This window comes from Uranotaenia lowii, chromosome 2 (genome assembly GCF_029784155.1).
Source record: "Uranotaenia lowii strain MFRU-FL chromosome 2, ASM2978415v1, whole genome shotgun sequence".
Classification (NCBI taxonomy): Eukaryota; Metazoa; Arthropoda; class Insecta; order Diptera; family Culicidae; genus Uranotaenia; species Uranotaenia lowii.
In genome coordinates this window covers 53516158-53650663 of record NC_073692.1, presented here as the reverse complement: position 1 = coordinate 53650663, position 134506 = coordinate 53516158, and the positions used below count along the sequence as shown (strand labels likewise).

General features: G+C 36.6%; 1 protein-coding gene and 1 long non-coding RNA gene across 2 annotated transcripts; both read right to left on the bottom strand.

Annotated features, from left to right (window-relative positions):
- Positions 1 to 14210: 14210 nt before the first annotated feature.
- LOC129748635 (protein Wnt-6) lies at positions 14211 to 99025 on the bottom strand. Its single transcript, XM_055743298.1, has 4 exons — positions 97745 to 99025; positions 56349 to 56584; positions 38822 to 39369; positions 14211 to 14927 (listed from the first exon to the last, which is right to left on the bottom strand). The coding sequence occupies exons 1-4, from the start codon at positions 97804 to 97806 to the stop codon at positions 14466 to 14468; spliced, it is 1308 nt and encodes a 435-aa protein (XP_055599273.1). The 5' UTR covers positions 97807 to 99025; the 3' UTR covers positions 14211 to 14465.
- On the bottom strand, positions 22026 to 32180 carry LOC129748636 (uncharacterized). The gene is made up of 4 exons (XR_008737778.1): positions 31970 to 32180; positions 31562 to 31746; positions 23873 to 24082; positions 22026 to 22765 (listed from the first exon to the last, which is right to left on the bottom strand). It is a non-coding gene; the product is annotated as an uncharacterized LOC129748636 (long non-coding RNA).
- Positions 99026 to 134506: the final 35481 nt, after the last annotated feature.

Genomic DNA, 134506 nt, shown 5'->3' with positions numbered 1-134506 from the left:
GAAATCAGTAGTTTCCTGGTTAGGAAATCGGAGTGTTTAAGGCCCGTTCCGACTGTCCAGCTACGAGAGCCGCTGTCGCCTAATCGACATCGACACGCTGCAAGCCCGCAGGACCGCCGCACGAGCCTCTGTCGAACAGATTTGTTTCATCCAGAACTGATTGTCCCGCACTGTTGGAAGGTCTTCAACTCAACGTACGAACACGTGGTTTGAGAAATCGTGATTCCAGCTCTACGTTCCTCTTCGGTTGAATAATTATGGGGCTTACACAGGTCTTATTGGTGTAATCAAGACATCCAACCGCTACTCCGAACATTTTGATTTTGACGTTTCGAGGGATGCATTCCGAAGAAAAATACTTAAAGATTTAAGTTTTGTATAGACCATTGTATTTGTAGTGTCTTTAATTTTATTTTTTTTTTTTCATTAGGATCAATATGTGATCTGATGATGTACAATAAATAATTACTAGAAAGTAGTTATTTAAGGAATTGACGAACAAATCTGAATAAATATAAATGTATTCCACCGTTGAAATCTGGGTTTTAACAGGTTATGAGCTCAGAAACGTTTGAATTGTAAAATTATGAGTAAGTCAGAGGTATACTCTCAACTATATTAGAGTTGTGGCTAGCAAGTTTTGCAGCAGCCAGCGCAGAGGGACAAACCAGGCCAGAGACGAGCCACAGGACCACCGGAGAGAGCCATCCAGCAGCTAAAGGATCGCCATCGCAGAGACCAGCCAGCAAGATGTCCTAGGCCAGCCAGGAGGTTCCGTCAAAGGTCGAGTCCGGGGAGGTTCGTGGACCGAGAGGGTTACTTTCGATGCCGTCACGAGCCACACTGCTATTAAAGCAAGCGTAAGCTTAAGTCCGACAGGCGGAAGGAGTCTTAGGATCCGCAACCGGGCTGCGCAATGGTGGACAGGTCCAGCTGGAGTCACACCCCGAATTAATTGCACAGCGGACCACCAGTGCGGAGGATTGTCAGCGCAGAGTCCATGAGATGCTCCAGTTCAGTCAGAAGGTGCCACTATTGGAGTTCAAATCCGGAAAGTCGGGTTTCGAGGGGGTTACTCTCGATGCCGTCACGAGTTACGCTCCAGTTAGCAACGTGAGTTCATTTCCGACGGCCGAGATGAGGATTCTAGGGATCTGTAATCAAGCTTGGTCAGGTCCTAAATCTCCAGATGAGGTATGAGCCAGGATTGGACGTTGGAAGAAGATGCTTGTCGAGAGGGTTACTCTCGTGATGTAAAGCTACGCTACGATCAGTACGCGTGAGCTCATCCTAGCCTACAGTACGATTTTTCTGTGGCTTTGGAGGATATGGAACGAAAAGCCATGAAGCTGCAAGTCGAGAGGATTTTTATCGTGCTTAGTAGCTGCACTGCGGTAAGCATGCGTAAGCTTGTATTGAATGGTTGGGAGACGGTTAGTCGCCAGCGATTTCAACCACTCCTTGATTTCTAAGGCATTATGGACAGGTATTGCCGGACGAAGTCTTGCTTATTCTCGGAGGTATCGAGAATAAGCACTATTAGATACAAGAGGTCAGGCCCGTGCGAAGGACCCGTCCATGGGGGGGGTTTTCAAAATTCAAAATTTAGCCAATTATAATAACAATACCAAAAATACACAATAAATAAGGTAATTAAGTTCTTAACAATTTTCTTACTTAGGATTAATACACAAACTTAAAAACTGATAAAATTAATCAAAATTTTCAAAACAAATTAGAAAGAATGTTTCAAATCAATGCTTTTTCCAGTAAGTCATCCATTTTTCAAAATGATGTTCCTTATTCTGAACTAGAAATTTGCTGTCTGAGCAGTCAAGTTTTCAAATTTAAAATCAGTATTTCCAAAACACCAGAAAAAAAATATATAGAATAAAGCTTCAGGCACAATGCACTGAAAAAGAATACCTAAAATATAACACCAGATTTTAAAAAAATCTAAACTTTTAAATAGAAGTTAGATCAGGTTAAAAATTAACCATGATAAAATTGATAGCAAAATGATAATGATTCTTATTTACTATTCATTTTATTTAATTTTCTTTTCTTCATTTTCAGTGGAAGGATTGATTAAAAAAATCCGCTGAACTACCTTGAATTTCTAGAGAAAATTATTCACGATTCGAAATGTGGATTTTCGATTAGGAAGAAAACCAGTTTAAACATATTAGAATTTATTCAATAGTTGATAATTCAATTTTATTTGGAAAAAGAAAAAAAAATTAACTTTATTTCAAGACTGCCGATGATCAAAGTCAAAGATAAAACCCTTTTCTATATTTAAATTCTTCCAGTTATTTAAATAAAAGTAAAAAAAATTCTGAAGTTAAAAATAATAACTTTATATAGTTATAATTCAACATATTCAATCAATCTGCATTGGGCATTAAAATTCAACTTTTAAGTTGCTTCTTCAATTGTTTTTTCAAACTTTCTAAAGATAAATCAATAATCATAATTGATTGAAAAAGTGATTTAATGTAATGAAAATTAAAGAAATAAAATTTATAAAGTTATAAGTTTATAAATCTTCAATCGAAGGTTTTAAAGTTTAAAATTTCAAGCTCTGAATATGTTGTCGATTTAATTGGAATATTGGGTCCTGGAAAGGACAGAAAATGGAAACTATGTTTTTCTTATTACAAATTTAGTTTCAAAGGCTTCCAAGAAAATTATGTTTTAAGAAAACAAAAATTTAGTATTAAAAAAATAAAAACGAAATTCCGTAAATGTATTTGAAAATTAAAACAAAATCTGAAGAAGAAAATGATAAGTTTTTTGACAGTTTAAAAGTTTTTTTTTTTAATAAACTCGTCTAACCATTTTAAAAACTTATTAAAAGAATTTACTTGATTACTCAAAGGAAAAGCATCTAGGTACCTATGATTGCATCATTGATTTGGTAGATTAAGCGCGCTGAACTCGTTTTGTTTGTCAAATTTTATTCTATCACCTTACCTTTAGGGATAGTAATCTTTTAGGTGAAAGTTATCTTCGATAAGTTGATGAAATAACAAATCAACAATAAAGAAATATCTGATTCTGAATTTGTTCAGTATTCATTTAATTCAGTTAAGAAATAATATTTTAAAGATGATGATGCATGATCTAAGATAGTGTAATTCTTCAGTTTTGAAAATTATGGAAAGATATCATTACAAGTATTTATGACATCACTAAATAAAGTATTGAAGAAAAATTGAATTCATTTAACATAATTTGTTTCAATCTGCAAAACACTTAGTTTTTTTGCTTTAAAAATATCTAAAACTCAATTTGATTCGAAGCTTCATTCATCGCTTTCGAATGTGATGTTGAGCATTAAGAAGAACAAGAAACACAAAATAAAATTGTGACTGAAATTGCTTTCTTGAAGAACATTTCATATCAGTTTTGTAAATCAAAAGTTTTAGTAATAAAGCAGAGGATACAAGGTTTTAGATTTCATTTGTCTAATTCTGATGACCATCATGGCTTTCAACTTGTTAATGTATAAAATTAGTATTCGATGAATCAATTTTGGTGTTAAAATAAAATGATTGGTTCAAAACTCTAAATTTGTTTCGTTACACTGCTTAATAAAAACCCATTCTAAGGACGAGATAGTGTTTTTGAATGTCTAGTTTAGAGTTTCAATACAAAATGTTGATTGAATTGCAAATCCAAATTAACAATTAGTTTAAATTCGTGAACAGCATATGTGTAATTTCGTTATATGGAATGTCTCAAGTCTAGGATGAGCTAAGGTTAATTTCCGCCGGAGGCGAGAAAAATTCAGTAATTTCCCTTTACTACGTTGAAAATTTTACTTGAAAAAAAATCGTCATGGGGGGGGTTAAACCCCTAAAACCCCCCCCGTTCGCACGGCCTTGCAAGAGGTTGTTTTTCTGGGGTTACCAGAATTAAACATGCTAGAAACTCTGATCGTTCGCATGCTGAGGTTATCAGCCACCAGAATCAACGAATCGTCGATTTCAATGTCAGTCAGTGTATGGTGCGAGACGAGAGCGACTATGAGAGTAGCGATGACGAAGATGACAATGATGATCAAGATTCCTTCAATCCAGTACCGACTCTGAGACGCAGTCAGCGAATCAGAGAAGCTAGTAAGTGCTACGTGGCTAACGTAGCTGCTGATATTAATGAGGAGCTACCTCAAACCATCAGCGAGCTAAAGCGCCGTACAACTGGGTTTTTTGGAAGACAGCTATCGACAAATGAATGACAGCCTGGAGAAGTTTGCGGCATGATAAGCGATTAGCCTACCCTAGGTCACTGGTTTCGTGTTGCAAACGTTCGATGGACGAAGATGAACGGTGGCCGTGCAGCCGTTCAACGATTTGATTGGTTGTTTTCAATAAATAGCGGCTTCATCGAGACCGAATATTTCGTGGTCAACGAAACGTCAACAGATGGTCTGCCATCGACCGCACCTGAGACTGGAACCCTGTGCCATGCGGTCAAGAGAGGTTTGTAGTCTACAAACTTCGTCAGTGAATTGGGTGTGGTTAGCATTCCTTTCACGTTAATGGAGGACAACATTTCTTGCATCCAGTACCTTGAAGAGGCGCGAACCATTCAGTGGATGAAGCATCTGGACATGAAGTATTAGTTCGTCAAAGAGATCGTCAAGTTTTTTTGGTTTCGATTATAGTCGTTTTACCATTTTTATGGTACTCGCGACTTTATCAACGCTGCAGTTGATGGATCGTTATTGAAAAACTTATCCGGTACAACTGTGTTCGATGTTTACGCTAGGGCTCGAACTCGCGGACATCGGCTCAGAAGACAAAAGACTTGCCAACTGAGCTATATCACAAGCCATCGTCAGAAGTGGTCAGCTGTCTTTGCGACACATCTCCACCGAAGATCAGCTAGCTTATCCGTTCACGAATTATTTATCTACAATGTTGTTCGTCATTCTCATTTTGTCAATTGAGAGGAGGTGTTTAAACTTACGTTATCGGATAGATTACGGAATTCAGATCTGCTGCTCCTGCGAAAGAACCTTAATAGTTTGTGTAGTTTCTCTACATTGTTTTTCCAAATTTCCAAATTCCGAATAGATCGATGATGGTTGATGATAGCAATGATGAAGTCTACATTACAAATGTTGACATCATGCTGCATGCACGTGGAGCAAAGTCGACTCAAACCGTGGTTTACAGTTACACTGGAGTGTTGGCAGATAATAAAGAGTAATAATATTGTTTTACTCATGGGCAAATAAGTAGTTACCGTAATCCGGGGTAATATTGATCACTTTTGTCAATATTTTTCAATTATTTTTTTCTGCCAAGAGGAATGTGGCATGTTTCATATTTTTAAAATCAGTACTGGACTCTAATGAACATAAACCATGGATTCAGAAATCTATTAGACTACTTTATATTTGATTAAAAAATCATTTTCGTCTCTGTTCAGAATTTGATGCTTTGGGGTGACATGGATCAGTCTCTATTCTGACGGTTTTAACGAGTTTTATTGATCATAAAGGATACAAAACACCTTCATAATATTTAAATATGCTAATTTATCAATTTAAACTTGATTTTCAACGTTTTATTTTAAAAATATTGAAAATTGAAGAACTATGATGCTGGCTATATTTAGGGGCAAAAAATATAAGAAATTGCTAAATATTTTCAGCTTCAAAATACAAATGAAATTTTACCTTCACACAATCCTCTAGGCCCTCCCTCTATTTCCATTTAATTTTTTTCTTCAAAGTTAACGATTTAATAGGGTACCTATCCATTTATCCAATACGAGCATACTCTTGGAAAATGTCCTTTTTTTTAAATATCAAAAATTTATCATTAAATGACTTTAAAAATAGCACTATAACTGTTCATATACAAGAAAAAAAAGTTATTCTTTCACATTAAACAACCCGTTTGCTTCTAAATGCTTTTTATTATCATCAGGAGAGCTGTTTGTATGCGAGCCTTGGAAAAAATAGATATTTTAAGATTTTGAAATTAGACTTTTACTGACAGAAAAAAATTTCAAATACAAACCAAATTTTGCCTTTTTGATACTCAATTAATGGGCTTTCAAACGTAGAAAACAGTTTTCAAAAATTCAAACTATAGACTGAGTTATTGATAATAATCTGGAAAAGTTTATTGTTGGTCAAATTTACCCCGGTGATCAAAGCTACCCCGTTTTACGGTATTCATCGCTGTCATTGGAGCGTCAATAAGTTCAACCGCTCGACTCATTAGCAGTGATGAATAGCACCCTTAAAAAAGTAAGAGCAAATTTTTAAGCCTTTAACTATTTTACCGTTGAAAATATGTATGTACAGTACCGTTCATAATTGTATAGAAATTGGAAGCACGCGCACTGTCACTTCGACTTTTAACTTCCATAACTTTTGACTCTGATGATATTTTTTGATCAAATTTTCTGCGTTAGATAGACCAATTATCACACTATTATATCACAAAATTTGAGTTTTCTAGAGTTTGTGTGACCTGAGATACAGTCATTCTACGAAAATCGGACTTTTTGGACTTTTCACATTCAAACTGTAATATCTCAGAAACTACGCTACATTTTTTGTTGAAATTTAGCAGAGTGATTGCTGAAATGTAAAGCTATCATGTCTGAAGTTTTTGAAAAGTTTTATCGATGGGATCAAAAGTTACGCGAGGTACAATTTTTCAGGCATGAACCTAAAAATGCGATTTCTATAGAATTATGGACGATTGTTTTCATAGGAAAGTCCTATTTTATGTTTAACAACCAGTAAATCTATTTCAACCAAAAAATCAAAACAATATTGTGAGATTCTGATTTCAAAACACAAATAGATCTTTAATTTCATTTTTTCATTTCATCATTGCGTTTGCCAGACATTTTTTGACTGATTTGTGGATGGAAACGATTATGTTCTCATAAATCGTCTAAAATTCTATAGAAATCGCATTTTTAGGTTCATGCCTTTAAAATTGTACCTCCCGTAACTTTTTATCCAATCGATAAAACTTTTCAAAAACTTCAGACATGCTTATTTTATATTTCAACAAGCACTCTGCAAAATTTCAACAAAAACTGTAGTGTAGTTCCTGAGATATTGCAGTATGAATGAGAAAAGTCCAAAAAGTCCGATTTTTGTAGAACTACTGTATCTCAGGCCACACAAACTCCAGAAAGCTCAAATTTTGTGATATAATAGTGTGATAATTTGTCTATCTAACGCAGAAAATTTGATCAAAAAATATCATCAGAGTCAAAAGTTATGGAAGTTCAAATTCGAAGTGACAGTGCGCGTGCTTCCAATTTCTATACAATTATGAACGGTACTGTATATTGCCTCCATTTTGTAGATAAAATTTCATACGATCATTCTATAATGTACATGAATCGTATAACAGAGCTGTTTATAAATATTCCAAAAAAAAATGTTAGCTGTGTATTTTTCTGAAATGCTTTTTATGAAAGCTTATCGAGTGGGACATATATTGGTTAGAAATTGGTGCCTTCAATTAGACCAAGGAGCTTGTTAATGCAAAACACATCGGTTTTTGGACCACCTTAATGCTCAGTCAAAGGCTGAATGCAATAATTATAATACTCTCTGTCATTAAAAATATTTTTGTTAATTTTATGTTTTGATTAATCGAAAAAAGAGCTGAGGTAGCTAAATTTCTTTACACTAACTAAGACTGTGCTTAAAACATCATCCTCGAGTCACCTCCCAGTAAGTGATTCGTAAACCAAACCTTTGATAGGTCAATCGATCGTTGAAGCCCCCGGAAAACAGCTCATTACTCGCGAAGCTTAATGCAAATTCCTGAACCATTCTGCACCCTACTAGAGTCTCCCTCGAAATGACTTCATTTCCAGACCCTCTAATGTAGCGATTAGTTTCGGTGGGAAAAACGCAATTTACAGGATCGTATAATAACACGGGTCCGGGCATGTGTTGCCTAACCAGCATCAGCTTTTCCGTGATCTTTTACACATTTTTGGGGCAAATGAGTACCAGAGTGGTGGCACTTCTGATTATAGGCCTCGGAGCATATGAAATTACATCTTTGTTTGATTTTTTTTTGGGTTCTGTTTTGGCTCTCGGAATTTACCCAGGTCCAGCTTCTCTCATCCGAGCGGCAGATCTTATGATTCCCTGGTGGAGCCATGAACGGTTCTCGCAGCATGACCGCCCAGTATCTACTCCATCATCTGATGGAGAAGTCCTGGTCGATCGGGAAATAAACTCCGGCCGGTCGCAAATTTTACGAAGCACGGGTTTGGCAAACATTGGCACTCGGGCTCCAACCTCCGGGCTATTTCAGCGACTCCAGAAACCCCAACCTGTGTGTGGTATGGACTGAAAATTCAAACTTTCAATCGACGACTCGGCTTCAGGTACCTTCCTTCATACGTGGTCCAGCGCTTTCCGGGAAGATTGCCAGCATCAGAACCCGGGTCCAGAGTCCAGAAAGCGCAACAAAGCACGACTACACATGCGATGCGATCCCTGGCTGGTTGCTTCCTTCTTTCGACCCTTTGGGGGTTTTGTCTGCCGGAGGTCCCCGACTAAATAAAGACGTTTCGTGACCATTAAACGTATCTAAATAAGGGTTATTAGTCTTGCTTTCGCACCGATGCTGGCGTATTATGTTATTATTGTTTTATATTTTGCCCTTTATATTTCATTTTTGACTCGTACACTGAAGTTTTATGGGTTTCTCCCTCACTCGCTGGCATCCGGACCTTCTTCGTTTCGTGCCGATCGATGGACCTTCCTCAATGCTCGTGTGGATCAATTTTTCACAGTTCAATTTTTCCCGACACCCAAACTGGTTTAGCAGCCAGCGATCAAACATGAATGCAATTTATGGATACGCGGTATCGAAAACGTTCTTAATTATTCAAAATACACAACCTGAGTGGTTGGAATCATTTTTTCTTTGTTATTGCTAGCAGGGGAATAATTCGCGGGTCATCCCGGGGAGTTCTCCCCATAGACCCGAGGAGACCTTTCGGGGAGTCAGCGCAATTTGAAAGAAGAAGCGTCTGACCCTCTGCTGCCTGATGCTGATGCTTCTTCAGGCAAACCGAGGAGGATGGACGGGTTCGTCACTTCTTGCTCGCGCCTCTGGGCAGTCGATCATAATTTTCAGGCGTGAGGAACACCAACGACGATAATTACGAAAATGATGCCACGATGAGATTGATGCCGGACCCTGAGAAGAGTGATTGAGCTGCAAATTGGACAGCACAGCAGTTGAGCAGGAGGAGAATGTGTTTTGGGCTAGCTGTCAGAGAGATTTGTTACCATTTGCTTTGTTTGTGGAACATCTCACTTAGGATTGCTTGAGTTAAAATCAATGAAAAAATAGTACTTAAAAAAAGTACTAAATACATTTTTTTTTAAATTACCTCTTGCTTGATTAGTATCCGATCAGGAAAAAATAACAAAATTATTTTAAAAGACCGATAGGAGATGAGATTCGAACTCGTCATTCATCTAATCCCATCTCGTCCTACCACGTGCGTGCCTTTGCCAACTGCTCTAACTGAACTTGTTAGGAAGTGGATGTTTATTGTCGTTCCAATTCTATATAGTACAGCGCAAGCTATTTTCAAGGGAGTTGTTATTGTATTATATCATTGATAAACTGGAATTGAATTATTAAACTGGACTGGAATCTTCTGATCGGGTTAGGTTTTTACCACTTCGTTAGTCATCATTTAGATTTAAAAAACCCGATTTGATACTCTTGACAGTGGATTGTAGCATATGCCACAAAATAACAAACGATTTATAGATTTCAAAAATAAAAATTGAAAAAAGATGCACAACCATGTGTTTCAAATAATTCAACGTTTGCTCTGAGATCTTCCGAAGTGAAGGAAGCGAGGATATAGAAACAATAAGTAAGTGAAATTATGTGTGCATCTCACTAACTCCAATGTAAAATCAGCTACAATTTTGAAACCTTGCAATTGTTGAACTCGAAAAATTGGGAAAGTTGACAAAAATGACAAATTCTACCAAATTGCCATTGATGCGAAGTTTATCAAATTGGCAAAAATAGCCAAAATATCAATTAATGACCTCAATCATAACACTGACTGCATTGACAAAAATGGAAATTTGAAAAATTGTTAAAAAAAAACGAAATATACAAATTGGTCAAAAATTTACAAAATTGGCGAAATTGATAAAACTAGAAAAATTAAGCAAAATGGCTAAATTTGCCAAATTTGCAAAACTGACATAAAAGAATGCCACATTTTGTTTTGAGGAAAACTTTTGAATGCATGGAGGAAAATTAATGAAATTTTCAGCGAAGCTGCTTAGTAATTCAATGTTTATATGTGCAAATCTTTTTGACGTTCTATCAAGTGGTTTCCGAAATGTCGTCTAATGAAGAATGTTTTTGACTTTTATTTTTGGACATCACATGCGGCATCTATAATGTATACTATGAACCACTCTATTTCCAAATCAACTCTTTTTTTGATGCACGGAAAATAAAAAAAAAGGTAAAATTTACCTTTTTGCGAGGTGATTTTTTTCCACCCAGCTTTCTCGGTAAATTTTACCTTTTTTTTATTCACCTAGCTAAATGGTAAATTTTACTTTTTTTAATTTACCTAGCAAAAAAGTAGAATCTACCTTTTTCGCATTCACCTAGCAAAATAGTAAATAATACCATTTTCCTATTCTCTGATTTAAAAGGGGTATGTTAGCTGGTTTGGTTGGATATCTTCAATAACAATATAACAAACAAATAATTTGTTCAAAAATTGATATTTTTTAATGTTATAAAAAATATTGTTGAGCCATGTCCATGCTAACTTTCTTTGCCAGGCTCGTGGCAATTCAGCTCATTTATGCCCTTCGATAAATCCGGTCAGATCCAGCTTTTCCGGAATGATCTGGGGGATGTTCCGGAATGACGTGGAAAACACTTTGGAGCTCTGTCGGCCAATCTGAAACAAAAGCAAAGCATTATGACGAGAACCAGCACAACTATAGTAATCTACCGATCTGTTCGGATTTCAACATATTGGGCACGACTCAAAACTAATTCCTGAATGACAAACAGCTTAACCTCAATAAACGGGTTCGGTAAATTGTTAGCTTTTTTCGAGTTGAGTTTTACCGTTTTGTAAAGCTCAATCCAGGTCAACTTCACCTCGCTACGAGGTAAATTTTACCTTTTTTAGATTCACCTTTTTTCTCGGTGAATTATCCCTTTTTTTTCAGCTCGATTCAGGTAAACTTTATCTCGCTGTGAGGTGAGATTCACCTCGTAGAGGTAGAAGTTACTTTTTTGGCTTTCACGAGCGTTCACCTTGATATCTCGGTAAATTTTACCTTTTTATTATTTTCCGTGTGGTTCTTTATGTTTCTTGAAGCTTGACCTTCAAAATTGTTCAAAATTTTAAATTTAGTACCAGTGATTACAAATTAAGCCGTTTGTCCTCGTTCGGCTCAAAAATAACAAATTTAACTTTTTATCACTCCACCACAGTTTTGGGTAATGGCACGATTCCAGATTCAGCCGAAACAGAGTTTAAAGTTTTTGGAACCTATTTTCGTGCAATGCAGGAAAATCGGCTGCATTTAGAGGCAGTCTTCTTTGTTTATTTAGCCTTTCATCGTGTCAATCGTTATGAAACACCAACTGGATTGCAGCTTAGACAGATTATCAGGCTGTATCAAGTACTAGACTCTAAATTTTTCAATTTTTTCTCTTTGTTTATCTCCGAAACATCCAGACAAGACTTGCCAACATAAAGTTTTGGCTGAAAACTTGCCAGGTGCCGCTAAAGAGTTTGTTTTGCTGTCCATTGCGAAATTTTTTAGAGTTTTTCCCCGGAAGCAGTCCAAATATTTTGCGTACAATTTGATCGCCGTTTTTTTGTTTATTTTACCGGTGTGCAGCTTTCTCGCCTTGTAGAAGTTGGGTTAGACCTGTTTATTAGTTAGCAAGACGAACCAGCTAGAATTTTTTTTTATATCACTTTCTTCAATAATTGATTTTCAGCAGTTTTTAAGGTTTCGCACTGGGACTTTCTTAGATTCAAGATACCTACAAAAACCACTTGACAAATTATCACCAAATTTTAACACGTATCACTACATTGCTAGGTAGTTTCACTGAAAATTTTATCAATTTCCATCCATGCATTCAAAACTTATTCACAAAACAAACAGTTGCATTTTTTCAAATACACTCCTTAGAACTGATAGAATTGAAAAAAAAAAATGATTGAATATGCCGAATTGACAAAATCGAAGATTGATAAAATTACCAAAATTGACTACTAAAATTTTGTCAATTTTGTTCATCGCATTTATTTTGAAAATTTTATGTTAATTTGACAATTATTACAATTTTGCAAATGTTTTCAATTTTATCAGCTTTTTTAATAATACCAATTTTGGCAAAATTGGCATTTTTCAAAATTTTGTTTAAATTTTTCAAAATGTGTCAAATTTATCAATAGGCAAAATTCATAGTTTTTTTTTCATTTTTGATAGTTTCTTATTTTTGTCATTTATGTTTTTTGTCATTTGTATTATTTTGACGATTCTTTTCATTTTCATCACTTGTTTCAAATCGATCATTTTGGTTGTTTACGTCCTTTTTGTCAATTTTGTCAATATTGTCTAAATTTTTAGTTGATTTTGTCAATTTCGTGAATATTACCATTTCAATTTTTGAAAATTTTGAAATTTTTGTAAATTTGTCAAAGTTTCCAACTTTAAAATTTCTTCAATGTTGTCAATTTTGTCAATTTTTCAATTTTGTCAATTTTGTCAATTTTGTCAATTTTGTCAATTTTGTCAATTTTGTCAATTTTGTCAATTTTGTCAATTTTGTCAATTTTGTCAATTTTGTCAATTTTGTCAATTTTGTCAATTTTGTCAATTTTGTCAATTTTGTCAATTTTGTCAATTTTGTCAATTTTGTCAATTTTGTCAATTTTGTCAATTTTGTCAATTTTGTCAATTTTGTCAATTTTGTCAATTTTGTCAATTTTGTCAATTTTGTCAATTTTGTCAATTTTGTCAATTTTGTCAATTTTGTCAATTTTGTCAATTTTGTCAATTTTGTCAATTTTGTCAATTTTGTCAATTTTGTCAATTTTGTCAATTTTGTCAATTTTGTCAATTTTGTCAATTTTGTCAATTTTGTCAATTTTGTCAATTTTGTCAATTTTGTCAATTTTGTCAATTTTGTCAATTTTGTCAATTTTGTCAATTTTGTCAATTTTGTCAATTTTGTCAATTTTGTCAATTTTGTCAATTTTGTCAATTTTGTCAATTTTGTCAATTTTGTCAATTTTGTCAATTTTGTCAATTTTGTCAATTTTGTCAATTTTGTCAATTTTGTCAATTTTGTCAATTTTGTCAATTTTGTCAATTTTGTCAATTTTGTCAATTTTGTCAATTTTGTCAATTTTGTCAATTTTGTCAATTTTGTCAATTTTGTCAATTTTGTCAATTTTGTCAATTTTGTCAATTTTGTCAATTTTGTCAATTTTGTCAATTTTGTCAATTTTGTCAATTTTGTCAATTTTGTCAATTTTGTCAATTTTGTCAATTTTGTCAATTTTGTCAATTTTGTCAATTTTGTCAATTTTGTCAATTTTGTCAATTTTGTCAATTTTGTCAATTTTGTCAATTTTGTCAATTTTGTCAATTTTGTCAATTTTGTCAATTTTGTCAATTTTGTCTATGACGTCATCTTTATTAGTGATTGCTGGATGGTGCTAGCAAGCCAAATGGATTCGTTTTTTAGAGTGATCATTTTATGACATTTACAATGAAAAAGATAATTTTGAATTATTTAGTTATTTTTCATTCTATTATAGATTGTAGAGAAAAAACCCTTTATTTTATGATCAAAATCATTCAGATTGTGCAGCCCACTTTTGCAAAAACGCCGAGATCAAAGGGTACAAAAATTCACACTAATACACACATTCGATAGGTACCTTTAAAGGCCTAATTGACCGATAGCTATACCTTTCTGTAAGAAAGGCAAAAAACTGTTCCGGACGACTACTTTTCTTTCAATTCAGTTGTGAATTATTTCTCAGTCAAAATATGTAAACAATTACGAAAAACATTTTATATGATTAATACTGCCAACATTATTCATTTATTAGTATTGCTTCTATAACTGATTATTGTCTAAGAGTTGTTTAAAGCTTGTTTTAAGATCTGGTAAGTTCCAATGCCATAACACAATTTGATTTGTTTCATCTATTTAACTTGTATCTAATTTTTGAATCCGTTTACAGCCAAAATTTTTTGCTAAACCAACCACCAACTGTCGTTGCGTTCCGTTCCGTTGTCACCTTCAATCAGTCTTGCCTGTGTGGTCCCCTCCAGAGGGTAATCACTGTTTTGTGTATCGTTCCGCTAAATAACTGTTTCTAAAAAAAAGTAAAATCTAATGCACCTAAACCTATTTACACGTATAGACATCCTTCAGATCGATACAGGTGCTACAGGTGACTTCACAGCACCACTTAAAGCTGCAGTTGCAGTTCCGTTTGACCTCGACCTGTTTCCGGATCTGGCCCCGCTCGCAGCACATCAAATTGCAACCGTCCACCCCGTTTGAGGTTATGTTACATTCACGCCCATGCGTTCCCAGGGATCCGGATTTGGCATTCGGTTCGCAGAAATCGTCCGATTCCTCGGTGTAAACCAAATCTCGCTTGGTGGGTAGCTTGATCGATGGATCGTCCGGCATGAAACCTTGCCCATCATTGGTCGCTATGACCTTAGTTGCTCCATCGAAATGCTCTTTCAGCCGGGTTCCGACCTCCGAGAAGGGTGGCATCTTCATCCAGCAGGTTTTCATGGTGCAGGAGCCGGACAAACCGTGGCACTTGCACTCCATCCGCATGAACTGCTTGACGGCCTATTTAAAAAGAAAAAATGAAAAAGAAACATATGTTTTTATCATTGATTGGATTTTCCTGAAGAAAGCAATGCGGAGCAAAATTATGTCCGAAAGATATACACTCCCGGCCAATAGTTAAGGACCCCCCCAGCAAAAACATGAAATTCCTTTCAATCATATCATAGCCATCTTCGGTTGAAAATATTTATTACTAAAATACATTTTTTTTGTTTAGGGGGAAGTGTCCTTATATGCGCATATTGGGTAATATGCGCATACAGCCGATTGACGATATGGCTGGAGATTCATCATATCTAATTAGTGCAGTTTGAGGGTAATACGCTTTTAACACATGGCATAAAAAAATTAAATTATTATATAAAGTCGAAAAAATTTAAAAATTCAAACAAGATTTTTGTCAGTTTTGTTATAATATATTGAACTTTAATTATTGTGCATACAGATTCTGTGAACAAAAATTTTAGTGGTTTTTCTTTCTCATTCATCTGGAAATCGGAAATTCAACAAATCGAAGCTTTTGGCAAAGTTGTAAATGATAAGATATTGGAATAAGAGACAGGTTCTGAATGCCCATATCAAGGCAGGTTAAATGCCTATATCAAGAAAAATAGATTAGTCTTATAAATTTTTTACTTTCTATCATTTAAACATGAAATCTACGCTCAAATCACGATCTTACAGCGAAAAAAGAAGAACTTCCTACTGATCCGATAAAAATACAATATGAACAAAATATTACCCTGAAATATGGCCATATGGCATACTTAACTATGTTTCATGCAAAAGAACTAGTGATGTAAAAAATTTCACCAAAATTTCGGCCTTGACGTATGCTTAACATCCGTTTCTACCATTTTCAATTAAATAATATCAAAATATTGCAAGTGGTAATGAAATATAGCTAAAAACATAAATATGCGCATTTAGCCCGCCAGTTTCGGAAATCGGCTATTTTGACTTCTTTTATTATAAAATTATTTTCACAAAAACTGTATGAGATTTTAACAGAAAAATTTCACTAACGTATATAAAACAGATGTCCGCTCATGTGCATATAGTTTTCAGACTCCTATCTTTTGGAGTATAGGAGAAAATGAGTGCTTTCCTTAATATGCGCATATAGCCTTCCTCTCCCCTACTTTTCAGCATGCTGGCCACCGGGTAAAATCATCAAATGCTCCAAAATAACTTTGTTGGAACCGGTTGTTGATTGCTGATGATGCTGATTACGATGTAATTTTAAGTAAGCCACACAAATAACAAAATAAAAGCAAATTGAAGCTAATTTCTTGAATTATTTTCTTCAAATACGACATTTTTTGTTTCCATAAGACTCTATTATAAAAAGCAAAAACCTCTTATTGAAGTACATAGGTGTTGATCTGATGGATTTCAATGTGTTTCTTATGGCACCTGTGCATAAGAGAATCTGATGGCATACTTAAGAGTATTTTTCTGAGTGTAAGTATATCAAAGTGAACATCGCTGAAACAGTTTTGTATGGCTTTAAAATTCTAAAATCATTTTTCATCATTTTTTTGATCCTTATGAGCATCCATGCCAAACTTAAACTCTCTAGGTCTTAAGACAGCTAGCCTATTCAAGACAAACAAACAAACGGAAAATGCATTTTAAGCAGATTGATTCTGCCAAGCCATTCAATTTTACTACTATCCATTTGATTCATCGAGCGAAATCCGAAAGTGTAACACTATTCAGATAACCTGTTCCAGAAATTCACTTTCTACTTAACTTAATACAATTCTAACTATTTTAGTGATCTTAAGGTTTCCGAGCCAGCTCAATTTGAAGCTGCAGTCCGTGGCGTAGAGGATAACCTTCAAGTCTTCTGAACCCACAGTCATGAGATCGAATCCCGGTCACGGTACTCTTTCTGTAAGTTCATGGTTTCAGCATTTGCAAGATGCTAGCCATCATATTCCCGAAACATGTATACGCCTAGGGAGCATACATAAATGAGGTAGCATAGGGGAGGGGGTGTTTGACTTTGTGTGACGATGTGTGACGAGAGGGGGGGGGGGTTAGGGGTTCAAGTAAAGCTACGTAGCTTTAAATCAAAAAATGAAAATGGTTTTGAGTAATTTTCACTTTCACGCGCCCCTTGGTTGTGCGTTTTCCATACATACGCATACAGTCGCAGATTTTTATTCTGAACGAAAACGTCAAGTCTTTCGCCGCCGTCGCCACGATCGACGCCCAACACGAGAGAGGCAAAAGAGAAGAAGTGAATGACCAGGGGACTGAGATAAACGGAGAATCATCGTCAATGATCACACAAATTGTGAAGCCAATGATTGAATTTGTGGTAATTTGTGGCAATTTGTGAGAGAGAATTAGAAGGTTTAAGTTAAAATGAGAGGAAACGGTGCTCAGAGAGAGTGAAAATGTGCTAATTGTTGCAAATTGTTGCAATTTGTGAAGCTTTGTGGAATTTTGATCATTACCATCCCAAATGCAAAGAATTCTCTCTCCACTGCAATCCCTTGTGAATGACGGTTTCGGTCTGAATTGCTGGTCATCTCTCCGGAGAACAATAGAGAGTGGGTGGAGGCAGCTGACATCGCAGATGCAATTATTCCACCCGAACAGACGCTGGAGGAAAGCTGCCCAACGATTTCATTGGAATCCAGAATGGAGATTATTTCGAACCGACGCAACTGATTGAATACTTACTAGCTATCCTGTATAAAAACTCAAAAAAAAGCTACGTCATTTATGGACGTTCCCTTAGAGGTAATTAAGTAAAAGAAACTTGATTGAAGAAATATCCACTGGTCGCTATTCTGTAAAATATCCGAAGAAGAAAGGATTTAAATTAATGATATGCGAGGCTTTCTCCATAGTTAAATCCCGTCTCGTCAGCTTGGAAAGAAGATTTGTCTAAAATGTCATCCTTAAAGAAAGGTATCATGCATTTATGACCGAATTTATCCAACTAGGACACATGCGTGAGGTACCTGTCGACGACCCAGAACCTACATGCCGCGTTGAAAGAATCCTGCACAACAACGAAGGTACTCAGTGTTTACAACGCCACGGCTAAAAAATGCACTGGATTATCTCTCAACGATTCGCTCCGAGTAGGCTCTTTCATCCATGAACTCTTAAACATCTTACTCCGCTTTCGCAAAAATTTTGTGGTATCGTCGGCTGACTTAGAGAAGATGTACTATAGGCAAATCGTTCTTCACCCCAACTACCGACCCCTTCTGCATATGTTGTGGTGTGTCAACTCGTACGACCCGATAACGACATATGAGATGACAACAGTGACTTACGGTTTGGGACCATCTTCGTTCTTGGCTACCCGCACGATTCATCAACTTGCCGACGATGAACGTGCTTCCTATCCTCTCGCCGTAGCCTCTATGAAGCGAGAATTTTACATGAATGACTTTGTACGGAGTGAAGAAACCATCGCTACAGCAATTCAACTGCGTAAGGAGATGGATGTCTTTGTCTGCTTTAGCACAAAAGCAGTCGACATTGAGCTTGTGGAGGACCTATCCACAGCCTCATTTCTCTCTGCTCTACAACGTTTCGTGGCCAAACGAGGCAAACCCCTATACATCTACTCCGACAATACCACAAACTTTGTTGAAGCTCGAAACGAGCTACACGCTCTTTACGAATTGTTTTCAAGCCCCAAGGAAACCGATCGTATCCCTACCGCTTTCGCAACCGAGGGAATACAATGGAAAATGATCCTTCCTCGTGCACCCAACTTTGACGGTCTGTGGGAAGCCGCCCGTGAAGATTACAAAAAAAAAATGGGTTCGCCAGTCAGGCAGCACTTCTTCGAGGACATAATGATGATTTTGTCGCAAATCGAGGGAGCAATGAACTCGAGACCGTCGGCCCTTTTGTCTGAAAACCCCAACGATTTCGAAGCCATCACCCCAAGCCACTTTTTGATTGGCTCTCAACTGCAAGCCCTTCCAAATCCCGATCTGAAGGACGTACCAGCTAAGAAATCGCTATCAGGTCATCCAACAGAAGCAGCAGCTGTTTTGGTACCACTGACAGAAGAGTACCTAAAAGAGCTGCTACGACAATCTACAACCAACCCGCAGCAAGTAAATGTCAAAATCGGCCAGGTGATGATTCTTCAAGATGACCTGTTACCTCTGTGCGCTGGCCTCTCGTGCGCATCATGGAACTACATCCTGGAGCTGACGGTGTGACATGAGTGGTGACAATACGCACACCCACTGGTGCTACCTTCATGCTCGCTGTGGTCAAGCCGAGTCCGTTACTCACGATGGACGAGGAGGAGTCATCTACAGCCGCCCCCGCACAAGGTGACATCAATGTTACTTTAAAGAGAAGCCGTGAGCTTAGTTTTAGTTTGGAAATGATATGATTTGTATTTTTGCTAGGTATTAGTAGTGAAATATGCATTTCAGGTGGCCGGAATGATAGGTTCCAGCTTTAATTTATATAAATTTGTATTTAAATCTGACTGCGTTAAGCAGAATCCATGTCCTACTTAGAAAACTGCAGTCCGGCCCTGCTAAGAAAAACGCATCTCGATGCACACTTGTTCGCGTGGTATTAGGCGCTTTTTGCAATTTCAGGTTTATCACTTTAAGAATTATCTTTCGAACGAATAGCATCTAACCGGTCATCTGCAGCAGACGGACAAAGTTTTTATACAAGAACACGTGTGAAACAAAGTTCAGTTTTTTTTCCTAAATCTGGAGATTGAATAAACCGATTTTATCAGTAAAGTTAACGCGTGGTGTGTTGGTTGTTTTAGCTGAAAGATTTGGCCGTGATACGATCCCCTAACATTACACCCGTGAGGCTCTTCCAGGGTGAATAACAACAATCGAAACCAAATTTTTAAGGTTTTAAGGTTTTTATCTATACGAAAGTGTTAATAGAGTTTTGTTTCCTTATTTAAGTAATTTTAAGCCTAATCCTCTTCTCTAAAATACTTGATTATGGGCTTGTAACATTGCTCAGTTATGAAATCACTTGCCTCCTGAGCCGATGTTCGTGAGATCGAGCCCAAGAGTAAAAATCGAACCGAATTGTTTCGGATAAGTTTTTCAATAACTTTCTGCTAATTGCAACGTTGTTGTTATAAAGCTACAAATGCCATAAAGATGGTTAAACGACTATAAGCGAAAGAAGAAAAAAAAACTTGATTAGATATAGGAGTTTTTTGCTGGAATTTAAGGTCATAATCTTCATGTTGATTAGAAAGGATGAAACAGATGATGAAACATGAAACTCTGAATTTTTATTTTCAGACAATTTTCGATTCAACATCAATAGATACTTCTCATCTAATTTTTTATTTTCGGTTAAACTTTTTTTTTGGTAAGAACAGTGCAATGAGAATTCGAAACATTCAATTCAAATTATTTTTAAATTTAAATTTTCATTTTGTGGTTTCTTTCTTGATTAGAGCCTAGTAAGTGATCAAATATATTCAGTTACTTGTTTTGAACTCTTCTGGTTTCAAATTTCGATTATTGAATCTAAAATTTTAGTGAACTATTTTTCAAATGTTAACAAATTGTAACTCTCAAATGACTTAGGATACTTCGATTAATTGAAATTTAAAAGTGTGGTTGAACTTTAGGATAAAACTAAAAAAATCGTAAATACGGCCGGAACATAAAATTTGACTGTGAACCCCAATTCTGAAATTTGTCTTTTAGGTATAAGTTTTCTAAATTTTCAGGGTTCTAATGAATTTCATGTCCTTAGATAGAGAGCATATCACAGTATTTATATGTAAAAAATATGTAAATATCCCACACTATATAGAGTTGCTATTTATTTTAATAAATACGATATGTTAGCTCGTACCTTAAGTACAATATATGTTTTGTATAATTCACCGTAGGTTGCCACAACGTGTTTGATAAACTTCAAAAAGCATTGCAACGCTACTTTAAATCCTTATTAAAATATGATTTTCGAATTTTGCATGCACATTACCTTTGCCGTACCAGAACTTTCTCTATAAATTTGAGAGAATGCTTTGTACAGACTACCAAGAAGAAAGTGACAAAAAGTTACAAACACTCAATATTGAGTTCTAGGTAAATTTTTTGCTACTTTGGAGAGCCACTTCACATTTCTGGAACATATTTATAAAAATGTAATAAAAAAATCAATTTTAATTTTTCCAGTGTAAGCGTCAGATAACACTTCCATCGAGGTGGTAGAGATTTATCGCGGTTTAACGTAGTTTTTTGCAAAAATCAGTAGAATATCGCAGTGAGTGACTAGTGTGTGTGAAGTTTTTCCCCAAAAATCCGCCTTCGAAGCAACGAACGACTGCGCAACAACGTCAACAGCATGCAGCCAGATTGGTTTGTCATCTCACAACCAGAGGGCCAACTTGGATAGTTGATGCTTCCGGGTATTCACACGATCGACAGCGACGCCCCGACGATACCACGAACGACGAGCGATCGCGAAGCGAGAGCATCGACCGAAACTCGCGGTTCAAGGTCGGTCAAATGCGGCTTCCTGGTGCTGGCTCACTTTGCTAAAAACCACCGCAGTGTACACACAAGCAAATAGAAAATTTAAAAGTGCAAATAACAGCCAGACACCAGGTAAGCCAACCGCCGCTCATCCGCCATTTTGCTCTCGCCAAAAAGGACGCGCGCTAACGTCAGTATTTCTTAATACAGGACCCCTTTATTTGGGACACAGTATAGAGTGGACGGAATCCCATTCTTCCACCAATAGCGACGGGAATAACCGCCACGACCACGGTTAACTCACGATCGAAAGTACCGGTCGATTGTACATCCCCGAACCCCACGATTGACCCAAGACAGTGGACCACCCGTGACTTGAAAGGCCACTGTCTAACTAAACCAAGCCGGATCGACGCTGTATTGGAGGAAAAGGGTCCGCCATCGTCATCGGTTAGTCCACTAGCTGACGCGTCTACGTCAGCCTTACCGACACCTCTTACCAGGATCGGCAGCATCCACAAAGGGCTTGGCCCTCCAGGTATCGTGCCCTTTTTTGTAAAAATCCGTGCAGTGCATACAATAAATAAAAACAATATTGTCGAGAAGTGCAATTTTGGGGTTTTTTCTGAGTGCATTCTGGAAGCTCCCTGCGATTTTGATTGTAAGCGTGCCGCCCTGAGGCCTAGAAAAGGGAATCTCTTACACGCCGGTGGGAGTGGTAGGTTTAATACTTACATATTTGGCGCCCAACTTTCCATAGACTTACCACGGATATCGCAGCGAGGCTCAACCAGTTTCTTGCATGCATCTCTGGGAAAACGCCCATGCCTTCTCATTTTAATTTTTGCTAAAATTGGGGTAATTTAACGTTTATTTGCACAACCTTGATCTATTCATTAGTCATATAGGAGTTCTGATGTCAAAGGAAATTGTTCAACACGATTGCTTAAAAAGTATATGTCGGAGTGAAGTTGTTTAAAGTTTTAAATTTTGAATTGGAGCGAATTTCATTTGTGGAGTGTATTCTCGGAAAATCAAAAACACAACAGCAAAACAAATTATCTTTATTGCTCATGCTTAAAATACTGTGATACTTATCGTCTAAATTTTACTATTAATTAATTTATTTATTTCTGAGTCGTTTGTTCATTGTTTTGCTATTAAAGTGTTGTTTCAAATTATATTTCTGTAAATTCTTACCACGTCATACAATGGAGTTGAACCAACTAAAATCTATATACGCTTCGTTGAATACGGCCCACCTTTCCGAAGACGAACTCAGCCATGAGTTGCGCATACGCAATGCTTTTGCGCCGGAAGATTCCCGCTCCAAACGCGAACGTACCTTGCGGGCATTGTTGAAATCTGAAAAGAATAAAACAAACGTCGATTATTACATTGGATGGGATTCAATTTTGGACGAATTAGAATGGTGTGGTGATAAACTTAAAGAAATTCAGAAAGTTTTAGAAAGCCCTAAATCAAAAAAAGTGCCAAATCAAAATTTCAAATCACGTCTGGTACACATTTTCTTTCGTATGGAGAGATTGAAAACGTATGTCAAAGAAGAGGAAAGTCTCAACTGTTTAACGATGATAGCGGTAGAGTGTATGAGACTATTAGTCAAATATTTTTCGATCGTTTCACCAATCGCGGAAGTCAGACAAACTGAACTCAGCATAATCACGGAAAGCTTTCAGAATGAACTTGGAAATGAGATAGATAGGAATATAGGAGAAGAAGGTTTAGTGCAGGAGGCTGCCATTAATCAAATGGAAGCAAATGACCAAAGGCAAATAGTTGAACAATCAGAAGAAGAAGATTTAGAAGAGGAAATTATAACAGATCGTAGGTTGGAAGGAAATATTCAAAATAATAATGCTGAGTCGAGAGATGAAACAATGATTCGACTAGCCACAGAAAACGAACGACTGAAAGTCGTAGTAAGCCAATTACTTCAGCATATAGAAGCTTTAGAAATCTCACGGGAGAACGAACGTCCAGCAATCAATTTGCCGCCTAAAGCTACAAACAGCACTCGAGTTAACGAGAATTTACCGCCGCGCGTAGATATAAAATCTGCACCTGCCGATCAGGATTTCTGCAGTTGGTTAAAAGGTAGATGCAGTTCGTTAGAAAGCCACGGAGAGAAATTCCGTCCGACATCTACCCACGCAAGCGCAAACCAAGTGGGGGAGGAAGTAGACGGTCGATCTAAACGAGATCATCGTCTACCAATCCACAAATGGTCAGTGCGATACGATGGGTTGGATAACGGCCGGAAATTAAATGAATTTTTAAAGGAAGTAGATTTTAACGCTAGATCGGAGGGATATTCGAACATCGAATTGTTCAATTGTGCGCACTACCTCTTCACGCGGAAAGCTCGGTCGTGGTTCATCGAGGTGAACGGGAATAACGAGTTAGAGACGTGGGATAACTTGGTACGGGAACTTAAAAATGAATTTTTACCTGTCGATATCGACTTTCAGTACGAGCGCATGTTGAATTCTCGTAGGCAGGCTCCACGCGAAAAGTTCCAGGACTATTATTTGGACATGGTCCGCATTTTCCGGAACATGTCATACCAGTGGGACGAAAGCCGGAAATTCGATGTCCTCTTCAGGAATACTCGGGAAGACTGCAAAATTGCAATGCTGGCTGCTAACATCCATACGATCGCTAAAATGAGAGAGTTTGGGAAGAAATTTGACGCGATTAATTGGCAGGTTTATGCAAAAAAAGATAACAGTTTTCCTACGCGATCAACAGCTCCGATCGAAGAAATTGATCAACACAATTGGTCAGAAAACGGTAGACAGAATAGATCACAGGTTGACTACAAGAGTCGTAATTTCAACTCGAATTTTAAACGGGGACAAACGCATAAAATGGTTAATCAGATTAGTCACAATCAGCGTCTAGATGGAGAAGAAAATCCTAGAATAAAACCCATGCAACAGCCTCGAATGGCTCCCAACAACAAACAGGGAGAACCAAAGCCAGGAACCAGCGGAACTAATGCTTTGCAAAGAATAGTTCGGGCTTACATTCCGGTGAAAAACGGTATTTGTTTTAACTGCCATGAGTATGGACACAGCTTTCAAGATTGCCAACAGAAAAGAAACCTTTTCTGCTGGTCTTGCGGGTTCCCAGGATTTGCCACATCTGAGTGTCCCTTTTGCGATTTAAAAAACGCGAAAGGGACTACTCAGTGAGGCGGGGTAGTCAACATGAAAATCCCAAAAGCCCTCAGGCTATTTCTTATTCCGATCCAACTGCAATTCTTCAACGGCTGGGTTACTCGCGAGTGGAAGCGCCTCCAAAGACTGACGAGATTGCAACGTTGCTTGTCAAGCTCAGCGGAGACGCCAGACCTTTCGCGAGAATTCAAATGTTGGGAATTGAGTTGATCGGTTTATTAGATAGCGGAGCAGCAAAAACAGTGTTGGGATTTGGGGCAAATAAAATTAGGAAATCATTAAACTTACATTTACGTCCGGCAGCTGTAAATTTACAGACTGCATCCGGAGAGAAATTGATAGTCGAGGGTTGCGCGGATGTTCCGATCACTTTTAATGGTTGCACCAAAATTTTACCAGTTTTATTTGCACCAAATCTCAAACGCAGGTGCGTACTGGGGTACGATTTCTGGATGAAGTTCGGAATCTCCCCCAGTATTCAAGATCAACCGATAGAGGTCCTGGACGATGAAGTTCTTGAGGAGTTAGAACAGGAAGAAGAGTTGACTGATGAACAGAAACAACAACTTGAAGAAGTCAAGAAAATGTTTATAGTTGCCGGTCCAGGGAAATTTACAAAAACCCATGTGATCGAGCACTCCATCCAAATAAAGGAAGAGTTTAAAAAATCCGAACCAGTACGCAAAAACCCTTATCCCTGGAGTCCTCACATTCATGCTAAAGTTCAACAAGCTCTAGACAACCTACTGCGGGATGATATAGTTGAACCATCGGAATCCGATTGGGCTCTTCCTATCATCCCGGTGGCTAAACGGGATAGTGAAGAAGTACGGTTGTGCCTAGATGCCAGAAAGCTGAATGAGAGGACTAAAAGAGATGCGTATCCCTTGCCGCACCAGGATCGCATTCTCAGTCATTTGGGTCCAGTCAAGTACCTCACGACCATCGACTTATCGCAGGCATTTTTGCAGATTCCGTTGGAATCCGCATCCCGAAAATACACGGCCTTCTCGGTTCCAGGACGAGGTTTATTTCAGTATAAATCTTGTCCAATGGGCCTGGTCGGAAGTCCTGCCACACTTAGTAAGTGTATGGATCGCGTGCTGGGTTTCGGTGCTTTGGAACCGGCAATTTTCGTGTACCTGGACGATATTGTCGTGGCTACGCTGACGTTTGAAGACCACTTAGCCAAACTTAGGGACCTAGCGAAACGTTTGGGGGAAGCTAATCTCTGCATAAACATGCAGAAATCTAAATTCTGTTGCCACGAATTGCCGTACCTTGGATACGTCCTATCCCAAGATGGATTGAGGCCTAATCCTGATCGCATCCAGGCGATCATCGGATACCAGGCCCCTAAATCGGTACGACAGCTAAGACGATTCCTCGGTATGGTTAATTACTACCACAGGTTTATCGCAAACTTTAGCAGCATCGTTGCACCTCTCACGGACTTGCTTAAAAACAAGCCCAAGAGGGTGCAATGGAGTTCGACAGCAGAGATAGCTTTCCAGTCCATAAAAGAGCGGCTTATTGCTGCTCCGGTCATGGCAAACCCAAACTTTTCGCTGCCCTTCGTGGTTCAAACGGACGCTAGCGATAACGCGATCGCCGGTGTCCTAACCCAAGAGCATGACGGAGAGGAGAAGGTCATTGCCTACTTCTCAGAGAAGCTCAAAGGAGCTGAATTGAGGTACCACGCGGCTGAAAAAGAAGGTTTGGCTGCTCTTCGCAGTATCGAGAAATTTAGAGGGTACATTGAAGGAACTAAATTTACGTTAGTGACAGATTCGGCCGCTCTAACATTTATCATGCGAGCGAAGTGGCGGTCATCCTCTCGTTTAAGCCGCTGGAGTATCTGTAGGATTTAGCCGTAGATCGGAATGGATAAACCAACTACAAGGTTTGACGGTTAAATAACAACTGTATTTTATTACCAGAAAATTCGTTCTTAAATACTAACTTATTCTAAGTCATGGCATGCTGAGGTTGTCTGTCGTTATTCGGAACTGCATGTTCAACACTCCTCCTCGACAGCGTAACTCCAGCTGCTTCTCGGAATTTTCCCAACTTGAGGTAAGCCAACGGCTTGATTAATATATCCGCCACCATATCTTCGGAAGAACAGTAGCTCACGGTTATTGTCCCATCTTCGTAAAGGGAGCGGACATAATGATATTTGGTGTCCACGTGCTTCGAACGGTTGTTGATCCGGGTAGATTGTAACTGCTTGATGCACGCCTGGTTGTCCCCAAATATTCTGGTTGGTTGGTGGATGTGAATGTTGAAATCTCGAAGAAGTCGTTTGATCCACACCAACTCTTGGCAGCACTCAGCGAGCGCCACGTATTTTGCCTCGGTGCTGCTTAATGCCACGCAGGTTTGCCTTTTTGATGCCCAGCAAATCGGACCACCACTGAGCAGAAACATGTAACCGGTATTGGATTTCCGGCTTGCTGCATCGCTGGCCCAGTCTGCGTTGGAATAAGCTTCCAGCTTATGTTGGCCGGATCCTAGTACCAACTCATGGTCCATCGTCGATTTCAGATAACGAAGCACCCGTTTGGCCTCCGTCCAATCGGCTTGGGTAGGTGAGCTTACTGATCGCCACAGTATGCCCACACTGGTTGCGATGTCCGGTCGGGTGTTGGCTGCCACGTGCAACAGACCACCGATAAGGCTGCTATACAAGTGGTTGTTGGGTAGCAGATTCTCCTCCTCCTTCTGTTGACAGTGGCCGGGGTTTATCGGTATCTTGGAAATTTTTGCGTTTTCCATACCGAACTGTGTCAGCAGCTTTTGAATGTACTCTCGTTGGTTAAGCTTGAAGTTCTCATTCTCGCGCCGTACTTCAATGTCGAGAAAATGATGAATGTCACCCAACGAGGTAACGGAAAATTTTCGGTTCAACGCTGCTATGATGTCGTCGTACACCTGCTCGCCGTGACACGATATGACCATGTTGTCCTCGTCGATCACCAGGTAAGCGGACCGCTTACCGTTTTGTCGGACGTATAAAAAGGGGGAATTTTTCGACTTCTGAAACTTGAGTTCTTTCAGAATACCATCGGACGGCTCGTACCCTCTCGGCCGCACATACGCTTGTTTCACTAGCATGTTGCGCTGACTCGCCACCGTCAGCATGGTTCGGAACGTCACCTGACGCACCAAATCATCGAAATTGGTTGATGTCGCGCTGCTTCGGGATTCAGGCTCCTCCTTAACCAAAGTACCATCGGATTCCAGCACCATTGCCGGATTTGATGTTTCGGATTCCAGCACCTTTGCTGGAGCAGCGTCACCTCGACTTGATTTGGATTCCACAACTGCTGGGGGTTGTCGCTTCTGGATGTTTTTGGCCAGCCCTGCACGTTCAACTCGCATTTTCGGATAGTGTGCCACGTGTTGCCCTCGCTCTCGGTTAGTGACGAGCTGAAACAGCCCACCAGTTTTCCGAGCGACAGCAATGACGGCACCACCAAATTTGATCACGCAACGATGGGGCTTTTGAAAAACGACTTCGGCTCCTTTGGCAACCAGTTTGCCAACGGAAATTAAATTCGACTGCAACTCAGGAACAAAGTAGACATTGGAAAGCGTAATTTCGTTCTCGCTACCGTCGTCACCATGGCAACTGAAACGACCGGTACCAACGCCATGCACCATCATCTCTATTCCATCGGCCAGTGTGATGGAAATGTCTTTGCTCGCTTTCAGTTTGCTGAAGAATGACCGATCTGAGCACATGTGGGATGTTGCTCCAGAATCGATAATCCACGTCTTCGACTTCACATTGCTCTTGGCCGTAAAAGCAAATGATGACTTTTCACCTGCCGACTGTTTAGGCGAAACCTTCTTCTTCCTCGGACCTTCGGGAAGATTGGCACGTTCACCGTTCGCGGGCTCGCGGGGCGTCGTTTTGCGTTGAAAATGTCTAGGCTTGCTTCGATTTTCAAACGGCTTCTTTTCTGCGGCTCGCAGCAGAATGGATTCCCCGGATTTTTCCGCTCGTTTCTGGGCTTCGTCTATCAGCTTGCTCTTGACGAGTTCCATCGTGAGCTCGTCATCGGATCGGCTTTCCAAAGCGGTTGTGAGGGTGTCAAAAGAGTCAGGCATACTTTTTAACACCATGGCCACTTTGAGACTGTTGCCCAGCTCTTGCCCGGCGTTTGTCAAGCTAGAAAATAGCTCGTCCATGCGGAACAAATGGTTTTCCATGTCCTCGTCGTCGGTGTACTCTGCCCTGCAGAGTTTTTTCAGCAACGATACTTTCGTGGACATGGTGGTTTTCTGATGATGGTTCTTCAGTTGATGCCATGTTTCCCTCGCGGTTTGGCATTCCCGAATCAGCGGATGCTGACTGTCGTCTACCAGCAAAACGATTGTGGCTCGTGCTTTGGCGTCTCCCTCTGCCCACGCTTCCGTCGGAGGTTCAGGGGCGTCCTCCCTCACGTATTTCCAGAGATTTTCGCGCACCAACAGCATTTCCACTTTGAATCGCCATGATTCGTATCCGCCGCTGCGTAGCTTCTCGACCAGGAACTTGCTGCCTTCCATCTTCTAGGGACCAAATGACTCACACTGTTCAAGAACTCTTTCAGAAAAGGCCCATAACCTGTAGGATTTAGCCGTAGATCGGAATGGATAAACCAACTACAAGGTTTGACGGTTAAATAACAACTGTATTTTATTACCAGAAAATTCGTTCTTAAATACTAACTTATTCTAAGTCATGGCATGCTGAGGTTGTCTGTCGTTATTCGGAACTGCATGTTCAACAGTATCATACTACAGCAGTATGATATGGACATCCGGCATCGCAAGGGCAAGGACAATATCGTACCTGATGCCTTGTCCCGATCCATCGAGACTCTGGATGCAGAGCCTGAGGATGGATGGTATAAAAAACTGATCCTCGCAGTTGAGTCCAACCCTGAAAACTATGTGGACTTTAAAATTGTCGATGGGAAACTGCTCAAGTTCGTGGCTTCGAAGGCGGACACAATGGACTACCGATTCGAGTGGAAGCATTGTGTTCCGACTTCGATGCGCACTCAAATACTAGAAGAAGAGCACGATCAGAACCTCCACATTGGTTTTGATAAGTGTGTGGAGAAAATAAAACGCCGATATTACTGGCCACGCATGAGCGCAGACATCAAAAAACATATCTCTAAATGCGAGAGTTGTAAGATAAACAAACACTCCACTGTCTCAAGAGTGCCGGAAATGGGAAAACAGAGAATTGCGACCCGACCCTTCCAGATAATTTGCATGGATTATATTCAATCTTTACCACGGAGTAAGCAGGGAAACGCCCACTTATTAGTTGTCATGGACCTCTTTTCTAAGTATTGCCTGCTTACTCCAGTGAAAAAGATCTCGAGTGTTAGTCTGTGCAAAATACTGGAAGAGTCGTGGTTAAGACGATTCGCAACTCCTCAGATAGTCATATCGGATAATGCGAGTACCTTTTTGTCAAAGGAATTCCGTTCGTTATTGAATAATTATGAGATCCAACATTGGGCCAATGCTCGACATCATAGTCAAGCCAACCCCGCTGAAAGACTAAACAGAACGATCAACAGCATGATCCGTTCTTATGTCAAAGTTGATCAGAAGTTGTGGGACACAAAAGTGTCAGAAATGGAATTTGTGTTGAATAACACCATCCATTCCTCAACAAAATTCACTCCTCATCGAGTCATTTTTGGCCACGAGATCGTGACAAAAGGCTCGGACCATAAACTAGAGCCGGAGGTTGAGGAATCGGAGGAAAAAAGAATTGAACGAATGCGAGGCATAAATAGAAAGGTAGGGGAGCATGTGCGCGAACATTTAAAAAAATCCTACGATGATAACAAGAAACGCTACAATCTTCTTCTTCTTCTTCTTCTTCTTCTGACACCAACATGGCCAAAACTTGTATGCATCCTGGAAAATGAAAAACTTGCGTTCCTCATTTTTCTTTTCAACATAGTATCTGATACATAGAACATGCATTGCAAATACTACTACGGCCAGGCCAACCATGTGATGATAAACGCAAAAGATTCAGGAACAATGGAGGAATGAAGCGTGGAGTTCCCTGCCAAACGCTTCATATGATTGTATATGGTTTTGGTTATAACTTTAAAATAGAATATAAATAAATAAACAGGTTAAAAACAATACAGAACGGGCTCACCAAATCAAAAGGAAACTTTAATTACGGATGATTCAGGACGCAAGAATAGCTTTACTGCGGCAAAAATTTCTGGAAACTCGGCTTGACTGGATCAGGGGAAACAGCTTGTTTTGCTTCTTCGTCTTCTTTAGGGTGGGCCTCTATTTCAGAGTCCGGTCGGTTCCATTTCTCGGACTTTAGCCACCAAAAAGCTTCCAATTCCGAATATTTCACATATATGTATCACAAATTGTAGCAAATTGTCCTGTCAAAAAATAATCCCCCAACACGAGTGAACTTGCTCTAAAAACATTTTTACGGATCCTTTTTCCACTTTGATGACAATTATTCTGAATTTTCACCACTGAGTAAATAAAATACCGCTCAAATTTACGAACAACGCGTTGACCACTTTTTCATCAAAACAGAAGAAAACTATTTCTAGATCCATAAATTTTCAAAAATGTTAACACAAATTTACAAAACACATCACGTAAGATTGGTAAAAAAATCAGTCCCCAATCGGAGGATCCGGTTTTCGAATAGCAGTTTTGCACATAGTTGACATGGTTCTAAAACCGCCGTTATTGCAATCCAATAACAGTTAATTTCAATTTTATGGAATAGAAAACTCGAAAATATTTCACCGCAATCCTTAATTCACCATTTAAGAATTATTTTTCGGATAAATTTTCCTTAAACGCGCTATGAAAATTGACACGAGCGGAAAAACACGACCGCACTCCATCGATAACAAGAAACGCTACAATCTTCGTCACAAAAACTACTCACCCTCGTTTTCCATTGGACAGCGAGTTTTTAAAAGAACCTTCCGTCAGTCGTCAGCAGGGAACCACTATAATTCCAAATTCGGTCCTCAATATGTGCCCTGCGTCATTGTGGCCAAAAAGGGCACCAGTTGCTACGAGGTCGCTGATGACCAAGGGAAATCACTCGGGATTTTTTCCGCGGCAGACCTAAAACCGTAAATTAAAAACAACATAAGATTGTATGCAGCAGCCAAACTAAAATTTATGAATAAAAAATCCTAAAATCGTTGCTGCCACGTAATAGCTAAGCTCTTCAAGCTTCATAGATCACGTTAGTCAAACTGATCTAGTAAAACTAAACTGAGTTCAGAGTAAGTGTTTTGCTTTACGGATGTAGATCGTTCCTATTCGTTGTACGTTTATTACTTACCTGATCAAACCAGATTGGTTAGTGGTTCCTAAATTGGCTCCCATGTCAGCCCAAAAGGAGTAATTTCTCCAGATCAGTATCGTTACCTCAAAAAAAACTTATGTTTTCCGGTTCGAAGAGATTCTCAGGAGATCCTACAACAAAAAGGGCATTCATAGCATATCCATAGCTAGGATCGGAATCAACTAGCAGCATCAAGGTGGTCATATTGAGCATGCAGTCGGCTATTGTAATCTGAAAAAAAGTGTAAATACATATCATTAGAAATTATTTTGTTTTTCGTTTCAAATTTTAGAACAAGTATTGTAGGTTATTTTGTTTGAAAATTAGTTAGTTTTTAATAATTTTTAGTTTAGAAAATAGTTTATAAATTTAGAAATAGAAACAAGATTAGTTAACTTTAAAAAAAATCACTCTCGGAGTTAACTGGCAACACGGACACTAATACCACTGAAGTTGAAAATTTAGGTTTCTAGGTCAAGGTCAACGGTCATGAACGGAATACTTGGTTGTAGGTCAGAGAGTACTGGAAGTGAGGATGTAACACAAAATTAGGAAGTTGTTTTAAAATACACACACAAATCGTCATAGAAACACTAAAATCACAGGTCCTTTTAAAAAAGGCACTTTCAGAAGATCCGGAAAAAGTACTCACGATACAAAAAAAATCGTGATGGGGCAAGGGCCAAATTATCAGTGTAAAATAAGAAAAATCACCTCACCTACTAATTCAAAGAATCTATTTGGCCAATAGATTCCCCAAACCAGCATTAAATGATTATTCTTGCCGGTACACTTAATAACTTTAGGCCACTTACCTTCCATCACGAACAGCACGAGCAGCCACATTGTTCCACGTTTCGTTTTTTATCCATTTGTTTACCTTCTTCAACCATTGACAGCTTTTGACACTTCGAAAAATCATTCCGAAATTCGAACACTTCCGCAAATGAAATTGATGATTATTGCAGTACTAGATCGCAACTCCGAAAAGAATACACGGAAAAAAAAAATTCATGCCTCATTAAAAACCAAGCGTGACCGGGAAAAATTGTAAATGTGCTCCTAAATAACTGTGATTTAATCTTAATGAATAATTTAAATAATTCAAAATTGTTTTAATTTGTTAAATGTTAATTTATTATTTTTGTACTTTAATTTAAAAAAAACTTTTTAAGCTTTCTAAATGGATAGGCGGTATCTGTCGGAGGCTTCCCTTGTGGAACTTAATCGCTGGAGGCCGGAGTTCAAGAAACGTTGATGGCCAGTAAAGAATTTTCTTTAAACAGAGCGGAGTCGATTACGATGCTGATGCCTTATGACCCCGATACTCAATGACAATACTTAGCCTTATTCATGCGTTGTTCAGTCAAATTTGGAGTCGTTACCTTTTATATCGCGAGTGAATACTTCAAAAGTTACCGTAAACATCTGTTAAATTGACCGAGCGAATCTTGAAATGTGAAGTGCAGGTTCAGATGGCGTGTGTTATTGGTTTGGTTCGTTGCGATTACGCAGGTAGGCGAAAAATATTTACTCTGTAATTTCTACTCTAGTATTACAAAGCAAATATTTTTTCCCGGCCCGGGGGAGAGTGTAAGCGTCAGATAACACTTCCATCGAGGTGGTAGAGATTTATCGCGGTTTAACGTAGTTTTTTGCAAAAATCAGTAGAATATCGCAGTGAGTGACTAGTGTGTGTGAAGTTTTTCCCCAAAAATCCGCCTTCGAAGCAACGAACGACTGCGCAACAACGTCAACAGCATGCAGCCAGATTGGTTTGTCATCTCACAACCAGAGGGCCAACTTGGATAGTTGATGCTTCCGGGTATTCACACGATCGACAGCGACGCCCCGACGATACCACGAACGACGAGCGATCGCGAAGCGAGAGCATCGACCGAAACTCGCGGTTCAAGGTCGGTCAAATGCGGCTTCCTGGTGCTGGCTCACTTTGCTAAAAACCACCGCAGTGTACACACAAGCAAATAGAAAATTTAAAAGTGCAAATAACAGCCAGACACCAGGTAAGCCAACCGCCGCTCATCCGCCATTTTGCTCTCGCCAAAAAGGACGCGCGCTAACGTCAGTATTTCTTAATACAGGACCCCTTTATTTGGGACACAGTATAGAGTGGACGGAATCCCATTCTTCCACCAATAGCGACGGGAATAACCGCCACGACCACGGTTAACTCACGATCGAAAGTACCGGTCGATTGTACATCCCCGAACCCCACGATTGACCCAAGACAGTGGACCACCCGTGACTTGAAAGGCCACTGTCTAACTAAACCAAGCCGGATCGACGCTGTATTGGAGGAAAAGGGTCCGCCATCGTCATCGGTTAGTCCACTAGCTGACGCGTCTACGTCAGCCTTACCGACACCTCTTACCAGGATCGGCAGCATCCACAAAGGGCTTGGCCCTCCAGGTATCGTGCCCTTTTTTGTAAAAATCCGTGCAGTGCATACAATAAATAAAAACAATATTGTCGAGAAGTGCAATTTTGGGGTTTTTTCTGAGTGCATTCTGGAAGCTCCTTGCGATTTTGATTGTAAGCGTGCCGCCCTGAGGCCTAGAAAAGGGAATCTCTTACACGCCGGTGGGAGTGGTAGGTTTAATACTTACACCAGGAAGCATCAATTTATTGATAAATGATTAAATTGAAATTACTTCACTCAACTCTGACTGCGATAGATATAATAATAGAGAAGACACTTTTATTTCCAGGCTTCTGTTAATTTTTTACAGTGCTGCCAATATTTTTACGACTAGTTCTAAATAATAACACAAATTTACAGAAAATCGTGAACTTCATCGACTGACCCAAATTTTTAATGTAAAACCGAGCGCTGAATCCAAAAATGAAATTTAAAAAATCTCAGTAGAACATTTTTTGAGTTATGTCTCAAACATGAAATTTTAGAAAAAAAGTACTTGTACTTATTTATATTCAAATCCTTCGGACGTCATAACATTAATTTAAATTTTTTTTGCATATATAAGGTGAATAAATTTACTATCATCGATCATCTGAATTTCAGTTTTGCTCATGATCAACAGAATTGTTTTTTTTCTAATTTTGTTTATTTGAAGTGGCTCATACGGAAGGTTTTAGAAATTAAAGAAATTATGGTTATTTTACTAAAACAGTAATATTTGTATTTTTGAATAATTTAACTAACCGTAGAGTACTAATCTCAATATAGGCAGAATGAAACAAGATAAATCTTTCTCGCTCCAAGCTAAAATCATTAACTTACCGAAATATCAAATGGCAATTTCAGTAAGATCTGACCAGGACTCGAGACGTTTCTCGAGTCTCAAGAGTGAATGGGATTTTAAGGTATTTTGAACGAGATTAGCAAAAACACTGGTTTTTATTAACAACTTTTTTCTTCATTGACTGATTGCGTTTTATGAATATTTTTTCTTAAAGCCTTATTTAACCCAAAAACTGCAACACGATTGGACTTAAAACAAAATAGTAATGGCGGCTCAGAGATTGTATTTTGGCCGTAAATTGTCGTCTTACACGTAATGAGTACCTACATTTTACGTTTTAAACTGCAATAACTTTTTTGTTTGAATCCAATCGTTTTGCAGTCTTCGGGTGAATTATTTGTCTCGATTAAGGCTTTAAATAAAATATTCTTTAAAAACAACCAGTCAATGATGAAAAAAGTTTTAAAAGAAAACCAATATTTTTTTTCTCTCGTGCAAAATACCTTTAAATCAGGGGTGAGCAACCTTTTGAATCAACGGGCCAATCTAAATTTGAATTCTAGTCGGCGGGCCGCACTTGAAATAACATTTTTTTTAATAATTAGCGAAGCTTCACATAATATTTATAGCTTAAAATTCTTGGTGAACATTTGTTCTTAAATTACTCTTGTTAAAACCGATGATACTGTTCGTTATCACTTAAAAAATCTCCTGTAGCTTACCACAGTGATAAGTAAAAGCACAGAGAACAGACGATCAAGCTAGCTCACGAAACTTGTGTAAAATTTTCAATGATCGTTTTAAACCAATTTTTCTTTTTTGGCTGGGCCACCAGATGTCTCCAAAATAAATTTCGGTCAGTTTTGAACAGGTCGTATGAACTGTTTTGCATGTTTCAAGAAAATTGTCGTTAAAGTTTTGTAACATTTTCGCCTGGTTGTATAATGGAAAAATATTTTAAAAGTTAATCGCTATTTCCTTCAAGCTAGAAGTGTTAAATTTTTGACAATGGGATGCAACAGTGATACTTGAAAGTAACCCCCTTTGAGATGTCTAAAATCAGTTCTGATAGGTAAAACTGATCTTCAAGAATATTCCTAACTGACTGGATATAGCCTCTGACGTTACAGAAGTGCAAAAACTTATTATAAAACTGTTAGTTACTTCAATTCACCGGTACTTTTTATACGGTTTTTACTTATTGACTTTTTCGGTGAGTGAAACAACTTTTTTTATTTTTTATATTTATGTAACGTATCGGGTTACTCTGGGAGATATCTGATAATGGTTGAAGGAAAATAACCCGAAACGTTACGTAAATTAAGAAAAAAAAATTTTCACTTATCAGAAAATGTTAAATTTTATCCAGGCAAAATCAACCCTGATTGCATCTACCTAGAAATACGTTAAACCCGTCTATTTTAGAGCGGCATGAGTTTATTTAATAATAAATTCAAATACAATCACGCATTTTCGAAAACTGGACACTTGAAAATTTGATTTGTAACTTGGCGCAATTGATTGCACTGTTTCAAGTGAATTTTCAACGTATTTTTTGGATGTCAGGATTTGAAATTTTACACACTTTTTTGAAGATTTTTGATTCGAACTTGGACGTCTGTTCTCTGTGCTAAGAGTGTGAAAAATATATATTTAAAGAAACTACCGTATTTTTAGCGTTGGACTTTGAATTGCAAATTGACTTTCTGTGTTTTTTTTTCTACAATTGAAATTTGTCCTCGTAGCCTAAATTATTTATAAACAAACGTAAAAACCCCTTTTTACAAATTGAAGATCATTGCATTGAGATATTGAGCAAGGTTGAAATCACAGAAATATGTTAAATTTCACATATTTTAGCAACTATCTTCAAAACTACATCTTGATTCTAGTTTTTTTTATCTAGATTTTTTTAATTAATCTTATTTAGATATCATTGAGATTGGATTTCTTAAGCTGTATTATAACTTTGGTAATGCGGAAAGCACTTATAACTCGTGCAATAACTCAATTTAACGATGTTTGTGATATATTTTCTATCAAATTTTGGAAAAAGCATCACAGTTAATCTTTTAGGACCTTTTGGGTCGAATCACAGAATTTCAGATACTTATTTCTTGTTTTTTCAAGAACCAGTTTTTTTTCGCTACTTCGATGCCTGTTGATTCATGTGGATAAAAAATCTTAAATCGTTTACCCAGGCTTTATTATTAAACTTTTGTAATTTTTGTAAATATTCAGAAACAAAAAACATATCAAAAGTTTTTGGTTTTAAGTTTTCTTTTCGCCAGTATTTGAACAAGCCTTTTTTTCGAATTGGATAGACAATACTACTGAGCATATGTTTTATAAAACAATTTTATTTTCTCTTGAAACGAAATTGAAAATAATTACTTCACTACCGGGCTTCAAAGTTTATTTGATCATGTGTTTCTTTCGATTATTGGCTGCTCTTCCGACTCACTTTAATGGATTTTGCTTTTCAAAGTGTTGGGAGCTAAATTATGTATATTAAAAATGTATCATAAATATTAAAAACTCCAATATTAAGCTATGTCAATAAACAATATTCATTTATGCCATATATTTAACAGAATAAAATCAATTCTTAAAAAGCCAGGAAAAAGTTAACAATCAGAATGATTGTGGGGCAGCTTCAGATAAGCGGATATTTGATCAATTTATATAAATTTTCCTAACAATCCATTGTAGAAAAAAGTAAAGGTATAACAATTTGAAAAAAGCTTCGCGGGCCGCACAAAAGGGTCTTGCGGGCCACATGCGGCCCGCGGGCCGCGTGTTGCTCATCCCTGCTTTAAATCCCTTCACGCTTAAAACTCAAGCAACCCTCCCCGTGGTCAGATCTTATTAAAATTTGCCGTATGACCTTCTGGTAAGTAAATGATCAATTTAAGCTCTGAGCAAGTGAAATTTATCATGTTTAATTCTTCCTATATTAAGATTAGTTCACTGCAGTTCAATGAATTATTCCAAAATGCAAATATCTCTGCTTTAGTAAAATAACTATAACTTCTTCAATTTTTAACCGATTTTGATAAATAACCACATGAAATCTTTGTTTTAAACTGACGTTCACAGTTAGTAGAAAACCAGATATTTTTAATGTTATCATCGAGTCTTGAACTGTCGATTAAACAAAATTTTCCCTAAAAAAATTTTGAATTTCATTTTTGCATTCAGCGCCCGATTTCACATTAAAATGATCTTCAGCTAACTTAGTTAAAAAATGCTGTAAGCTAGTGAAATTATTCTAAATTTTCAAATTTTCTTCGAAATTTAGTTTTTTTTGCCAGAATTTTTGCTAAAATCTTTTTTATGAAAAGTTTTGAAGTTATAATTGATTTTTGAAAGAATCTTATCTTAGCTGAAAAATATAAAATTTGAAGTTCTTAGGAAAAATTATTAGCGAAGACCTGAAAATTTTGCTCGTGTATATTGTTCCCAAATTAAAAAAAAAAAATCTGTTGTAGACCTCCTGATCGTTTTTCATTAATAGTGCTTCAGATAGGGGAGAGTTTTCACTATAAATTTGCAAATTTTCAGAGATGCCGATTGTTTTAAAGGTCCAAAGAAGATACTGTATTATAAGTTATTATAAACCTACCAATCGCCCAGCATTGTTGTTATGCAGTTTAACCAGCGTACGGATGTCACTTTTTCTCCGTAACCGAGCATCCAGGAAATCTTTGGACTTCCGAAACCCAAAATTGACATTATCATCACATCCACCCCACTCCCAGGTCCCGTCCTGCCCTTTCGTTCCTCCAGTCATGGATTTCGGATGCTGCAACGACTTAACGATCTCCTTCCTACTGGCCACCGGCAGATTATTGTACTGATTCGGATTGGCATTACTGTAGGATGTGATCAGCATAGTATTCCGTGGACTCATCCTTCGATTGATGGTTTTTGGCTTCTTGGTGCCCCGTCTGTTGCCCAGATTATTGGGATTAGCAGGCGGATTTCGATTGACCGCTGGCCGTCTGCGACTATTCGAATCCATCGTACCCAGGCTCGGATAATTTTGAACCGTTTTCTTCATGTGGTTTTGGCAGGAACATTCCACCAGGTCACCCATGGTGCAGGCCTTGGTCACCGCATAAGTAATCCCAGCGGCCGTAATAGCGTGTACGAAGGCCGTCTCCCGGGTATCTGCAATGAAACAGAAAAAAAAACATAAATCCACTATATCGTGTGAACCGTACTTGCCGTACTCGTTACGATAAGCGACTCTCAATTATACCCTAAATTGAAGAAAAAAATCTCCAATCGCCCATGCTTCGATTTGGCAAGAGGGAATTGATAAAATAAACATTATTTAATTAAATTATGTGGTGGGACCACTTTGCGATCCCAGAAAACCCCTTGAAGGCATGCGAAGAGATCTTAAAATTAGCATAAATAAATATTTTCTTGAACGCAAGGTTTCCAACCATGATGGCTACTCGCGGGTGGCGCTAATTGATTTCAAAATAAGCAATCCAATAATCAACAATCATTTGCATTTGCTAAACGATGTTGCCACCGGCCAAAAATCTCCGAAAATCGTAGACCTGGTCCCGCGAACTCAAAAGTCAATATTTGCGGTGCGTTCAACTATATTTTTTAATATTAGTTGATTTTGAGTGTCAGGTGTTCTGACGATCGTTGAGCAAACGAAGGTGACAAATCATTTGGAAGATAGACCCCTTGAAAACCCCTGAGGTAGAAGACGCCAAGCTGATTGAGTCATTTGCGATTTCAATTTTGTGGACACATTTTAAAACGGTTGTGGGTGTGGAGGCGCCATCCTGGTGCCATTTGAGATAGGTGATGGTTGGTTCGATTTATCTTGCTGCCAGCAATGGTGCGGCAAACAGTTTGTGTCATTTCCAGTTAAACAAAACGACGATAAAAAAAAACCAACGCAAATGCTTTCAAATATTTGACTTCGTTAGGTTTGGCTTTACCTAAACAGAAATCAAAGTTTGGCTAGGTTTTTTGGAGGCATCATTAGTTGAAGGCAAATGAAGCATTTGTTCTTTTGAGAGCAAAAATGTCAGTAGTTCAGCATTAATAATAATATTTTTTCTTCACTCAAAATGACATTTATTTTTTTCAGAAAATAATCTGGACAACTCTCATAGCCGCAGAAAAATAAATAAATACTTTTTATAACATTTATTGGTATAAAATAAAGAGGTAAGTTTGAAAAACATGTTTTGAATGAATCTCATGAAAACGGAGGTAATTTGGTCAATTATGTCGATTATAGGACCAAAATTGCGTTTAAAAGGCATTTTGCCCCTAGATAAAAACCCGAAAATTTCAATTATGAAATTTTTTTTAATCTTCCAAGCCGTTCGCAAAGTTTAAATTATTTTTCGAACGTTTTGACTGATAAATTTAGAAAGCTTTAAAATTTAGAATGCTATAAAAAGTTTTGAACAGAAAACCTACGGAAAAACACCATTGTAAAATCCTCATATCGGCAAAACACTTCGGCATATTGAAGTTATTTTATATTTCTTAAATTGTGAAAAATTTAAAATTTCAAAAATATTTGATATTTGGAGTTTTGGCCAGTATTCTGATATTACTGGAAAAAAATCTTTCTTTATAAAAGAGATTCAATTCTTGGTTTCCAGCGCTGTTTCTCATTTGTAACTGCCGATTCTTAAAATCCAAATTTTAGTTTTATTTCGATAATATTATCCAATTTCGTTGAATCTATCTAGTATCTCAAATTTTACTGTTGTTCGTTATACAAGAATGAAAACAAAAAATCGTAGTTTTCGTGCCTGATTATAAAGTTATTTTCACATAAACCACACATAAACACATAAACCCAATAGCTAGCCTTCAAAAACTCTAACAGACTCCAAAAAGTTAGACAAAGCTTGCCAAATTACCCAGATTTTGCGCAGATGTTTTCAATTAACTTGCAAACAAAAATTTCAATTCAGACCTTAGAATTATGTATCATGCGTTCGAAAAAATTGTTGAACAAATTTTGTCAAAATAAACAAAAACGAATTTTCGGAAGCCTTAATTATGGTTCAAAACCGGCTGATTTGTTTCGATAAAAATAAAATAATTTTTCAAGTGTTTATCCTCTTGATTTTGATGGAAAACTTCCGAAATTTGCCTGAGTATTGGCTGGATTCTGGAGAAAGTTTTGAAACGATATGCCCGGTTTATGAAAGATTTTAATATAAAATAGCCCGAAAATTACTAGTAAGTAGATACCCAGTTTATTCTTCTTGATCTTTATTTTCGATCATCATTGGGATAGAATCCTGTTTCGAATTATGGTTTTGCAAAGCGAACTAAAATAAGATGGATGTTTCATACTCGAAACCCATAATTTCGGAATATGAAAAGAAAATATTTTCAACTCAAACCATTGGAATTGGAAACCATTTTTACGATTCATAAGCGTAATTTAAGCATAAGAAAGTTTAATGAGTCTCTGAAAATCTGAAACGATTTAATCGTTCAAAATTTTCGTTCGAATTAACAAGTTGAATTATGAGTAAATAATTGAATACTTATTGTGAAACTCATATATCCAGAATGAAGTAAAGATTTTTAAGGTTTGAATTCATAGAAACATTCATCTGGAATTAACATTCAGATTTTGAATTAAGGTTCAAAATGCATAATACAGATTCGAAATTAAAATTTAAAATTCGTATTCAGACTCAGCTCAAAGTTAAGTTTTATAATCAAGATTGAAATATCAATATGATAATTTCACTAAGGATTGAAGTTGAAGGAGATCGCTGCTTCATAACTTTGATTCTTGGTTTAAAATTAAGTTTTTAAATGAAATCAGAGTCAGTGAGAAACACAAACCTATCGAAAATAACAAATATTGAATAAGATCTGGTTTCAAGTCAAAGAGTTTGTTTTTTGAAAAAGAAACTGAAACTATATTCACAGGGTTTATTTATGAAATATAAAACAATTATTGAACATTTTTGTTGTTAAAAGAACTTGTATTTAATCCTAGAAGAAATTCAGCTAGAAATTTTATTTGACATTCAACATTATTTATGTTGCAGATTCTCTAACGAAACTATCCTTATATGAACTTTAAACCTAAAGTTTACTCTTATTCTTGAATATTTAATACCTACATTTTCATTAAATTGTTATACTTGTGATAAGTAAATTCAAAAAGTTTTTTTTTCAGTAATTTTTTTTTTCGATTATAGTCGTTTTAACATCTTTGTGTCATTTGCAAATTTTATCAACGATGCATTTGGCGAACATACATTAAAAACCAATCCAGTGCAACAGTGCAACTTGGGCTCGGACTCACGGACGTCAGCTCTGACTTGCTAACTGAGCTATATCACAAGTCCCCAAATTTGTTAAAGTTTCATGAAAAAAATTAGCATCTCCTAGAACTATTTTTTTTTAGTTTTTAAATATTTATTCAAATAACTTTAAATGTAAAATTTCTTTAACTTGAATAGTGAGATAGTACCTAAATACTTTTTCCCACTATTTTGTGTGTATGCTTGTCCAATCAAAAATGTAATAGGAAAAAAATATTCACCAAAACCCTCCTCATGAGCCGGGCCTTCCTACGACCCTGATATGAGATATGAGTGAAAATATGCACAAAAATACCCAAAAAAAAACAAAATTTGAACCCTTAATTAATTTATTAGAAAAAATATATAATTTTTTTAATTTAAAAAAAATCATGTAGAGAATTTATTTTCCAGAAAATTCTCATATGGCATATTATTTTGGCGTAATGTTTTGTTTCAGTTATTTTCTTTGAAATGTATATTTTTATTTACAGTTGAGTGATTTTTTTGATTTTACTCTTATTTTTTCAAAGATTTATGATCTTAACTTGAAGTCAGAATTCAGAACAAAAATTTGAAATGAATAACTCCAAATTAATTATTCATAATTCATTATTCAAACTTCGTAAATTCTTTTAAATGATTACAAACTCTGTATTCAAATTGTGAGTTCGGAGTTTATTTTTCAGTTTTAATTTTTCACATTTCAGAATACACAAATTCGAATTTTGCTATTAAAGTTTACATTTTTCCACTCTTTGCTCCGAGTTCAGATTTTGAATTTAAAATGAATAAATTAATAATTGAAAATTCGTACTTAAGAATTTCATATCCCAAATTTGAAATTTTTCATTTGATATTGTAAATTTTTAATTCTAAATTGTGAATAATGGATTTTGAATTGTGAATTCTGTAATCTGAATTCTGGATGGAAAAGTCACAATTAACTGTTTGTGGATTGTGAATTTTAAACCACAACTTTGAATTCGATTTTCACAATTCCGAGTTCAAAACTCAAAATTCGAATGCATATTTCATATTTTCGAGATAAGTAGCACGAATATGAAATAAACTATTTTTGAGAACGAACTTTCTATTTTTTCTATATCAAGATTTTGAACTCATATAGGAATGGCAAATTAAGGATTTTTTATTCAAAATTCATAATTGCGGCTTTATTTATTTATTTATTCTTCGTCTTCGAAATTAATCGTACAGACTGAATCTTAATCTAAATTCTTAATTCTATTCACAAAGACATTCTTATTTATATTAAAGTCATACAATTCAAAAACAACATTAAAAGCTCGAATACAAGTACTGAGTGGATTGTTGTATCCATAGCTTGTCCTGTTAAATGGTAACACAAGTCCAACATGGTTTCGGAGATTACGGGAAGGGATGTTAATATTGATATTTAAAAGCAAAGCTGAGAAATTGATACGATTCGTAAGAAGGTCAAATATAAATATTCGCTGTAATTTAAGGCGTCTAGCCGAAAGCATTTCTAAGCCAATTAACAAGCAGCGTGAAGGATACGGTGGCAGCTCAGCAGGATTAGTCCAAGGAAGCTGGCGAAGAGCGAATCGTATAAAGTATTTTTGGACTCTTTCTAGTTTGAGGGCATCTGTGACGTGATACGGTGCCTAAACTGGCACTGCGTACTCAAGTACACTACGCACCAATGAGCAGTATAAAGATTTGAGAGCATAAACGTCAGTGATAAATGCTGCGTTGCGACGAATGAAGCCCAGGACAGAAAATGCTTTGGCTGCAGTTAGTGAAACATGTTCGTTGAATCTTAGTTTGCTATCAACTACCACACCTAAGTCACGAATAGAACTAACCCGCTCAAGGACAGTCGAACCAATCGCGTAGCTAAATTTGATAGTAGTCAGACACCGAATAAATGAAACTACTTTACATTTCTTAATGTTAACGGCCATTTCGTTTTCGTTGCACCACATCAGGAGCTGATCGATATCATTTTGCAAGGCAGTACAATCTACGATGGAAGCTATTATTAAGCTAGTATTAAGAACAATGAAATCTTCAAAGTATAAAGAACTTCACAATTTCGATTTTAGAATTTGGAATCCAGAAAAAGCAATTTTGAAAAATGAGTTATGAATCGTGATTATTGAATTATTCGTTCTCAAATTGTGATCATCATACGAATTTTAGGTTGAGATCAGGAGCCTGAAATATAAACCGCAAATCGTATATATTTGGAATATTTCAAAAATCCAAATCGAAAATAATCACACTGGTTCAATCAAAGGTAGTACGTACACTGACCATAATGACTGGACACTCGATTTCGTATTCTGGATAATTTTCCTACCGTACGCAATATCGATTCCAGAGTGCGCATCGATCGATTTGAAGAAATGCTATCCCAGTTAGGAAATGACACCAAACTTAAAAAAAAAACAGGCAATTTGTACGATAAAATCGGTCTAAACAGGTAAATTTTTCCTACAGAGCATTTTTGTCACATTTTTCAGGTTCGCCACCTGTCGTCGGTATTGCGGATTGTAACCATTGTAACAAAACGCATTAGATGTTTTTTCAGTGTTGCTTAGTGTTTGATGTAAACTGTAGTGTATTTTGTTAATTGTTTAGGAAAATAGGGAATTTTTAATTATATTAGCTAGTTTTTCTTTAATTTCAAAAAAAATATACAAAAAAAGAATTTGTTAAATTTAAGCAGGCGGGCTTCAAAATAAGGCGTTCATAGTACCACGAACAGGGAGGGGTGGTCCTCCATCTTGGGTGGCATAATCGGAGGTTGGCATAAGAGTAAAGAAGAGGGAAATGACTCAGCTTCCGTTATGAGTCATTTCCATCTTGGCGTTCGTGTGTTAATGTTGTGAGTGTTCAAAAATAAGTTCGTTTTTTTTTGTATGTGGCCTTTAGTGTCGATCTTTTGGATCATTCAGGTAATGATAACATTAATGATCGATATGGTTGTCCACTAACCGCAGAATGGTTGATTTATTTGATCTTGGATCAAATTTCACCCGAGAATCCTCACACTACGCACGAGTCGGCCTAGTCAGTCCTAGACTGGCTACGCCTTACTCGTAAAGGACTCGCACTCTCTGGTTCCGAGGAACCATCAACGCAAAGGAGAGTTGTCTCAGGCACAAGTGCCTTAATTCCTAAGGAGACCCCCTCTCGGCGCGACCAATGCGGCCTTGCTGTGGTCCGCCAATTGCATCAAAGAGGGAAGACGCCATTGCCAACCATCCTCAGAGCGCAACATCCTCCAAGTTATGCCCAAATCAGCCACGTTCCCACCCATCCAGAACCCGAAAATCATCGAGAGCAGAGCTACAGCCAGAATCCGGTAAGCGCGCCAACGTAGAAAACCGTCGACGTTAGGTACTATTGAACCCCATAAAAGCTCGTGAAATACCCCTGAACCACACCACACACCCACACCCACACTTCTCGAAACGAGAAATAAAACCCCAGAATTTGGTAAGGAATTAAATCTTTCGGTTTCAATTCAAATTAAACTTTTATTGATTTAGCAAGAAACACCACAGTTAGCTCCTTAAATTTTGTTCCGCGTTCCCTCCGGGTACCCAGTAGTAGGCCGACCCTGAGACACAGTTCAAGGGTCTCCTGCTGCTGAGCTAGTTTTCCGGGAGTGTTGAACCAGTAGGTTTTAGGATCTACAAAATCTTGTAAAACACTACTCATTTTTTCAACACCAGACTAGCCGAGCCCCAGCCTATTTCAACCACCGGCAACTCGAAGAAGACTGACTTGCGTCCTCGGAAGTGGTAGTGAACTTAGCGATGACTTGACACTTAGACCACAGAGCTCGGCTAGCCAGTATAGGGATGTTCACTACAGCTTTGAGATTCAATAACACGGTTTACAATCTGACAAAATAAATTAGACAGAAAATGGTTGAATTTTTGTTCTAAGTTTCATGTCAGTGTGATCAGTGGTACGTATGTCTAATTTAAGTAATAGTGATAATAAAAAGATGAAAAAAATATCTTAAACAATTTTTGAACTAAGCCTCGGTGAAATACTTTCAAATTGTTCAAATTTAAATTCAAAGACATAGCTATAAATCACTCAAAACTATTCTAACGTACACCCACAGAGAAGGTTGTAAAAATCCTATGCCTATTTAAAAAATCTCTGTGCCGAAAATGCACTGAAAAGTTTACTGTGCCAAAGGTGCTATGATTTTAGAAGCACTACTGACATAAAGACTCGAGCTCCCCAGTAAAATTATGCATGACCACATTTATTCAAGCAAAACAAGAAAAACATATTATGGGATTTTTATATTGGATCTCATCTCATCTTAGAAACTAGAAAATAAAAAGTGCAAAGTCAATGTAAATAGTTTTTGAGAGAAATGAGGATGTTTCGTCGCCATCAGTGAAACAGTGTTCTCTTTGCAGTGTTCTCACTCTTGCCTCCGATGTCATGATCAATCAGCCTTTTCAGAGCCCTACTAAAAAAAAGTTTATTGTCACAATCTTCGCCTCCTTAAACAGTCCGAGGCTTTGCCACAGAGAACAGACATACAAGCTTGAACAAAAAATCTTCAAAAAAAAGTGTGTAAAATTTCAAATGCTTTGTTCAGAAAAAATAAGTTAAAAGACTTAGTGCTATACTATTTTTAGAAAATTTTGCAGTTCTTTTTCCAAAAAAATTAAGAGATGCATTTGATTCCTTAGACTTTTATCTCTCTTCTAAAAAATTGCGAAGCTTATCGCTCGACGCATTTGATAGCAGTTATGAAAATGCCTAACTGCTATCGAAACGTACTCTTACCCCACCTCTGGGGCAAAAGTTCGAATGATGTGAGGTAAAAGTACGACCTTTTAAAATTCCACATTTCTGCATGAAGTCAAGAGGAAAATTGTTTTATATCAATCGTTGCCTACCGCAGCAGCTTCTGTGTTCATTTCTTATACAAATCCTAAACATAGGCGAATAACCTGAGTGAATTCGAAGTTCTCCACTAATTGTCTAAACAGAAACATATTAACGAAATTCTTTCTTCGGCATTCGAAAGTGGTTGAAAATAACTTAACAGACACGTTAACACTTTCTTCGAAAGCCAGAATTTAGTTTGCTCAAACAAGTTTGCCGTTATTTTAAATATTACATCATATAAAGCATGGATCATCAGAAATCTGGTCGCACTGTTTATTATACCATAGCGCTCCTAGTTGTCGGATCTGGAATTTTTTGACAGTACTTTGTTCGGAAAAGTTTCCTCTATCAGTGCTGAAAATTTCATTACGATTCGTTTTGTTCCAAAAAAGTTACACGTGATAGAAGCCGCGAGACGAAAATTTATTTTGGACACGCACGTTCAAAACCCGACGTGGTGTGGTTTAAAAATCGCGAAATCTGATTTGAGGAGGCTTCCTGACCAAAAATTGTACAAAGCCACTGGTCGGAGTGATGTCCTCATCAACTTCAAATTCGTTCTTGCCAATAACTTGTTAATCAGAAGATGAAGAAGAATGGTAGGACGACTCGGGATGCAACATAGATGAAGAGATTGTGGAACAAAATGGCCGATGAGGTCAGTGAATAGGGTGTCCAAACTTAGATGAGTGGTTCTCGACGAAAAGTACGAAATTTCATCAAAACAACATCGGAATATTTTTTTTATTATTTTTCCTTAAAAGTGCAGGAAAAACCCTACAATTTGAGCACAAAACATTTTTTTTTTCGTTTACATAGCTCCGAGATAGACCTATTTTAATGTGTCCAGATTTGTAGTGATCCATGCTTTATGCAAAAATGCTACTTTACCTCATTTTTCGGAGTATTTTCAACTTCTACGAAAAAAAATTATGTCTGGATGTAAGCAGTCTAAATCATTGGTAATCCACGCCAGAGTTTTGAATTTTGCTGTTCTCAGTTTGTGATCATCTTAAAACGTACTTTTACCCGACTCGTACTTTTACCCCACCTTACTCTATAACAGTGCCATCTGTTGCGGCGTTCAAAAGTTACAAATCAATTTTCAAAGTGACCAGTTTTCGAAAAGGCGAAATCGTATATGAACTCATGAAAAATTGAACCAACGTCTCTCTCAAATTTTAATAGATGGCTCCTATTTTGCTAGATAAATCCAATGAGAGTTTCTTTTGACTGAAAAAAAATCATTTTCTTTATTTTTGTAATACTGAGGCAGTCAAAATTACTAACAGCTTATTTGGAATAAGTTTTTGGTCAGTTATTGGAGTCAGAGAACGCATCGGCTATTTCCAGTCAAATAGGAACATTCTTGACAATCAGTCTTGCCCAGCAGATTCTAGGCATCTTGAAGAGGGCTACTTTCAAGTATCACTCTTGCATCCCATTGTTTAAAGCTCAAAAAAAAATGTTCCAAGAAAAAATCCATTATGCAACATTTATAAGGGGTGTTTAGAACTTTTAAAAGCGATTTTGTTGAAACATTCCAAGTAGCTCATACGACCTGTTGAAAACTGAATTAAACTATGTTAATTTTTCTCTGTTTTTTTACAGTTCTCCTTGGAGTGAATGGAGACATCTGGTGGCCCAGCCAAAAAACAAAAATTGGTTCAAAAAGGTAGTTGGAATTTTAACACAGGTTTCGGGGACTAGCTTATACGTCTGTTCTCTGTGGTCTTGACTCCATTGATGAGACAACCACCAGCAGGGGTTGTCTAGAAAATGGTCGCTCCCGCGGGTGGGGGGGAGGTTAGAGGATTAACACGTTCGTCGCCACGCTCATTTTGGTAGTTTTACTAGCCGGGCCCAAAGAAATTTTCAGAGAGAGAAAGCAAAGAGGGAGAACTCCCATATTTGAATCGTGTGGCGAAGCTGAGCGGTAAACTCAAGTAAGAGAGCGTCACACGCTTTTTGATGTGACGGGGCCCCCCAGGAAATACACCCGTCACCCGAATATGGGTGCCGTGGCGACGAACGTGTTAATTCCCATCAGTGGTTGGCTGCTCCTACAGTCTAAAAGGTTGTATTTCATCCAAAGTTTCGAGGCTAGGTTGGTCTAGTCTTGAACCTAGTCTTGGAACATTGGATCAAATAAAATAATCTTCGATTCTAAAATAGACTGCAGTACAGATTTAAGAAAGGATATCAATATAACATTTTCTAAATGATTTTCCTGAACAGTACTCATCTATCCTATTGACGTATTACGAATGCGTTATATGTGTAATCAAAATTCACATTTGGCTGAGGTAAGGAAACTCGAGAACATTACCTCTAATTGATCTATTTATGATCCCTTAACAAACTTGTGATAGTTAAAAAAACATAATACGGCCTTCTATGTGCCCATGTCGGTGATCGACGTGCTTTCTGTCGATCTGTTTATGCAATTTTCCTTTTCACATGTGCAAAAAATTGCTAAACAGAATACAGTATAGTCTACATCTCGTATTCCTATTTTCCTACCCTTCAGAACGATCTGAATCGTTCAACCTCTACCCAATAAAGAACCATAAAGAGACACCAATTTACGTCCGCGCATCAGTCCGTCAATTTTGCAGACAAGCTTCTCGTTTACACGCGCCAAGCAACAGACAAACGGGACAGAAAGACAGACAAACTTCTATGGGAAGCCGCGCGTAGGGTTGTTAGTCTTTCGCAAAATTCACAAATGTCAACCGTTGTCGGGGACCTAACATGAGACGCAAAACGAAACAAATTTGTTCAGATTTTCCCTCGTTCCCTGAATCAGCGGTTAAGGTCCAGAAACCTGCGTGTCAACCAGTCAATTCATCCGTCAGTAATCCGTCGTTGATCGTCGTCCGGCCTGATATGATGCCCCAATCCATCGATCGTGTGGACTCCCCCCCTGAATGACGACGACGGTGTAGATCCTTTTTTCTTGAAGGGAAGAAGAACTTTTGCGGGACAATTCTTCGAAAGGCGGCAGCAACAGCTCAGAAGCAAATACCCTGTCGATGGGATCGATTTGCAACTACCAACTAGTTATAGCTACTAACCAGCGAGCTTCCCCTCTTCGCGCGGATTGATTGGCATGTCGTGTCCGATTCAAAATAGGATCAAGTCAATCCCTCAGAAGAAGCGAGTAGCCCTAGACTACATTTGTTCCACCGCACGTTTTAGCTGCCATGTTCCAAGTCGGAGTCTGAAAACAGCTCGAATTATCTGTTTTTATTTTTTCGTCGCTCTCAATTCTTTGTGTGTCGTGAGTGAATCGACGCAGAGACAATTTACCCGTCAATTTGTGAGTACCTTAAATTAACTTTATGCGATCGCGAATCACGGTTAATGTTTATTGAACTCAAGTGATGTAATCTTGACAATTTCAATGAGATTGTTTATCTTCAATTATGTAGACAGAACGCAAAGGTTTTGGCGACGACCTGAAAGAGCTTGAAAAAAAAACGAAGGGAAAGATTAATGGCGGATGCTGGATTTACTCTCGATTTGAATCGAAGTTGCTCCCTGGAATGTGATTTACAGCCCCCCTGTATGTGACGGGCAGTTCGGTTACGGTAACAGGATATATCTGATTTTAAGCCAAACATGCTCAGTCGGTTTTTTGCCAAAACATGACAACTATTGAGGGTGATTTCTGTGCCAAAAGAGGTTGTCTCACTCAGTAAAGATTTTAAAGAAAAACGAAATAACTACAAAAAACGAGCAATAAATAAATGCCACTACAGAGCGGAAGTAAAAATAATAATTGAGAAATGAGTAGAGACAGATGAGAAAGGACAGATGAGAAAAAAGAGCAGAGAAAACATAGAGGAAAGAAGAGAGAAGAGAGAAGAGAGAAGAGAGAAGAGAGAAAAGAAAAGAGAGAAGAGAGAAGCGAGAAGCGAGAAGCGAGAAGAGAGAAGAGAGAAGAGAGAAGAGAGAAATGAGAAGAGAGAAGAGAGAAGAGAGAAGAGAGAAGAGAGAAGAGAGAAGAGAGAAGAGAGAAGAGAGAAGAGAGAAGAGAGAAGAGAGAAGAGAGAAGAGAGAAGAGAGAAGAGAGAAGAGAGAAGAGAGAAGAGAGAAGAGAGAAGAGAGAAGAGAGAAGAGATAAAAGAAATATCGAAAGGCACTTAGTTTTTTTTCAATTTCGGCTAAACAAGTGCATCGGCTTCTAAAGGGTTATTTGCATTCCGGCTGAATCACTGCCAAGCAAGTTGAAATCGGCAAGAATGCAGATGGATGAGTGAGAATACACGTTGATAATCCCGAGCTTCGTTCAATATACATTCATTTATTATAATGATCATTCGGTTTCTTTTCGTGGCCAGGCAGCTCCATCCGGGACACCGACAGCCGTCAAGATCCACCCAAAATGGGTTGATAGAAACAGCGTGACATTGTTTTCCCTTCAGTTGGGATTTTCATCCAATATATCAGAGCGAAAAGACGGGTGGCGGGCAAACATTCTCCCGGTGCCAGTTCCCGGGTGATGCAAAACGAGAAAAATGTCCCCTTTTCCCTTCTGATTTCCCACAGATCGATCCGATTCACGGCCACGAAATCGTTGACGACGACGACGACGTAAAAGGGTGGCCACGGGCCTCGGTTGTCGGAGATACAAAAACAATAACAAATCTCGCGGCCTCCGGAGACAAGGTAGGCTGTTTGTTTGTTTTATTGATCCGATCGCCAACAAATCTCTGACAGGGCAAGTCAGGGTTAGTAGTTTCGAGGCTGGGCGTACGTCACGTCGTCGTCGCCGTTGGCCGATGCCCTTAGTCAAAGGGGATGGCGTCGCTCGGTGGCGACCCTTGGTTCAATGGTCCGAGGGAATGCACTCAAATGACGATTGATTCAGGTCTGTTCTTTAGAGGGCAAGTGCACGACTTGTATCAGGCATACCTTTGAACTTTTTTCTGTTAACAATTTTTTGGATAAACATGACATCGAACATTTTTGTTCAAAATTCAATCGACTTAAAATAAAACGGAAATTTCTTCCGAAAAAAGCGAACTTCAACCAATTGTTAAAAATGAGTTTTGGTAGTAAGGTTTATAGAAAAAAAAGTTGGTCTTTATCGATAGCTGTTGAGCGGGCCATAGACTGCATCACATTTGTGCAAATGCGATGAAATTCGATGAGATTCTGTCGCTGTGAATACGATTTGCATCGTGTATGGCACTGTTTGAATGATCTCGCAAACGGTTTGAGTAAAGCGGGCCATAGACTACACAAATGGTGTGTGAAAATTCGATGATTCCACAACGATTGTTTGATATATGGTCACCCATACACGATACAAACAAATTTCGCGCGAACACAAACGATTGCTGCCGAAAACAGTAACAGCAATTACAAAAAACTACCTCCACTTCGGCTGGGGCTGAGAAAATGAGAAGTTTGTACAAACAGCACCATACACCATGCCACAGAGGATGATTTGTACAAAATATTTCGATCCCGATCGATTCACGTTTAACGGTTCAGTCTTACACTCCAATGTAAAACTTACGAAAAAAAAACAATTATAAATCTCTTACAACAATTTCTTATCCGCTGTCAGCGTTGTCACATTCCAAAAACTACCGACAAAAAATAAACGCCAAAATGTGCACTAACAACAAAAAGATCATCAGAGAAAATTGTTAGAAAAATCTGTAGTTATTTTTTAATTTATTTTGCCTCTTGATGATTTGTCAATAACCTAAAAGGTGTTTTAAAATCCGGAAACTTCATTCAACTATATTGTTTTTTTTTTTTATCAAAATTGACGACTGTGCAGACCTGTCCGGAAGTCCGCAACCCGGAAGTAACACAAATAAGCTACCCGATCTCGAACTACCGAGGGAACCATGCGCTACCAGGCTAGCTCGCTTGCTGGCCAACTGACTAACCGACTGACTGACTGCACGCTTGAGTCAAATGACGCGGTATCGGGTTAATCCACACATCTCCCTCCTCTCCCAAACAAAATAATGTAATATAATTAAAAAGAAACTGTTTTGAAATCGTTTATTTTTATTTAGTTTAAAAAAAAATAGCAAATCGACAATGAGTTTGATTTTGTTTCTGGAAACTCGTCTACTTGGCTTCTGCCATGCATCCTGTCAAAGAACTGATGTGAAGTAGGTACAAACAACATGCGCTACAATGCGTGGCCGATGCTTGCATATCTCATTTCCACCTGTCTTTCGATTTCCGTTAAACGAAATCATCCTAAACACTTCAATGAAATTAGATCTCTATTTGACCATCGACTAGCTTTGCGATGAGAATATACGCTAAGTGACAATTATTCAAAAAATTGCGAATGATGTGAAACCCAAATAGATATTTCATAACACCATGCAGGCAAGTTGGGTTGTAGTGGTTTTGAACCTAGTCACACGTTCGTTTCTATATTGTATTTTTTTTGTTTGCATTCCACAAATTTGATACTCGGTTAACATATAATTTATTAATCGGTATTATAATTCAACGATTGCTCATTTTATCTCTGAGTTTGATTAAGAAAACAAATATTCCAAATTTATTTTTCATTTTTTTCGTTTTACATGCATATTACGGAACTTTGAAATTTAATTGCGGGCAGTAAGTATGAAGATAGTATTCGAACGTTGGACCTAATTATAAAGCAAATTTTAGCAATTGTCGCTGAACCCTCAAACCGGAGTTTTCGTTTAAATCAGCACCGGCGACATTCACTGACGATGGGATTTAGTATTAGCAATCTTCAAAATGTCCTCTCGATACACTTTTTTCCTCCTTTCAAGTTGTCCCCTTGACACGCTCATAGTTGCATCATTTCTCAAGCTGTTCTCCTAATCCGCTTGATTTTCAAATTAATTTCAAACAGTCTTCTCGACCCGATTTTTTCAAATTGAAAGTAATCCTCTCGACTCGCTTTAAATTTCAATCTTATTTCAAGCTGTCCTCTTAACTCGCCTTCTAATTTTAAGCTGTCCTCTCAACTTGCTTGAAATTTCTATCAGTAGTTTCAGGCTTTCCTCTCAACTCGCCATTTAATTTCAAGTTGTCCTCTCAACTCGCTCGAAATTTCTATCAATACGCTTAGGCTGTCCTCTCAACTCGCCTGTCAATTTCAAGCTGTCCTCTCAACTCGCTTGACATTCCTATAGATACTTTCAGGCTGTCCTCTCAACTGGCCTGTCAATTTCAAGCTGCCCTCTTGACTCGCTTGACATTTCTATAGATACTTTCAGGCTGTGCTCTCAACTCGCTCGAAATTTCTATCGATACTTTCAGGCTGTCCTCTCAACTCTCCTTCAATTTTAAGCTGTCTTCTCAACTGGCTTGAAATTTATATCGATACGTTCAGGCTCCTTTCAACTCGCCTCTCAAGCTGTCTTCTCAACTCACTTGAAATTATGAACATGATCAAGCTCACGACTTGAAATTTCAATTTTATTCCATGATGTCTTCTCAACGGAACTTGAATGCTGAAATCACTAATTCCAGATTCGGCATTCTTTCACAACCGGCTAGCTAGCCAAAAAAAGAATATTATATAATGGCACGTTGTTCTTTTTTTTTCACTTCAATTTTGATAGCCAAAGGAAATCATTCAACAGCGTTGCTTTTTGTTTCAACACTATTTCACTTAATGAGTATTCGAGTTACTCATTTTATCACGGTAATTAAAAACCTGTTTGCAAGTTTGATGAAAATAAATTCAGCGTGAATCGATGACCACGTTTGTTTACTTTTTCGGTTCGATTTTTTTTTAATAATTTCTCGTTTATAATGTTACCTGCTACGGTCGCCAAATGTGCAGACCTGTCCGGAGGTCTGCAACCCGGAAGCAACACCGGTGAGCTACCCGATCTCGAACTACCGGGGGAACCATGCGCTACCAGGCTAGCTCGCTTGCAGGCCGACTGACTGGCTGCATACTTGTGTCGAATGACGCGGTATCGGGTTAATCCATTCACAATCCATTTCACATAAATCCGAATTATGTCTGTTTCTTGAAGAAATGTTCAATCGATATGGTTTCTATTTCCTATTTTAAAACTATTTCTGTGGTCTATTTTGAAATTTGTACTAAACTCAACCGAATTCTAAAATTTTTTCGAATCTGTACCAAAAATATTGAAAAAATGTGTACCTACTTTTCTTGTGGCTACCATGCTCAGTGCTGTTCTGGATTTTTTTTATTGAAAAAATATTTGTCCAAGGTGGCGCTCGGAGCAGAGCTGACTGGTGTTTTCGTAAAAAAATTTAGACACTGCAAAGAAAAAATATCAGTACCTATTTTTCAAGACACCTGTAGATGGGTAGAAAAAATATGCAGCTCTTATTGGATTGCATAAATTAAGTCGGCATAACGGTGCTGTAGACGCCTTGATTTATGCAAAAAAAATATATCAACTTCTAGGCTGGCTTGCAGCTGCAGCTTATATCGAAAAACACCGTTCCAATATCATCTGAACCGAAAGTTATCATTGTTTTTATAGGTTAAACTGTTTTATTTCAGATTCATTTGATGTTATCATCACTGAACTACAAATTCAATTATAATTTAGATTTATTTTTGAAAATCTGGACCATTCGGAACATTTTGAATACCAATTTTAAAAAATCAGGAAAACTCGAGAGTTTTTGAAAAATCAGAAAGGACGCCTCTCGAAAATCAGGACAAATCTTGAAAAATCAGAACACCTCTGGTTCGGAGAGCAGCTTCTCGTACCAATAAAAAAATTGTGTTAGCTTCCAAATTCCTCATCAACCCAATGCGCAATAGATTTTTCCGGAGAAGGATCAGCGGATGTGAATGCTATCGCTCGCCCTTAAGTGCTGACATTCTCACTCTAATTATGTCTTTCAATTACTGTCTTCGACAAAACAATGATATTTCTCTAAATAAAAACTTACCCCTAGTGAGAATCCGGCGCATGCTCCGTTTGATGGTCCAAGAGCAGTTCCACATGTTGTTCCGGAACTGGTTCTCGCACTCCCGGAAGCCAAGATTGATTCCCCGCTTGATCTCCCGCATCAGTGATGTGTCATTCTTGCAGATCTCGGCCAGTTTCCCGGTAGGTCGTCGCGTTTTTTTGTTTCTGTTCTCACACACCTGGGCCGGATCCAGGAGAATGTTGCTGCCTTCAGCCCTGAAAGTTGGACAGTTGAAAGTTTTTCGATCAATTAGCAATTCATTCATTACTATTTCTCAATTGTGGCAGCTAGAGAGGCCATGCTACCGGCTCTGTTGGCCGACAGTTCAGCTCGATGAATAATCTTTTATTCGGAATAAGTCATAAAGATAAAGTCAGATTTCGAAACGGATAATTTATGGCCGTTTTTACGGTATCATAATTAAGTATGCATAACATGTCGCGACCAAACGTGGCTCTGAATCTTGCACTTGACCCTTGAAAGACTGAGGGAGGGAGTTCCTCGTACATATTCCGATGTGTAGGCGAGATGTGGAAGCTGATGATGATGGTACAATCCTGCCATTCAAACAGTTTCCAACAAAACTTTTGATTCAGGCGTCACGTAGCCGCAGCAAACAGACAGACAAGACAGTCAGTTGAACTTTTCCGCTGAGTTCATCGTTGCTGCCTGCATGCGCCAGCGAGTCAACTTCTGAAGCGGATTTGACATCACCCCAAAACATTCTCATCGGGTTCCCATGGCTTTGGGGCTGGCTTGATGATATTTCTTTTATTTCACAATAAAAATAATAAAGATTAAGATAAAACAATATTGCTCCGGCTGATGCTTTCGTCCGGTTGTGCTTTCGGGGCTGCTGAATGGAGATGAAATCCTTTCGCCGGTATGGCAGCGATGAAGTAATATGAAGCACGAATATTATTTCATTTTTTTTTTTCATTTTAAATGTTTATTTGTTTTACAGATCCGAAGAAATTTATCAATTTAAAAATTAAGTCAATGACGCATTTATGATTCTTTAGAAAATCTACTATCGGCCTTATTTATCTCAAAGGTCTCATATTTTCAATTCTTTTAATCGTTCTGCTAAAATATTTTCAATTAATAAAGACGATATGTTTTTTTTTAAATTCTTATTTTGTCCATGAAAAATCACTATTAAAAACTAACAAAACGAAATATACATTATTTAGGTTTACGTAATACTTTCTAATCAGCAGAACGAACTGTTAGAAAAAGTCAATATGGAATGTAGTAATGCATTTTGTCGAAAAAAGCACCATATACTTCTTATATTAGCTCCCTTTTGGTGGGTACATATATTTTTTATGTGACGGTCGCTAAGGCCCATTTGGGTCCTTCCGCCACACCATACGCTTCTATCTATATTTTACATAATTTTTTGATTTTGTCCGATTTTTCCATTTTACTTCCGCGTATTAACATCACCGTACAATTCTTTGTTAGATTTGCATCATTTTAGTATGATCGTTTGACCTTTTATTAAAAAGTTTGTTTCATGTGTTGTATTGTATTGCCAATTTCTTAAAGACGCTAATATTCACACTGTTTTTGATGCACGGCGGTATTTTTTAAGTTCTTGGCAGTCTAAACTAGACTAGAATTTTGAGAACTCCCGAATCCCGGAAAACCATGGAAAAATTCCAGGAATTCCCGTACATAATAAATGGAGCTAAATTTTCGAAAAAAATACACTACCTTAATTAGGAAAATAAATTATAGTCAGTAAGTGAAATAGTTCTTCTACGTTGATAGGGGAACTAGGGGTAAAACTCCCACGTTGAGAAGAATCTTTTATAACTCGTTATAAATGAAGCATGCAATCCAGTAAATACGACAAAAATTTTGAAAAAAGGACTGTTCTTCTCCATAAATATATAATTTGGAACACTTGAAACAATAATATAAGTCTTCATAGTTAAATTATGAATTGCTTTCTAAAGTATGATTTCCATTTAGTTAGGGGTTAAGTGCGCATATGTGTGTACCCAAACGCTCCATTAAACAATTCCATTCCAATTTAACATAGAAATTTCTTTAAAGTATTGTAATGATAAGTGTACTAAATTTAAAGAAATATGAAACATGCTTAAAGATAAGCGCTCATGGCGCTCTTTGCCCGACCTCGACATTTTTATTTAAAATTGCTCATATAGTATACATAATTATTGAATTAGGATTTTGTTTAATTTTTGATGAATTTAAATACCCATGTTCATCATTAGAACAGATGACAGGTGGATTTATTGCTTTTTGATGCCGTAATTGCTTACGAGAAAAGTTAAAAAATTGCAAGAAAAACTCCTTAAAAATTTTGTTTTCGTTTTTCGTCAAATTTACGTGATATAAAAAACTTAGAAGGTCCCCAAATGTCTATGAACACGTAAAAGTGTAAATAGAACGAACTGGCATTTTCAGACATGTTGAAAAATGTTTGTTTAGTGAAATACTGATGGTGGCGTATCTTGCCTGCTCTGCGCATTTTATACCTTGTTCACCTATATTGTTAGGCTAAATTTTTTGTCTTAAGATTGTAAAAAAATGGACATCAACAAAACAAAATTGAAATTTAAAAGGGTTTTCAAGAAAACCTTCCGTTACAAGTGAAAAATAACATCAATAAATATACACCACAAGAAAAGATGTAATGCTGTATTTAGCAATATTCATCATTAAGCACTTTCGATAAGCACACTGTGGAAAGTAATGGCAGAGAAATGACACGAAACATAAGTGCAGCGGTGCAGTTATCTGAAAATTTACTTTATTTGATGAACAACTTAAAGTCTAGCAAAGAAACTTCTATCGAAAGTAAAAAATCGTTCTCGATTCTATCCAATTTTTGCAGCAAAAAGCAGTCAATTATGTTGGTTCAAGTACTACAGAGTCCGTTCAATTTTGGCAACATTTGATGTTGGCTACATCCTTTTAAACCGTTCACAGTCTGAGTCAACGAAATGGGAGATCTAGCTTTTGTTGGAATTATAAGTCAGGAAGTGCACCACAATCCCGAAAGAGAAGATGTTACAATTCCAAACGACTGTAAATTCATAAAACGATGAGTTGATGAGTAGGTAAAATTTCACAGTCTAAAAGTATGATAAACTTTATGAACACATTAAAAAATGATTTTGTTGATAATATGTATGTATGTTACAATAATGGTTTATGAGAGTCTTCATTTACTAAAATTGGAGGGGTCTTTCAAAACAATATATGATCTTATTTTGTCAAAAGCTATGTTTCAATTCATAAATCATCTCATCAAGTCGAAACACTTGTGTGTATCAACACAAATCCATCGAAAATTGTTCATTTTTGTCATATTTTTGATATATTGTATGGAAGCCGCCCCCTTTCTATATTCGGTGGGCTTAAAAACTGTTAAAGAAACCATTCTCAGCAACACGCCTTATTTAATGTTGTCATATTTTTGTTGATTTTGTATGGGAGGCAAGACCCCCCTTAGTATGTACTTCTACTTACACTACCGGCCAAAAGTTTGGGATCACCCGCTAAAAACATGCAAATTTTGATCGTTCATATCTCAGCCGTCTTAGGACATATTGCAAATCTTCTGATCTCATTTGAAAGATAATGAGCAATAGCTATTTCGGAGGTATTTTTCCCATAAATATTGTTTTAGTTTTGCACCTAAAACTTAACCTAAAGTTAGAACATTTTCAAAAACTCGCACTCAATATTCAAAGCCGACCATCTTGGGATAGGGTGGATCAAATTTCAAAATTTGAGTTGTATTAGAATCCTTTTTGTATACCTCTCAAAACACAATTAAAAATTGTTTGCAAAAATTTGAAAATTTACTATTAATTAATAAAATAGACACTTAAGTTATCGTCCAAAAGTTTGGGATCACCCCTAGTATGGTGTATCGGCCAAACTTTTGACCGACAGTGTAGATATCACTCCCAAAAACTTCCTCTCCAATTAAATAGCGAATCAAAAATCTCTTTAAACCCACCATATATTGATCAAAAGTACACTTTTCATGTTCAGTACGTTACTTAAATCGATATGTAAACAAACACTATATAGTGTTTTTTGGTGAATAATTGAAAAGCAATTTTTGTTTTTCCATGTCAGGTTATTTATTATTTAAAAAATAATATTCAATTTTTTCAACAACAAACAAATCTTCCGTAAAATGCATACTTCCCATTTTTGTTATAGAATAAAAGGTTCAAACTATTAACACCTTCCATTTAAGCTTGTAAAACTAGAAAAGTTCCCTATACTCGGCCTCATAATACATCAGATTAATCTGATCTATTTTAAAAGACAGGTTCTTGCTGTTCATGCGTCAATTAATTTTCATCGAGTTTCCGTTGTTCTAAACATTTAAAAGGCGCTTGATGCATCTTCAGTTATGTACATTTGTACGAATTCAACAAAATGTTTTCAATCTAATTATATTGAAAACATTTTATACTTTATCCTGTTATCAAAATGAAACAAAACTGACCTTCTAGTCGTAATGGATTGGAAAATTTCATGCAAACCTTCCAATTTTCTTTTTTTTAAGCGTTCGCAAATTATTATTGCATGTGCATCAGTATTAAACTCGTATCTTTTAGATAAAAAATGATGCTTTCGTTAACACGAACTAAAAATGGTATTATTTTTTAAAATCGTTCAAATGCTTTTGATTCGATCGGCAAAATAGCAATCTGGTTCACATCCTCTTGCGATTTATGCTCGCGACGAAAAAAAAAACTTCTGAAAGGAGCAAATTTCTTTGAAAAATGGAAGCCATTATTTTTCAATATCAGATGCATGTGAGCCTCCCCTTCCTCAAGTCGGAGGACTCTGAAACAATTCACAGTCTTCAAAACGGCTACATACCAAATTTCACGTTGTACGGTTCAGAAGTTTTCGAGTCTATAGGGAGACAGACAGACAGACAAACAAATTTTTTTTAAATATATGTACCTATACATTAGATTAGGGCTACCATGTTCTGCGACACCAAAAAGAGTACATTGAGATCATTTATCCAAAAAGTCAGTAGAAATGTTTATCGAACGCTGCTTATCCGAACTCCAGTTTTCTAAGCTGTTGAATGTTGAAGATTGATTTCAACAAAAAATGGATTTATTTTGCTGGAGTCGTCATAAATAGAGTTGTTTTTTCGATTTGTGTTTACCTCTGTATTTAAATACATTTCAGTTTTCTTTAAGCATGGTCGTCAGAATAGAAAAATAAAAAAAATGGACCCGGAACATTTAAAAAATAATGAAAATAAAATTAATTTTTAATTTTTTTTTAATTATTTCAAAAGTCTTTTTTCAGACTTTGCACTAAATACACTAATTGAATGTTATTGTTTATTGACAGAGCTGAATTTGACAAATATTTAACAATTTAGAAAAAGTTACTATTCATTTTTTTACAGCAACAATTTTCTAATCAATATAATGTTTGAACATGTCTTCGAAATTTGTGTCATCAATATTTTTTTCAATTTTCAGTTAGGGATTGGCGAATTGCACTAAGAATTAAAGAATTTAGAAAAAAAGAATTTAAACTTTCTTGTTTTTAGATTATTTTTCTCTTAACAGGCAAACCCTGAATGAAAGCAAATCTATTTAGATTATTTGGAATATTGAAATTCAAAATATTCACACATTACTTAAATTTATAGTTTATGATCGTAAGATAAGAAACTGTAATCCAGACAGTTAAATTTAATTATGAATTTTATTGTTAATTTGAATCAATATTCTCAATTTGGCTTTATGAATCTGGATTTTCAGATATCTTTAAACGTTAATTTAAAAGCTGGATTTTTGTTGATCTTGATTTTATTTTTGTTGATCGAATTTAAGTGTTTATATTTTTTAATTTACTTATGCTTGACAGATTGTTTTTTTAGATCTTAAATCTGGTACGAAACTTTTTTTTGTATTTTTGTTCATTGGTTCAGATTTTTCTCTATACTTAAATGTTCGAAATTTTAGGTGCCATGCTTTAACTTAAAATTTATTTTTTATAATTCTCAAATTTTTTTAGTACTTGATGATATTATTGATTACGATCCTTTTTTCTGACTTTTGAAACTGAAAGTAGGATCTAATATCAAGATAAAGTCCTATATACCTAAAATTTTCAAAAGTTCCGTTTAACCACTGAGCATGAGAAGTAGTGTGGATTTTCCAATGTTTCCTGATCCCCCAATCCGTTTTTATGATAATGATTCAATTTACTAGGAATCACAAAATTAATAACCTTCAATTCTCAAATTAACTAGATAAAATCAATAAGGTTAAGGTGATCTTTTACCAGTTATATGACTTTCTATTGGTGTTGCCAAAACTCATAAAAAATGATTTGATAATGAAATGTTTCAATTCAATCTCATTAAGTTGTTTTGAGTCTATTGGAAATTACGCAGCCATATTGCTTGAGTTGCTAAAAGAATATGACATTTCATAAAAAAATAATGGTAAACGAAAAACATCTAATAAAATATTAGAATTGCCTTGATTCTGATGCATCAAATTACAAATTTTGCCAATATTCTTCGTACCGGCTTTACTATGCTTCGTAGTTGCGGAAGCCCATAGGGAAAATCACATCCAAGTATCCATTTTACTGGTGCCACGTGAAAAGTACACTTGCAACGAAAATGGGCGCCAAAACTTCCTATAGAGAGATGGATGAACATCAGTAAGCCTTGATTGCTTTTGGCGCCTTCCTACTCTGGGTAAACTCTGGGTGATTCGAATGAAAAAAAAAAAGGAAATTGAGTGCCATGACTTTTATTTGATACGAATAAAAACTAAAAATTAATTTTCAAATTCCACAAAAACGAACACAACAAAAAAAATCGCATGCAAATCGGATGATCCAGTGAAGAGTTTTACGTGTTCGTACATTTCTGTATGGTCTGTCTCTTTCCCTGTTTTATATATATATAGATTTAATCAAAGTTTAGATTTTAAACTTGCCAAAACGTCAATTCAATAGCTTCTCAATATGGCGCAATGATGAAACAGATTTTTACTTGAATTTTGGATAAAAATGATGGCACGGATAAGCGGGGTTCTACTGTACATATTTCGTGCTATCTGAGGTGGCACCAAGATACTTCAATTTAATCAAATACTATTATTATCTTGGAGGTTATGTGACTTACATGACAATTATTAATATTCTTTTAAAAATTCTTGTACTTAACCTAAATGTTGAGCATATTGATTACTGTTTGCATACTCAAAAGCGCTTATCGCGTTCACTGATTATAACGATTAAAGATGCATGTTTAATATAATAAGATTTGTTGTAAGCTGTATTGTAGAGTTCTTATTGGGCATAGGTGCTTATTTTGGATGGAAGTGTGAAAAAGTATTGTATTTGAAAACCTCCTTTGGACAGGGGATCGTTCATATAAACTATTTGAATACTTTTGTTGCGGTTTTCTCATCATTGAGCATTTTATCGAAAACTAAAATGTTAGAAAATTTTCAAAGAACGGCCAATCTTATCAAACCTATCATTTCGCATTCTGAATCGGAGGTCACGAGATAATGAAGTAGTTCATACACACAACTCAAAGTTTTTCTAGCGAGACTGCGACTTTCACCCCAACTTGGCAAAATTTGTACACAATAATGGTTGAGGGATAAGGTATATGGCATAAAAAATATTGGGGCTTATTCTGCGACTCGAGTGACGTGACTCACGAAATTTCAAGTCGTTTTGCTGGCTTAAATAGCCTCTCTAGCCTCAAAATTTTCGTTTGAATGAGCTGTTATTTGTCTTCAGAGCTCATCGATACACAAATTTCATTTCTGGTGCTTTTTCTGGAGTCAGTACGAAAAAGTGAAATTTCGTTAGTCACGTCACTCGAGTCGCAGAATAAGCCCCATTATTCGAAGTCTCGTTTTTTATTAATGTTCCGCTCTTAGATAAAAATAAGGTATGTGCAATTCTACCGTAATTATGCATCCAATCGAAGCGAAAAAATGCTATCAATTCTTATGTTTGATTTAATATTTAAAGTCTAGAAAAAGCAAACCCTATTAAAAAATGTTTATATTAATTTAACAATTTGTGATTGAAGAAAACAGTTCTTCAAAGTTTGGTCTGAAACCATGTTATGAATAATCTGAACTCTAGCCACACTCATACCAATTAACGCGGGGCTTTTTTGTTGCTCAAAAATTAAATATTCAAATTTCACCCGCGTACCTTCGAAGATCCATTTGCTTAAGTCTCAAATCTAGATCGATACCTCCTATGTTTGGCTGTTTTTCGGTGACCACCACCGATCTTCAGTTTGTAGGTATTTCAGGAGATCAAACCCACAAAAGTCGACTAATAAAGACATAAATTAGTTCTCGCTACTGCTACTCCTCGAGTCCACCTCGTCCACCGGATCTGTTTGCTAATGGGCCGCGCTTGCTCGGCCCGCTCATAAAGATGTTGATTTTATAGTTTATCGATCTTGTCGCGTATCATCGGTTGGGGACTTAAATCTTTTTAATATCGATTAATTTGATCAATTAACACTCCGGACTCAGTTTGAAATCCATCAGCATGGAAAGGGTTGTCGGCATTTTGTAAATATATCGCCGAAGTTGGAACGTGTGCGCGCGCCCATTCCTCAATTAATTAGGACACAAATTAGAGCGGCTCCGAGATCACGACCTACGACGATCACGTCTGATTTCGATCTATCTCGATGACATTGGCTTGTTTACGAATGCCAAGTCTACGAAATCCGGCCATCCATGCCCAATGATCCCCACACGAATTACCGATTTCCTAGCTTTGGTCGGGTTGGTCGTTCGCCATTCATCGGTTAGCAAACGGTGGTTGATTAAATGTCACTCAAACTGTCCGCGCGGTGTCCAAGGTTTGCATTTTGTTTGAGTTTCCCACCCAAGCTGCCAGCTGGATAGAGAAATGGCAACCATTCCAGCGAGATGCACTACTTAGGACTTAGAGCGGCCGACAGAAGAAGAAAATTGAACTCGGTGCGCGAAGAAAGATGCAAATGCAAATTTGCTCCGATGGCAGATGGACTGTGGGAAAATGGAGAAAGACAAGCAGAGTCAGAGCGTTCGACTCCTTACTGCAGTCGACTTGCACTGCAGTTTATTTGCTCAAGTTCCATTAACACATTCGCCGGTGTTTAGCATTTATGGACTGATAATTTCTGCTCTGAGCAAATGTTTGAAAAGAAATCGCTCATAACGGCATCCTTGCGCAATGTGACTGCTTTTGCATGTGGTGACATTTTTGTTTGTTAGTTAGTTTCGGGAAACGGCAATGGTGGAGACAATAAAAAAGAAAAATAAAAATTGTGCGTTGTTGTTTGTTCTTTTGAAAATTTACTTAAATGTATATTCTTGAAGAAAGAATATCAGAATTGAAAATTGATAAAGATGGATAGAAAAGTTAGAAGAAAATTTATTGGTGATCGTTAATAAGTTTCCGCAAAAAGTGGTCTTTCGCTGTTTTCAACATCTGTAAATTTTTTCTTAACTTTTGTATCCAACTTTATCAATTTTCAATTAGTCTAACCGACTCCAAAAAACTATTCTAACCTTGCCAGATTGTCAGGATTTTGCGATTTTTTTTTCACTCTGCTTGGGATATAAAACAAAAATTTGTAATTGAGTCCTTATGTACTTTCGTCCAAAAAAATTGTTCTAGCAAAATTTTGTCATAATAAACATGAACGATTTTTCTAAAGCCTAAAATATAACCAACGTTTGACAAACGAAAACATTTGAAGATATCGTGGAATTACCAGTTTGTCAGCATGATCAAAATTATTTGAAATAATTGTAAGTGATGCCCTTTTACGCGCCTCATCGCAGTATATAGCCATCGAACAGCACGGGTTCATGCCAGGCAGATCAGTTTCTTCGAATCTGTTGGAATACACATCTTTTTGTTTGAACCAGTTGGAAAAGAAAAAACGAGTAGACGCGGTATACACTGACATCAAAGCTGCATTCGACACAATTGATCATGGAATTCTTCTAGCTAAGCTGGCCAAGCTTGGAATCAATAACAACATGATTGTCTGGCTGAACTCATTTCTTACTGAGCGTTGCATAAGAATAAAGCTTGGCAATAGCATATCTTTTCCCTTCACGAATCAATCTGGCGTTCCTCAAGGAAGTAACTTGGGACCTCTATTGTTTGCGCTATTTTTTAATGATCTAATTCTCAGCTTAGACGACGGAACCAAAATTGGATACGCTGATGATTTAAAAATATTTGTTCCCGTTGAAACTACTGCTGATTGCGTTCGCCTTCAAGTGCTTTTGCATCGTTCCGGAGATTGATGTAAACTAAACACACTGTCCGTTAGTGTTTCGAAATGCACTGTCATAACATTCCATCGAGGTAAAACGTCACTTCTTTACGATTATAACATCGGCAACCAGATTTTGAACCGGGTTTCTGAGGTAAATGACCTTGGAGTAATACTTGATTCGCAACTCACGTTTAACAGTCAACGCTCTTCAGTCATCAACAAAGCTAATCGTCAACTCGGATTCATCACCAAAGTGGCACTTGATTTCACAGATCCTCTATGCTTGAAGTCTCTGTACTGTGCCCTCGTACGGTCAGTGATTGAACATGCTTCCATTGTCTGGGCTCCTTACCAGTTAAGTTGGATTCTGCGATTAGAGCGTGTTCAGAAGCGGTTTATCAGATTCGCTTTGAGGCACCTGCCCTGGCGCCATCCCGAAGATCTTCCTGCTTATCCAGACCGATGTCAGCTCTTGGGTCTCGATACTCTCGGATGCCGCCGAAAGACCCAACAGGCCGCATACATTGCAAAAATAATGAACGGAGAAGTGCAATCGCCTAAGCTGCTAAGTTTGATAAACTTCAGTGCCCCATCGAGAAATTTACGATCTAATTCGTTACTCGCAAGTCAAATTCACCGAACTTCGTACGGCTTCAATGAGCCATTAAGTGCAATGATGCGTTTGTTCCGGGATACTGAACATCTATACCAGTTTGGAGAACCTTCTAGTCGTTTTGTTCGTCGTATACGCCAATCCAGATTTTTTAGTTCAATTTGACCGTGTTTTTACTATTCATTTAAACTTTCATGTTCGATGAATTAATAAAAAATAAATAAATAAATATAATTCTAAATCTGCAGATGTGTTTCGATAAAAAAAAAATCAAATTTTCAAATGTTTACGGATTATGGTTTTAAGATCAGGCAGGATTTACTCAGCTTGGATACTTGCGGAAATGTAGCTAGTAAGTACTTAGAGTGAGTAGTTTATTGTTCTTGATTTTCAGTTTAAATCATCATTGGGATAGAATCCTGACTCGTCTAGGTTTTGCGTTTCAAACTAAAATAAGATGGATTTTTCATATTCAAATCTCATCATTTCGGAATATGAAAAGAAAATATTTCAATCGCAAACCGTTTTTAAGAATTGGAATTGAAATTTTTATCCTCAATTTATATGCAGAATTGAAACATAAGAAATATTAATGAGTCCAGATTTAAAAAATCTGAAATAATTTCATCCTTCGAAAATGTTGTCCAAATTAACGAGTTCATCTACAAATAAAAAGATGAAAGAATTTATAGTGAAACCCATACATTCAAAAGCAAGTAAAAGATTTCTGTTTGAAAATTCTAATCAAATTTCGCGTTTTAGTTTTAAATTCATAAGAACATTTATCTGGAATTAAAATTCAGATTTTGAATTAAAGTTCAAAACGCAAAATTTAGTTTCAAAGTTCGTATTCAAATTCAGCTCAAATTAAGTTCGTTATCAAGATTAAAATATCAATATTAGAAAAAGGATTCAAATTGAAGGAGATTGATTTAAAACTTTGATTCTTGATTCTAAATTAATTTTTTAAATACACTCAGAGTCAATTTAGAAACACAAACCTGGTGAGAATCATAAATATAGAATTATATCTGGATTCATTTTAAAGTTTTTTTTTTAAATCTAGGTATTAATTTAAAAACCGGAGATCAAGTTATTTTAATTTACGGAGATTTAATAAAGAAATAGAAAATATTTATTGATATTTTTTATTGATAAAAGAACTTGTATCAGGTAAAATTTAGCAGGAAATTTCATTTAGCATTTAACATTTTTATATGGAAGATTCTTCAAATAAAAGTTTGAAACAAAAATCTTAAAATTTATTAGAGTTTACAAAACTAGAAAATAATCCTTATTTTAACCGTTTAAGTTAAGTTTCTGAAAGGAAAACATAAGCTCAGTTTAAAATATCTTAAAAAGGTGAACATTTTAACATATGTATGGGAATTGAGAGCCCTACTCCTTGATTTAAGAGCGTTCTCAAATTATTTTTAAAATAGATTATGTAAATTTTTGCACAATTTAAATTGTGAACTTTTGTACCATTTAAAAAAAAAAAAATTACTCGAGTTTTTCATGGTGTTGGCGTTTGGTGAGTTTCGGTGTTTTGTAGATAAAATTTACTTTTCAAAGGTAAAACCGATAAACGGTATAGATTGTGAAGTCATTAGACCACAAATCGGGAGAATGCAATAAGACATTCCTCGGTTAACGAAAATGAGCCAGAAATATTATATTAGAACAACTTTTCCAGTTGGTCTCTTCATTTATTGTGACCAATAATGTGAAGAATGCAGAGCGCTTCAAGTCGTTAATACAGTTTTTTAACTATCTGTAATTTACATTTTTGTTTTTTTTTTTTTATCAATTGCACTGTAGGTCATCAGGATAACCCTAAATGAGACTCTCAAAGCCAAAGGGGTATAAGTGACAAAATGGTTGATTTTGAGTCAATGATGCGAATAGATTTTTCACATTACAAACTATATTTTAAGATTTTTTCGGAATTTTTGAATGTTTTTTACATGCTTTTTTTACATTAGAAAGAAAAATACAAATTCTAGAAAAATATAAGGAAAATGGCCAAACACATCAATTTAAAAGCTTGTTTTCTCGAAATAAGCTTTTATGCACTTATACCCCTTTGGCTCCAAGGGCCCCATATATAAACAACGTTAAAAGAATGCACACTAGTAAGCCAACTCGATTCAAACTAGGTTTTTATAGTCCTACAGAAGTCACAACTTTGTGATGATGTGTACTGTGATGCCTATGAGCAATACGTTTTCTAAAATTCCGAATTCCTGGTCTCTTTTGTTATCCAGTTTTCGGTAGATCTTCAAAAAAAATTCTCCAAACATCTTTATTTTTAATCTCTCGACAACCCATTTTTTCACAGAAGCTTAGTTTTATGATACAATCAACTTTTGTTCTGCAAAAAACTTTATACATACTACAGCGATTTTTTATCCTTCCATTAAAAATGAAGAAAAGAAATGTAAAATAAGGTGAATAATGAATCATTATCATTTTTCTAACAATTTTTAATCATGGTTAGGTAGTTTTGAAAGTTATCTGACATTAATTTGAGAATACAGATTTTTTTTAATCTGGTGTTATATTTAATGTATTCTATATTTCGGGAACATTGATTTCATAGTTGAAATCTACATTGATTAGAATTTACTTTCAAGCAAAGTTTAGTTCAGAATAAGGAACATCATCAAGAAAGATTTAACAATGACTTACCGGAAATAGCATTGATTTGAAAAATTCATTTTGATTCGTTTTGAAGACGTTGATTAATTTATTTAGTATCATTAATTATTTCTGAGTTTTTGTGATAATTAAGTAAGAAATTGGTTTAGAAATCAATTACCTTATTTCTTGTGTATTGTTGGTATTGTTATTATTTTAGGCTAAATTTGAATTTCAGAAAACCCGGTGGGTTTTTTCTGCGGATCTGGATTGGCCTATTTTTTAACCTTTTATCATTAAATCATTAAATATACGCTCTTATAACAATCTCACAGTAAAAATGGAAGAGCTCAATACTTTTTTTTTTGTTTTTTAGTTTGATGACTGACACTTTACCATCTTCATGGCATTCGTGTCATAGCTCAATACTAATCTGATAAAAATATTATAAGAACAACATTTTACCATGAAATATGGCCATATGACATTCCCAATCCTAACTATGTTTTATGCAAAAGATCTAGTAATTTCTAAATTTTCATCAAATTTTCAGCTTTGACGTTTGCTCCGCATCAGCTTCTACCATTTTCAATTCAATTTTACGAAAATATTGAAAGTGGTATTGAAATATAGCTAAAAAAAACCTAAATATGCGGATTTAACCCACTCGATTTTGGAAATCAGCTAGTTTGTCTACTCTTATTATAAAATCATTCTTAAAAAAAAAATGGGCTTGTGATATAGCTCAGTTGGCAAGTCTGTTGTCTCCTGAGCCGATGTTCGCGAGTTCGAGCCCAAGAGTAAACATCGAACACAGTTGTACCGGATAACTTTTTCAATAACGATCCGAATAACGAACTTTTTCAACTGTAACGTTGATAAAGTCGCGAATGCCATAATGATGGTAAAACGACTATAATCGAAACAAAAAAATCTCTCAAAAATTGTAAAAGCTTTTTGATGAAAAAATGCTCTTACAAATTTAAAAATAACAGTATGTAACTGAAAAAAAAATTCATTTTAAAAGCTACGCAACTTTATTTAAGTCCAAAGTATTCTGTAGACATTTTTGATATTCGGTTCTTTTGCAAAAAAAAAAACATTTTTTTAGCTAATTAGAAATTCCAAGACTCGACTTTGTACAGCGGAAAAAAGAGCGGACATCTGGCTCTTTTTTCCGCGTAACAAAGCCGAGTCTTGGAATTTCTAATTAGCTAAAAAATGTTTTTTTTTTGCAGAAGAACCGAATTTCAAAAATTTATACAGAATACTTTGGACTTAAATAAAGTTGCGTAGCTTTTAAAATGATTTTTTTTTCTGTTTCACTGATTGAACAATGAAAAGTGGTTTGGATTTATAAATAGGTCATTTGTTTACAAACAAATTTTGAAATTTTTTTAAAATAAATTTTATCAAAAGTTCTATATAAATTTTGTAGTCTGACAGTTAAGTTAAAGTGGTGTCAAATCTAACGAAAATTATTCAAAACTAGCTTTACCCTGTGCGCGTTGCAACACATTCGTTTATGAAAATTTAAATATATTATATTGTAGAAAAAGACTTCTCTTATGAACCCCTTGGCTCTCGTTAAACTGAATAAAACTATGTTTTGTAGAATAAAAATCGTGAGCAATGGCTACATTTATTCATACCATGTCCCAAACAAGAAGGCCTAAACGATCAAACCCATCGGATCAAATTTTAAACCCATCTCAAAATTGACCGGATGTATTTATTTTCATCAATTTCGAAATCTCCTTTGTCTAAAAATCTGGGTTTTTATGTAAAATATTGTTTTCAAAATTTCTTTACCAAATGTATAAATTGCTGATTCTAATTTCATTGCTTCAAGAGCCTTCAAGAACATGTACTTACTAAATAAGTCGAAACTTTCCTACAAAAAACCAAAGTTTTTTTGACTTCTACCCAAAATTTCTATGGTGACCACCTTTTCTAGGAGGGGGAGGGGCTTCAAACTTCTTAAGAACCATTCTCGGACTTTTTCACGCCGATTTTTTAGTCGATCTGTTCAGTAGTTTCCGCGTCCATTGCGGACATACAAGCAAACCAAGCCGTTTATATATAAGATGTTGACAAATTTTGAAAAGAAAAATATGTTAAACACCTGCATCAACGCATATTTAATATAAATACTAACTTAGTTTAGTTTATTTAGGCCTTTGTATCAAAAACCTTAAGAAGATTTCGCAGTTCTGAATCAGAATTTTAAGTCAGGTTTACGTAGTAAACTGACGATTAATCTGAATCATTATTTCAAATCTCGCTTTGCCTCGTCCGTCTCCAACAAGATTAGAGCAGTAACTCTACAGAGCCATAACTTTTTCTAACTAGAAGTGAACTTTACTGTGAAACCTGCTATTAAATGTCATATTCAAAGTTTTTCAAGATTAAAAAATAATGGTTTTACGTTACAAAAATATATGCTTCAAATTATAGATTTTGCAGAAACATCAGTGCAAAGTTTAAAACAACTCTTTCAAAAAACGAAGTTCATGATAATGTCCAGTATCTTCTGTCGTAAACGGATTAATCTGAATTATTATTCAGAATCTGGCTAATGTGTGTCTCTAACATGATTAGACCAATAACTGATTTGTGTTTTTGTTAACACTTTGAAGCTTCTACATATATCAGTGTTGCCATATATTTGTTTTATTCATATTTCATAATTTTTTTTTTTATTCTGTTCATTCTTCATCTCATATCTACAGTTTTGTTTATTATATCTAGTTTTGGTGATGGTTCTCAGGACTATTTTAAATTTGAGTACAACATTTCATTGTTTACTTAAAAAACTCACAAGCCTTTGTAAATAACAAAACCAGATTTTTAATTTATTTACTATTCTCCATTTGATCGAAGATTCAAATTCTATCAAGCAATTCTAGTTTTAAAGAATCAACATTGCTTCAAAAAAGTAACATTTATTTATTTTTTTTTTTTTGGAGTTTCACAAGTAAAAAATGCAACTTCTTTTGACATCACTGAATAAAGTTTCTAAGCTTTTGATATAAAAGATTTTAATTAATTTATCAACTTTGTTTAAGACTGCGAATTGCTTGAAATTATGCCTTTTTAAGTAGCTAGGATTCATTTAAGTAAAAAATTGACAATTTCTCCTATTATCCATAATGATGAAAAAGGTGCAACTTCTGTTACATTTTACTCAGAAGTCAATTCTTCCAGAGAATGGATCATTAAGTATTTAGTAATATTCAACAGTTTTGTCAAACATATGCAAAAAAATTTAAAATTGATTTTTTTCGTTTTTCCGTTCTTCACTTTTAAGTCTCAACATCAAGAACTGGGGCGGGATTATGGAACTCGAAACAATCGAGTTTCGTTCGATTCGACCAACTTTGGCGTTACCGATCTCGATTCGAATGGAACGTTTCGCGATGATCTACTACCCGATTTACTCGAAATCTAGTACTTTAAAATTTAGAACTCGAACGAGATTCGTAATACTGATTCTAGTTCGATTCGAGTTCAACTCGAAACGGGTAACTCGAATCGAATAGGATTCATAATTTCACCCCTGATTCATAGAACAAAAGTAATTGCATATTTGTATTTTCATTACACGGGTTTTCTCTTATCACTACAAAAAATATTTAAATCATAAAATGATATTCGACGTTCACTCTGGCCATCTTTGCATATCACCAAAAACAATAATCATTTGTTGTTGCGAAAGGTCAAAAACAGTTTGATCTACCACAAAAACGAAAAACGAAACAATTGTCAGGATGACTGTTTCATTCATTGATGATCAAACTGCACAAACAAAGCTAATCTTGAACGTTTAGCTCCCAGACAACCAAAATCAGGTGAATTCTTAGAAACGAATGTCCTGATTCACGATTTGCACCCATTCATTGAAAAAATCAACAAAAAAAAACAAACGAATTCGCTAAGGAAATAAACAAACAAAAAAAACGGTTTCATATTACGTCCATTTCCGTTGTTCGCTGTTTGGTGAATTTTTTTTCTTCTCAGGAATGGTACGCACCCATTGTCTCCGAACCTTTGAATTAGATTTTAGTTTTTTTTTCTTTCTTCTTCGATTGCGATTTCATTCAGCTTTGGAAAATGTCTGGATTTGGTGTTTTTGCGTTGAGTTGTCGGATTGAAATTTTAAAATCACTACAAAAGCTATTTAAGGTAATTTATTAAAGTTAATAAAAAAAATCTGATATGAATGTTCCTAATGTGGCATCACAATCATCAATAAAAATTTCTAAATTTTCAAAGATTTCCAATTAAGTTTTTGAAAATGTTTTTGAAAATTTGAACTTTTTGTCAAATTTGTAAAACTTGTCATTTTTGTCATTTTTGTCATTTTTGTCATTTTTGTCATTTTTGTCATTTTTGTCATTTTTGTCATTTTTGTCATTTTTGTCATTTTTGTCATTTTTGTCATTTTTGTCATTTTTGTCATTTTTGTCATTTTTGTCATTTTTGTCATTTTTGTCATTTTTGTCATTTTTGTCATTTTTGTCATTTTTGTCATTTTTGTCATTTTTGTCATTTTTGTCATTTTTGTCATTTTTGTCATTTTTGTCATTTTTGTCATTTTTGTCATTTTTGTCATTTTTGTCATTTTTGTCATTTTTGTCATTTTTGTCATTTTTGTCATTTTTGTCATTTTTGTCATTTTTGTCATTTTTGTCATTTTTGTCATTTTTGTCATTTTTGTCATTTTTGTCATTTTTGTCATTTTTGTCATTTTTGTCATTTTTGTCATTTTTGTCATTTTTGTCATTTTTGTCATTTTTGTCATTTTTGTCATTTTTGTCATTTTTGTCATTTTTGTCATTTTTGTCATTTTTGTCATTTTTGTCATTTTTGTCATTTTTGTCATTTTTGTCATTTTTGTCATTTTTGTCATTTTTGTCATTTTTGTCATTTTTGTCCTTTTGTTATTTTTGTCATTTTTGTCATTTTTGTCATTTTTGTCATTTTTGTCATTTTTGTCATTTTTGTCATTTTTGTCATTTTTGTCATTTTTGTCATTTTTGTCATTTTTGTCATTTTTGTCATTTTTGTCATTTTTGTCATTTTTGTCATTTTTGTCATTTTTGTCATTTTTGTCATTTTTGTCATTTTTGTCATTTTTGTCATTTTTGTCATTTTTGTCATTTTTGTCATTTTTGTCATTTTTGTCCTTTTGTTATTTTTGTCATTTTTGTCATTTTTGTTTTTTTTTTATTTGATGCTTCTTTTCTGGCTTTTCAAATTTTATGATTTTATTGTTCAATGCAAGTTGAACATCCTAGTATAATTTCATGTTTAAATAACAGTATTGGAAAAACTTGTGGCCTTTTCTTCAAAATTTCATTTTAAACCTTTTTCGATTAACCGAACTCGAGAAGTCTTGAAGAATGTTTCTCAATAGCTGTAAGAATACATTCGCGGTTTCGAGTAGACACCATCTTCGGTGACAAAACCGATGCTGACCCTACACGTGATCCAAGAGATGCGAGATGACACAGTTAAGGGGGAACACTTAAAAGATCAATATTTCACCTGACCGATCGATGCAAAAGAAGTTGGGTACACATTTTCCATCGCATCTCCTCAACGAATGCCGGCTAAGGGGCGGTGCCTTAACGAGGCGGAAAACCGCCACACTTTCCTTTGATCGCCGCGCCGCTGCTGGCAGAAGGCATGTATGTATGTCGCTTGGAGATCTACCATTCATACATCTGTGGCTATGGTGCATTTCTCAAAGACCTCCCGATGAGGCCTTTCGGAATGGAGAGTAGGGGCCAAAGTGCATCCGAGATGCTCCGAAGATGCTTGCCTATTTATTCGCCGTCATCATCAAGTGGCTCTCGAGTGAGTTTGTTGTTTTTTCCTCATTGGGCTGTCGTCCTCTCCAAAGTGCACCGAAACATCATCGTCAAATATTTTAATGCTCAAGTGGCCTCATCTTTCTTTCGCCGTTTGTTGTTGGGGCCTTGTTTGGGCTGAAAAAATATTCAAACAGGGATAATACACCCCAGAACCGGGGACAGGTATATCTTTTCAAACAAATTCACCGATGCGAGTAATTTTAAGATGTTTACGTTCGGTAAATAATCCGGCCAGGGTCCTCGAGAAGCAACTGTGATCTCTTGTGTGATCGATAGGGAATCGAAAGGGACAGGAATCGATCATTAATAAAACAAGACTGTGACTGGACTGGAAGTAAAAGTACGGGAGTCTTGCTGCTGCTGTGATCAATTGACACCGTCGTCCATTAGGATGTGTCCCATTGAGACCTCCTCTAGCTGAAGGCATGGTGTGTACGCCTAGAGGTATGCGCGCTAAGGGAAGGTCTCAACAGCAGCAGCAAGAAGTTCGCATTCTTCGGGGTCTGGCTGGGATATGAAATTTGATACATTTGCCGTTCAGTTGCTGGCGCTCTCCGATCGATACCTTTTCGCGTGGTTGGACCGGCAGTGCAAAAGCAGAACGGAACACCGATACTCTTGAGAAACATGACATGCTTCGGAGCCTTTGAAGAGGCGGAGAAAGCACGCCAGCCAGAGTCCTTTCCAGCTTACCGTCCTTCACCGTCGTTTCCAGCTGCCCTGTCCTGTGAAAAGTCAATTAATGAACATGTCAGCAAGTTTATAATAAAAGACTCCCCCGATTTCGCCGGCCAGCCAGCTGGATTAAGTTGATCTGCGCGAGACGCACCGCTTAAACGGCAATCAAACTGAATTTGTTTGTTTTCTGAACCGAAGGCCGATCCTTCACATTGAAAGGGGCCCGCGGTCTGGAATTTCTCAGCGCGCCAGGCTTTAGATCATTGCCGGATGATACTTTGGCCGGTAAGAAGGTGGAGGCGGCGCTGCCTGCTCGATATTTCCCAACTCCCAAAGGACGCTGCTGCTGTTACTAATCGGACAAAGTCGCCAAGAGCCAAAAGATACCCATGGGCAAGGTGGCGAATTCCAATCAGGGTCAATTTCCCACACGGCTGATTTATTTAGCTGATTTTGTGCCAAATGGTTCCCCGGCGCACTTAATGAATTCGAAAAATGATATCGTATCACCTACAAGGATCTCTCATTAGTTCCCTATCGATGGCAGGTAATGCAAACGGTGCATCAACAGCGCCTCCAATGCTGAATCCGTCTTGCCAGGGTGACCCGTTCGCTTTTACTTAATAAGGGAAATATTCTCACGCAGAAGCACTCCAGCGGCTGTAAATCAAATAAGTTGGGACACTTTGTTGCATAGTGCAATCCTCTTTTTTTTAAAGAACTCTTTGGATGGGGGAATAAAAACAAAAACAATGTACACGGCCTGAGCTTATTATCTATTCACGAAATATTTTAGATTGAAAGTCATATTAAATTTAATCAAAAACTATACTTACATTTTCTTAAATAGTAATGGAGACTTAATCCATTCCTTGAAAATTGGCTCGGTAGCTCACTATTAACACATTAAGGATCGCGAATAATTGTGACCCCGAGAACACTGAAATTTGGCATTCTCTATCTCAGAAACGACTGGGACGAATTCTTGCACATGGGAGTTTTACAACACGGGCAATAGATTTCAGGTGTAAAATTTTGGGCAAAGTGTCGTCCGTATTACTCAATGTTTTAACAATGATTACGTTATAACGCATTGGCTTAAGACGAAAATACATTCACGACAGTTTTGCAGGACGATAAATCTATTTCTGATTTCAAATTTTGTCACAGACGACAAAAAAGGGGTTTTCCATACGAACGGTTTCGTTTTCTAGAAATAAATGTCTCTTTTATGCATGGGATGGAGACGAAATTTTTTTGAAGTATGAGTTATTAACACAGGTTTGTGTTTGAATTGAGTAAACCTTCATTTATTTCCTAAGTCAAGTCCTTACACTGAACCTCGAAAATACCCAAACTTGAGAACTTTCCCCGCCAACCCGAATGAAACTCCCTCCCTACAGGTTTGACTATTGGTGGCATAGCACAAAGTTAAGCTCTTAAAGGAGAACTCATCCCCCAAAATCTGATACCACAATAAAATGGAAATCAAAATATAAAAAAAAATTTCGCCAGGTACAGGAATCACACCCATACCTGCAATGGCTTTGCGATTACCATCTCAGGATGCTAACCGCTCGACCACCGGAGAGTTGTTGAGAGAGGCAGCTACATCATCGTATATGTGAGACTTTCTACGAATGAAGCGAGAATAAAAGTTGTCCCCCAAAAAAAACAGTTCTTCGCTTTGAACTTACCCCCCAAACCTAAATCTGCCACGATGGAGGTAACAGAATCAGATGCGCTTACAACAAAAACCCCCCAAAAAAACAGTTCTTCGTTTGAAGGACAAGTTTGACTTATTGGCAAGCTGTGATTTTTTCACAAACTTAAGTTGTCAATCTTGAACTTAGGTTTGGCGGGTGGCAGTTCTCAAGTTTGGGTATTTTCTATTTTCAGTGTATAATTCATTCCATAGCGATGATCATCTTGTCGCTTAAAACTAACTGATTCCCAAACTCAGAATCAGTTCTTATTTCCTATCTGATTCTAAGATATCCTCTCAGAATAAACTGCCAACACTGCTGGGTTACTCTGAACAGTTGATCGTGTATGATGACAACATTTGTATTGTTGTCATCATCATCGATCATCATTGGTTGTCAAAACGCTATTGTTCTCAGTATGCGAATCGACCGAACAAAAGGGAAAACGAAACCAAAACAAATCAATGTGGTTTTGGTTTTTTCCCCATGGAGGAACGGAGGAGCATTCCGAAACGGAATTTGTTTAAGAGGATCCGAAAAACCGTGAGTATAAACATCTCCCCTCAATTCGCGAATTGAGAATGCTGAACCGCTTCGCATGCCTCGCCCTCGGTAACGCCTTCGTAAACGCATCAGCTAGCTGATCCTCGGTCGAGATATGTCGCAAAGAAAGCTGACCGCTTCCTATGGTCTCTCTGATGAACGCGTACTTGACATTCAAGCGTTTTATCGGCTGATGGGATCGCGCCTCCTCCAGGTACTGGGTACATGGAATGATGTCCTCCATCAAGGTAAAAGGAATGCTGACCAATTGACCACACCCAGTTCACCCAAGAAGTTTGCTAACCACAAACCTTCCTCTACCGCATGGCACAACGCTCTATTCTCAGCTTCGGTCGATAAGAGACTGACCGTTTGCTGACGTTTCGTTGACCACGAAATTAGATTCCCGAAGATCATGTATGCATATCCTGATATAGATCTTCGATCATCGGAATGGTTAGCGAAATACGCGTCCGCTTATCCAATTAGTGGATCCGGGTTCGCATTTCTGCGTAATACCAACGCCGAATCGGTCGTATCTCGAAGGTATCGCAGAACACGCTTCAGGCCTTGGCAGTGCCTATCTGCCGGGCTGGCCTGGTATTTGCTGAGTGCGCTAACCGCAGCACAGATATCTGGTCTCGACGATGTCGCCATATACTGCAAACAACCGATCAACTCCCTGAACGGCTGCTCGGGATTTTCTCACCATCGTTCAACTTCGTCCAGCGAACGTTGGTGTCAAGCGGTGTGCCTACGGGCTTACAATCGGTCATACCAAATCGCTGCAGAACCTTCTCGACGTACTCTGATTGCGAAATCTCGATTGTACTCCTCTGGATGTCTCGCTTGATGGTCATTCCTAAGAAAGTCTTGACCTCCAACAGATCCTTTATTTGGAACAGCCTTCCAAGCTCGGTTTTTATCCAGATAACCTCGGATACATCTTTTCCGGAAATCAGGATGTCATCCACGTAAAGAATGAGGATGAGTCCTCGCTTGCGGTATGGGTAAACGCAGCTGTCACTCTTCAACGGAATGAAATCAAGTTTTCGTATCTCGTCATCGGATCGCTAATTCAAGGCACGGCTCGCTTGTTTCGAGCCGTACAGGCTTTTCTGCAGCCAAATGACCTTCGATTTGCCGATTTCGTCATTTGACAAATGCATGAAGATAACCTCTTCTAAATTCCCTTTGAGAATTGCAGTTTTGACGTCCATCTGATGAACGACCATGTACTGTTCGTTTGCCAAGGTAAACACGAACGCTCTCCATTTTGGTCACCGGAGCATGGATTTCCCATTAGTGTAGTACCGGTCTTTAAGAAACACTCTTTTGTGACCAATCGAGCCTTGTAGCGACCATCATCTTCAACTGTAAATACCCATTTGGACAAAATAGGGTTTCTGTGACCTTGGGGCAAGCTAACCACTTCCCAAGTTTAATTTTCCTTCAGAGCTGCCATTTCTTCCTCGATGGCCGTTCTTCCAGGAGTCCCAGTTGTCCCGGCGTTTCAGCTCAGTAAGTTTTTGAGATAGCTCCTCATGAATAACTGCGGCTACGTTAGCAACGTACCGCTGAGTAGCTCCTTGAGTTCGCTGACTTCGTCTCATCGCCGCGCCGGTTCGGGATTGACGGAATCTTGTTCATCATCGTCATCTTCTGGAAACTCCGTACTGCTCTCGTAGTCGCTTTCTTCTTGGTCTCCCACAATCACACTGTTGACCACAGCGTGATCGGGATCAGCAGACTGCTCGTATCCGTTATTTGCATAACCCACGAATACCAGGCGCTTTGATTTGGAATCGAGCTTCTGCCGCTTTCCTTTCGGGATCTGTGCGTTCACGTGGCACCTGAAAATACGCAGATTTTTTGGCTTTGGCCTCCGACCGAACCACATTTCATACGGAGTCTTGTTAACCACAAGTCCTCGAGTTGGTGACCGGTTCGTCGAGTACGCAGCGCACATGGCCTTCGGTTGCTTGCTGCCATGGATCATTGCCCTTGCCTTCTTCATCAGGATTCGTTTGGCTCGTTTGCTAACGCCTTTCTGCTGCGGAGTATGTGGGATGCCCTTTTAAGATTTGACTAAAATGTCCATGGCCTCTTTCGCATATATGTAGTACCCCAATTATGCGATTGAGAACGGCATTATTGACGGTCATAATAATCTCGTCAAGCGCCTCGGAATCATCGTTTTGCCTTTTTCGGAGGGCTAGAACTCGATGTTCCTCCTCAGCCGGCTCCTTTCTCGGAACGGCGCACCAAAGTGGACCGGAAGTTCGTACCAAAGTGTGGATCAAATTTTTGGCGACTAATCTGCGTCCAATCCTCCACTTCCAAGATGCTCCTCCCGGTCGTCGAAAATAAAATCACGCATGCTAGCCGCAGCGTGATTGTTGACGGCACCGAGAGTACCCCAGGCTCGGTCATTGGCTGCGTCGAGTAGAACCTTCTCGGGAACGGACCATTCCCTGGCTACCTTGGCTACAGGCTCCTCGGCTGACCTCTGCGACGACGATGGATCCAAACTTGTTAACAACAAGTTAAATGATTTGTAAACTTAAAAGTATCTCTCTCACACTAACTCTTTGCTCCAAACCAGACAAATCTGGGCCCATAACTTGTTGAAGTATGAGTTGTGGAGAGTGGTCATATCACCTCTTGTCTTACAACTCCGATTTTCTACCTTCCCGTGGTGCTAGCTGGGATGCGAGCAACCTTTGCGGAGATCGGCTACCCAACCTCGGTGGATGCTTTGGTCGCATGCAGACCGAGAGAGTGGGCTCCGTACGCGTCTGTTCTCCATGTCAGGGGCGGCGTGCGGAGTGCAACAATGTCCTGGTTATTCTGTAAAATTATAAGAGACACAGGTTTTTATAAAATAAAAATACACGACAATGTATGAAAATAATCAGATTCTAAAATTTTTAATTAAATGAAACTAAAATATTTCCAGGGAAACTGAAATTTTGCTTAAACATCTGTAAGGAATCGAATTACCGCGCGCCATCGCTGATAAGTGTACTTACTGTCTTCAATTATGTTGACCGTTTTTTCGTCGAAATTCTGTTCCCATTCGTCCTTGTGCTGTTTACACTGAAGATCGCTCACTCGCGAACAAGTGGAAAGCGTAGTTTCCCCTGGAAAACGTTTTTCCGACACTAAAATTTCCGCAACATTTTCCGTTGTTTTTATTGTGTTTTGCTTCGCACGGTGTACGAAAGCGGTACGTTATTCGGCCAGGTTATTCAATGCAAATTGTGTTATCGTCTATCGCTGCTAAAATTTCGTGCTTGCTAAGACTTTTGGAATTTGTTCGAATTTGCTTAGTGTCGACGTTATGGCCAACACAAAGAAGAAAAAGCAGTGTGGAGAGTGCCAATTGATGATTAACGACCTAGAGCCGATTGGGTGTGGTTTTTGCGACAATTTTTCCCACATTAGTCAGCAGTGTTGTGGATTCAATATCTGTTTCAACAGGGAGCTGTTTACGCAGGCTAAGGTAATTTTTATTTGTACTCCTTGCCGTACGGAACTCAACGGCCGAAGCATTCGCCGTTATATCGATGATCTCTGTTTAACGGTTGGTAATCCGACTGCAAAAAGCGACTACCCGCGGGAATCACGGAATATTGCAGGTTTCTTCAACGATTACTGGAACAAATTCCGTTGACCTTAGTGACCTTTCAGTCCCGTTTATCATACATCCACCCCCGACAAACAAGTTCTGGCTGTATTTAGCTGGTCTTCAGCCCCACGAACGCAGACGTTGAAACAATAGTTTCTCGCTGCCTGGACTCAACCATGCCGGAAGAGATGAAACGATTGCTTCCCAAAGGCGTAGACGGCTCCACTAGGAGATATGTTTCATTCAAAATCGGACTGGACCCAGTGCACAAAAATGTCGCCTTGAGTCCTATGACCTGGCCTTCTGGAATACTCTTTCGTGAATTTGTGGACCAGTCAAAAAAACTACAACCGGCGGCCGGCGCTTCACCGGTTCTGAGAGGATCAGACACTACATGTTGGGTTTCTACACTGGGCGTGCCTCAAGTAGGTCATTTAAGACCACTAATTTACGTGATATATATTAATGACGTACTCTCGCTCCTTGACCAGGCTTCCGAAAAGTACAGCTTTGCTATGACAGCTGTTTCCTTGCCAAACAAACTGTCTCGGTTTTCCTTACCACTCGGTTCGCTGCTGTACCGTCGGTAACGAATCGTAATGCTTCGGCTACATAGCACACGTGCAAGAACCCAGGCTGTATCTGAACAATCTGCTCAAAGCATGCGTTGCCTAAAGTGTTGTGCTTTAAGCTGTAGCGAATCCAACCGACAGTTCGGTTTTCATCCCTTCATGCCTCCTGTTTCGAAAATAATTTCATCCTCGACTGCAGGGCGTGACAGTTTGGGCAGGACTGTCACGGGTGACTGTCGTGCCCATACCGTACCCATGCCTGATCGTATGCGCTGCTGCTCGGTTTCGAATAGATCGAACGAGCCATCTATTCGCACCGAGCAGCAGCATACGATCGGCACGTAACTCGATATGTGGTGCCGGTGCAGGTTAGGCGAAAAGGGGTGGGGAGGGAAGGGTGATTGGGGTGATCACCACCCGCAGTAGCTTCAAGCAAAAGGAAAATACGTTCGTTCGAAATCAACTCAGCCCGAGCGAATCTCGGCTACAGTCGGACGGAGTAAGTACACAGCAAAAAATCAATGATGCAATTTTACATCGAATACGCTGCAAATTTTTGGACCATCGCTTTCTACGCAAAAATAAGTTTGGTTTTTAAATTTACATCGCTAGATGTAAAATTAAAATCACTGAAGAAAAGGGAATATTTTATATTCACATTTATTTTTTATTTCTTGTTTTCTAAATTCGTGTCCCTTTGAATGAAAAATACCGACTTGAACATCATTCTCTTTTTTTATTTAGACAAGGGAATGAACAGATACAATGAGCATCATTTTCTATACATTCTGTTTCTTCTTTTTTTATTCTTCTTTAAAAAAACAATATTTTCAGTAAAAACTGTAGCCTGATCATTTTATCCTGCGGAGAAACTAGCGACAGTGGCTGGCTGCCTCACGGTAACGATGCATTTGCGGATGGTTGAGACGACGTTGGCCACTCCGTCGAGATAGCTTTTTCCAAGGCCGCTTCTGCTCTCGCCGGCAGAGGTAAGACCTTGCAACTCACGGACTTTTAAATGGCCCTCTGGGCACCACCGGCGCACTCGAATGCAAAAGATCCAGAAGTCCTGCTTGGCCTTGTAGGAGAGACGAAAGACTTAGTCCGAGGAAATTGGTTTCGTTTCCGGTCGAATTTAGTCATCTTGCTGTGCTGTCTTCGTCTTGTCTGTTTCTTCTTAAATTTATGATGAAATATAAGAGAACTGTAGTAAGAAAATAATAAAAAGCGGAATAACTTTGGAGTACCTTTCTAAGCAAAGCAATTTTCGAAAACTTTTTAGAAACACGGCTGAATTCATTGCGGCAGCTGGATGGAATGCCAGTTTTTTTTATTTTGTTTTTGTTATGTTGGTGTGAAGCTGACAGGTCAGCTGAGCAAATTTTATATCGAAGCGATGTAATTTCAAGCGCGGCGATGTTAAATAAACATCGAATTACACTGAAAATAAAATCTTTCTTATGGCTTTTAATTTTAAATGCTATTTGATGCAAATTTATGTTAGAAAAAACTTATGGTTCCAAATGTTCACATCGTTTATGCAATTACGTTGCATGTAAATTTATTTATTTTTTTCTGTGTAGTACTGTCATGCGAAATTCAACGCATTGAAAACTGTCACGAAGATTTTCCCAAAACTGTCACGAAGCTTAAAAAAATTTCATACCCACGAACAAACTCTCGCATGAGGTAAAACAGTACTTTTCGGAAGCCTGTCCTGGACTGCAAAAAACCTGCCAAAAACGGCCAAGAGGACATCAATTTTCTGCAGCAGCAGTTCAATGTGTTTGCTCAATGGTGTGATCTTAATTGCCTGCCCCTGAATCGCAGTAAATGCTCGGTCGTATCATTTCCTCGTAAGCGGCACCCTCTTTATGCGGAGTACGCTTTCAGAGACGGAATCATTTCTCGGGTGGACTACATCAACGATCTGAGCGTTATTCTCGATCAACGGCTGGAGTTTAAGACTCACACAAACTACATCGTCGACAAAGCATCCAGAGACCTTGGATTCTTATTTCGCATGGCCAAAGACTTCTAAGACGTGTATTGCCTGAAAAGTCTTTACTGCTGTATAGTTCGTTCCATCCTAGAGTATGCTTCATCTGTTTGGTGCCCTTTCTACCAGAATGGGGCTAAACGAATCGAGGCTATCCAGCGTCGCTTCATGCGGTATGCCCTACGTCATCTGAACTGACAAGACCCGTTCCGTTGACCAAGTTATGAGAATCGCTGCCGCCTCATAGACCTAGATATGCTTCAAGCTCGCAGAAACGCTACGCGCGCTCTAGTTGTTGCTGATCTCTTAACGTCCAGAGTTGACTGTCCCGTTTTGCTGGAGGCGTCTCCGAGGATTGAGAAACCAGCTTTTGCAGCTCTATGTTCCTATTCATCTCAACAACTACGGAGCGAGCAGCGCATTTATCGGCATATTGATAACGTTCAATCGCTTTTCTGAGCATTTCGACTTCGATGTTTCGAGGAACGTGTTCCGGAGAAATTTTTTAACTGTTTCAAGAACTGTATAGTTCTGTGTTAATTTTTATCTTGTATTGTAATTACTATTAAGCTATCATTAGGATCTACATATGATCCGTTGATTTATTCTAATAAACAATAGTCGAAGGGTGTACACGGACGATATTTTTTTTCGAACAATTGGCCTCAGCCATAACCTCAAATTTCGATTTGCTGGCCTCATCAGTGATGCTAGGTGGCTTCCTAAAATCAGTATTTGCTTGTTTCATACTTATTATAATATTTCTGAATTGATTATATTTTTTAACTATCAACAGGTCAACAGGTAATCGTTTGAATTCATTACGGGGCGTCCTTGAATGGATGAAGATAAGCTATCTTATGCTAATGAATTTTCAAGATAAATTCAAAGCATCTGAAATATATTTTCATTTGGTAGATTAAATATTTCTAACTTCTAAACGATTGAAAAATCATTCACTGCTACAAACAAGTCAAATAAAGAAAGCTCAGTCTTGGCTTTGGCTTGGCAGTTGGCTTTGATAATTATTTTTCAATCCAAAATCTAAGGTCATTATTGTATCCAAATACCTCGTACCGGTACCACGTGCTTTCAGCAATAGAAGGTACAAAAAACACCCACCAAAATTTCCTTTTTCAAACCTGTAATGCTCAGCAAGCTTTGATTTGCTTTCCAGTACACGTGAGCTCTGGAAAGTCGTTTCTAATGCCGGCCCATACATGGTGATAGTGAAAATAACCCGCCAAGGGGAAAAGGTCGTTTAACAAAATGGGTGCCATGACTTTTGGTTTGTGGGAATAAAAACGAAAGTTGTATGGGAAGGTCCCTTTCCCTAGGTGGGAGGGGCTCAAAACTATTACAAAAACCTTACCCTGGTCCAACTACATCTCTGTACCGAATTTCAAGCCGATCGGTCAAGCGGTATGGATTTGTATAAGGTGCATACAAACAAACAAACAAACATTTACAGTCCAACTCATCTTTATATATTAGAAAGAAAGATGCCTATATTTATCCCTTTGTCGAAATATCAGTATGAAGTGCCTCCCCTCCGTAACACATTCGTATAAGATTTTCTAACCAAAATCCACAAAGCGTAACAAGCTGTTATACCATATCCCTTCTAAACCCAATACGTAACATTTGAATAATTCCTAATCATTCTTCTTAGTAGGCGCATATATCATGCTATCTCTCCAAAGTCTAAAATGTTAAAACATGAAACAGAAGCTTCATTTTAAAATAAAGTTAAAGATTTGCTTAAACTAAAATGATTAATTTCCTGAAGAAACTCGACTCCACAAGCACAAGTACACTCAACAAGTGCTTCGGTCATGGATCAAGATAATTGGCTAAGAATTTAATGATACGATCCGTATCATTGCTCCCACGAAACCAATAAATTCAACACTTTATCTCAATAATTTCATAATTAACCGTTTCATGGAGGGGAAAATTGCATTAAGCCCCATTATACACCAATAGACGCGAAATCAGAAGCAGAACGTTCGTTGAGTGCATTAATTCATTGACCAAGCGCTCGGTTGTTCGTTCTGTCCGTCTCTGCCGCCGGTTTGAGGTGGTTCGCTGCCATTGATCGACCCTTGAGGACTCGGATTTGCCAACCTGCTAAATGCACGGTTGTAAAGAACTTTTTTTTTCTTGCTCTCTCATCAGCCCGTAGGTACTCAGTAGCTAGAAGAGGCCGAAAGACATATGGCCCAGTGGCAGTCATTAAATGCACATCCTTAATTGCAGCTGCGCTTCTATAAGGCATGATTATAAATATTACACCAACCCAACAGCTTCCAGCAACGATTCATGGAGACGAGAGCACTTAGCGTCGTTGTTATATCATGGACGATGACGTTTTTGATAAGAACGCCGAGGTTGGTTGGATTTTGGGAAGCGACGCTGGTTGAGTGGTTTGAGCATTTTTTCGATAGATCAGAGAAATCTTCCGCTAGAGCTTTTAAAAAAAACCTACTAAAAAGATTTTTCATATGAGTAAATTTGGGTTTGAAATGAAATTTTTGAAATGAACTATATTTAAGACTCATGCTATGCTATGCCGCAATTCGCAAGGTTGATCGGAAGTTCCCTTACATATATGTATGTTTGTGTGCACCCGTTGATAAATGTCGTCGACATTCGTCTGAGAACAGCAGCAGCTCTGGTTAAGCTTAATGAATATCTTGTGAAGCTTATTTGCTTAATGGAGGGGTTGTAATGTCTACTCTTGTCTCGATCTTTATCACCTTTGTCGTCATTTGTTATACACCAAGGGCCACCACACTGGCTCGCTGACTGACTGACTGGCAGAATTGTATGGGCCCTGGCCTCCAAGATATGGTATTTAAGCTGCTATCACATCATATCGCAGGTTGTCACTCATATGTCTATGTGATTACTGCTGCTGCTTGCTGAGTGAATTGCCGGGGGCCACGATTCGATAATTAAAAGTTGATGATGAGCTTTTCATTAGGGCAATCTCATTAAGAAACTAGAATACTCCTGCGAAAAATCTTAATCAACCTTGATAAATATGACTTTTACAAGTTCTAATGGGATGACAAACTTCATAAGAAATCATTGAGAATCTCGATTTGAGATATTTAATTCTTTCTGTGAAAATCATTATTTGAATCTACAGAATAATTCTAAGGATTTGATACAAAAGCTTTGCTATAACACTCAACTCTTTAATACATAGTGTTGTTTTAAAACATCATTAGTTAAAATCCAAATAACTTGAAAACACGTGATTATTTATATAAGTTCTATATTTTCAAACAAATCAAGAGATTGAAGAAAATTACCGGTGTCTTTTTTCATTACAATATTCTAATGTTTGTGCAAGATATCGAAGAAAAAAAACAGAAAATTGCATTTTTTTTAATAAGCGATTGCAAAGTTGCTGCTATTTTTTCAGACATGAAATTTCAAAGAAAAATTAATTTCATTTAATCACGAACATCTTCCTTCGCCAAAAGAACAATGAACCGCATTAAAATAAATTAAGAATTTTCTAAAATTATATTTTTTTAAATTGATTTTAACATAACTTTAATAAATATCAAAGTAACGGCTTCAAACCTGTTCAGATGGGGTTTTCGATATAAAATGGTACTATTTCACTGGATCAATAATTGCTATTCTCAATAAAAAAAAAGTAAATCAGTATAAATTAAAAACAACAATTTTTTTTTGCCCGGTTTTATCCGGGTTTGCCTGGGTATTTAATACACAATTTGGGGACAGTCCGACCCGGCTTGGCTGCCCAGATTTCAATGAAAAATGCCCGGATTCCACCCAGATTTATTGATTTTACATGGCAAATCAAACATTAAAACTAATTGTTTTACAAATTTTTTTTTCTTTATACCTCCAAATTGATACTTTATTAGCAAGTTTTTTTTAAATAATCGTAATAGGTTTTTTGGAAGCCTTAAATGCGATTTAAAATCGAAAAACCAATTAAATTTTTTTTTCACATATAATATAATTTTCACATAAAACGCATATCCATCAATTGTAATTGGATTTGTAAAACACAAAATAAATTAATAATTGGATCGAACATCAAGACTGAAATAAAAAAAATCAGGACAAATACTTTAATTTTAAAACAAAAAAAAAAATCTAAAATCATATCACCTTTCACAATTTTGGTAAACAGTATTTTTTACTAATTTAATTTGCCTTTTATTTTTCACAAAATGTTAACTGATGATTTGGTGAAATTGCATGTAAGAAGTATTTCAATAGTTTCATTTCTCGATCAAATAAATTTCAACTTTTATTTATGACAATTTTAGAATTAATTTGAATACCATTTCTTTCACGGGTCTAAAAATTTAACAAAGGTTCCAAAAACGTAATTCCCAAAAATTAGGGAAAATCGAATAAATGTTGATGTTTAATCATAAAAATTGCCGTATTTTATTTATTTTTCGATTGAATCGACGATCAGCAAATCAAAAGCAGCAACTAAAAAAGATCCTTTGAGTTGTTAGCATTCTCCTCTTTTATTTTAAAAATCTTTAACCATATCAGCGACGCCTTTCATAACAGATTCCATTCGAAAGATTTTTTGTCAATTTTTTTTAAGAATACACATTTTAATACTTTCAGGTATTGTATAAACATTAGAATTAATCAAATTGATATGTCCTAGAACACATTGTCATCCAAAGTTTTTGCTTCTTAGTTCAACCCAAAATAAACTTACAAAATCAAATCAATAAATAGATCGTAAATATACGAAAAAAAATACCTGTCTGTGATTGTGACTTACAGACACAAAAACTTGCTTAACAACTCTGTGAATCTACAGATATTTGTCCTCAACCCGTTTATAATTTGGTTTCTTAAGTTCTTCAAAGCCGTTTCGTTGTTGAGCATTTAACGTACTCGTTATCATTTCAATTCTACGCTGTTCCGTAATTTGTGAAAATGTAAATTTAAAAAGGACCCAATCGACCCCTTCAGCCCTTCCAACGCCTCCCAAATTTCAAAGTAGAACTCACCGCCCCCTAGAAGCTTTCAACGCCCCAAGGGGGCGGTTGGGACCACTTTTAAAACCACTGATCTAGAAGATTACCTAAATAAGACCATGATAGCATTTTTTGTCATTGGAACCAAAACTCGCTCCCGCGGCCTAGATGGTATCGTTCAAGTCTTCTAAGTCAGAGGTCATGAGATCGAATTTCTATCACGGCATACATAGTACTCTTTCGATGTGCTGGTGGATTTAGCACACAAAATCAATGTAAAATACGGCTGGATCAAAGCAATCGAAAGATTCCTTTTAATTCAACCACGGTAAATGAAAAGTTCAGATACCGCTATTTCGATAGCAAATTACGATCTTCTTCAGTGAGTTGCTATCGAAATACCGGTATCTGAACTTTTCATTTACCGTGGTTGAATTAAAAGGAATCTTTCGAAGGCTTTGATTCAGTTGAACCATTCAACCAAGTAGGCTCACAATACAACAGAATTGATTGTAAATAAGATCATGATATTTCTGGTTTTTTTTTGTTTTGTCAAGATCATCCGAACCGTAACTGGCCCACCCGTGTAAACCAGAAACCAAGTTTCATACACCCACAAATCAAAATCTACTCGAACAATAAAGTTCCTTGGAGGTGGAATTATCGGCATAAGATTCTAAGCCGGACTGGCACTAACAAGCTCTTTCATCGCTGGCATCGAGCTCCCAGCACAACCGCATAGCATTATATCTGGAAGGAACCAAATAAAATATATCCCATATTCCAAAACAAGACAAAGCAAGATGGAAACAATCAGCCAATTATGTGGAATTATGTTTCGAACGTTGTATGTGTATGTAGCATTATAAAAAAATATTCTTTGTTTCCAACAGACAGCAAAAAACTACCAACCAAGATGAGCTGTAAGCTCGAGTCACTGATATTTTTTTTTGAGATAAATAATGCAATAGGAAGGAAATCCGATTAAATGTTTTTCATGTTCGCTTGAATGTATTTCGTAAACTACATCCTATTGCTTTGGAGGACAGTTTTGGTACAGAGATTTGCTAAATAGGCATTGGATTTTTGCAACCTCTTCTATGGGAGTAGATTTTTGCCCAGTCTCTTTTCATAAAAAAGCAAGTTAAACATAAACAACAGGTTTATAAACCTTTAATTCTTTTTCATTCTTCTTCTGAAATTGTAAACGAAATCAATGAAAATATGGCAAAGCTGGAACAATTTTTCAGCGATTTCCATAATTTGGATCACAAATAAAGGTGTGAATATGGCATAAGTATAACAATTTGCAAGTGATTTCTTAAATTTTGATACACATTTGGATTGTATGATTTATTGTAATGAAGGCTTTTCTATTTTTCATATGACGCAACTCCAAGTATTTTCGGGTGATTTTTCATAAGATTTGACATAGCAAAATTACATAGTAAATCGTTTCCATCATGTTAACGAAACGAGAATGTCCAAAGTAAACCTTCAGACTAAAAAGTGCCCGTACTTTTTGGAAATACTCACAACTTTTTTTTATATAGTAGTAAAACGAATAAACCAAACAACTAATACCTTCTTCAGAATCTTGGCAACCAGATTGGAGTGAAAAAAATACAAGACTTGCTCAAAAAACCTCCTTAGACTTCATACATGTTTGTCAGAAGGTGCAACATTTATTCGACAATGCTTGGTACTTAAACTCTAAACAGGATTTTCTTTGCCAACCCCTAAATTTTTACAACGAAGCCACTTCACTATCACCATCTACTCAAGGAGAGTCAGTAAAAAATACAGCAAAAAAAGTCTTCAAAAAATGTTTCGGCCTTTTTCATGAAAAATACCAAACGTGTGACACTGGATGGAACCCTTTGGGGTTCTTTGAGTGTAACTTCAAGATCAATGCTTCTAGCCAATGAACACTGAATCCTCCGTGACGTACTAAAGCCATGCACAATGAACAAGTAAGGTTCAAATGGATTCATAGTTTCAGGTTTCAGGCTTAGAGCTAGACGAATTCCGAAAAACCGACCATTGTCATCTGTAAAAAGTAGTTTTTTTTCGCTTTTGGGACTTTTAGGGTCAAGAATACTCGTCTTTCAAACTCACAGGTCTATACCTAAAAAATATTTCCAAATTCTCAGCTTCAAAATGAGCTGCCGGAGATGACCCAAAAACGGCACAGCCATAGGTTTGTAACGTCATTTACGAAAGCAGTGCCAACGAACATCGTCGAAGGCATTTGTAACTGACTGAAAGAGTGTATTGAAGTCGTGGGAGGCAAGTTTGAGACATACTTGATTTTTTTTTATGTTGTTGCCAAGGTTTCATAGAATGTCACAAGTTGTTCAGGAGATTCGGTTTGACTAATAAGTTAGCAGGGTAGCGGTTTTGAAGCCTTTTTAAAAAGTAAGGTGGATAAGGACATAATGGCCACCTTAAGGAGGGCACTTATTTAACCATATAAAAAAAATATGTGAGTTACAGCACTATTTCGTGTTCAGATACTAAAGAAGTCTATCTGACTGAAAGTTCAAAAAGAAGGTCAAATCGGTTATAAGCAAATTTTTAAATTATTTGTCGAAAATTGTAAATCGCTCACTGTAGGGGCATAATGAGAATCCCCTCCTGAGGCAGTAAGAGCACATTTATTCGGGGCACGATGAGCATTTCTGCCGTAGAAGCCAATAGCAAATTCAACCCGATGAAGTCAACTCATTTATAGGGCTACAGCTTCATCTGACGATTTAACCTAGGGTTGCCATTCGTCCCGCAAAAGCGGGACATGTCCCGCTTTTTTGTTGAATGTCCCGTTGTCCCGCTTTTCTCCCAAAATGTCCCGCTTTTTTCTTGGAAAACTTTTACAAAGTTTACTGAAATAAACTGGAAAGAATCAAACTTTAGCCTCAATTTCAATTCATTGGTTCAACACAGAAAACCTTTCAAAAACGTCTTTTTTTTTTAAAAAAAAAGCAGCATTTTCCGTAGTAAGACTATTCTGAACAACTCTAAAGTAACAATAAGATTCTGATTCAGTTAAGCGCTTGGAGCATGTCAACCGATGCAATGAAAATAACGTTGATATAAATAAATATTGTTTAAGTTGGTTGCAAATGATTAAAGATTTAAATTTTTCGACAGAATCTAAGTTAAATTACTTTTTAATCTTAGATAACCTTTTTCGACTCAAGTGTCCGAAGTATACAATGATGAATGTTTTCTTGAGTTTTAGAAATTTTTAAAACAAATTTGAAATACATATATTTGTAACTACGCGAAGGTTTTTTTTCGCGATATAAAATTCGCCATTTAAATGCAAGACTCGAAATATTTACCCTTGAAAAACATGTAAAACATGCAAAAAACCGTGTAAACAGAAGTCATTTAATAAAAACTGAGCAAAATCAATACGAGTACAGAAAAACCTTAGTGTACTTTCTATAGATATTCTTATAGATAACTTTGACAGATGGTATACGTTTAAGTTAGGCTTTACAATAAAGCATTTTTTATGAGTTTCCTAAATGTCCCGCTTTTTTCGGCTGTGTCCCGCTTTTTTGTGAAATGTCCCGCTTTTTTCTGAAAGTATCTGGTAAGCCTAAATTTAACCTAGAGGTAAAGTGTCGGAGAGGTAACTCAGAGGACTGGAGTTTGATTCGTGGTCGTGGCGATTTTTTTTAACATATTGAAGTTCCGACCTGGAATATAATTTCAGGAATCGTTTTTTTTTCTTGTTCATTTCTGAAACGGTATTGAAACTCGTAAACAGATCCAAAACTGAATTTTGCAGATACTGAATAACTATTCAGAATCCAGATTCCATTCATAAATAAGCTGCAATGATCAAGATAACTACACCGTTGAGGAATTCAAATGGCACGGGATCGCAGATTAGGAATTTTGATTGTTATTTCTATTTCAAAATTTCGAATTTGAAACCATGGTCAAAACTGACGCTTAAGGAAAAAAACATCTGCAGAACTCTTATTATGGAATTATTTTTAATAAAAAATATTTGCGGATAAAGAAGCATGTATGTAGATAATTTTCTCGAAAAAAGAAATTCAAGGAGTTCATTTTTTCATGAATTATTTAAACTAAATTAATATTGCCGTGTTGCCAAGAGTCAAGTTTCTAACTAAAATGTTGAATTTGGATCGAGATATCAAAATTTCAATACATTAATTTTACTGTTGAAAATTCGATTTATTTTCGATCCTAGTAAAGATCTATGAATTCTTTGAAGAGTTCGATAGATTTTGCTTATTTGATTTGAGCACAGAAAAGGGTTTTTTTTTATAGAAATTAACGGCATTATCATAAAAACTTATTGCAAGTTCAAATCAAATAAGTTAAATTGATCAGCTTTAAGAGCAAGATTTAAACCATCGATGGAAGTAAATTTCCTAATTTTTTACTAAGGGATTCCATATACACATATATGCATTTCAGGATGTATTTTCAAAAGTTTTCATTAATCCAGAAAACTATTAATATAAAATCACTTATTAATTAATAAGAAATAAAAACTATAAGTAACTGGCTGACCCAGTTCTTTTCATTCTCAAGCCAATTCATGACTTTTAATGAACTTTCACGAAAGGAACGAATATGGCATTTCCCTTATAAATGGATTTTCGCATCTTATTTAAATGATCATAGATCATTTATTCACAGATTTTTAACCGATTTGAATTCTTAAAACTTTGGGACTATAAAATTCTTGTTAAAAAATTTCAGTATCGGGATAATTTGATTGATTAATTTGAACTTCAGTGACTTCGCTTGTTTTTGGAAAAGTTTCACCTATTTGCAGTTTTTTCAGAAAATTAAAAACTTTAAATAACCTTCAATATAAAAAAACATTTTAAAGTTGACGCATTCAGTGTAGTTTTGGTTTTTTAAATGAATATTCGTAAAAATACAGGATCATTTTGAGCTGTGACTTTTTTTTTTTAAATGGATAGGTTCCAACTCAAAAATCATCTTTTAATGAGAAATTTCATTTAAAAACATTTTTTTAAATTACAAAATTACTTGGAAGTGATTTAATTGGTGTAATATTTCATGTTCAAAATTCAAAAAAATTATCACATTTAATATATCAAAACTTTCTCCATCCCCCTTTTTGAAAGTAAAGTTATTTTGTTAATGCAGAGAATCTTCTATTAAATCAATTCTGGACAATGAACCAAGTTTTATGAAAAATACATATAAATTATTCTTGATGATTTTTAGCAACATTTATTTACTTTGAAAAAAGATGTGAAAAAAATGTGAGGAATCTTCTAATTGAATGAGTTATCTTATTTCACCAAAACTTGCCAGTTCAATCGATCATCTCATAATTATCAATGATAATTTCTAGTAAATTATTCCAGTTTTGTCGAATGTTTGGTTATTTTATATGAAAGCTCCACTTTACAAAAACGGTAAATGCCTTGTACTATTTATTATCATCATTTGTAATGTTTCAATTAAGATGTGTTTAAAATTTAATCAAAACGGTTTGAAAATTCTTAAGTTCCGTTACATTTTATATGGATTTATTACAGGACCCTCCTCCCATTTTAACAATGGCAGAGGGTTTCAATAAAACATCTTAACATCTGAATAAGTTAAAACTTGCCCAAAAATACAATAAATCATTCATGATGTATAAATTTATAGAAGATTTCATGGAAAGTGCTTATAAATTCTATGGTTTGGACCAAATTTTATGATAATTGAGTTTTGGAGCCTCTCCATGAAGTCGGAGTGGTTTGAAAGTATTATAGAAACCATCTCCGACCCCACAAACGTTCATCTACCAATTTTCACATTGATCGGATCAGTTGATTTCTAATCAGACAAACGGACAAACATTCATTTTTATATAAAGATTTAGATGATAGCTGATTTTGTATGGATTCTCTCAAAAACAGAAAACGCCTCATAATATTTTAATTCATCTTATTACTTTGAAACTTAGATCTGGGTCAAATTTGATCAATGTAGTTTTAAAATTGTTTGAGTTCTATCACTTTTTATATGGATTATACAGGCCCCGTTGTCATATACCAAGTTTCACTCTGGTTGGTTTCGAGTTTTCGAGTCTATAAGGAACAGACAGACAGACATACAAACATTCATTTTTATTTATATAGATAGATTAAGGTTGCCAGATTGCCCGGTTTTATCCGGGTTTGCCCGGATATTTAATACTAAATTTAAGAACAGTCCGGCCCGGCCCGGTTGCCCGGATTTCATTGAAGAATGCCCGGATTTATTCACTTATTTGGCAAATTCAACCGAAAAACGACTCCAAAACGAAATTTTTTGAGCAAGTTTTATAAAAATAACCATGAAAGGTTTTTTGAAAGCTTAAAATATGGTTCAAAATCTATCGATAAGTTTTGATGAAAAAATATTTTTTTAATTTTTTTTTCTTGATTTTTATTGAGGAATTTCCGAATTTTGAAAAAAATTTGCCCGGATATTGCACGGATTTTTGGTCGTCAATTTGCCCTGATCGAATGCCCTGATTTTGCCAGGTTTTAATATAAAAATTGCCCGGTTTGTCCGGCCCGGATACTTGCTGAAAAAATTCTGGCAAACTTAAGATAGATAGATATGTTTTTTTATACCACCCCCCACGCCCTCTCATGAGGCCGTTCTACCTACGGCTACGGTGATGGGTTTGGATTATGTCCACGTGGGAACGCTTACCTCATAAATATTTACGAAATGTGAACAAATATTCAAACGTTTTTATTACTTTTGAAGCTACATTAAATTTTAAATTTCTATTCTAATACACAATAATGTCCACTTGAGCTTTAAATTTTTGTTCATATATCTTAAACAAACTGAAGCAGCATTCCTATTTTATCTACTTTTCAGTTTGAACTATATTAGACTTAAATTCTGAAATTAAGATATGGTTGAAAAATCATGCAACTCAGGGAACATGTGTCATCTCCTTCCTCTGTTGAGAGAGCACTAAAAAGCAATAAGATACCACTTGGTGGCAATATATGAATATGTTTATTTATAAATTAGAAAAAAAATATATCAGTAAATGTTCATCAGTTTTTCAAAGTCAATCACTCCGATAGTAAAAAGTAAAAATGAAATGTTTTCTTACAGGAATTTAGACTGTAGATTAAGAAAAAAAAACTAGGTTTCGAATCTGGACGGGGACGTGAACATCCAAGAAGGGGGAAGGGATTTTCCAAATGTCCACGCTTGTCGACAGAGGAGCTCAAAAATCTAAAAAAAAACCCTCACCTCAAATATCTAATTGAAGTGTTTTTTCACAAGACAATATCGAAAATCTGCCTCCCATAAGATTAATTTGTTTGATTATTAGTCATTTGGATATGATGGAAATTTTTGAGATAAAGTATTCATAGTTCAATAACGAATGAATTCGAAAAATGTGTTTTAAAAAGGTAGATTTGAGAAAGAAGTTGTTCAAATGCCTAGAAAAAGGTTTGAGATGTAGATAATACAGGTTATTATAACAATTCACCTTTGCATTATCGTAAAATATATCCACTCGATTAGGGTAGTGTTGATTCAATGTTTTGGAATATTGTCAATTGCCGTCACTCTATTGAACTACATTCAGATTCAAACTCAAATAATTCGAAAATATCTCTACAAAAAAGAACAGCTCTTTAGTACCATCAAAGATTACTCCAGATCATGTTTTGCTCGTGGATCAAATAAGACAACAAACAGTTAAGTAACATCAATGATCTTACACATAAAAAAAAAAAACAAACTTAAATTGTGTTCATCGTACTCACCACCAAGATCCAGTAATGGGCATAATCAATATCAGATAAATGGAAACCAGCACAATACGCATGTTGCAATTTTGATCGAACTTATCGGGGGGCGGAAGTCGTTGTCGTATTTGTTTTTCGAAAAACGCAAAGCGATAGCCCCCGGCTGTTTGCCACTCCGGCGCTTTATTATGTTGTCAATTAGCGAGCTGGTCGATAAAGGAAAATATCGGCTAAGTCGTGGTGGGCCCTTGAATGAGGGGGGTTGAGGAGGATTGTGTTGAATCTCGGCGTGATGGCCACCCGGAACAGGATGAACGAGTACAAAACCGGAGATGGAGGGAAGGAAAGTTGGGGCAGATCACTTTCACGAGCACTTGCACTGCAGTTGGACTGGGTCACTTGGGAGTTTTCACTTGGTGCACTTTTCTTTTGATTTTTATTGAATTTTAATTAAGTCGTGATACGTTTGGTTCTTTTTTCTTCTGCCGTCTTTCGATATCATTACGGGGTACGTGTAAGTATTATGCTCATGGCTGTGGCTTTGGAAGCGTCACTTGCTTTTAAGTCATCAATTATGAGGCGAAGTCCGAAAAGCCCTGGGGCGGATATCACACGCACAGCTCCTGATGCCTGTTTTGTGTATCGGCTCTGGGGTCTCAGAAATCGGGCCCCAACCGTTCAATGAGAGGGTCCTACCCGGTTCACCCGGCAGCCGTTGACCTTAATTATGATTGTGGCCCACCGCCACAGATCGGCGCAGCACTTGGACGTTGTCCAGGAATAATTATTCACTTTGAAAGTCATTTTCGGTGAAAAGGAAGACATTAATTTTTGGCTGTCTGAATCCAGGATTTCGGACACTTGCGTGCCAGCAGATTTTCTGTCCGCCTCGTTCTTTGCCAGTGTCCCAGGGAAGGGACTTCCGATGAAGACCTCCACTTGCGATCGATGAAGAAAGACCACCGCGACGATTCCGCGCGCAGATTTCACTTGACCTCGTTCAACGCCACCGATTCGCGCGAGGCGGAAAAACTTTCACGCCTAGGCGTAGGTCACTTATTTACTGGGTTGCAAATCCGGCACACCGGGATCCCGGAACACGGCACGATTTCTTTCATTTGGCCAACCCGGCCGAGCACACTTCCCGAACTAAATACTAATTATCTTCTCGGATTTTATCTGCCAGAGACCGCGATGCGGCTTATTTTCATTCGGCGTGCGCGCGCGTCTCTCAGCTCAACAACAGCCAGCAGCAGCAGCAGCGCCAGGAAATTCAGAAACACACACAATCTCGCGCCGGCCGCCGAACGATCGACCAAAACCAAACCATCCGGCCCGTCGTCTTTTTCGAGTTTAACGCGCCGCCGCTTCTCGAGAACGAAAACTTCTCATCCACCTACCATCTCATCCATACGATATGGCCGACCGAATTTGGCTTTCTGTAGCAGCCAGACGCGCGGGCAGATTTTTCAGGCTTCATCTGTGGGGTTGCAAAAGGTTTTTTTTTGCAACCACGGCGTTTCCTACACTACATTATCCGACGGCTTCTGGGCCGTCCCGGGACAAGACAGAAATGGTGGGTTCCGTACCCTCTGATTTGCGTTTGGAGGCGCGGAAACGTCGTCGTTGGCTGTGCGCAGGTGGTGAATTTTCAAACACCTCGACAAAGCGCATCTGCGTCAATATGGAGATCCATACAAGCTTTCCAAATCGAATTGCCAAATCGGTTGCCTCGAATTAGGGTGCTATATTTTACTAGTTGATTTAGTAGTCATTTAATGATTGAAAATAAGCATCTTCGTTTGGCGGTGCGGATTTTGGAATTGAGCTTTTTCATAATATTGTTTATTACAAAAATACTTACAATGAATGTTGGGTCAAGTAATAGTAATCTTAGCAACAACCAAATTTTTGAAACTTTCAAAGATTATTATACAAAAGTTATAAACACATGTGAATTTGCATTATTAAAATCAAAATATTTTTACCTTCACTTAAGCATTTTGCTGTTTATGACTTGATCGTTTTATGAATATTTTAGTCATTTACAGGTAAAAATAAACGTTGGGGAAATAAGGATGGACAACTAAAGAGGAGGCGAATTTTGGCAAACAAAACAGCCATAATATGTGAGATGCAGTATAGTTTTATGTTGAGACATTTAAAACTTTAATTCCTATCTAGGCTGAAATCAAAATAGTAGATGGGCAATAACGTGTGTGTCTAAAGCTGAAAATCAGTCATTGCAGGGGTGAAATGAGAATTCCTCCTCCAATCCCCTGGGGTGGAATACGCCGCAGCCCGTGGCGTAGAGGATAGCCTTCAAGTCTTCTAAGCCAGCGGGCATGAGATCGAATGGCGGTCATGGCATACATAGTACACTTTCTGTGGGTTGTAGGTGGTAGCATTTGTAAGTTGCTAGCCACCATATCCTCGAAAGATGTACACTTAGAGTTAAGAAAAAGGAATCTCTTCGAGGAAACATCAAGTTTCATTGAGATCCTGTATGTGTTTGTGTTCGTTTTTAAACATGTTTTCAAAAATAAACGATCCATGCGTAAATAAGCATTTGGGCGAAATTTGAAGTCAACTCAACAGGAAGGATAAGGTTAATGATTAATACGTCCAAGACGAAGTATATGCTGGCCGGCGGATCCGAAACCGACCAAACCCGCTTGTCCAGTAAAAACAAGGTCACGATCTACGGCAACGAGCTGGAGATAGTCGATGACTTTGTCTATCTCGGCTCACTGGTGACCGCAGACAATGACACCAGCCGTGAGATCCGGAGGCGAATTATCAGCGGAAAACGTGCCTACTATGGACTCCACAAGCAACTGCGTTCGAGAAGACTTAGTCCTCGCACAATGAGTAACCTGTATATGACGCTCATTAGACCGGTTGTCCTCTAGGGACACAAGACGTGGAGTTAAGAGCCATCTATAGCGGCATGCTGGAGAACGGAATGTGGAGGCGAAGGATGAACCACGAACTCACGATTCTTCGGCGAACCTAGTATCCAGAAAGTGGTGAAGGCAGGCCGGATACGCTGGGAAGGACATGATGTGAGAATGCCGAACAATTGTCCTTCAAAAAAGATGTTCGCTGCCAATCTGGTAGGAACAAGATGAGCAAGGGCGCAAAAAGAGAGGTGATTAGAGCAAGTGGAGCGTGATCTGGCGAATGATGGATACCCGAGAAGTTGGAGAACGATTGCTATGAACCGAGTGTAATGGAGAAATATTGTTCATCAGATTATCTCAACTCAATAGCAACTTAGGAGCTATAGTTTGGCGTATTTCAGCTGATAAGTTGGCATAGTGGTAAGATTACGAGGGATAACGCACAGAACTGGAGTTCAAATCTTAGACAATTCAATTTTTGTTTCATTTTTCACTTATGATCGGCGAGTCACATCACCCATCAAATGTACACACACTTAAACAGGACAGGGTAGTCAAACATTATGATTCAGGTGTTTTACTTGGCGGACCATGCAATTCGCCATATAGCACAACAAGCAAAACAATCGATCATGTGAATTAATTTAAAAAAAACATCTCACACCGACCCAGAATCGAAAAAAAATCCTTCAAATTAACTCTCCCTAACTTTACCACTAGGGTAAATCGTCAGTTGAGTAGACTTTTGCTGCTGGATTCAACGGCATAGGATGTCCATCGTGCCCCGCTTAACGGTGCTCTGTTCACCCCTAACCAACAAGTTAATTCTCCAAAACCCAAAGACTCATTAATAACATTTTTCCTTGCTCTTCTCTTGGCTCGTTTGATTGTTGCTTCTTATTTGAAGCTTTCATCTAATTCCGTTTTATTATTCTTGTCATCACGCTCAGACTGTCAAGCAGTCCTCTCAACTCACATGATGTTCTTATCAAAACGCATAAGCTTGCTAATGCGTTTTCAGGCTGTCCTCCCAATCCATTTCAGTTTTTCCAAACTGTCATCTCAAATTTTTCAAATGATTTTTTTAAACCTGAAAATATCATATCATCCTCAACAATCTGTCTTCCTGACCCACCGTATGGTGGTTTATTTTGCATTGTTTTCCAAGCTTTTCTCTCAACCCGCTTGAACACCAAGCTGTCCTCCCATCTCGCATTTTGTACTTTCAAGCAGTCCTCTCAACTTGCTTGAAATGCACAAATTCAATGTTAAGTGCTCAAGCTTTCAAGCTGTTTAAAATGCACACACCCATTGTTAAACGGTCCTCTGAACTCGCTTCTTTCCATTTATAGCTATCTTCTCTACCTGCTTGAAATGCACATAAGCATTCTTTTCTATCGACTGGCTGATTTTTTTTTCTTCATCCGCCTTTTTTTTTAAATCCAGTATCTTCTCTAAACGCACTTTTAAAAACATCCGTTTCTTCTCGCACTCGAAGTTAATATCAACAAAACTAATTAGATTTGGAGGACCAATAAGGAGAGTGTTTAGAAGGTTCACTTTACAAATTTTCGTTGGATTTGGAGGATCAACATGAAAAGTGTTATGTAGGATACTCTACGAATTGACGTTGGATCGGGAGGACCAACATGAAGAGTGCTCTGTAGGTCAACATGAAAAGTGTTCTGATGGTTCATTTTATGAATTTACGTTGAATCGGGAGGACCAACATGAAGATTAATCTGTAGGTTAACTTTACCAGGGAGAATTAACACGAAGAGTGTTCTGAAGGTTACTTTACGAATTTAAGCTGGATCGGGAGGACCAAAATATTCAGAAGGTTCACTTCACGAATTAACGTGAGATTGGGAGGAGCAACATGAAGAGTGTTCTCAAGGTTCACTTTACGAATTATCGTTGGATTGGGAGAACCAACATGGAGAGTGTTCTGATGGCTGACTTTGCGAATTTACGTTGGATTGGAAGGACCTTCAAAAAGAGTGTTCTGATGCTTCCCTTTACGATTTTACGTTGGATCGGGAGGACCAACATGAAAAGTGCTCTGATGGTTGTTTTTACGAATTTACGTTGGTTTGGGAGGACAACATGAAGGTTGGTTTTACGAATTTACGGTGGTTCGGGAAGACCAACATGAAAACTGTTCTGATGGTTCACTTTACGATTTTACGTTGGATCGGGAGGACCAACATGAAGTGTGTTTTGAAAGCTCATTATAAGAATTATCGTTGGATTGAGAGAACCAACATGAAAAGTGTTCTGAAGGTTCACTCTACGAATCTACATTGGATCGGAAGGACCAACATGAAGAGTTTTTGGAATGTTCACTTTAAAAATTTACGTTGGATCGGGAGGACCAGCATGAAGAGTGTTCCGAGGGTTCATTTCACGAATTATCGTTAGATTGGGAGGGCCAACATAGAGAATGTCTGAATATTCACTTTATGAATTTACATTGAATCGGGAGGGCCAACATGAAGAGTGTCCTGATGGTTCACTTTACGAATTATAGTTTGATTGGGAGGACCAACTTGAGCAGTGGTTTTTAAGTTCATTTTAACTTTACAATGGGATCTCGAGGTCTTCGTTTAGAGTTTTCTTAAAATTCATTTAATTGAAATTTGCAAACATTGAAACAGGTTGTTCGATGAAAACGAATGAATGATGAGAACAGCATGATCGCATCAGGAGTTCCAAGTCGTTTCAGTACATCTCGTCCAAGAGTGCAATTTTGAGTACGTACGAGAGTTCATTAAAGCAAAGAGATAATCTTTAATGGAAGCTCAGATAAATCAACTTGAGTGTTCTCAATGATGAAGGTGAGCTCAATAGCCAATAAGCTCTATTCAACATATAAAAACATAAAGAAGGCGATAAAATATAACTATCTCTTAAAAGTAGACTAGTTTTGAGAAGAAATGCTGGCTTGTTAACAATAAAGGCATTTGAGAGCGGACATTTGGAAAGTACCTACAGGCCAGGAAGGTGAGGAGCTCGAATGCTTGTTAATATGTTCATTCATAATATCGTTGGAATTTTCGATTACAATTTGATAATAATTTTTAATTTTTCATCTTACAAATTGTTGCGATTTTAGGTACGCTGACGTAATTACACCGCTAGAATCGGTGGTGTAATTCTAGTAAGTTTATTTAAATTAATTACTGAACTATCGCATCATTTTACTCAAAATCCAGTGTTATGTTGGATTTAAGTCTAAGAAAATCTGAGAGATTGCAAATTTACAAAAAGTTTGTAAAAACAGCAACTTTTGAAAATTCGTCAAAAATTCTGTGTTTCGTATTTAACAAAAATCTAAAAATACTAAATGTAACAAATTTCGTCAACTTTCCAATCCTCTTTTCTATTTTTTTCTGGCGTAACTTGAACAATTTCTACGATGCAATGATTGAAAAGTGCAACTTTAGCTTTCTTGGAAACGAAGTGAAATTTTTAACATTCCATTGCCGATCAACCGTCTTTTTTCCGAAGCATGTTTTTTCGGATTTTTTTCTTAGACTTTGCATAACGGTAAACTGAAGTGTTGTAGCTGAGAAACATATTTTAGTTACATAACTAGGTTTCCGTAGCTATGAATTATGTAAAAATATGTTGGAAAACAAAAAGGTATATTGGTTTTAGTCAGGAGTATCAAACTGACACTACAGGGACTGTAACGGATACAAAATTTTAGGGACGGATGAGGGTTAGGCTCGATATGGTATTGAAAACTCCAAGATAAATACTAGTACTGTTTGACAAATTTTACGCTCCCGGATGTGAAGGTATGTCTAGTAAGATAAGTTAAGAAATGAAATTTTCAGTTGTTAAAAGACATAATAATTTTCTCAAGGAAGTTAATTATTGGAGCAGAGTCGGGTTTGTGGGTGTAACGGTTGCTTATGCCACTATCGATCGTCAATGCTCAAATTTTCTAATAAGTAGTTTCAATTAATAATTTAACATCAAAAATGAATTTTTTTCATGGTGCGAACATTGCAATATGGGAAAAATAAATGTTCTACTGAATGAGGCTTTTGTTGTTTTTATTTTATTTGCTTTTAGGACCACCTTATTGGAAAATAATAAACCACCCTAAATATTAGTTGAGTTGAGCTTAAATTTCACACGTACTTAGTTTTAGAAACCTAAAATTACCGTTTTCAGAACAACCCTACTTTTACTGTTCTTGTATGAATTTTGTTGTTATTCAACGATGAAAACGACGAAAGCTGAATAAATTTTTCACACGTGCAAAGATACTACATTAAGCTGTTTCTTATTCAAACATGGACACCGATTGCTAGACGATATACACATATTGCAGCGTAACAGCTAAGCTAACAAATAAATAAACAAAAAAAAAAACGGCGCCAGAAACTTACACATCTGGCATAGTTTGGCAGATTTATGAAAATAAAAAAACCCTTGAATCTGAAAGGAAAATAATGTTTAAACACCTGTGAGTGAGATGTGTTGAATGTATTTGTATCCAGCTCTGAATCCTATGTGTTAAAAAATGATGTAATATTTCCTAACAGAAAAAAATCGTGGTACCATAAAAGTGAACACTTTATTTGATTATTTTTACATGACGTAGGTCGATTATTCAAAGTAATATTTCGAGTGATTATTAACACCCCATTGAAGAATTTTAAGATAAAGATGATTTGATGTTTGCGGTTAATTAATTTTTAGAAAATGATGGTAGCAATAAAAAATATTTTCTCACAAATTCAACCTGATTCCAGACGAACGAAATTATTTGAATAAACGAAGATTTATAGATGGAATGGAAAATGGGGAAAAATCAATCTACATTCTTGCGAACCAATCCAGTTTATTCAATGTAATCACTTCAAAGAATCTCATTTCCCGGACGGTGGTTACCTGTTTGATCTTGCAATGCAATAAACTTTCACTTTTCTTTGATTCAGCAAATTAATTTCACCTTTATGACCGATCAGCTTCTTTGCACCTACCTACTTACATTCGGTTGGGTGTTTTTTTTTTCTCACAAACGTACTAACCTATCAAAATACTGATTCAATCGCTGCACCCGGATCGACTCGGTTAGTACTCTAAGCAATAAATGTATGAATCAACGCTTCCAGGATAGGAAAACTGGATGCTTTATTTATTCTACTCTCGCCCAGTACGTACCTATTTGGTTTGGATTGCTCCGGAAAACTTATCTTTCCAATCACCCATCTGCTTACATCCGAAACGCCAAAACAAGAACGCCATTAAACGCGCCGTACGCCGGTAATGTAATGTTGTCACTCTAGGAAAGCTAAGCATCTGTGAGGGATTTATGAGTTTTTCTTAGGTGTTGAGAGAAACTGTCAACACGTTCGATTCTATCGTCGATCACCGACCAAATTTTAATGTTTGTTTAGATTTTTTAATAACAATCAAATCCGGTTCAGATTGAAAGTTCATGTTTGTCAAATTGATTGGTCGTCTGCGGGTAACATTTAGATGGTTTAATACGGGTGAAGATTATGAGATTTTATTGCTCAAATATTTACTGTGAAGTGTGAACGTGTGTATGCAGTTGTCAGACTAGGCTATCAAGAATGAGATACAATTTAGGCAAAGTTCAAGTTCATTTAATTGTATTTTTGAACCCGACCTAGTATAATAAACAAAGGACTTCCCATTCTACATAAAAATTGATGTTTCGAAGTTATTACTCATTCAGAAAATATACAAAATATGAATGAATTTTTCTCTTAAACTTCATAAACGAAAGATGGCTTTCAGTTAAAAGTTCTGAAGACACCTTTCCAACAATTGAAAGGGGGAGCTCCCATACAAATATTTTTTGTTGCAATAATATGAAAACAAGTGATGTTAAATTTTTGCATTTGCGAGTTTTTGGGTACAAAAATAGTTCTACGAAAGTTTGAGACCTTTCTTCGTTGCAAACAGTTGTTAAAATACAAATAAAACATTCATTTCATGCAAAAAAAAAATATTTTCACGACATAGTCAAAAGATTGGTGTCGCAATTTTATGATTCTCACGTATTTTAGTTCAGAGATTCATTAAGACACGTCTGTCGCTCTCAAGAATAGATCAACGACTAACTTAGTTTTATTTGTTTTGCTAGTGTTGCCAAAGAAATTTATTTAATATTACTTGTTTTCAGTGTTGCCGAATATAACTATTATTTTATTATTTTTTTTTTACATTAAATTTGATTTATTTTATTCATATCCTTCATCTCATCTCTACATTTTTCTCCCCTCTATTCTAAATTTTATTTCCGATTTTGGTTTTTTTTTTCTAAAACACAAAAGCATTTCAATTCTTCATTTCATTCTTAGTTCAGGTTATGCAAATCTATAAAATTTTATTAATAAACATTCAGCAACAGCAGAAGCTCTGAAAATCTGCTCTGCCTATAACTATCCGTCTTTTTCTATCGGAAGGCCAAAAATCAGCAGCAACGGCAACTTTAAAAATCGGCGCTTCCCAAGCCAATGCGTTTTTTCCACCGGAAGGCCAAATCAAAACATACAATCAGCAGCAGTCTTAAATATCTACGCTTCTTAAGCCAATCCGTCTTTTTCCACCGGAAGGCCAAATCAAAACAAACAATCAGCAGCAGCCTTGAAAATCTGCGCTTCCTAAGCCAATTCGTCTTTTTCACCCGGAAGGTCAAATCAAAACAAACAATCAGCAGCAGCCTTAAACATCTGCTCTTCCTAAGCCAATTCGTCTTTTTCACCCGGAAGGCCAAATCAAAACAAACAATCAGCAGCAGCCTTAAACATCTGCGCTTCCATAGCTAATCTGCCTTTTTCAACCGGAAGACCAAATCAAAACAAACAAACAGCAGCAGCCTAAAAAATTGCGCTTCCTAAGCCAATCTGCCTTTTTCTATCGGAAGGTCAAAACAATACATACAATCAGCAGCAGCTTTAAAAATCTGCGCTTCCTTAGCCAATCCGTTTTTTTTCCACCGGAAGGCCAAATCAAAACAAACAATCAGCAGCAGCCTTGAAAATCTGCGCTTCCTAAGCCAATTCGTCTTTTTCACCCGGAAGGTCAAATCAAAACAAACAATCAGCAGCAGCCTTAAATACCTGTGCTTCCTAAGCCAATCCATCTTTTTCAACTGGAAGACCAAATCAAAACAAACATAAAGCAACAGTTTCAACAATCTGCGCTTCCCAGGCCAATCCATCTTTTTCCACTGGAAGGTCAAATCAAACAAACAAACAGCAGCAGCCTAAAAAATTGCGCTTCCTAAGCCAATCCGTGTTTTTTTTGTCATCGGAAGGCCAAATCAGCACGAGCCTTAAATACCTGTGATTCCTAAGCCAATCCATCTTTAACAAACGAAAGACCAATTCAAAACAATCAGCAGCAACCTTAACAATCTGCGCTTCCCGAGCATATTCGTCTTTTTCTACCGGAAGACCAAATCACACAAACGTTCAGCATAAGGCTTAAATATCTGTGCTTCCTAGGCCAATTAATTCGCCTATTTCCACCGGAAGATCAAATCAAAACATACAAACAGCATTAGCCTTTAATATCTGCGCTTCCTAAGACAATCCGTTTTTTGTCACCAGAAGGCCAAATCAAAACAAACAATAAGCACGAGCTTTAAATACCTGCGCTTCCCAAGCCAATCCATCTATTTCAACCAGATGACCAAATCAAAACAAGCAAAAAGCAGCAGCTTTAACAATCTGCGCTTCCTAAGCCAATCCGTTATTCCACCGGAATGCCAAATCAAAACAAACAAACAGCAGCAGTCTTAAAAATCTGCGCTTCCTAAGCCGATCCATCTTTTCCAACCAGAAGAGCAAATCAAAACAAGCAAACAGCAGTAGCCTAAATAAATTGCGCTTCCTAAGCCAATCCGTCTTTTTCTATCGGAAGGCCAAAACACAACATACAATCAGCAGCAGCAGAAGCATTAATCTGTGCTTTCTAAGCCATTCCTTTGTTTTGCCACCGGAATGCCAAATCGAAACAAACAATCAGCAGCAGTCTTCAATATCTGCGCTTCTTAAGCCAATTCGTCCAATTCAGCCAGAAGACCAAATCAAAAGGAACAATCACCAGTAGCCTAAAAAATAGCGCTTCATAAGGCAATCAGCCTTTTTCAACCGGAAGACCAAATCAAAACTAACAAACAGCAACAGCCTTAAAAATCTGCGCTTCCTAAGCCAATCCGTTTTTTTCCACCGGAAGTTCAAATAAAAACAAACAATCAGCAGTAGCCTTGAAAATCTGCGCTTCCTAAGCCAATCAATCAGCCTTAACAATCTGTGCTTTTCCAGTGTCCCCGTCTTATTCGCCGGAGAAACAAATAATCAAAGCGACAGCCTTAACAATTCTTCGCTTTAATAACCGGAGGATCATACAATTATAGCAGCAGCCTTAATGTCTTATTTCTCGGAGCTGGAACCATTTTCAAACAATCTGAGAATCAGGCTTGCAAATCTGTGCATATAATACCAACGATTCATAAAAAGCTGTGTCGCATAGTGCTTTCAAAATAACAAACGTTGCAATAGATTTTTTTTATAATTTTATTTGTCTTCAGTGTTGACGAATAGAATTATAATTTTTTTTCTAATAATTTTGATTTATTTTATTCATGTCCTCCATCTCATCTCTACAATTGGAGTATCTTTGAAAAATTAATAACATCAAACTACTAGCAGTTAAATTGTTCAAATAAACTTCATTAAAAGAATTATAAAATTGCAAGCGATTTGAAAAGCCATTCAATACGTTTTGCGGCATAAAATTTTTCTCCCGTGAGCATCCATAAATCTTGTCTCCCTGCATTCGTTTTGATTTGGTTCCGAATTTCAGAAAACCCCCAACAACCACCGACTTTGCGGGCTGCTGCCCGTTTTTCTTCTTTTTTTTTCGAGCGCACTTTTTAAGACTTGCGTCAAAGTGTTTTTCTTTTATTCATCCGAAAATCATTCTCAACAAACAAAAACACAAATCCGAGACAGCCCCAGAAAAGTGAAGCGAAAAAAAAATATTTATATATAACGAATACATCTCCGGACAGGCACCGGACATTCAGTTGGTCAATCTTCGGGATGAACCTCGGCAGCAACATAAAACAGTTATCTCTCCAGCCCAAATACTTCCACCGCCACCGGTCTGTTATTTTCTGGTGTGTCGCGAGCTGATGACCCTTCTGACTCCTTCTGACGATGATGGTGGGTCACTTTGGAGAGAAGTTAAAGGTTTTTTATTTTTCAAAACTCGCCAAACAATAATGCAACAGAAACTGTCCCCCGTCAAAGGGAAGTAAGCCCCAAAACAGAGAAAACAAAATGAAACTAAAACAAAAAGATAGTTCCATGTAAAAAAAAACTTTGAACCCATGAATGCGGGTGATGATGGGACACAAGCAGTACGACGATAAAAAAAAACGTCTAGAATCACATATTCAACCTGTCGGATTGGTGGGATGCTTATGCTTGCTCGAATTTAAAAACGTTCTTCCCGAATCAGGAACGGTAAGATGAATCATCTCGGTTGACAACAGCGAATGGTGCCAAATGGTGAAACGAGATCAACACGATTATTTAAAATGTATCGGTTAAGGAGGAAAAAAATGATTTAAAAATATTTCTGAAAGAAGTTCAGCCAGTAGTAGCCAAGAGTCAGTGATTAGAAATCATATTTTGGTTCAGCAAAACCAATTTGGAATTGTAACCAACAGTTCTGTTATGAAAATTTTCGAAAGATGGCTTACATCGAATATAAATATGAATTTTGACCAATTTCCATTCTCAGGAAGCGAAAAACAAGTTGGTTTTTTTTTCAGATGTTTTGAATAACATGAGATCAATTTTCAAGGATCGCATGTAATACCTATCAGAAATATGAGAAATGAGATGTGAAATGTGAGAAATAAAATATGAATATATAAGATATGAGATATGAGATATGAGATATAAGAAATGAGATATGAGATATGAGATATGTGATATGAGATATGATATATGAGATATGAGATATGAGATATGAGATATGAGATATGAGATATGAGATATGAGATATGAGATATGAGATATGAGATATGAGATATGAGATATGAGATATGAGATATGAGATATGAGATATGAGATATGAGATATGAGATATGAGATATGAGATATGAGATATGAGATATGAGATATGAGATATGAGATATGAGATATGAGATATGAGATATGAGATATGAGATATGAGATATGAGATATGAGATATGAGATATGAGATATGAGATATGAGATATGAGATATGAGATATGAGATATGAGATATGAGATATGAGATATGAGATATGAGATATGAGATATGAGATATGAGATATGAGATATGAGATATGAGATATGAGATATGAGATATGAGATATGAGATATGAGATATGAGATATGAGATATGAGATATGAGATATGAGATATGAGATATGAGATATGAGATATGAGATATGAGATATGAGATATGAGATATGAGATATGAGATATGAGATATGAGATATGAGATATGAGATATGAGATATGAGATATGAGATATGAGATATGAGATATGAGATATGAGATATGAGATATGAGATATGAGATATGAGATATGAGATATGAGATATGAGATATGAGATATGAGATATGAGATATGAGATATGAGATATGAGATATGAGATATGAGATATGAGATATGAGATATGAGATATGAGATATGAGATATGAGATATGAGATATGAGATATGAGATATGAGATATGAGATATGAGATATGAGATATGAGATATGAGATATGAGATATGAGATATGAGATATGAGATATGAGATATGAGATATGAGATATGAGATATGAGATATGAGATATGAGATATGAGATATGAGATATGAGATATGAGATATGAGATATGAGATATGAGATATGAGATATGAGATATGAGATATGAGATATGAGATATGAGATATGAGATATGAGATATGAGATATGAGATATGAGATATGAGATATGAGATATGAGATATGAGATATGAGATATGAGATATGAGATATGAGATATGAGATATGAGATATGAGATATGAGATATGAGATATGAGATATGAGATATGAGATATGAGATATGAGATATGAGATATGAGATATGAGATATGAGATATGAGATATGAGATATGAGATATGAGATATGAGATATGAGATATGAGATATGAGATATGAGATATGAGATATGAGATATGAGATATGAGATATGAGATATGAGATATGAGATATGAGATATGAGATATGAGATATGAGATATGAGATATGAGATATGAGATATGAGATATGAGATATGAGATATGAGATATGAGATATGAGATATGAGATATTAGATATGAGATATGAGATATGAGATATGAGATATGAAAATGATCGAAAATTTCGTAATATTCGCCCCCAAGAGGAAATCTCGGGATCGAAAAATTCCGGGTCAGAAATTTTACAATGCTAATCTGAGGGATGCTCCAAATAGGTTAAAATTTGTTTTCGTGATGAATTTGCCCGCAAGTTTATCATTTGGCAAGTTAAGTATGAAATTTGCCATATGAGAAAAGAAGCTGGTGAAATAAGAATATTTACATACCTCGAATAAATGTGCTTCATCAATTTAAGCTGTTTGATGAAAACCTGTACACACCGTAAATATTCGAATATTTAAGAAAAATTGCAAAGAAACTGAGAAAAAGTTCGTCTGACAACTGTCGTATAGCTCCAAAAAGTAAACAAATGGAAAGCGGAGAACAAAAAGTGTAGAAAAAACAAATCTCAACTCTGCAACTTATTCTCACAGTTTAAAAATGTTTGGAAGCCCAGTCACTGCTGAATGGTTCTTGTTTCGTTTTTGTAGGTACTTTTTGTGGAACTCGTCAAAGGGCTCTGTTAAAACGGAGAGATTTTTTGATTGCTTCTGGACTGGACCGCGTGGGGACAAAAAGTGCAACATTCGAGCGACTTTGGATGATCTCGACTGGGAAACGTGTGGTGGAACCGAAAACTTGGCCGTGGCCGTTTTTTTTTTTTGTGAACTTAAATCCGAAAAGGTTTTTATTCTGGTGAGCTTGAAAATTAAAATCACATGTTTCAAAACCACACGACGGTGGCAAAAAGCGTAAATGCCCACTTGAAATATCGCATTGGATGCGAGCTTTTGCGAGGGTTTTGGCATTGAGCTGAAGTTTTATAAGGATTTTTTTTTCTTACGAATACCTTTGCCAGCGACTTTGTGCGATGCTGGGGCAGACATTGACCAGTCGAACTGTTTTTGTGTGTGCCCCACTAGTTTATGATTCCTTATAAGGAAAATGATGAAATTACTTTTTGTGTGTGGATTTAGCGGTGATTTGTGGGGATGATTATTTCCCCTGGGAATTTTGGATTCAATGAATAATTGAATCGACCCAAATCCAGCCGGGCTTATGAATAATAAGCGAGATGTTTTGGAACGATATTTCAAACTTTAATTGTGCGCGCATTTCAAACCGAAACTTCTAAGGATTTCAATAAAATCTGTAAAGGTTTTTAAGTTGTTTGTATACCTTTAATGTTTTATTTATCGACCTGAAAATGTGGAATTTATTTGTGTTTTTTTAATACTTCATCGTTTTTCATATTTTAAAAAGAGATCCTCATTCCAAGTAACGCCTCACATATTCTGTGAACGTTCTGATTTTCACCTTTCCAGCCAAAGTCCAAAGATCGCTCGCACCTTTCTTTCCACGAGTACCTTTCCTTCTACCGGTATGGACTATTTTAACGATCAATTAACAGCTCCAAATTGGCAATTACGAGCCGAGTTTTATGGGCCTCTCGGCGGTCTTACTTTGAAGTAGTCCGCGCAACAATTTAAGCATCACGCGGTCAGGTTTAGAGCGTTGATGAAGCTCTGCGGAATCGTACTGGAAGTGCTGCGCGGACCAAAAGGTAGTCGAAGCGCTGCAATTGGGTGCGTATGAGGTGCAAAAATTAATGTCTATTTGAACAACCTACATATTAGTGAATTTATTAGTACAAAGTGTGAGGGAACGCGTTTGGGCACCGGTATGCAAAACCAGCTGCACTTCCAAAGATGTACCTAAGTTAGGGTGGCCCTTATTTTCCATTTTTTTTGTAACCTTGATCCTTATCCCCAATTTTGATCTTCATATTCTTTTATTGTAATTTAACTGTTAATTTAACATAATAATATTAATAATACAACCTTGAAACTTTTTTTTAAACTTCTCTGACAAATTGAACTTTCTTGATATACTAATTTCCAATAAAAATTAGAGATAATGGCTTTTTGTGGTTTATTTCTTAACAGTCTCCCGTCCTTAGAAAAATAGGGGTACGTGAAAAAAGCAGAGTTTTTTCAATTGAATCATCTCGTTATCAAATCTGATTTGTTTACCAGACTTAGTGAAGTTACTTACAAATTGTTTAAGTAGATTGTACATAAGAACATAGAAGAATTATTCAATCAAAACTTATCTACCAATACAATTCACAATCAGCTTTTGGTAAACATCTTGAAATGTTTCAAATTTTGTATGGGAGCTTCCGAAAAAGTTGAAAGAAAATTTCAAATCCGTAATTCATCTCAATACATCAAGACTTGTATGTGTACCGAATTTGATCGGAGCAACATAAAATTTGTATTTGTTCTTCAAATAATACTTCAAATTCGTATAGGAGCCCTCATCCGTGTTCTTAGAAAGAAGTGCTCTTACAGTACCACAAATTGTCAGCATAATTGCGGAACAACCATTTTCAAATTACAGCAGGAGCTGGAGATGATTTCATCTTATCTAGTGAAACTTGATTATTAAATTGGTTTTCAAAGATCTGAAATTTTTACTGTTTTTGTAAGTTCTATTACTTCTTAAATTATGCCAAAATTTATTTATTTTTTTGCGATGTACTTTCCACGTTCTTCCTCTTCCAAATTAATGAGGGCTCACGAACTTTTATCAAAACATTATTATTATCTAAATAACGTCACATGCCACATTTTTCATACCCAAAAACCCTCCATTTCATAGACGAGTTCTTGAGATGAGTTCTAACCACTGGAAAGGGTATAGAGAAAAAAAAGATTCTGGGAAAAATTTAATACCATCCCATGCATAAATTTGATCCCATTTGCTTAATTAGTTCTTCAGTTATTGAGAAAAATTGTATAGAAGCCCCTCCTTACCTCTCCTTTTTATCGATAGGAATGAGCGAGGGGTTCCAAATAATCATAAATACATTTATCGTATCCTAATATCATCCCATGTCAAATTTGGATCCATTTGCTCGATTAGTTCTCCAATAAAGCAAACACTTCTCAGCTTACATGAAATCGTAAAAGAAATGATAATACAAATCGAATATTAAGACCATTTCAATAACCATCGTAAACAAGTTGGTATTGAGTGATTTTCTATCATTTATTTACGACAAGCTTTGCCCAAAAAAGTTGAATCGGATATCAATTTAGTCAATTCGTAAATATGTCTTCAAATAGTCCAAATAGTCCGACATTTACGATTTGAATGAACTGATTTACGATAAATGAGCGATCCTTCCTTCTTTCTTCTTTTGAGCGGTTCGTGAACAGAAAATCTTAGATATAGAGCTATAGCATTGTGAAGCTGCAATTTCAACTTCAAACTGCAATACTAAAAAGATGAATTCTAATTTACGTGAATGATTTTTTATGTTATGTAAGTTATGTCCGGGTGGAGTTTTCGGTCTTTTTAAAAAGAACAACCTGCACGTTACAAACCTAAATATGAACTAACTTTATTTCACTCGCTTTCGATGTTACACAAAACGATCCACTTTTTGCACGCGTTGTTGGTTGACACCTGAGTACCTCGCGGTGTCTGGCGTATCCCAGCTGAATCAGCAATTCGGGTGCGCTTCCTTCGGTGCGCGTCGGGTCCGACCGTAACTGCTCCTCCTTCAGATTCGAACCTCCTGGTTTGATGTGAATTCATTGGAAGATGGTGGGTTGTAGAAACGTTCCAGCTGATTCGGCATTTTTGGAATTCTCGGTTGAGAAACTTTGATGGTAGCTGAGTATTTTGACCTCTTGAAAAATATGAAAAGAGTAAGCGTAATGATTACGGTGGATGAAATGGAGAATCCTCCAATTAGGGTCCATTGCTGTTGCGAAGATTGAATCTTGAGATGTTCCAAATGTTTCAGATGAATTTTATGCAATTGTTGAAGTGATTTTGGATCTGTCGGCAATTCTATTGCAGTTTTCATGATTTTGATATTGGTTGTGGGTGCAAATATTGGTGTATGTTTGGTTTCTAGTAGTTTGCTTGTAAAGCTTCTTTTTGCAATGATGATTGAGCAGTTCTCGTAATTGATTAGAAATGATCCTATAAGTCTTCTATCTGCGATTCCACATGTAGTTTTCATGGTTTCGTTGATGTTGTTGAAGAGTAGGATGTTGGGACTCATTTCAATTATCGGGTTGTGGTTTATTACGATTTCGTATGTGCAATTTCCATCATGCCCATTGATTATCTTAGAGATGCATTGATCATCAGAAGCATCTGTTATATCTGCTGAGTGACAGATTGTCCAATTATTCACATTCTTGCATTCATGTGTTTTTAAGAACAGTTTTCCTTCTCCGTATAAGTACTCTTTACCTTTAAGTTTGATTCGATGTGATTCCGAGATAATAGGTTCTATTTTGAGGAGTTCGAAGGTTGAATTTCCAACCATTGGGACGTTTACGATGTATAGGATTGCTTCTCCGTTGGTGCCTATGGTTGCTGTTGCAAAAGTGAGTGCTTCCTGAAGAGATTCTGATAATATGTGCTGGCTTCTGAGAATACTGTTAATCATTTTAATTTCTGATAATCTTAATTGTTTATGATTGACAATTTTTAGTTGAGAGAGAAGTATAGAATTTTGAATGGTGTTTATCTCGTCATTTACAATATTAATGTTCAAAATAATGTTTATCAAATTTAAATTATTTTCCATGATTTTAGAGTTTTCATGATCTGTATTTGCTAACAACCTAACTGATTTCGTAATGTTGTTAAGGTTTTCATTAAGATTGTCGTTAATTTTTAACTGTATGTTATTATTGTCTACTACATCATTTATGCCTTTGCTGATCATTCGTAAGTCATCGGCGTCAGGTGAGCCGGACATCCATTTCCAGGTTCTGCCTAGTGCGTCCCATCTCTTAGTCCTTGTTCTAGGTCTCAGTTGATCAATGTTTGATTTCAGTTCGTCAAGTTTAAGAGTAAGTGTTGGAATCATGTCAGGAAAATTTTGCTTGTTTGTCATTAAGTAGGTCTCAATGTCAAATATTGCACTCTGTATTGCTGTTATGTTGATTATTTGTTGAATTTTTGTAAATCCATGAATGATTTTGGCATTTCCTTGTTTTACTACGGCAATGTGGTTGTCTGCTAAGTTGTGAATTTGTATGGCTGCTAATGCCATGGGTAGAATATCTGAAATATAATTATAATAAATTTTTCACATTGGATTTATGAAGTTTGGAGTTATTTTCGTTATTGAAAGTTACTTTATTATCTACTTGTACAAAGTGTTTTTTGAATTTTGGTTTACTTTTTGCTCTTATAATCTTGTCTTTTACAAAAACTTGTTGTCCTATTTCAAGTTTTGGGGGTTCTGGAGGTACATTTTTATTTGCTGTTGATAAAAGTCTATCTTGTGCTTGTTTGATTTTAACTAAAACTTCGTCATATCTTTTTTGTCTTATTTGTTCTAATCTGTCTGGGTCAATGTCAGCGTCTGGTGAATGAGTTTTGCCAAAAACAATTTCTTTGGGAGTTTTTGAAGTAGAGGAGTGTATTGTGTTGTTGTATTTTTCAACAATTATGTTGATAATGTCACGGGGTCGTCTGTTCGGAGATATGAGTTTTTGAATTCGATATAGCTCAACGATAGTTGAGTGGAACCGTTCAACTGGTCCATTCACTTCTGATTTATTGCTTGGCGTAAGGTAGACGTGGACATTCAGATCTATTAACTTTCCACGCATGTTTGGAGTCTGGAACGACCTTTCGTTGTCCGTCACAATAGTGTCAGGCACTACAAAGGAAGTTACAGCATTCCATAATGCTGGTTCTACGTGTGTTGCATTTCTTGACCGTATGGGTATCATTCTTCCGTACTTACTGAATTTGTCAATGCAGGATAGAAAATATTGTTTTTCAATTTGGAAAATATCAATGTGGAGTATTTGAAAAGGGTATTGAGCTGTGGGAGTTTCTTGAATGGGGATGACAAGAGGTTGGCGATCATACTTGGAAACATTGCAAGTGTCACATGTACGAATGTAATTTTTTATTTTGGCAGATAATTTTGGAAAGTAGAACTCTCTTAGGATTTGAGCTTTATTTTCCGAGATTCCTCTGTGAGCTCTTTCATGAGTGTCCTTGATGATTCTATCTTGTCGGTCTTGATCAGGGATATCTGTCAAAAAGATTTGAGTGAATCTTATTTTTAGGATTCCTGCTCTGCTGAAGTATTTTTTGTAAATTTCTTGCAATTGTCCTAAAATTTCTTCAGTTGTGTATAGACCGTTTATTTTTGAGGGGTCGAAGTATTCTTTAAGCAAAGTAGTGAGGATTTGTTCGTCGAATTTAGTTCTTCTGATTATTACTCGTCGAAATCCTTCAAATGGATGGGAGATAATTGTGTCAGGTTGGGTGTTGACTTTTTCAATGATGATTTGGCTTCGAAAGACATTCAGCGGTGCTTCTGTGGATAGAATATAATTGCTGTCATCATTATCGGCGGAGTGTTGTGATGGTGTGAGGGTACATATTTGTATTCTGCTCAGGGCGTCAGCAACGACATTTGTTTTCCCTGGCTTGTAGGCAATTTCATGATCGTGTTCTTCAAGAAACGATTTCCATCTCATAAGTTTTGCGTTGCAGCTTTTGTGAGATAAATTGAATGTTAGCGGTTGGTGGTCAGTGATTATTATTACTTTCTGTCCGTATAGGTAGTTCCTGAATACTTTAAGGGCCCAAATAATTGCTAGGAGCTCTTTTTCGGTAGCCGAATATGATTCTTCGGTACGATTGAGAGTTCTTGAGGCAAAATGAATAGGCTTGTCGTTTCCTATTTCTCCTTGACTTAGAACGGCTCCGATTGCAAAGTTGGAGGCGTCTGTCGTTAGTAGGAAAGGTTTCGAAAAGTCTGGGAAATTAAGGATTGTTTGATCTGAAAGAATTTGTTTCATTTCTTCGAAACATTTTCTTTGATCTTCATTGAGGTTTATTTTTTTGTTTGAGGAGGCATTCCCCTCCCCTCTGAGAGTGTTTGTTAGGGGTTTTGCGATTTTAGCAAAATCCTGGACAAACCTTCTGTAATAACCCATTAGACCAAGAAATCCTTTAATTTCTTTGGTGGATTTGGGTTCTGGGTACTTTGTTATAGTTTCAATTTTTTTGTTGCTGGGTTTGATCCCTTCATTAGTTATAACGTAACCTAGGAATTCAATAGATTTATGTAGGAATTCTGATTTGTCTAACTGAACCTTTAGGTTGGCGTCTGATAAAGTTTTGAGGATGATTTTTAGATTTTCTAGATGTTCTTCTAAACTTCTTCCGAAAACTATCACATCGTCAATGTAGACATAGCACCTTTTTCCGATGTGCTCTCTTAGAATATCATCCATGCAACGTTGATATATGGAACTTGCATTGCGTAAGCCATATGGCATTCTACAGAATTCAAATTTTGCATTGTTAACTGAGAAGGCAGTTTTTTCAATGTCTGACTGTTTCATTTGAATTTGATGAAATCCGGAAGCCATGTCCAGTGTCGTGAAGTATTTGTTTCCACCTAACTGATCTAATATGTTTGCAATTTCTGGCATTGGATAGCGATCGGATATCGTTTTCTCGTTGAGTTTACGATAATCGATCACTAATCTAAATTTTTTCTCGTTAGACGCATCTTGTTTCTTGGGGACTACCCAGATGGGTGAATTCCATGGGGAACGAGATGGTCTAATTATGTTATCTCTGAGCATCTTGTTGATTTGCTTATCAACTTCTTCTTTATAAGCGTAAGGGTAGGGATAAGTTTTTTGAAAAACTGGAACCTCATCTGTGGTCCTTATTTCACATTCAATGTTGGATGTGCAAGTTAATTTTAAATCGGGATTGTAGAATATGGTTTTTTGTTCTTCTAGGATTGGGATAAGCGCATTCTTTTCTGAAGAGTTGAGATGCTCTGTTCTGATTTTTTCATTTAGATTTTCAGAATGATTTATTGATAGATTTGGGTGATAGAAGTCCAGTGGTACTTCAAATGTTTTATGATTGTTTGAGAAAATTTGCAAAACTCTTTTGTTTGATATTAAGTTAAATTGGTTGCCGAATATTATATCGGTTCCGATAATTCCATCGAAAAATGGATGAAAATCTAAAATAAGAAACTCGAAGTTTGTTTCTACTAGTGGTTCAAATATTTTTAGTCTCACAACTTCAGCGGAGGATTTATCTCCAGTTATTCCTTTCACATTCCTAAGTTGAGTTTTTTCAATTTCTTTGCCGGACGATAATGCCCATTTTTTGTTTATAATGTTTATGTTTGCGCCACTATCGATGAGAAGTTTTATTTCTCCTCTGGATGTGGGTACATGGATGTATGGAAGAGCTGCGGTCGTCATTCGACCCACTTGCTTTTCCATTCTTTGTTTTCTAAAAAATTCAGCTCTGCTGAATTATTTTCTTTGCTATGATTATGTGGTTGAAAATCATTAAATTTGTCATTATAACTTTCATAGAATTCTTGTTCTCGTAGTGTATCGTAATGAGATGTTTCCTTTTGAGGAATTTCCTCTGTGACGTGCGCAAATCTTTTTGCTTGCGGATTATGCGCTTGCATGGAATCTGTCGCGTGTCTAGCTAGTTTTGCTCTATTCTGATAATTAATTTGTCGGGATCTGATAGATTCGTCCACTTCCATGGGTGTTGGATGTGGCTGTGCGTTAAAAAATGTTCTGTTTGGGGCAAAGGCGTTTGGAATTGGCCGCCTTGCTGGTTGGTTAAATCTGGCCTGTGGCACCGGGGGTGTGTTCAATCTTTGGGGAAATGTCTGGTTAAATCTGGCCTGTGGGATATTTTGGTTTAATCTAGGTTGAGGAATTGGTTTGAAATTCCTCGGGGGTGGTGTAGGAAGATAAATTGGTGAAGGAGTTGGAGTTGGATTGTTTCTCCACGGGTCTGATTTTACCGGAGCGTTTCTAGCATCGAGGTTTAGATATTCAACACAGTAATTAAATGCCTGTGCTAACGAATTTGGTTTAAAGTTTTTGCAAAATCTTGAGAGCGGATCTCCCAAGCCTCTGATGAAAGTATCTAGGGCAATTTGATTGTAAAGTTTTATAATGATGGACTCGTGTCCTTTCCATTGCTCGTCTAAATTTATGGCTGAGGATATTAAAGAAATCATCTCGCGAACTTTGCTGTAATAAGATTCTATGCTTTCATGGCTATTTCTAACAAGAGATTTTAGTTGATGATCTAATGTCATCAGATCTCTTTTGTCAGCATAATAAAGCCTAAGAGTTTCTTTTATGCTGAGCCAACTTGTAGGCGTGTTGCTAGTGACTAAGGCGTCATTAGCTTCACCCTTAATTTTTCTTCTGATAGTTTTTATTATTAAGTGATATCTGAAATCCATATGTAGATCTTGGTACAATTCTAGTATGTCTTCCACATCTAGAATCCATTGCGCCAAGTCTCTAGGATTCCCTAAAAATTCCGGAATGTCCCGCACAATCTGTGGGATTTTTCCTCGGTCCTCAAAATTGACATTTTGGTCGATATTAAATCCATTGCCACTATTTTCAATCGGATTCATTTTTTGATATTTTGTGATTTCGCACGAATAAAAATAAAATGCACTTGATTACTCGCGTCGCGTCGCGGGGTTATTTGATTTGGTTTTTATTGTTAGTTGTGCCTGGTTTCGGATTTGTGATATTGAAGGTACTGGCGGGGTTTAGATGTGCCAAGTGACCTCTGAATTAGTATTTTTTTGTGTTTTAAAGTTTTGAGTTCTTTCAGGTTTTGTGAGGTAGTTACTTACTCAGATATTTTATCATTTGGGATGCTCCTTGGGTTGTTAGTTTGTCTGGGTTCCTCTTTCCTTGCCACGTGTTCTTCGCCTCCGTGGATCGCAACTCAGTTAATTAATAACCGATGGCGCTGGGTCCGGATCCTCGGTTCCAATTGAGATGGGTGACTAGAACAGCTTCGTCTATCTAAAATAAAGGGCAAATAATTAATGCTAGTATTTAGTGACTTATACTTTTGCGGCAGCAGAGGTCCCGACTTTCGGGCGCCAGTTATGTCCGGGTGGAGTTTTCGGTCTTTTTAAAAAGAACAACCTGCACGTTACAAACCTAAATATGAACTAACTTTATTTCACTCGCTTTCGATGTTACACAAAACGATCCACTTTTTGCACGCGTTGTTGGTTGACACCTGAGTACCTCGCGGTGTCTGGCGTATCCCAGCTGAATCAGCAATTCGGGTGCGCTTCCTTCGGTGCGCGTCGGGTCCGACCGTAACTTGTATATGTATCTATGCTTTTCTAAAGTTTTTTTTTTCAATCATTGTTCAAAGTCTCAAATTAATACTCTTTATTTGCATCAACAGCACTTAAGTTATGCAAAAATGTATGTTTCACGTGTATGGAATTTCCATCCTCTTCCCGGTCAAATATAGAGCAGGTTTCAAATTAACATAGAAACATTTTTTGAAAATACATCATAACTTGCATTATTTTGGATTATTTGCTTCATAAGTTTTCAAGTTCTGCGAAGAAATATGTTAAAAAGCCTATCTATTTCTCTCGTCTCCCCTCTGAAAGAAGGGATAGATTTCTGGTATGAATATGAGAGAAAGTGTATGAGAGCCTTTCTTTTGTTGATAAGGTATAGTTATCCTGATAAAAAAAATTTAAGCCTCTCTCCTCCTTTCTCATCTTCCCACTATAAGGAATTAGGGGTCTCAATCAAATACCCTCCCGTGCCAATTTTGGTTCCATATGCTAGATCAGCTCTCGAGTTATGTAAAATAATTGAATCAGAGCCCCCCTCCCCCTTTCAATTTTCCCCATAGAAGAATGGAAAGGGAGAGGGGGGTTAACAAACACATATTGAATCATTACTCGTTTTCAAGTACCTGTTTACCGTCCCATTCCAAATTTGGTTTATGCTCGATTAGTTCTCAATTCAGGCTTAAAAATGTATGAGAATGTGTGAGGGATCTCAAAACAACAAAGAAATATTTATCGTACCCAAAAAGCTCCTATGTCGAGTACAAGTTAATTGTTTGAGATACGAGCCCCTTTTACAATAATTGGAAAGGTTTTTCTAAACAACAAATCATCTAACTATGTCAAAACTCGTGTTATACCATTTTTGATGAACATCACTCAGATATGTTTCGATTAGTGTCATTCCTAATGTTGGTAGTATATGGTAGCCACTCTCTCAAAAAAAATGGGAGGAATCTGTCGTAACCCGTGGCGTAGAGGAGAGCCTTCAAGTTTTCTAAGCCAACAGTCATGAGATTATATCTAGGTCACGGCATACAAAGTACACTTTTTGTGAGTTGGTGGTTTTGAAATTTTTGCAGGATGCTAGCCATTATACAGTGTTTTTGAGAAAAAAAATCTGACTTGTTGTGATTTAACCCAAAAATTCTGTGGTGGTTTTCTGTGATACTATTTCCTTTTAATTCGTTGAAAACCCATGATAAATTTAGAAATTTTTACATATAAGTCGGGTAAAATCAATTAAAATGACCAATGATATTATCCTTTTATAATTCAAAGTTAAGAACCAAAATTTTATATTGACCAAAAAAATCTTTATTTTGGAAATCCATTCAAAATTTGAAAATTTGGTGAAATCTGTGAATTTTTGCAAAATTCGGTGTTCTGTGACACAGATTCTGTGATGAAAATTTGCTCAAAATTCTGTGAAATTACAGATATTTCTGTGATTTTGGCAACCTTGCTTCGAGAAAACATCAAGTTCAATTGAGATCCTGTATGTGTTTGAGATCATTTTAAAAAAACAATTATTGAATCAAATATTTATTACAATAGTACGAAAAATTATCTGATCAAATAAAAAAGAAATTAAACTATGTTTAGAAGTCCAAGGAGTCTTTCAATAAAGTAGTTGTTCCACTAAGAAAAAAAAATTTACAAACTTAAAAAATAAACACAAACAAATTAGTTTATGTTGGTGACATATATGTTACATGTATATAATATGAGAGCTCTCATTAATTGAAATGGGAAGAGTCTTTCAATACAACGTACCATTAAATTTCAGCAAAACTTTTTTGCCATATCAAAAAATCATCTCATGAAAACAAAACGCTTATGTTCATCACTTTATATTTTTTTTCTTTCAAAAATTGTTCAAATTTATCATAATTTTATTCATTTTGTATAGGAGCCCCCCTAAATTAAAACGATACGATAATACTTTAAATTATTTTATGACACCAAATACCACATTTTGTGCAAAGTTTGATCAAATCCTTAATTTTCGTGCTCGTGAATCAATTTGTAATGAAAACCGTTTCAAATTTTTTCGAGCTATGTCCCATTTCAAATTGATGTTGTATGGAGGCCCCCTTTCTATAAAAAAAACCCTTGAAACTATTAAACAAACCATCTCTGACATAAACCCTTTGATACAAAATTTCACTTAATTGCGAACGTCCGTTCATTCGACATGGTGTTGAGTTACAAGGCAAGGCCGTGCGAACGGGGGGGGGGTTAGGGGTTTAACCCCCCCCCCCCCCCCATGGAGATTTTTTACCAGTGAATTTTTTCTGTTCAAGAAATGAAAAGGTGTTAATAAAACAATGTTAACAGACATGACAAAAAAATTGGCTCGCCTCCGGTTTTTAATCTATTTAACTCCAGGCCTGAGACATTTCATTCATTGATAACAACGATCACGAATTGAAATTAATTATCAATTCTTCATTCCAATTTGTGTTTCTTGTTTTTGGTTAATCCTCAAATCCAAAATCAAATGTATTTTGATTAATTACTAAAGGCCTCAACATTTACATTTTTCTGAGGTGAAAGAAATTCAAGAGTTAATTTTGAATTATTTTTGTGCTCTGAATTTTTTGAAAATGGGTTGAAAATTATTGAGGAAAATTCTGCATTTTAAATATTTTTAAAATCAAGGTTCTTATCATCTTTTCACAAAACCACAAGTAATTTTGATTGAGAAAAAGTTGTAGAAGTTTTATATTTGTTTAATTTTCCCAATTCTGTAAAATAACTGATTATGACAAATTTTCAAAAAAGTATTAACTAATTGAATTTCAAATATTCTAAAAGGCAAAAATCAAATCGCAGATTTCAACAAATTTGTCAAATGAGGCTCTCAGAGCTGAAGGGGTATAAATGACAAAATGGTCGATTTTGAGATAATGATGCCAAACGATTTTTCATATGACAAACTATATTTGATGATTTTTTTTCGGATTTTTAACAGTTTTGTTTACATACTTTATCATTAAAAAATATACGAATTCTTGGAAAATACATGGAAAAAGGCCAAACATAAAATTTTAAAAGCGCGTTTTCTCGAAATAAGATTTTAAGAACTTATATACCTTCGGAAATGAAACTTTTGTTTTTGAAAACTTTCTTCAGTCGTGTTAGAAACACTTGTCATTCCATTTTTTTAACTGTAGAACTCGATTTTTTTTAAATCAATCTTCATCATCATCACCATCGAAATATTATTTCTTGATTGAGTTAAATTTAATAAACAAATTCAGAATCAGTGTTTATCTTTCATGTGGATTTGTGAGCTCATCAGCTATTAATGATTGATTTCACTCAAAAATGATTCATTAATAAACTTTTAATTTTAATATCACCAAAACATGAGATGATAGACCAAATCTTTCAAAATTTTCGAGTTCATGACACCAATACCAACTAAATCAATCATTAAAACATAGGCATAAAAATTCGGTTTCTTGAATCATCAATGAAATGCTATATAAAAAAGATTTTGAAATGGTCAGAAATGTTTTTAAAAAGAAATTTTTTAAATCTTTTATGTTAAAAACTCATCTCTTTAATCTTCATGTTATATATAATTTTACGAACAGTTTAATCACCATGATTTTGTTTTCAAATTTAATTTATCTACCCAACCGGTGAAAGTTGAATTAAAAATAAAATATTTAATCTCTGAGTACCAGAGGATTTTATTTGATTGTGCCATTAAATAAAACAAATCGTTTTTAAATCAAATTCAATCATTATCAGTGTGTATTTAATAAATTCTTTTAAATTCAAAATGATTTTTTTTTTTCTATAATTTACTTCTAAACTGTGATTACATTTTTTTTTTATGAATAAATGAGGGATTCAATAACAAATTTTTTGATTAAATATTATTTAATCACTGTTTTTAAAGTAAACTATCGATAAGGAAAAAAATATTCATTTTGAATATAGGAGAATTTATTAAAAATACATTAATGAAGTTTGAAATTAATATAAAAAAAATAACAATTTCAAGAGCGCCATCGATCAATCGATATTTTTGGTACTAAGTGATAAAATCCTTTTTTAGATTCAAATTTTCCAGTTACAAAATTTGTAAAAAAACAAGATTTTTTTTTTCAAGATAATACAGAGAAGTTTTTCAATCATTCCTTCATTTGAAAATGAAGAAAAGAGATATAAATAAATATGATTAGAATTATCAATTTTTACCATTCCGTTCAACAATTTTAAATTATGGTTAATCTCTGACCTTTTCTGATTTTTTTTTTTTTAGATTTCTATTTTAATCTGTTTCTAAATCTGGTGTTATATTTGATTTTTTTCTATTTCTTTGCAATGATTCTTAAGTCCGAAGCTTTAAATTCTGGATTTATTCGGAATTTAAATTCGCATTCGTTTTTTGGTTTATCGAAACAAAAGAGAATTTAAGTAAATTTAGCGATTTGTGTGATGGTTATGCATATGGAAATCGCTTTGGAAATAAATTTTCTAATTTATTTCGAATTTTTTGTATTGTTATTATTTCTAGCTAAATTTGCATTTCGAAACCCCCCCCCCCCCCCCCCTCCCATGGACGCGTCCTTCGCACGGGCCTGTTACAAGGAAAACGCTTCCATATTTATACAAAAGAATAATTCTGATGCTTTTGTGCAAATTTTTACGTTTACTATAAATTCCAAAATTGCATTTGTTGTTCATCAAACTTTCCATTTGATGTTAATTCCTGTACAGTGTGTTCTTTCGATCAACTGATTCATATTAGGAATCGGGAGCAGGAAACTTCAATATCGTGGCCTAGGGTCACCCTAATGGACGTACGCGCATGTTTCGCGCCGGTCAAATGGCGGCGGTGACCTTAACATTACCATTCCTTTGGTTTTCACGGTACTTGAAAGGATGCCAATATGAAGTGCATTACTTCTCTAACCCTCCCAAAGTTATTCGAGCAGAAAAGACGCGTCATTTGAGATACCAACTTCGGCCGTCGTCCATCATGCGTTGGCGTTTAGCCCTCGAGTCCCCCGTCACTATCAACAATGATCTGTCTGCGCCATAAAAGTGACATAATAAATTGTCATTTCATTGCCGCCAGGCTTGGGTCAGCTTCACTTCGAAGCATGTGTTATTTAGTTCTTCAAATAAGTCAGTAAGTTGGAAAACTGATAGAATGTAACGAATGACTTTAGCACACCGGGATTGTCATTCGTTGTTTGTGTGGTTGAATAGAAACCACGAAAACCAACATTCCTGGGCTTGGGTCTCACTAACCAGAACCATCGACGCAACAGTAGGATGGATAGTGGGAAAAATCGCTTCAAAATGGCTACCCTCGATAATTTCGAACTTATTATCTGCCTTAAATCTCTCGGAAACTTCCTCACCATGCGAGACACATCATCAGCGTCAATAGCCAATGACAATAATAATCAAACTGTGAACGCAGTTAAAAGTGACAAGCCCTGGCAGTTTGCAGCATCCTGTCAGACCTCAGGAGCAACCACGGGCTACATCAACAACAACAACAAGAAAGGGTCAAATCTTGGAAAGTACTACTCACGGTTGTATCATTTATAACTTTTTTCACAGTCAATTTTCTTAATCATCTCGTCTCGGGGAAGTAAATCGTCGTTGGTGCGTATTGCATGCAACTTTGTCATGTGATGCGAGAGAGAAAATAACAATGCAAAATAAATAGGTTTTTTTGTCGTTTATTTTTTTTAACCGCTCTCGTCAGCAGCAATAGGACATTGCTGACATTCTTGTTACAGCTTAACACTTGAAGCAAAAGAAGGCAGAACCTCGATGTTCATTTCGAGGATGGGAAGGCAAGCAATTACAGTGGGATTCCTTTGCGTTGAAATGGAATGGATTGAAGGTAGGGCTCTGAGGCTAAAAAAATGTATCAGTTTAAATTCTCTTCTTATTCTATGGCGACCGTAAAAAAGTAGTAAGTTTAACTTAAAACGTATTTTGGAAATTTGAGTAGGTGCTAAGTGGACTCAGAAGGACGGTGAGGTCAAAAGTAATAGCGTAGAACATATTAGGTGCCACACGAAAGTCAAATATAAGACTGAATATCGGAACTCAAGAGCGTTTTTCAACAAAACTAGACTTCGACAAAGTTGTTCAACGGGAAATTTCTTTTGAAGAATTTAAAAATTGGCACATAACCATTGGGTAGGCTCGGTTCCACAGAAGAAACTAAAATTATGTTGATTTTCCAGTACAAAATATTCAATTTTCTCATACAAACCTAAAAGTTCAAATTTATTCATGTAAACTTTATTTAAAAATTCAGTAAAAAATCATGGATCAGTTTTGAACCAAAGCGAAGCATTTTAGAAAGTCAAATCTCATAAATAGGCGTGGACTTCAATGGTAGAGGCATATATTGCGAAAGTATGCTCCCGATCCAGATCTCGCCTGGAGAAAGTAGTTGAAAACGAAATTGGACACATCGAATCATTTATTCCTAATATGTGTATCTACATTATGGTGGCAGCCAAATGGAACATGTCGAATTACGCAAACCGACCATATATGTGTACATTGTGTAGATTTTTCTCGAAAAACTTAACGGTGCAAAATTTGATCTTAATTGGACTTGATTAAGGGGTGCCTTAACGCACTTAAAGTTTCGTTTTTTTTATCCTTAGAAATCACCAAAGGTGGGACTAAAGGAAATCGGAAAAATCGAAATTATAATTTTGATGCCAAATGACTTAATACCTCGTGATACCTCGAAAAAAATTTTTGACAAAAATTGACTCTAAAATTTTAAAAGTCACGTAAGGGGGCCAAAAGAAATTCGGAAAATTGAAATTATAATTTTGATGCCAAACGACTAAGAAATGCGTGAAACGTCGAGATCTGGTGATATCTCCAAAACAATTGTTTTTCAAAAATCGACATTCCCAAGTCCCAGAAAGTCGATGTTCGGCATTTTTTTTTTTCTTAATAACCCCAGATCTCGACGTTTCATGCATTTTAGGTCCTTTGGCTGCAAAATTTGAATTTCGAATTTTCCGATTTCCTTTGAGCCACTCTTTGGTGTTTTTATGGTAAAAACCCGAAACTTTGAGTGCGTTTAGGCACACCTTAATCAAGTCCAATTGAGCTGAAATTTTGCACAGATAAGTTTTTTTGGGCCAAAGGATACCAAATAGTTAGGTAATTATTAATCGTTTTGAAAGGTTGTACTCCATTTACCCGAAAACCATTGCCCAGAATGAAAAATCCCCAGAATTCCAAACGCCAGAAAGAACCATTCCCCAGAATTTTTTTCCCCAGACGAGCCATTCCCCAGAAAATTTTTCGCCAGAATGTACCATTTCCCAGAAATTTTTTCACCAGAATGAACCATGTACCAGAAATTTTTTCGCCAGAAGAACCATTTCCCAGAAAATTGAAAACATTTATTCTTACTAGAAATTATTAAAAAAAGGAATTGTTATAAAAAAATGGGGTTTCATAACTTTATTCTTTTGCGACAAAGCCGCAACCAACGAGGATGAAGGGGCTGAGGCGGCACAAAGCCGTCAAAGCTCCAAATCCGAGGAGGCCGCCGACCCGCCGTCGGAAGCGGCGGCCCTAAGACATTGGTCTAGGTCTGCCGGGGCTTCCTAGGTCTGCGTGAAAGCTAGGGGTGATCCCTTAGCCGCGTCCGCCACGCGACAGCGTGAAGGACAAAACGTCTTTCAAGTTCGAACGCGCAGCGTGATGAGTCGGATGCCAAAACGGTTTTTTAAAGGACCATGGTAAGCATTGAATCAATTAAAGTAGGGTCAAGTGGGGTAATTATGAACAAGGGGTAATTTCAAACAAGTGCCATACGCGCTGCTGTGAGGGATGAATGAACACAAAAAGTTCCAAAAGTGGTAGTTTAACATCTTATTGATAGCTATAAGCTGTTTCCGATCTGTTTTCAAATCCTTATGATATCAATTCAGGTGTTTTAAAAAACCATTACCCCGTGAAACGGAAATCGTTTTCGACAATGTTCAATGTTTTGGATATCTAATCATAGGAAATCCAGCTGGAATGTTGTTATCACTTGTTTTACATTCAGTTTTTGATGCTTTGTCTGGATTTTGAAGAAATTTTGAAAAATTTTATTCCCACTGATTAACAGATGAGTGTTCATATTTACCCCATAGTTTTCGTCCTATGGGGTAATTATGAACACATATTCTTATTCATTTCCTGACATTTCTTTTACTTTTTGATGGTCTAATGTCTTATTCATCAACTTAGGGGGCCATTCACTAATTACCCAAGCATTTCTAGACCCCTTTCTCCCTCCTCCCCTTGTGAAAATTTCTAACAAAACTATCCCCCCCCCCCCCTTCTGTAAGATCTTAATAAATTTAGGACCGTGAAGAAATCTTAGCCGGGAGTTGATGTTTACCCAAACCAAAAACAAAGCACAATATTGGTTCTGAAATAAATTTAGTTGGTTTCAAAGTCGTAGTTTCATTTAAAAAATCATTTTGAAAAAATTAATTTCGAATCATATGAAATATACAAGAATTCATTAAAAAAAAAATAGAAATACTAGTGGAAAAAATCTGGAATTTGTGCCATTCTGGTAAATGTTCCATTCTGGGGAAAAAAAATTCTGGGAAATGGTCCATTCTGGCATAAAAATTTCTGGTAAATGGTGCATTCTGGGGAATTTTTTTCTGGGAAATGCTTCATTCTGGGGTTTGATTTCGGGTATTTGTCATTCTGGGAAAAATTCATTCTGGGCAATGGTTTTCGAGTAAATGGGATACAATCGTTTTGAAATACCCTCTACTATCAAATTTTATTTCATTCGCTTGATAAGCTCTCGAAATATGCAAAAAATACACTAGAAAAAGGGAGGAAATCATAAAAACATGTTGTTCCATTCGCTCGATTACTCAATCTCCTTCTGCTCTTTCCTAATTTTCCGACGGAAGAAGTTAGAAATACCGAATAACCATAAATATTTTCCGAACCCATAAATCTTATCATGCTAAATTTGATACAAGTTGCTTGATCAGTTCTCAAAACAAGCAACAAAAATGGTATGAAAGTTCCCATTCTCCATTCCTATCAACCCACTGGAAGGAGGGAAAGGTCTCAAATGATAATAGAAACCTTTCTCATATACAAAGCACTCCAATGCTCAATTTCGTTCCCCTTGCTTCATTTGTTCTCGAGTTAGGCGAAAAATTGTTAAGACGCCCTCTCTCCTTCCTCACTTTTCACTGAAAGGCAGGTAGGGTACTTGAATACTCTTAGAAACATTCCTCGAATCCAAATACCAAAAACATTTTTTGCATCCAAATACCCTTCAATGCCAAATTTTCGCGAGTTATGCAAAAAAATATTATAGGATCACCACTCCCCACTTCCTATCCCCCACTGGAAGGAAGAAGGGGTACCAAATAAAATAAATTGATACCAAGTTGAGGAAAACGGTACAGAACGGTATCAAAATTTTCTTCAAAATCATTCTCATCCTGATTGATAGCCAAACCAGACGGCTTGAACCATGGCTTAGAAATTCCGCTCTCGGAAATGGCGATGTACAGCATCGCTTTCTGTTCAAACTTATTTTTGAACTTATATTTAACGTTCGGAGAATAGTATCGATTTGCGTCTTCTAAAGAGGGCAGTCACTTTCGTCGTCCAAAACAAAACATTTTCCGGAATTACTTTTTATCATCCAGTGACAAACCGATCCTCAGTCTATTGTGGAGTCTTGTCTTCTTTCGGCCTTTAGTTCCAACTTTTTTCTGTTGGGGGTAGTTGTTGGGGATTTTAGGATAAGGTATACAGTGGAAGCCTCCACATTTTCACTTTTAAAATGTTATACCTACTGTAAACCTACTTTTTGCCGAGATTTGTGTGCAGCTCCAAGAACTGTAGGTACAAAGCGCTCGCAAAACGCTTCTTGTCTCGACGGCATTCTGAGCAAAACTGGACAGATATAAATAAAGCAAAAAAATCTGGAGAAAAGAGAAGAGAAGCTTACTTATACACACTCTCATTTTTCTCTGAGCTCGTTTATATTTGAGTATTGGGGGCCTCGAAAAAATTTCAAAAATTTAGTTTGCCACCCATTAACACGTTCGTCGCCACGCTCATTTTGGAAGTTTTACTAGACGGGCCCGAAGAAATTCTCGGAGCGAGAAAGAAAAGAGGGAGAAGTTCTTTGGGCTCGGCTAGTAAAACATCCTAAATGAGCGGGCTAACTTGAGTAAGAGAGCGTCACACGTTTTTGATGCGACGGGGCCTCCCAGGAAATATAAATAAATTCAAAATTTGTAATTCAGCGTATAGTAATACACGTTTTATATAAAACAAAATCTCCAAGGACCCGCAAGAGGGTGTAACATATATTTTCAGTAGCAGTTTTTTTTTTTCAAAAAGACTTCATAACTTGCTTTAGAAGAATAAACAAATTTTCTAAAGTTCCAAAACATAAAATGTCAAAATAACATTGGAGTTACACTCACATTGGAAATAACAATTTAAAGCACTTTAGATAAAAAAGGAATGCAACGTTTCATATCTAAAAACTTTCGACAAAGCCATAAATAGTTACAAATCATAATCGATTATTTCTTTTTCTTTTACATACTATCTAGTTAAGAAAATTAAACGAAAGGTTTCGAAACTGCTATTTATCAATGTCATAACATAGTACTTTTATTTGAGCAGTTTATTTATTTAATAAATTATCTAATTTTTTTTAAATTCAAGAACGAAGCTTGATTAAGAGAGTTTTAAAATCTGATATTAAATAACAAATACATTCTTTTATTTTTCAATCACAAAATTTATAACTACCTGCCAATATTCGATTTCCGAGTTTTGAAGAATGGATCTGCTAGTTTTCTTAGAGACACGATGAATTATTCATTTTGGAAAATTATTATTTTTCTGAAGTTTAAGCCGATTCTTATAAAAAATATCAGAAGAAGCTCTTTCTTCAGAATATCATGTCACTTTCTAATCTGAGTTTTAATTTATGTTATTTTAATCATAAACTTATATTGAAAATTTATCTGGATTGGACGGCTGAACCAAATGTTGACCTTAGGTTTTCATTATAAACTCTTATTTATTGAACTCTGTTTTATCTTTATCTCTTTTTTTACACGGAAAAAAAGTATAGTATTTCCAACAATAATCCACTTATATTCAATCATATATCTGATTAATTCTCGGTTAACTATAATTATTAGCCGATTTCAACAATACATATAATAGACAATCTGATTAATTTCGTACAGTCAACAATGTATATAGTACATTCAACTTTAGCTGTATGATTAATTTTGTGCATTCAACTATAAATATAAAAGATTCAACTATAATGCGCGATTGATGTTATACATTCAACAATAATTATAGTAGAATCAATTATAATTATATGATTGATTTAATTATAAGTAAGATAGATTCAACTATAACAATATACTTGATTTAATTATAAATATGATAGATTCAATAATAATATGATTGATTTAATTATAAATATGATAGATTCAATTTTAATTCTATGATTGATTCATTGAGGTCAACTATAAATATTGTACATTTAATTTCTGTTTATATTGGAAGTTATCATATCTGAAGCACTTTTCGGAATAATTTTATGGCTACGTTTTATTTTTTTATTTTTATTAATTCAGCATTTTGAATTTAGTTCTTTTAAGCCGCCATGATACAAGAAAACCTGACCGGAAATCCCGATATCCATGTCCTAGTTCCTCCGCTGTTTTTCTTTTTGGATCTTGATGCATGGTTGCCGAGGAAATTTTGCGTCTTTACTAATCGGTCCCGGAAGATGTCCGTGCTTCTGCACCCGGCGAAGATTGACCTTGTGGGGGTGAAAATTATTCAATATCATGACATAAATCTATCATACGCTAACTTACCGTAATTTTTCCTGTCGGATCCTGCCAGGATCTTGTAAAAGAACGTCGAGACCGACGTCGATTTCCCGGGCAGCCTGAGTAGGTGTATTTTTCCCAATTCCAGGAACTGTCGGCCTTCTACAAGACCGCTGCCACGAACTCGTAGAGGAAAATGTTTCCCCATCACCAGAGAACCCTAAAAACAGCGATACGATCGCTACAGGGAACACGTATTGCTTTCCACACTTACTTTTTTTTTTGTTTTCACTGATGAACACTATAGTATTCAAGTAACACACAATCTATCATAACAATACAGTTTTATTTACTATATTTATGGTTCAATACCTAGAATCAATCATACATTTGTAGTTGA

Coding starts and splice junctions, on each gene's coding strand:
- LOC129748635 (XM_055743298.1), bottom strand. CDS start 97,806: ATGCGTATTGTGCTGGTTTCCATTTATCTGATATTGATTATGCCCATT. Junction 56,585..97,744: donor CCCATTACTGGATCTTGGTG/GTGAGTACGATG, acceptor TCCAACTTTCAG/GGCTGAAGGCAGCAACATTC. Junction 39,370..56,348: donor GCGCCGGATTCTCACTAGGG/GTAAGTTTTTAT, acceptor GTTTCATTGCAG/ATACCCGGGAGACGGCCTTC.